We start from the raw sequence: 144,179 nt of genomic DNA on the forward strand, positions 1-144,179 counted from the left end.
CCCTGGAATAAACTCTTTGTGTTGTGAGTACTTTCGTTGTGTTGTGAACAATTCTGTTGTGTTGTGGCTACTTCTTTTGTGTTGTGAATACTTCCACTGATCGTGAATACTTCTGTTGTGTTGCGAGTACTTCCTTTGTGTTGTGAATATTTCCTTTGTCTTGTGAATACTTCATGTTGTGAACACTTCCGAAGTGTTGTGAACAATTCCTTTGTTTTGTGAATGCTTCCACTGTGTTGTGGCTACTTCCGTTGTGTTGTGAATAATTCTGTTGTGTTGTAGCTACTTCCTTTGTGTTGTGAACACTTCTGTTGTGTTGTGGCTGCTTCCTTTGTATTGTGGCTATTTGCAGCATGTTTCTGTTTCAAATTTTGCGTTAGACATCTTATCAAATCAAACGGTTACATGTGCTGTAGGCTTTATTTGTTTGTGTTCTCTGTTTGCAATCATTTTATCTGTTTGTAAGACTTTTTGTGATGCAACTACACATCAATTTGATGCATATGCTTTTTGCGTTTGCTAGTGTTTTCTTAATTTGGAAGTGTTGTAATTAGAATGTGTTATAGACTCTCGCGGTCAGCAAAGATGAAACAGAAATAGATTGGTGGTTTTATAATAAACATTATAGTAGAGTGTGCTGCTCTGAATTCTGAAAAGCTGGCAGTGCAATGGGATGGAGCTTTGCTAAGCAGTGAATACGGCAGGAGCCTTAATTTAACTGGGTGAGGGATTTTTCACAGTATTTCAAAGGGTAAAATTAAATCCTCATCACAACCCCTCTCTCTCTCTCTCTCTCTCTATCTCTCCTCCCCTCTCTTTCACTCCAGCATGTACCTACCCATTTAGTGTAATTACAGTGTTGGCTGGAAAACAAAAAGTGCTTTGATGGATGACAGAGCAGGTGGAATGGGATTAACATTTTTTAAATCTCATTCCTCAGTGATTCGAGTTCATTCATTCATTCATTCATTCATTCATTCATTCATTTCTTTTTCTTTTTTGACGGCTGGCGGATGGTGTTCATTCTAAAAATCAGAGGCTGTGTAGTATTACAGATCGGACTGTTTGATTTCATCAGGAAAACAGCAGGCTGATCATTATTGTCTGAACTGATCGTGATATTTGAGCTGATCATTGTTGTTGTTCAAGAATTCATTTTAAACATTTCAACATTTTAAACTGCAATTTTATCATCTTTATTTTTGATAGGTGTGCAGTTTAACATGGCGCACACCAGTGGTGAAGTGTTTATAGGAATCTGACTCTCTCGTTCATTTTGCTTTCACAAAATCTAACACAGGGTTAATTGCTGTCAACTGTACAGCAGCTTGGACACCAAGTCTGAATATGTTATTCTGCAAAGGCAAAAAAAAAGAAAAAAGAAAGTGGCAGTCATGGCCTGAAGGTTAGAGAAGTAGCCTCAGGCCCAAAAGGTTGCTGGCTCGATTCCCAAGACCGTCAGGACAAATATGAGGGGAGTTGAGTGAATAAACAGCACTTTCCACTCCCTCTGTATCATGACTGAAGTGCCCTTGAGCAAAGCACCTAACCCCAACTACTCCCCGGGCGCTGTGGCATAGCTGCGTGCTCATTTGTGTGTTCATTGCTTCAGATGGGTTAAACACAGAAAAGGAATTTTGCTGTATTTGAATGTACCTGTGACAAGGCTTCTTCTTCTAAAATTTTCCATTTCCGTTTCTGGTTGAGAGTACGTCATGCACATTCTGGCTGCCACTGTTCACCGGAGTTTTTATTTTATTTTCTCTCCTTTTTTTGTGTGTGTGTTTGTGTAGTTTGATGTTTGTTTTTGTTTGAGTGTTTTTGTCTGCCGGTTGTGGTGTAGCTCCGGACCCAGTTTTGGGTCTTGGTTCCCTCCAGGCCTTGGTTCGCCGTGGGTGATGCCTGTACTCCTAGCTATGGACTGCAGTGAGCTCGTTGCTCATTTTAACATCGTGGTTGTCCAGCGCTCTGTGTAGCAGTGCTTTAGTGCTTGGCGTGATGTTCCGAGTGATGTTGCTTGGTGGTGTCATGGCGGCTGTACAGGCGGTTTGGGACATACCAGCGCTCTGAGTGGCGGTGCTTCCGTGCTCGCTTTGTGGATCCATGGCGTGGTGTTCTGAGTGATATTGCCCGGCGGCGGTGCGGCAGTGTGGGACTTGTTTTCATGTGCCTTTTGGTGGGACTGTGGCTGCTACACCATTGGAATGACATCCTGACCTTTATTTGGTGGACTTTTTTTTTTCTCCCTATAATTGTAAAGTGATCTTGGGTTTTGAGAAAGGCGCTATATAAATTGAACTTATTTATTATTTTAAAAAATGACTGGAAATGACTAAATATAGCTCATAATCACAAGCTCTTCAGTTAAAGTTGGTTGTTAAGAGGGTTATTGTGCTTATAATAAAAGCAAAGGCTATTATGATGTGAACCAACACACAGCGAGGATTTTTAAAGCATTCAGAAATGTAGATGATGAATCTTTCTTATGACTGTTAGAGTTTCAGTTTGGGTGGGTCAAAATAATAAGAATTAAAACTTGTATTATATATAAGTTTGCTTCTGTAAGTCACTCTTAATAAGGGTGTTTTCAAAATGCTTTAAATGTTAATGTAATGTAAATTAAATATGTTGCTTTTCTTCTGTCTGACTTTCAAACATTAAAACAGCCTTCAGAAAAGCTACATGCCGTTTTCAAGGATCCATGACATTGTTCTTTTACCAAAAAGGAGATGGCTGTCGATTTAAATGAATAAAATACATTCATCTTGGTGCATGATGACCTTAAACTTTGTTACATTTTCATTCATCGTTGATTTATATGTCCTTTTTTTGTCCATGAGGTTTTTTGTTTGTTTATTTTTCCTACACAAGGCGTGTCACCACAAACTGAGTCCATTGTAACAACGTTCTTTCTGAGATAAACCGATTTGAAAAATGACCCACACATATCTATAATTTTGCTGTAAATGCATTCCTTAATCTATAATGCATATGTCATTAAAATATTATACATTAAAACAACCTATAAGTAAGAATTTGTAGGACAAATAAAGGTATGTTATGCATTAAAGGAGAACTGAAGGCAAATTTTTTATCATCAAAATTCTTTTTATCTCATTTTATTAAATATAGGAATGCATTTCTGACAGCTATTTTGTCACTGCTAGAGCAAGTTATGAGTGTTTGAAATATGCTCTGTAATATATCAGTCCATATGTCAAAGCAATGGCCGTAAACGAGATTCGTTGTGACCTGTGCGAGACATCGTAGGACGGAAGTAAAACGTACAGCGGAAATCAAAGCGACCGACATCTGCCGACATTATCAAAAGACGTGCATGCCGTCTTTCGAATGCTGACGTAATCAAGCCGGAAGTTTTGTTTGTTTTGATAGCAATCAGGAAAGTTTGAAAAAGTAGGCAGTAATCGTCATTTAAACTCATTTTTGTGCAATATTTCGTTTGGAAAACAGTTTTCAAAATGGCGACACTGACACCTGGCTGACGCTTGACGTTTCGAAGCCTCGCACAAGTCTCGTGAAGATCGCGCGGATAAGCGACGCCTGCCGTGAACCAAACAAACTACATTCAACATGGCTAAAAACTGAATAGGCTGATAAGTATAATATTTAACTGCAATTAGCTGCCAATACGAGTCACGATATAAGGTTACTAAAACCGAAAACGTAATTTAATAACACATTAATTAAGAAATAAAGCAAGTTTAAAAATGACTTCAGTTCTCCTTTAATTGCAGTTGAAACATCATAAAGTTTACAGCTGATTTTCTCCAAACGTAATTCTCTGTGAAGATGATGACACCTTAAACTTTTTTGCTAAGTTGTCTGGATTGGCTGTACCAAATTTAACAACTCACCCCTTAGTTTAAAGATAATGAACTGTCGATTTATTGTTGTCACTCGCCCCTTATAGTGCACGTGTGTTTTCTTTTTCTCACGATTCATCATTTTCAAGTGAGCCCACATTGTTGACATGTTGTCACTGCGTACTTGAATGTACAATTTCAGAACATAACATGCAAAAAAAGCCCCTGATTTTTCCATAAAGGCTGTATTTATGAAAAAATACCCGCCCAATGTTCCTACCACTGACCAGTGAAACTGTCTTTCTTGTTTCCATGTTTAAAAGGGAAACTGAAGTATCAAATAATTTCTCAAGCTTGCACTATTTACGGCACATTTTAGTCCCAGAACTTGAATTTACAACAAATCTAATAGCACATGAATACTGTATAGCGTACCAGTCAAAAGTTTGTACACACCTTCTCATTCAGTGCTTTATATTTATTAATTAAAAGTCACTTCATGTCTTAAAGTAATAATGGACGTCGTTTCTCTTTACTTAGTTGAGCGGTTCTTGACATAATATGGATTACTACGGGTGGGCTATTTGCTGTATTGTTATTATTTACTATTTACTGTTTGATTATGTCAAACACAATAAGAAGGTAAGAAACTCGTCCACTTATTAATGTTTGACGAAGGACCTGTTAATTGAAAAGTATTCCAGGTGACTACCTCATGAAGCTGGTTAAGATAATGCCAATAGTGTACAAAGCATCATTAAGGTATACCGGATACATTGAAGAATCTATGTATGAAACGCATTTTGTTTTTTTAAACACTTTTTTGTTCACCACATAATTCCATATATGTTCCAGATATTATTTCATAGTTTTGATGTCTTCAGTATTGTTCTACAATGTAGAAAATCATCAAAATACAAAAAAAAAAAAGAATGAGTAGGGGTGTCCAAGGGGTGGCATGGTGGTGTAGTGGTTAGCGCTGTCGCCTCACAGCAAGAAGGTCCGGGTTTGAGCTCCGTGGCCGACGAGGGCCTTTCTGTGCGGAGTTTGCATGTTCTCCCCGTGTCCGCGTGGGTTTCCTCCGAGTGCTCCGGTTTCCCCCACAGTCCAAAGACATGCAGGTTAGGTTAACTGGTGACTCTAAATTGACCGTAGGTGTGAATGTGAGTGTGAATGGTTGTCTGTGTCTATGTGTCAGCCCTGTGATGACCTGGCGACTTGTCCAGGGTGTACCCCGCCTTTCACCCATAGTCAGCTGGGATAGGCTCCAGTTTGCCTGCGACCCTGTAGAACAGGATAAAGCGGCTACAGATAATGAGATGAGGGGTGTCCAAACTTTTGACTGGTACTATATGTTATGAACTACTGCCTACAGTCTATACGAACACTTTGTTTTGTTTTGAACAGTAAAAGGGACACTGCTGAAATCTTATTGTACTCCTGGTTTATTAATGATGTATAAACAGTTGCCGTGGATTAGACTTGTGTTGATAGCGCTGTTGCTCTGCTGTAAGGCCTTTTTAACGCTTCCTGTCACACAGGGATATTAAAGCTGAACCTCTTCTCTTTCTAAAGGCTGCAGCAGCTGCTTCACTCCCGAATAATTTGATTTTGTGTTTTACGGCGGAAGAGAAAAGCCTCATTTTTTCTGGGGGAGCCAGGCTTTCGGCGCTGCGCTGAGAGACTTTACATGACATTAACACATTTTTAGAGAGCATTACCATTCGGCAGAGATTTGTCTAGACAAAGGCATGGTTTATTTGGAGTTAAGGCTTCATTTCCTCTCCCTTTCTGTCTCTCCATCTTTTCTCATTGTCCATCCCTTTATCCACCCACCCAGGTAGTGAAACTCCACAATAGCTGGCTGGCTGACAGGTAAGAGGATTTCAATTAGTTTACACACCCGTGGAAAAAAAAAACATGATAAACGAGTGCAATTAGTCTCTGTCATGTCTTCCCTCTCTGTTCAGTAAATCACAGCTGCGTTCTTTCTCCGACGCCAAGAGCACATTACATCACTCCATCTTTACGAGGTTTTATGAGATTGAGGCCTCTTTGGAAAAGAGTTAAAAGCTAGAAAAATGGATTCACGACTCTGAAAATTCTCTTCCATTACATGTCAAAAGGCATTACGAGGTTAAAATATGACATTAAAATGCAAACCCTAAGTTCACTTTAGATGTGATTTAGCTCAATTTAATAAGAACTTCACATCACATGTAGGCATCATCACTGATTAGCATTTATAAATTTTTCGAAATGAAGTAGTCTTCTTTTGGCATGGGTGAAGTAAGGGGCTTCGGAAAGCACTCATAAGAGGTGAATAATATGTACAAATAAATAAATAAATTGGGAAAAATGGCATGATGCTGATCATATCACTCAACAGTCACAATAACACAACTAATATTTAGAAATATATATTATATGGACATGAGTGTTTTACTGGGAGATACGACACTCGTATTTTTCATACGAGCTACATCCAGGACACGGAGAAGCAAAACCATGACATAAATCCCTATATGTCACTTGTGAGGAAATCAATTAATTGTTTTGCTAAATTTGGGTACTTTTTGTTTGTGAATGTATCTATATAATAAACATAAGATTGCATGTTGGCTTGAAGATATCAAGTTTATATTCTCATGTTGAAAAACTCACATTTTTCATATGAAATACATCATGGATCTGAGTGACATAATTAAATAATATTGGCTAGCGTTGAGTGATATCTCATCTCATCTCATCTCATCTCATTATCTGTAGCCACTTTATCCTGTTCTACAGGGTTCCAGGCAAGCTGGAGCCTATCCCAGCTGACTACGGGCGAAAGGCGGGGTACACCCTGGACAAGTCGCCGGTCATCACAGGGCTGACACATAGACACAGACAACCATTCACACTCACATTCACACCTACGGTCAATTTAGAGTCACCAGTTAACCTAACCTGCATGTCTTTGGACTGTGGGGGAAACCGGAGCACCCGGAGGAAACCCACGCGGAGAACATGCAAACTCCACACAGAAAGGCCCTCGCCCGCCACGGGGCTCGAACCCAGACCTTCTTGCTGTGAGGCGACAGCGCTAACCACTACACCACCGTGCCGCCGCGTTGAGTGGTATATCAGATATATTCCATTCAGCTAGCATGATACTGAACGAGTCGAAGATGAGTAGCTGAATGGAATATACCTGATATACCATGAAAAAAGCCATTATTATTATTATTATTATTATTATTATTATTATTATTATCCATATTCCTTTTGGGTGTTCAATGAGTCTTTCTCTTTCAAAATTCTCTCAAAATCTTCCATATTTAACGACACAAACCCGGCAGCCATGTTTGTTTACAAATTGTCACAGTTGCTCACTAGCGCGGAAGTTTTATGTCTCTGACATATGACGTCATGTTGTCTTGACAACCATGCAATATGGTAAACAATATTCAACACTCATTCTCCATTGGGTAGAGTGACGTAACACACATAGGATAAGCGATATGCTAACAATATTGCATGCTATCAAACCAAATGAATGAACCTGCTAGAAGGGAATAGAACACATTTTTATTCCATCAAAAAAGTGTCCTGTATATATAATAATTCCCGATATTTCATGCCGATGATGTCACTCCCAGTGTTTTCCTGCTGACGAAACGTGTGCTGTCAAAATGGCAAATTGGTTCAAAATTAAAATTATTTTGATTAACTTGTGGGTTTTTTTGTTGGGATTTTTTTGTGGTAATTTTGTGTCATTTTTTCTCATAAATTTGTAACTTTTTAATTGTAAATTTGTGACATTTTTCTTGAGAATTTATGACTTTGTTTTATATAAATTTATGGCTTTTTAATTAGAAGTTTGTGACATTGTTTCTCATAACTTTGCCACATTTTTCTCATAAATTTATGACTTTTTTTCTTGCAAAGTTATCTTTACAATGTTAGAAAACAGTCCAGCTTTTTCATATAAATCACATTTATGACTTTAATCTCAGAAATCTTAAGGTTTTTTTCTTGGAATATTACCCCTTTCCCCAGCTACGGTTGTGGTCAGAAGTTTACATACAGTGACATGAATGTCATCTTGGATACAAATGTCATGGCAATATTTGGGCTTTCAGTCATTTCTTTGAACTGTTCTTTTTCTGCTGCAGAATGTACAGCATACATCTTTAATTGAAAAAAAAACACTAGAATTTGGTGCACAAGTTTTAATTTTCTTTGGGGTTTCTGAAATCAACACAGGGTCAAAATTATACATACAGGGTCAAAAGTATACATACAGCACACCTAATATTTGGGTAAAATGTCTCTTTGCAAGATTCACCTTGACCAAACATTTTTGTTTACCATGAACAAGCTTCTGGCAGAATTCTGGTTAGATATTTCACAACTCTTCATGGTAGAATTGGTAGAGTTCAATTAAATTTGTTTGGATTTTTTTTTTTTCTTGGCATGGACTCGACTTAAAAGCACGGTCCATATATTTTCAATCTGGTTGAAGTCAGGACTTGTTTTAAGCTAAATGTTAGCCTGCTTTATCCTCCACATCCAGCTCTGATGCGTGTTTGGGTTCATTGTCCTGTTGTAACTCCCAAGTCGTGTTAAAGTTTCTGATGGTTTATGCTGAAGAATTCTGAGGTCATCCTCCTTCTTCATTATTTCATCCACTTTGTGCAATGAACCAGTTCCACTGGCAGCAAAACAGCCCCAGAGCATGATGATCCTACCACCACCACCAGCTGGTACACTGTCCCTCTGTACATGGTGGTCATTGTGGCCAAACAACTCAATCTTTGTCTCATCTGACCATACAGCTTTCCTCCAGAAGGCTTTTTCTTTGTCCATGTGGTCAGCTTCAAACTTTAGTTAAGGTTGAAGGTGTCCATTTTGGAGCAGGGGGTTATTTCTTGGATAGCAGCCTCTTAGTCCATGATGATATAAAAACTCACTGAACTATAGACAGTGATCCATCAGCTTCCAGTTCATGGCAGGGCTGTGCCATGGTGGTTCCTGACCATCCAAACCAATTTCCTTTCAGCTGAAGGTCACAGTTTAGGTTTTCTTGAAGCAGAGTGGCTTGGCAAAGTGACTACACCTCACAATAACTTGGATACAATTGTTTGATCTGATCTTGGAATTTGCAGTTGTTTAGAAATGGCTCCAAGAAACATTCTGGAGTTGTGTATACCTGTGATCCTCTTTCTCAGATCTGCACTGAGCTCCTTGGACTTTCCCATTGTATTGTGTGTTGGTCAATCCAATGAGTGCTGTAAACAAACCCTTTTTATGAAGGCACAGAGAAGCTACCAGCTGTAGTCAATCATGATCACTAACGGGAAGTTAAGAGACCTCGACCTTGGCAAGATAAGAGACATTTTGGAAGTTTCAGCACCTCTGAATTAATAATCTAAGTGAGAGTATGTAAATTTTTTACCTGTATGTATAATTTTGAGCCTGTGTTGATTTCAGAAAACCTAAAGAAAATAAAACTTGTGCACCAAATTCTAGTGTTTTTTTTCAATTAAAGATGTATGCTGTACATTCTGCCACAGAAAAAGAACAGTTCAAAGAAATTACTGAAAGCCCAAACATTGCCATGACATTCATATCCAAGATGACATTCATGTCACTGTATGTAAACTTCTGACAACAATTGTACTTTTTTTTTTTAAACCTACAATGGTCCTACCATGCTGTTGGACACATCCGTTATTATGTATTCTTTTTAAAACTCTTCAGATGGAGTCCCTATGAATGAGCTGTTATTATACAAATGATAATCCTGTATTAGAAAGATCACATTACTCTGACCAATCAGAATGTAGAATTCAGCAGCACTGATATAAAATACAAGCAAGTTGATTACATCTCATCTCATCTCATTATCTCTAGCCGCTTTATCCTGTTCTACAAGGTCGCAGGCAAGCTGGAGCCTATCCCAGCTGACTACGGGTGAAAGGTGGGGTACACCCTGGATAAGTCGCCAGGTCATCACAGGGCTGACACATAGACACAGACAACCATTCACACTCACATTCACACCTACGGTCAATTTAGAGTCACCAGTTAACCTAACCTGCATGTCTTTGGACTGTGGGGGAAACCGGAGCACCCGGAGGAAACCCACGCGGACACGGGGAGAACATGCAAACTCCGCACAGAAAGGCCCTCGCCAGCCACGGGGCTCGAACCCGGACCTTCTTGCTGTGAGGCGACAGCGCTAACCACTACACCACCGTGCCGCCCAAGTTGATTACATATTGTACGTATTAAACATATTCCTTTCTTAGGCCCTGTCCACACGGCAACGGATTCAGATGACTCCGATACAATTGTTTATCGTTTAGGCCTGGCGTCCACACGGCACCGGCGTTTTGGGTGCCCAAAACGCAATCTTTTTGAGAACGGGTTCCAGAGTGGAAAGATCTGGCAACGTTGCCGTTTCAAAGTCGTCTGGATGAGTAGAACGGATTTGTTTACGATGACGTCACAACCACATGACTGTGAGTGCTTCACGCCGGGTAGAAGTGTAACGAACTCGATGCGAGTTGTCAACAAAATCCTATAACTTGGTTCATGAAACGCGCTTACAAAATATTTTCGCTGTGAATATTTATTGTGTAATGGTGCAAAGTGAGAGAGAGAGAGAGAGAGAGAGAGAGAGAGAGAGAGAGAGAAAATAGCCCTTAGGGCAGAGTCAATCCCGCCAGCAAAAATAGGGGAAAAAAAGGTGCGATCTCACCTTTTCAGATGTTGGTTTAAGTCCTACAATACATTCCTCAAAAAGGGCGTAGAACAACAAATTAATCCATCAATGTGTAGCATTCAATTTATTTTGGACCATTAAAGACGCCGCCTTCCGCGTAGAATCATACGTCATCCTCGCCGCCATATTGGATGGGTCAAAGCGGAGAATAAAGATGCCTCATTCATGTGCTGCGTTTAACTGTACCAACAGGTTTGCCGTCCAAACGAGATCACATGGGATTACCTTTCACAGCTGAGACTGGAAAAATACTTTTCATTGTATTTGGTCATTATAATGTAATTTTACGAATAGATTTTCCTGACTTTGTGGCTAATATGAAGTCTCGCGCATAATAGTATATGCGCATGCGTCCTTACTTCTTCTATTGTTCTGGTGTCTCCGAAGGGACCGTCTTACAGTGCCCCTAGAGGTGTGGTATGTGTATTGCATCGTTTTCAGCAAGCGTTGCGTTGCCATATGGACCTGATATTTTACTGATCGTTGCCCATTTGGACGCGATATATTTTTAAATAACATCTCGTTGCCGTTGTCGTGTGGATGTAGCCTCAGAGTGACAGTTTCGCCGGTCATGTTTGTCTTGTCTGGAATGATGCAATTCCCTTCACTGAGAAGGATCCATGCAATCCAGTCCTCAAATTATACCATAATAATAAGCTCAGAGGAAAGCCACAGTCTGAATGGTGCTGGCTTTATTTCAGGAGTGTGCAAATACAACTCAAATAGTGTGTCTATGAATGGAGGTTAGATGATGGTCAAAATTACAGTAATTGTTAACAACCTCGTCTAATATTCAGAGCATGATAATAATATCAGGTTCAACCAAAAACAGACACTTTGGTCGATACACAAAAATGTAATGTATTTGGAGTCAAAGTCATGGAGCAGGTTTTATTTTCAATACACATGCATTATTATCTGTATATTATTCAGTGCTGAAATAGAAATCACAAAGTCCTTATGTAGTGTACATAGCTTTAACATCATGTACCAAACTCGACAACTTAGACCGAAGCTAAAAACGCAACATTTCCAGGTCATGGTGGAGTTACACATTCTAATTTAATTAGCGTGTGTGAGTGTGTGGTGAGTGTTTTCAATATAGGCATGTTTGATTCGTTGCCAGGGTGTAAAACAACGTGTTTGTTGTAAGAGTTTTAAAACAGCGGGGAGCCACAAAACGTGCCCTGATTACTCCGTCAGGCACACACACACACTACACACAGCACGAGTGTATATGTTTGTGGCTGGTGTTTTGAAATGACTCAAGATTTATAGTCACATTACTCAGACTCAGTGTGCGTGAAAGTCTAACCAAAATTCTTCCAAGGAGACAAAGACTATATATTCTGTATTGTCTCGGACATGAAAAAATGAAAGATAAATACAATTCACATGTCGCAAAACCATATGTCATAGTACAGCACACTGATGCTCAATCCTTGAATCTGATTGGTTGATTAGTTTTCTGTAAAGACGTATTTGTATAGCTTAACAATAATAATTCTAAAAAAAAAATGATGTTATTTAACAAAAAAAAATATCAGTATTATGGTTAGGTTTTTTGTAAAGACCTTCTGTAAAGGTTTTCAAGATGCACTTCTAGTGTTATTAAAGTGAACAAAGAGTAAAACAATAGGGACTGGTGACTAAAGAACTGTTTATAGTTGCTCGAGCATGAGTAATAACAGGAACTAACTTGTTTCCTGGACATTCCATAACATTAAATGTAACTAAAAACAGATTTTAAAAAGTACAGTGTTGTTCTTTAATGTACAAATTGTTAGTCTTGGCAAATTGCTGTGGTGTAAAAGGAACAAAGCACTTCAGGACATGCTGTTATAGGTAACTAATCAACTTCCAGGAAGCATCAGTGAATCTGCTTCATCACGCCATCATGTTTTTGGTTTTCTATCATAGTTTATTTTCCATAATGTTATTGCTGCCTTTAAATGGCATTGTTTTTCCTAAATCTACAACCCCAATTCCAAAAAAGTTGGGATGCTGTGTAAACTGTAAATAAAAACAGAATGTGAAGATTTACAGATCATGGAAACCCTGTATTTCATTGAAAATGGTACAAAGACAACATATCAAATGTTGAAACTGAGAAATTTTATTGTTTTTTTTAATATATGCTAATTTTGAATTTGATGCCAGCAACACATTTCAGAAAAGTTGGGACAGGGTCATGTTTACCACAGTGTTGCATCACCTCTACTTTTAACAACACTCTGTAAACGTTTGGGAACTGAGGAGATCAGTTACTTTAGTTTTGAAAGAGAAATGTTGTCCCATTCTTGTCTGAGATACAGTTTCAGTTGCTCAACAGTTTGGGGTCTCCTTTGTCATATTTTGCGCTTCATAATGCACCAAATATTTTTAATGGGAGGCAGGTCTGGACTGCAGGCAGGCCAGTTTAGCACCTGGACTCTTTTACTACAGAGCCATGCAGTTTTAATACATGCAGAAAGCAGTTTGGCATTGTCTTGCTGAAAGAAGGAAGGCCTTCCCTGAAAAAGATTTTGTCTGGATGGCAGCATATTGCTCTGAAACATGTATATATCATTCAGCATTAATGATGTCTTCTCAGATGTGCAAGCTACCCATGTCATGTGCACTAATGCACCTTCATACCATCACAGACGCTGGCTTTTGACCTGTGCACTGATAACAAGCCGGATGGTCCCGCTCCTCTTTAGCCTGGTGGACGTGGTGTCCATGATTTCTAAAAAGAATTTCTACTTTTGATTCATCAGACCTCGGGACAGTTTTCCACTTCGCCTCAGTCTATCGTAAAAGAGCTCGGGCCCAGAGAAGATGGCGGTGTTTCTGGATATTGTCTATATCTGGTTTTAACTTGCATTTGTGGATGCAGTAATGAACCATTTTCACAGACGATGGTTTGCCTGAGCCCATACAGTGATTTCCACTACAGACACATGTCTGCTTTTAATGCAGTGTCTCCTGAGGGCCCGAAGATCACAGGCATCCAATGTCAGTTTTCATCCTTGTCTCTTGCATACAGAGATTTCTCCAGATTCTCTGAATCTTTTAATGATATTATGTACCATAGATTATTTGATCCCCAACTTCTTTGCAATTTTACACTGAGGAACGTTATTCTTAAATTGTTGCACTGTTTGCCCACGCAGTCTTTCACAGAGCGGTGAACCCCTCCCCATCTTTACTTCTGAGAGACTCCGCCTCTCTGGGATGCTCTTTTTATACCCAATCATGTTACTGACCTGTTGCCAATTAACCTAATTAGATTTTTTTTTAGCATTACACAACTTTTTCAGTCTTTTGTTGCCCCGTCCCAACTTTTTTGAAACGTGTTGCTGACATCAAATTTGAAATGAGCATATATTTTTCAAGAAAACAATAAAATTTCTCAGTTTCAACATTTAATATGTTGTCTTTGTACTATTTTCAATTAAATATATGGTTTCCATGATTTGCAAATCTTCACATTCTGTTTTTATTTATGTTTGACATAGTGTCCCGATCTTTTTGGAATTGGGGTTATACTTCAGTACTACTTTACAAAGCAAAGAGTCTCTAGGTAGAGTTGGGAGACACAGTAAAGCCACACTTTATGTAAATGTGAAGCAAAGTGAAGTAGAAACAGCCAGCAAAGGACTCAGGGTGTTTATTATTTTTGTACTATGAAACACAATCATCTTTTTAGAATCACTATTGGGATATTGGTTCATCATCAAATGGACAACTTAAGGGTTGTTTCATCGCTCTATTAGCTCAAGAGAAGTTTGTTAGATGACCCCTTAGAAGTCGGGGCAAAAGAAGGAACCAGTATCGATGTAGCAGAACTTACACAGATTCATTGCAATCAGATAGTTTCATTTCTGGTTTTGAAAACAAAATTTGGTGGACAGTGTTGGGTGTCTAAATATAAACTGGCGCAATAAAATCTTTCAACGCTTTGAAAGAATTTGATTTGATTTGCTTCTTTCAAACTGGGTTAGCTGTTTCAAGATTCAAAGATTTTTACTGTCAATTCACTATACCGTATATCCAGGACATATAGGAGAACCGAAATGCTGTTTCTCTCTCACCTTACTTGTCAAGTTAACATAGTTGAACATAACTAGAAAGTTTAACATAACTATGTTTACTTTCTTATCTACTTAGCATGCTGTATTTTTATTTGGTATATGGGTCCGTCTCAGAAACTGCTCTCTCATTTGGGACATTATGGTCAAAAAATAAATTTTCTAATTTTACTATTTTTTTTGCATTTACCTAACACTCAATGTTTCTTTTGTCATGTTTAATAAGGATAAAGATAGTATCTTGCTTTATCTGGCCTCCACTGTGGATTTTTTTTTATTACAATTCAAATGCTTTTGTAAAATTGATTTAGATATAAAATAACTACAGGCGGCACGGTGGTGTAGTGGTTAGCGCTGTCGCCTCACAGCAAGAAGGTCCGGGTTCGAGCCCCGTGGCTGGCGAGGGCCTTTCTGTGCGGAGTTTGCATGTTCTCCCCGTGTCCGCGTGGGTTTCCTCCGGGTGCTCCGGTTTCCCCCACAGTCCAAAGACATGCAGGTTAGGTTAACTGGTGACTCTAAATTGACCGTAGGTGTGAATGTGAGTGTGAATGGTTGTCTGTGTCTATGTGTCAGCCCTGTGATGACCTGGCGACTTGTCCAGGGTGTACCCCGCCTTTCACCCGTAGTCACCTGGGATAGGCTCCAGCTTGCCTGCGACCCTGTAGAACAGGATAAGGCGGCTACAGATAATGAGATGAGATAAAATAACTACATCATGAAGAATTAAAGCCCCTCCTTCACAGATGAGTGAAAATATTGAATAAATTTCCTCTTTTTCATTGCTTGGGTTAAAAATGCCAAGTTATGATGACTGAATTGATTAGTCACTTAAATATGAATAATATGATACAGTTTGGGTATTTGATATGGCGAAATAGGACACAATGGAAAAATCAAGAACACACCGGAAAGATGAGAATAACGGCGCTGGTAAAAGAACAGCGACTGTACCGGCTGAAGGTCGCGCGGGTCTCTGCTGCGGCGCGCGAGCAACGGGACATCACTACCGCACCGGACGGAAATGACTGGCCGTAGATTCTATCAAAAGTTCGATCTAAATTGACTATGGTTGTAAAATATTGGCCAAAAATACGCAAACACTACGAAATATGAAAGTAAGATGAAAAAGAAACATTCTATTGCCTTATACTGCAAGACAAACAAAATAAAACTGTCAAAACTCACCTGTTCAGTGATAACGTCCGAACAGATCACCCGCGTAACAGAAAGACCACAAATGGAAGCACGATCAACTTCTAACTGTTGCAGTGGAAAATTCCATTCTACACACGCAAATTGTTAATGTGTGTCCTTCCCTGCACACAAATAACATGCTACGGTAAAAAATAGACCACAACTCATTTTATAGCTCAGAAATTCATACAAGACCAGCTACCATCGTAACATATTCTGTAAGAAACATATTCTATACCTAACTTTCAGCTTTCGTTTTAAAAAACAAAATCGCAGATTTATAACTAAATTTTTATACGGCGTAGTGATTTTAAGTTCCTACTTTTGGTGAGGTAGTGACCTTGACCCTGAGGCTTTCCGTTTAGATCAAAACACACGATCATATTGGTTTTGGGTTTGCGGAAAATGGAGTTACAGCGGTGATCAAATATTTTGCATGATGTTTTATTACGGTTATGATTATTCTGTGAGCGCACCAATCCTTAGGTGTATAAAGTTACAACTTAAAATACAGTTAGTGATAACTGTAGACTTTTCAGTGGACTACAACCTTTTTAAGGGAATGCGATGGAGTCAACCATTTATCATGTCCCAGATCAAGCCGCCATTTTTCCACAAATTTGCAGAATTTTTGCCAAATTCTGAATAGAGTATTCACATCAAAGATTTAGTTTTATCTGTATTATTTCTTTCATCATTTTATTTCAAAATAAAACTAACATCACCATTCAAAACCGTATAGTTTATTGACTGTGAGTATATTTAGTGGGGGACCCCCACAGCACCCAGTTTCTGAGACAGACCCATATACAGTTAACATGTTAACATTTTAATTGTTTTTTTTTTTGTAAGGTAATACAAAGATAATATATATATATATATATATATATATATATATATATATATATATATATATATATATATATATATATATATAAAGTTTAATATATTAATATATATTAGTATATTAAGTTTATTACCGAGGACAAGCGTGTTCCTGTTTGTGTAGCCTTGTTAGACAGGTGGCCACGTAGGTTTTTCAAGAGCTAAATAGACCATTTTACAATCTCAGAGTATTGAAACAAGGCACTTGTGAACACCAGTGTATAGCCTTGTTTGTAAATATTAGCATTGCATTAACTGGGAGTTACCATGGAAACCATGGCCCCCAGCAGAAAGCTCAAGTCAGGATCATTGAGAAAGAAAGAAACATCATACAGCGGGAAATATCACTGGCATGTTAAGACAGGGTAATAAGTTTTGCTTCCTTTTCTGCTCGTGTGTGAAGAGGTGAGTCGAGGAGATTGATGATGCATAGTTTGGTGTGATCCTATTTCTTAATTTCCTGCATTGGCTCATGTTCTCCCTCTCTCTCTCTCTCTCTCTCTTGCTTTGTCTCTCCATCTCTTTCCTTGTCATCCTGTCAGATGTTGGATGGCAGCTTGACACACTCATTCCACGTGAAAATGGGAAGACTGGGGGATTTTTGGCATCGCACTCTTACATAGTGCTACAAAGAGAGTGACAGACAGAAGATTTCTGTGTGTGTGTGTGTGCACGTGTGCACACTCTTTAGAAGTCATTCCGGCTTCCAACTGTCCTAAATAGTAAATGTTAGAGAAATGAGCGGGGTTATATTAAAGAGTCAGATTAGCTACTTTCTTCTTATCCCTACACTCTTATTTCTTATATCTTATTTTCTCCTTCAAGTATGTAGGGATGCACATGGTCAGCAACAATGATCAAATAGACTGTAGCATTCAAGCAATGATTGATTGGTATTAACAAGCACAAAGTGTGCCAAGAAAACATTCCCCACATCGTTACACCACCCCCACCAGCCTGGACTGTTGACGCAAAGGATTCATTTATCCAGGGATTCATGCTGAGCCAAATTCTGACTGTACCATCTATCTGTGTCCCTCAGAAGAAATTGAGATTCATCAGTCCAGTCTTCAGCTGTGCAGTTTTGGTGAGCCTGTGCCCATTGCAGCCTCAGCTTTCTGTTCTTGGCTGACAGAATTGGAACCTGATGCGGTCTTCTATTGTTGTAGCCAATCTGCCTCAACATTTGACGTGTTGTGCATTATGAGATGCATTTCTGCTCATTACAGTTGTACAGAGTGGTTATCTGAGTTTCTGTCAGTTTGGACCAGTCTGGTTATTCTCCCCGACCTCTCTCATTGACAAGATCACTGGATGTTTTTTCTTTGTCTGGCGCCATCATTACATTACATTACATTACATTACATTAATGGCATTTAGCAGACACTCTTATCCAGAGCGACCTACAACATACCCAGAGCAGCCTGGGAAGCAGTTGGGGGTTAGGTGCCTTGCTCAAGGGAATCGAACCGGTGACCTTTTAGTCCCCAAGCTGCTTCTCCACCCATTAGGCCATGGCTCCCCAAAAATAATTCACTAAGTTGATATGAACATTTTCCCCCATTCTGATGGGTGATGTGAACATTGCCCGAAGCTGCTGGCCTGTATCTGTATAACTTTATACATTGCACTGCTGCCACATGATTGGCTGATCACATAATTGCACGGATGAATAGGTGTACAGGTATTCCTAATAAAGTGTCCAGGGGGGTGGCACGGTGGTGTGGTGGTTAGTGCTGTCGCTTCACAGCAAGAAGGTCTGGGTTCGAGCCCTGTGGCCGGCGAGGGCCTTTCTGTGTGGAGTTTGCATGTTCTCCCCGTGTCCGCGTGGGTTTCCTCCGGGTGCTCCGGTTTCCCCCACAGTCCAAAGACATGCAGCTTAGGTTAACTGGTGACTCTAAATTGACCGTAGGTGTGAATGTGAGTGTGAATGGTTGTCTGTGTCTATGTGTCGGCCCTGTGATGACCTGGCAACTTGTCCAGGGTGTACCCCGCCTTTCGCCCATAGTCAGCTGGGATAGGCTCCAGCTTGCCTGCAACCCTGTAGAACAGGATAAAGCGGCTAGAGATAATGAGATGAGATGAGATGAGATGAGATGAGATGAGATGAGATGAGAGATGTCTCCAAAGTCTTAACGAGAGAACAGCCTGTAGAATAGCATGCTCGATTTATAGTGGTGAAAATGTAAAAAAATAAAAAAGGCAATATTTTAAAAAAAATCATAATTGCATTAAAAGTGAATGAGCTTCCTGTTTTAGTGTGTGCCAAGAAAAACAGAAATGAAATAAAAAGTTGATTCCTCATTTCTATTATTATCACATACTGTATCCCTCGATGGAGGAAAAATTACTATCTACCATGTCTAGTGTGTATTTAGGCATAACCAGGGATAAATCGCTAACAATAAATTTTTTTTTAAATAATACGTACCTTTACCTCCAAATGCCTCAAGTGGAAAATAACCGTATCAATGAATAAGTCATTAGACTGCCATAAAGCGTCAAGGGTAAGTTATAGCATTTCTAACTAATGACTGGTATGAATTATAGACTGACAGTGCACACGTCTCTCACTCCCCATTGCCTAAAGTGATTAAATATGCATGACTGCTATTCTGTGTCCCCTTGTCCCCTGTGACCTCCGACCTGGCAATGACTCTCGCCAGCTTCCTGTTCTTCTTAACCAGGCTAAGTGCAGAATGCCAGACTGTATACACTGTATTTCAGGGCCTTGGGGAGAGAAGGATGGAGGGATGGAGGGAGGAAGGAGAAAGAGACGAGGAGGGGGAAGTCGGATTGTGGTTTCCGGCTTCGTTTCATTCCCAGCTCCTGTCCTAGCGCAGGTACACAAAGCCTCCGTTCACATCGTTCAGGCAGCCGAGGCTAGATGAAATGAGTCCGCTGATGGCTAACAGATCTGCCGTCCAGCACCACCGCTCACAACCCCCCTTACCTTTTTCACTCGTTCTTCAGCCCCACATCACAACACGGCGTTTGTTTACACTCTATCGAAGTCTTTTTAGCGTTTTTGGCAGCTCTCCACAGTGCTGAATGCTATATTCCCAGACCAGAAATGTCACTTACCACCTTTCTTTTCTCCATCCGCTAGTTTAAAGCCTTTGTAATCCCCTGGCTGGGGTGGGGGAGAGGGCTGGGGGGAGAAGTCAGCTAGGAACTCAAATACGTTTCTTTTCTTTTTTTTTTTGGAAGACCATTTCTATTTCCATTTCCATCCAACTGGAACAGGACATTAACATTCCACCAAAAGAGAGACAGACCGAGAGAGAGAGAGAATTCTTATGAAAATAAACTCACGAGTCTATGGACTCTGACAGCATGGCTGATTTTGGAGATAATAACACGGCGATGTGGGACAGGTGTGCTTCACCCGCTCCGCTGCGAGGGCATGGGAAACATATCATCCTATTGAAGTGTGCACTACTTTAGAATGCGTAAGGGGAGTCTGTCATCTGGCTGTCCGATCTGACTACATCCTTCCCAGACGTATCAGTCGACATGATCTGGCCAGCTCCCATAAAGCTAGTCTTGATGTATAGCAATACTCAAAGTGCTCGGTGAAATAAAAGAATAAGGTGATAGAACAGGATAAGGACAAGGAAAATGTTCCTTCACGCATGCAGAGCACAGGGGTCCAGCTCAGAAAAAAGAAGTAGAAGTGAGAAAGGGAAGAAAAAGTCTTGACTTATTGAGGAGAAACAAGCCGAGGTGGACCCGAGCACTGTTTTATTAACCGGACGACGTAAAGTTTATTAAACTGGTGGAGAGGCTGGAAACCGGGGCCAGCTGAGCAAAGCCTTAACGAGTCATAACGGGAGAAATTCAGACCAATTAACACCAGGCAGGGAGGTCCGAACTCAAATTAAGTCCCGCGGGGAGCAGAAAATCACGTCTCATAAGCTTGGCGCTGCCAAAAAACGACCCCTGGATGACTATATAACATATAACTCACTGCCACTCACTGCTCGGGACTCTTGTCGAGTGCATCATGTGGCCACAAATGCAGGTGGAGGATTTGCGGGAAAAGAAAAAAACCGTGGAAAGTTGATCCAGTTCGCCCTCTCCGCCTCTCCTTTGAGTAATAACTGCCATCATTAACGACGTTGAATGTTGAGCTCCTGTTGTAAAATTCTCATTTTGTGTTTACACAGCAGAAGGGTTTGGAAATAACGTCCCAAAAACAGGGGTCACTTGGGCTCCGTATCCTGTGTTTCCTCTAAGGATTGTAAAACTGGTTAAACCTAGAGGTGTGATAATGTGATAAATTATATTTTTGATAACCAGCCAACACAGTTACACAGTTTTTGGTGCGTTGCTCTATCGACTTCCTATTCACAAAGAGGACGGCGTAAAATGCCTTATAATTACGCCGCAGCGACTTAAGGTTCAGTTATTCAGTGGACGGAACCTTCTAGAATATTATGAGCTTATTACGAAGATCACGGTCACTTTTCAGTAGTTTATTAGAACAATGTAGAAACACCAGTCTGCCCAGACCTCTTTGGATCACTGTGGTGAGCCCAAACCATAAATATACATCTTAGAAGAGCAGACAGGCGACAGAGTGTGTAATACTGTTCACGAAACAGCAGCACGTAATTACCCAGGAAGCAATTACCCCTACCCCCACCCCAGCTATTAATACACCACTGTTTTGACTGTCACAAAACCAAAGGGATTTTTCATTTTCTTCAAAGAATCATATTTTGCTTCAAATAATGCATTGTTGATATGATCAACAGGGGTCAAGAAGGATATTCCAAAAATCTAACAGGCTGGTCAGAGATATCATTAAGTAGCACTCTGGAAAAATATATATCTGGCTAAAATCAGACACATCGACACCAACAGTTAGTTATTCAATGAAATAATGGATTCAGTGGCGAGGATGATTAAACTACACTGTATAACTCTATTACGAACTCCTTGGGAGATGTCCAAATAGTTTGTTATACCAAAAAATTTGTAATACTGAAATGGACCCACTTGTCACACCAAACACTCATGTTATGTGTGAAAGTTTAGGCACGATCATGATCACGAATTTCTCTTGCTGAGTCACTATCGCAATTCATTGACTGAGTTCAAGGATCATGAATGGAGGCAACGATTTCTTTGTCTGTTATGGAAATGACAGAGGTTACTGGTGTATCATTGTCCACCCACTGACAGCTATGTTTTCTAAATCTTCACCATTCAGTTCATTTATGTGTTGGAAATCACAGATGATGTTGCGCCACAGGCTTGGGTGCACCACCGGTGCACTTTAACTAGGTGTTAAAGTGCATATCATGGGTAAATTCAGGAGCAAGATCAATGTAATTCTTCTATTTTATATTTTGGGCAGCACAGTGGTGCAGTGGTTAGCACGGTCACCTCACAGCAAGAAGGTTCTGGGTTCAAACCCAGCAGCCGGCGAGGGCCTTTCTGTGTGGAGTTTGCATGTTCTCCCCGTGTCCGCGTGGGTTTCCTCCGGGTGCTCCGGTTTCCCCCACAGTCCAAAGACATGCAGTTAGGTTAACGTGGGGCGGCCTTGGGCTGAAGTGCCCTTGAGCAAGGTGCCTAACCTCTGACTGCTCCCCAGGCACTCTGGTGTGGCTCCCCACTGCTCTGTGTGTGTTCACTGCTTCAGATGGGTTAAATGCAGAGGATGAATTTCACTGTGCTTGAAGTGTGCATGTGACAAATAAAGGTTTCTTCTTCTTCTAAACTTTGGTCAAATATCTTTTGCATTTTGTGCAGTTTTTTTTTACCTTGCGCAATACCAGAAAAACTCAGTTGAAATCAAGCCATTTGAGGCGAAGTGGTCTGCCTCTGAAAAAACTTGGCATTTGGGTTTCCCAGGAAACGTTGATTTTCATGACGTCACGTGCGGGACGCCTCCCTCTGAATCCTACGTCAGCGCTGGTTTGTTTATGAGAAAACGACCTGGTGGTTTTCTGCAGATTTTTTCAACGTTATCACGTAATTATTAAAATGGTTAACAGATGTATCGTGGGCGGCACGGTGGTGTAGTGGTTAGCGCTGTCGCCTCACAGCAAGAAGGTCCTGGGTTCGAGTCCTGGGGCTGGCGAGGGCCTTTCTGTGTGGAGTTTGCATGTTCTCCCCGTGTCCGCGTGGGTTTCCTCCGGGTGCTCCGGTTTCCCCCACAGTCCAAAGACATGCAGGTTAGGTTAACTGGTGACTCTAAATTGACCGTAGGTGTGAATGTGAGTGTGAATGGTTGTCTATGTGTCAGCCCTGTGATGACCTGGCGACTTGTCCAGGGTGTACCCCGCCTTTCGCCCGTAGTCAGCTGGGATAGGCTCCAGCTTGCCTGCGACCCTGTAGAAGGATAAAGCGGCTAGAGATAATGAGATGAGATGAGATGAGATGTATCGTAGGAGGGTGTAGCAACACCAATCTTGATGGGATTAGCACTCATCGTTTCCCACGTTGTGCTCAGGTGACAATTCCATATTTCAATGCAAAATCGCTAGCTGCTAAACTTGGTCTACACAGGCTGTGCACTGAAACCGTGCAAAGCTCGCACAGCCTGCTGGCGCTTCCGCAGATAACGTCACGAATCTGGCTCCAGACTCCCTTGGGATTTTTCCAGATGCGTTTTGTTATTGTATTTTTTTCTGCTGTAGACAGATGGCCTTGTGCAAAATTACCCTTCTGGATGAGTGTGTAAAGGGACATACTTTCATATAAAAAAAATTTGGTCCAGAATATGCACTTTAAGTTTAACAATATCAGCAGTCATTTCATCATTTTATCAATCCTTTGATCACCATTCTCCTTAATTTTTAGCGATCGACACATAACTAGGCTTGTTAAGCCATGTATTCTTAACTTGACTGCGGACTTGATTACTTATTTGTCTCTGGGGGAAGAGGAGCACATGGCTCAGTGATGTATTTTGAAGACTCGGACTCATTGTCACTAAAGGCAGGAGACATGAAGTTAGTTCATCTCATCTCATCTCATTATCTGTAGCCGCTTTATCCTTCTACAGGGTCGCAGGCAAGCTGGAGCCTATCCCAGCTGACTACGGGCGAAAGGCGGGGTACACCCTGGACAAGTCACCAGGTCATCACAGGGCTGACACATAGACACAGACAACCATTCACACTCACATTCACACCTACAGTCAATTTAGAGTCACCAGTTAACCTAACCTGCATGTCTTTAGACTGTGGGGGAAACCGGAGCACCCAGAGGAAACCTATGCGGACACGGGGAGAACATGCAAACTCCACACAGAAAGGCCCTCGCCGGCCACGGGGCTCGAACCCGGACCTTCTTGCTGTGAGGCGACAGCGCTAACCACTACACCACCGTGCCGCCCGCCATGTAACATTTGAAGAGGAAATTGGCTAGCTAACTTAAAGGGGAACTGAAGTCAATTTTTTTATTATCAAAATTCTATTTATCTAATTTTATTAAATATAGGAATGCGTTTCTGACAGCTATTTTGTCACTGCTATAGCAAGGTATGAGTGTTTTAAATATGCTCTGTAATATATCAGTCCATATGTCAAAGCAATGGCTGTAAATGAGATTCGTTGAGACCTGTGCGAGACATCGTAGGATGGAAGTAAAATATATAGCGGAAATCAAAGTGACCAACATCTGCCAACGTTGTCAAAAGATGCACGCGCCCTCATTCAAATGCTGACGTAATCAAGCTGGAAGTTTTCCCTGTGTCCAAAATCGCTCCCTGCTCACTATATAGGGCACTATATAGTGGGGACGCCATTTTGTAGTGCTGTCTGAAACCTTAGTGAGGATTATGTGGGAAATGCGCTCAGTATAATATGTATTTATCACAAAAATACATGCATGTATTTATTATTTTGAAAACCCACCAGCCACCTGATCTGGCATGTTTCAATTGTGCGACAGTAATGATGTAAATACCAGTGTGACGGACTCGTCCTTATCCTGTCGTCTTTCCAACTCTTCTCTACTCCACGTTGGTTCGAAGTCGTATGGAATAATCTCCATCACTGATGAAGCTGGCAAATCTCGAAATTAATCTAAATTGGAATGAGATGGAGATCTGGCCGCTGTGTAATTAGTTTTCAAAATGGCGGTGCTGACACTTCACGTTTGAAGTCTCGCACAAGTCTCGTGACGATCGTGCGGATAAACGACGCCTGCTGTGGACCATACGAACTACATTTAACATGGCTAAAAACCGAAAAGGATGATAAGTGTAATATATGCCAATACAAGTCACGATATAAGGTTAACAAAACCGAAAACATAATTGAATAACATTGTTAATTAAGAAATAAAGCAAGTTTAAAAATTATTTCAGTTCCCCTATAATTTGATTCTTTGAGTAAGCTTCAAGTGGGGATACATCACACACACACACACACACACACACACACACACACACACACACACACACACACACACACACACACACACACACACAGCGCTAAGTACAGGTGTGAATGGGGTCAAATGCCCCTTGATGCATCCCAGACAGCAATGAAGGACAGCCTAATCGACTTCTTGGAAATTGTGCTGAATGGTAGAGCTCCCTGCTGCTCGGCTAATGAATAGAGACGATGCTATAACAGCAGAAACAAAAGCAGATCGCAAAGCGCCCACTTTCTACTGCCTTTGAACTGTTACCCACAAGCAGTAGGTATCGCTACCCAGCCCTTTCAAGAAATAGGACCAAACAGTCATTTATTCCACAAGTGATTAGCTACTGAAATAAGCACCTGAAAGGTTATGGTAGGCCTTAATTTCTCTCTGCGTCTCTGTTCAGCTGGTCTGAATAATGACAACCCTTCAATCACGCTTTTTTTATTTTTATGAGATCATCTTATATGTATTTATTGTATTTATTTCCCCAGTCTTCTGAAGGCCTCTTTGCATTACTGAGGTATGGACTGATGTTATGTGTCCGTTACAGGAACGTTGATGCCAAAGCCTGTCTTTTAATCTACAGTTTTTCTAGTCTTGGCCATAATTTAGCCTTTCCTTGGCTTAAGTGCAATATTAACATTGTGATATGACTGGTGCATATGAATTGAATGGTCGAAGTGTCTTGTCGGTCTCTGGCATGACCGTACATGTTTTCCTCACTGAGAAATAGTTTCCCTCTAACTAACTAACTAACTAACTAACTAACTAACTAACTAACTAACTAACTAACTAACTGATTAAAGTATTTTAAATAGTGCATACAGGTATATGAGATAGGATTCATGGAAGAACTCTGATTGAAAATAAAAGCAGCGGAAGACTGACAGAATAAACATGAAACGCATGACAGCCTTTCTCCAGTGGAAACTGGAAAATATGAAATCTGATCACAAGAGACGCATTCATACAGTAACATCCGGTGTAACTGGCTATCCATGTTGGCTGTCCGATCACCCAGGATGCATGTTAATGCCAGGTGTGAACAATCACCAGTCCACCAACCAGCATCTTGGGACGTTGGAGAAAACCAGAGAACCTGGAGGAACCCCACAATGAGACTGGGATACTTGGGATCATAACCCAAGGTCAGGATCAAACCAGGAACCCTGGACCATACTCCACCATGAAATACATTAAATCGAGTGTTCAGCATATTTATTCCATCTGATTGAGGAATGGGCGGCACGGTGGTGTAGTGGTTAGCGCTGTCGCCTCACAGCAAGAAGGTCCTGGGTTCGAGCCCCGGGGCCGGCGAGGGCCTTTCTGTGTGGAGTTTGCATGTTCTCCCCGTGTCTGCGTGGGTTTCCTCCGGGTGCTCCGGTTTCCCCCACAGTCCAAAGACATGCAGGTTAGGTTAACTGCTGACTCTAAATTGACCGTAGGTGTGAATGGCTGTCTGTGTCTATGTGTCAGCCCTGTGATGACCTGGCGACTTGTCCAGGGTGTACCCCGCCTTTCGCCCGTAGTCAGCTGGGATAGGCTCCAGCTTGCCTGCGACCCTGTAGAAGGATAAAGCAGCTAGAGATAATGAGATGAGATGATTGAGGAATACTGTATTTACATTACATCCCTAGATACGCATTCATTTTAAAGCACAGAGGCCAAGGTGCTTTACGTCACTGTGTATTGACGCTATCAACTATCTAGCTGTCTAATATCGAGCTTTATGGTCTGAACACACTTCATAGTCATGTATGGAGAAGAAGGAGGTATCCCGTCACACCTCCAGTCCAATCCTTTTACAGTTACAGATTGGTGGATAAACGTTCCACGGTTTCACGCCTTTAACAGGTTTAACACAGACGTCATAAATCCACATCATAAACTCTGTGTAGTCCTGATGATGTATGTGGTATAATTCGATATATTAATGGACTAGAGTCAGAATCATCACAGGCTGTAAATAGAGAAGTGAAACTGCAGGCGTCTCCTTCAGTCTCTCAGTGCGAGTATTAAACTCTCATGACCTCGATATAACAAGGTTCATTAAGCCTTCTGCTCTGTTCTGGTTAACGTGAGGCTTTTTAAGTGAAACTGGACTGAAAAAATGGTTTTCCAACACGGAGTCTCACTTAATTTATGTAATGAATGTTTTTTTAATCAAATTTCTATTCTATTTGATCCCGAGTGTAAGAAGTTAAATGAAAAAAAAAATGTTTGTGAACACGAAATGATGTTAGCGTGTTGATATTCGCGTGCGCATGTAACAGGTGGATTCTGAGCACGTGACTCATGAAAGAAGATGAAAAATACAGGTTGATGGTTTTATCCCTTTTCCTTGTTCAGTGCTACTTTTTAATTCGGTCAAAAGCTGAATGGAATTTGTAGCATTATTAGTTCTAACATTCTCAGGGGGAAAGGTCCTATTAATAGCCAGTCTTGTTGTAAAGTAACTGAGGCAGGTCATGGACTTTGTGATATGTGTGTAACACAATCTTCACTGCTGCACAAATCCGCATGAAATCGCTGTCTGGACCTGAACACTAAATCATCAAGCCGTTCTTTTATTTTGCATTTCTCTTTCATGGGCCACAGACAGTGGGTGAATGTATGGCAGGTTGATCAAACCCACAGGCAGACAGGGTTAATGCAGGCAAATCCATAATCACAATCCAAACAGACTGGCAAAGGTCAAAAACCTGGACAGCTGATGAGTGGCAGAACATGAGCGACTTGGATAAAGTGCTGTGGAACACATGCACAGTCATAGTACAAACACTGCAGATAATAATAATAATTACGCCTCATTTCATCAAAATTTGTTCACTACTTTTTGAGTTATGTTGAGAACAGCCAAACAAACGGAGACAAAAACATAACGGTAACGAGACACAGTCTGGACTGCAGTGAGAATTGCTACAAGATGATCTGATATGTCAATAATAATGATGGGTATGAGTAAGTGACAGCCATTGAACATATAACACAAATGACTGTCCAAAGCAACAAATATCCGAACTCGAAGGGCACTCGGTAGAATGCATACCTCCGCCAAGCCACATATTTGGATTTGCATCAAAATCTAATCAATTGTTCCTTGGCCCATGGCTCACCTTTCCTCCAATTTTCATCAAAATCTGTTCACTAATTTTTTTTTTTAGTTACGTTGGGAAAAGACAAAAAAGTCCTGGATCCACATACATATCCGGATCCTGGATCTGCATACATATCTGGATTTGCATCAAAATCTAATCAATTGTTCTTCATTCCATGGCTCACCTTTCCTCCAATTTTCATCAAAATCCGTTCACTACTTTTTGAGTTACGTTGGGAACAGACAAACAAACAAACAAACAAACAGAGGTGAAAACATAACCTCTTCTAACAAAGTTGGCGGAGGTAATAACAGAAATTGACACAACCATGGGCGTTGCCACCTTCCCCTTCACATTTCATAATTCTTCGTTTGGACCCCCCCCCCCCCCCCCCCCACATTTAACATAAAATGTTCATCCAGCGCCGTTTCTATTGCTTCGTGAAAGAATCCATTCCACTTGATCGATAAGAGAATACACATACCACTGAAAATCCACTCCGGGTTTTCCGGGCATTACCTACAACAACTCACCGCATGCAAGTGAAGTGAATCTCAGTTCAAGCAGAGAAATTTTGGTGCAGCTGCTTGAAAGTGGAGGAGGTGACGTCAGCCCCATTGCCACCTCGCAATGTCTAGCTTTTGCTAAAACCTTATTCTTTTGTTATGTGCCCTCAAAATTAACCCTAGGCCACGTTAAATTAATGTTCAACTAAACAATGAAATAAGCTTAGCCTAATGGGGTATTCTTGGTTGATGATGAATTGTTTGCAGTATTTGCTCCTCCCCAGACACAATGGACATAAGGACATTCTTTACAAAGAAGCGGAAAGTCAGTCAAAATTTCCCCACAGGACAGGGTTTTTTTTGTCCCAATGGAAATGTTAGTGCAGTTAGCTGGCTAGTCAATGTTAGGAGATGTATCAGCTAGCTTAATGTTAGCTATCATTTCATTCAAACCCAGTAGGCCTGCCTTACTGTAATGCCGAGAATGAGGTCAAGTCTGCTCTGATGATATTTATTGATTCCCTGTTGTGATTTGAAGAACTTGTTTTGTCTGGTCTTTGCCAGTTTTCTGGAAAGTAACATGGGAAATCAGTGTATGGGGAATGAATAGTAGAAAGGAAAGCAATGGAGAGAGATGGACGTTATTCCAGGTGGATTGTGAAGGAAAGGGGGATAAAAGTTATGAAGTGGTAGAAATTGTGGTGGCACCAATGTAAGAAGGAGTTATAGCTATAAATCTATTTGTTATACTAATCTGTAAATGTTACTGTAGTACCACCATTGCATGTAGGTTGACAAAACTGCACTTGTTCATTGTGTGAAGTTATCTTTTATGTGTCATTGTGTTATGAAGTTTGCATGATGCCATGTCATGCCTGTTCATTGTGTGAAATTATGAATATTCTTATTTTTAAACATACAGTTGAGTGTCACTATTGCTTGGCACAGTGGCATGTTGGGTTACATCTAAAACTAAATAAAAAAGAAAACACAAAATAAAAAGTAAAATGCACCCATAAAGTCATTGTTGGTGATAAATTGTGTCACATTCATCTTATTATCTTAGGCATAGCGGTGGGTTTAAAAACCGGCTGATGAATATATGGACTAGTTGAATGAGGACTTATTGTTGAGTCTCTAAAATAGTCATTGAATTAAGTGACTTTTGTAGGTAAAATTAGGTGTTTCACAACCTGTTAAAAATACACCAGAATGCAGGAAATGGTATCTAATTAATTAAATTTTCCATTCAGAGGTCAGCACAGTGGTGTAGTGGTTAGCATTGTTGCCTCACAGCAAGAAGGTTCCGGGTTCGAACCTCACGGCTGATGGGGGTCTTTCTGTATGGAGTTTGCATGTTCTCCCTGTGTCTGCGTGGGTTTTCTCCGGGTGCTCCAGTTTCCCCTACAATTCAAAGGCATGCAGATTAGGAAAAATACCCAGCCACTGGGGTTGCACAAGCCAGTGTGTATTTAGTGCTGGTCCTAAGCCCAGATAGACTGGGGAGGGTTCCGTCAGGAAGGGCATCCGGTGTAAAACTTAGGCCAAATCAAATATGCAGAACAGATCCACTGTGATGACCCGTGACGGGAGCAGCCGAAAGAAGAAGAAGAGGCTTTTACATTCAGCTGAAATGGTAGCTGAGGTCCAATTAGTTATGGTGGCATTTTGGGCAGGAATTATGGTCTGATTGGCAAACAGTGGAATTGGAGAAAGGAACTTGCGGCCCACAGAGACCACATGCAGTAGATAATAGGCGATCATTTAAGACTCAGAGACCGCGGTCTATATTCAAGGCTAAAGCTGTACCACAACATCAAAGTAACACTGGTTTTACTAAACAAACTATAGAGTCTTACTATATTTTTAAAGTCAAGCAAATGCGACATAATATACTCGCATAGCTGAGAGAATAAGGCTGCTAACAGTCAAAGTGGTAGCTAGATTTGTTCAAACATTTTTATGTTAAATGTTAAAAACTTTTAAGCTATAATTATTGCAAGATCAATCTCCTGACCATTGATTAAGATTTTGAGCCCTTATTTTGTCCATCAAGTACCTGGCCTGTCAAAATGCATCCAATGCTAATCTCAAAAGCAAGACTTAGCCAGCTAGCACAAGCTAGTTAAACATAGTCGCTAGTGAAAGTCTAGTCATCGGTGCTTGTAACTAGCTACTACCAGTATTAGCTATTCCCTAAACACTTCATCCAGTCAAATCATTTTAATAATCTCACAGATTCTATTGTACTTCATGTGTAAGAAGAAATGAGACCATATTGTGAGATTCATTAAAAATGTTCATAGCTTGAAAAGTGTTTTCAAATCGAGTGGTCAGGACCACGCTACATTTCCTTATGTTGTGAAATTATACATTTGAGAGTATTAAATAGAGCTGATAATGAGATATTTGAATATGTCTCCTTTTTTTTTTTGCTTCCATGATGTAACTGTGAAGCAGATGAATATTGTGTGAAGTCTTTGTTCGTCGTGTCATGTGACAAACATGCGACATAATGAAATGTGTGAATGTTCATTATAAGAGAAGTCTGCCCAAGCCAAGTCATTCCAAAGCAGCAGTTTTCGTCCAGTAGTTATGGAAACTCATGAAATTTAATAGCGCCCCCTGCAGTCCTGGAGCACTCGCATGCGACAGCCAATAGAAAAACCACACTGAGAGTACAAACTTGTCATCATCGTCTCTGCATCATCTATGCTGAGGTCTCCTCTTGAATCCTGCAATGATGTCAACACTATCCCTCATCTAACACTCATCTAATCACCTTCACCAAAGTTTTAATGAAAGATCAATCTTTTTCAAACAAGGGAAAATGAAAGAGGATGTGTTATAAACAGTACAGAACTCAGCCGTTGTCTTTCAGCTATTCGGAAGTGGGAAAGCACATTGTAAGGTCTTTCTCCTTTTTTATTCCAATGATAACAGTCTGAACGGCTTCTCCTGGCAGACTAAATCTGCAAATATAATTGATGTTATTAAAGAATGAAAAGGTCAAAACAAAATTCCACTGCTGCTGAAAAATCCTTTCTTCCTCAGCCAGTCGACGCCATGACCGCCTCATAAAATAAATACAATCAGGCTCATAAATATTTCTCATAGTGTAATTTAAAAGAACGCAGCCAAAGTGGGGCTTTAGTGTTTTTAGAAATACACAAAGAAGCTCAGGGGTCTGTGCAGAGAAACTTGGCCATAATGTAAAGAGAAATTTCAATTAGCAGCATAGTTGGCTTTCAAAGCTCCCTAAAAATAACAAAAGATTTCCAAACTGGAGACCAGAAAAAGGGAGAGTTGCGAATGGGAGGCGCCGTTTTCTACATCAACACAAATCAAATGGATTTAGTGTGACAATTTAGGAACCGATTTTTCATAATTCAAATAAACTAAATGAATAGATGGGCTAATCTGGAACTGTACATAGGTCCATAGGTTCGCCAGGCTCTTTATTAGGAACATCCATCCACCTGCTGTTTGATGCAGTTCTCTAATCAGCCAATCCCTTCACAGCAGCACAATACATAAAATCATAGAGATACAAATCAGGATCTTCAGTTAATGTTTCAGCATCAGGATGGGAAAAATTGTGATCTCAAAGTGTGACTTTCTTTCACTGTGGCATGGGTGTTGGTTTGAGCCAGATGGACTGGTTTGAGTATTTCAGAAACTGCTGATCTCCTGGGGTTTTCACACACAACAGTCTCTAGAGTTTACACAGAATGGTGCGAAAAACAAAAAACATTGCATGAGTGACAGTTCTGTGGGTGGAAACAAACACTTTGTTGATAAAAGAGCTCAGAGGAAAATGGCCAGATTGGTTTGAGCTGCCAGGAAGGATATAGCAACGCATATAATCACTCAGGGTGTACCCCGCCTTTCGCCCGTAGTCAGCTGGGATAGGCTCCAGCTTGCCTGCGACCCTGTAGAACAGGATAAAGCGGCTAGAGATAATGAGATGAGATGAGATAATCACTCTTTACAACCGTGGTGAACAGAAAAGCATCTTAACTTGCAACAGCAGAAGAGCACATTGGGTTCCAGTCCTACAGGCATGAATATAAATCTCTTTAGTTCTTTAGTTTTATCCTGAAAGTATGAGTAGAAATATTTACTTCTTATTTATAAATAAGAAACTTATTTCCGAGGTCTACTTGTGTCCTTTGCTGGAGAGTCTGATGCATTTTCTTAATAAATGTAACCAAGAACCACCTACTTTTACAGAAAGAAACAACTTTCTCTGACAGTGTCGATCAACAACTTTACTTTACTTGTTTCCGCAACACAGATTTTGTTTACTGCTGTAAGCAAAGGAGAGAAAGAGAGAGAGAGAGAGAGAGAGAGAGAGAGAGAGAGAGGATAATGCAAACATTTTATCCAGTAATTCTCTCTTCTTCAAGATCCTGAAGCGTGTGGCCAGAAAAGTGTACCAACAATATCAGCTCTGTGGAGCAGCTGAGGGTGAGATGAGTAAATAAGTAAACACTGTATATGCATGTAACAGGAAGTGATGGAGTTCATCTCATCTCATTATCTCTAGCCGCTTTATCCTTCTACAGGGTTGCAGGCAAGCTGGAGCCTATCCCAGCTGACTACGGGCGAAAGGCGGGGTACACCCTGGACAAGTCGCCAGGTCATCACAGGGCTGACACATAGACACAGACAACCATTCACACTCACATTCACACCCACGGTCAATTTAGAGTCACCAGTTAACCTAACCTGCATGTCTTTGGACTGTGGGGGAAACCGGAGCACCCGGAGGAAACCCACGCGGACACGGGGAGAACATGCAAACTCCACACAGAAAGGCCCTCGCCGGCCACGGGGCTCGAACCCAGACCTTCTTGCTGTGAGGCGACAGCGCTAACCACTACACCACCGTGCCGCCCTAGTGATGGAGTTATTAAAGATATTAGACATGATATAAATTAGATGTAATGAAATAATTTAATAAAGCAAAAAACAAAACAAGAGAAGTGGAGCTGCTTGCGTGACTTGACTATATGCATGCAACGTTTAAAGTGGGACATCACATCACATAGCAATGAATGGTCCAAAAAATAGGGGGGAAAAAAGATGTTCTTTTTAGTTACATTGCAATGCTGGAATATTGGCAAAGAAATCTTCTCAACATGTCATAAATCTCCTTTGATTGGCTCACTAGCAAGACTAATTTATCACTGCCACTCTGTACTCCATGTTGGTTTTTCTCACTTGCCCCCCAGCTCATGACTTGATTGGCACTCGGCATCACTCTGTGCATTTCTGAAATGTTTTTTTTTTCAACTCTGTGACCAAAAAGTAACCCACACCAGCACTTTTTAAAAGCAGCCGCACTCCACCCACATTGCTTCCCATAGGATTATGTCTAAAGTGTGTACTGAGGGTTGAGAAAACAATGCCAAGTTTGAAAGCAGCCTAAAGCAAAGCTGCTGATTGGTCAACTGTTGGAACAACTTTATACCAGGATCAGACTACTTTGTCTTTCACGATTGTCACTGTATCAGATTTGCTGCCTTCAAGATGACGACATCTTTTCCAGGGAAATTTCAACAAGACGATGCAAAACCACCTTCTGCATACATTACAAAGGCATGGCTGTGGAAGAAGAGGGTGCCTGTCCCCGATATGGAATGTGTGGCAAATTTTGAAATGACAAATATGACCATGATGACTCTGTACTGTTCCACAACTTAAGACTTGTTTGCAGGAAGAATGGGTCAAAATACCACCTGAAACACTTCATCACTTGTGCCGCTTTTGCACTACAAACGCGGCTGAGTTGGGCTGAGCCGTGCCGTGCTGAGTCGGGCTGAGTCGAGCTGAGTGGGGCTGTTGGAGTTGCATTTCGACTACAACCGCGCTGAACCATGCTGGCTGGAAGTGGGTGGACACATTGGGTGGAGTTAGCGAAAGTGGGTGGACGTCACGTGATGTCGTTAAGCAGCGCAAACAGTGACATCAGTGAGCTTTTAAGCGGTAGTCTCACGACCCGGATAGTAAACAATAAACATGGAGGACATGGAGTCGTTAGTGTTGCTGGTCTTGGTGCTGTGGCTTGTTGTCACCGACAACGCGGACAGATACTGTCAAGAGCGTATAGATGAGGCGAGGCGCATAAGGCTTCAGAAATTCTCGTAATTCGTAATTCTTCTTCTTCTTCCGGGTTTACGGTGTTTACAGATCCCAGCGTGCTCGCGGGGCGTGTGGGCGTGTGAGGACACTCCTCCTCACCAATCAGTGCACAGGGGAGTGTCTGCTCACGCCCCCAGCCTCACTCGGCTCGCTTCAGCCCCACTCCAAAGCCGTGCGAGTTTTAGGGGCTAAGCAGGGCTGAAGCGAGCCGAGTCGTGCTGTTCTTTGGTAGTCGAAACGCGAGCCGTGTCGGGCTGAAGTGAGCTGAAAAAGGGTAGTGGAAAAGGGCCATTGGTGTCTTCAGTCTCTAAACATCTTTTAAGTGTTGTGAGAAGGAATGGCAACGTTACAAAGTGGTAAATGCTTTACCGTCCCATTTATTTTTTTGAAATGTGTTGCAAGAATCAAAACTGAAACGTGTTTATTTTGAAAAAAACAAAAAACAAAATTCCTGAGGTCAAACATCAATTGATCTGCTGTTGCATTGTTTTGAGTGCAAAGATTATTTGCAAATCATTGTTTTCAGTTTTAATTTCATTTTCAGCATACCATCCCAACTTTTTCTTTTGGAGGATTTGGGGCTGTATAAAGTACTCTACCTCTTTTCATACCTCTATCACTCCTACTTTCTGTTTATTCATCCCTCACTTTTCCTCCCATTACCTTCAGCTCATTTTTCAAGCCCTAACTGTTCCTGCAAATTAAAAGCTAAGACCACTGAAGTTGGTAAACGTCATTAGGTTAAACGTAACTTGCATAAATACAGCATAACTTTTTCTATGTTTGTCTATGTTTGTCTATGCTTTCTTTCTTTCTTTCTTTCTTTCTTTCTTTCTTTCTTTCTTTCTTTCTTTCTTTCTTTCTTTCTGTTTTGTCCCTCCATCCTCCCATTAGAAACCGCTGATTTTACTACTCCTCTATCTTTTAAGGTAGAACCATGAAACTCGGTATATGGATTAATCTGTAAAAGTACAACATTTAACTGCTCCTCATACTAATGACACTCGTCTACCTCACCCTTCCATTCTTTCATTCATCCCTCCATCCTTCCATAGAGCAATACACTGATTTTACTACTCCTTCAACTTTTAAGATATCTCTCTCTCTCTCTCTTTTTTTTTGCTTTGCAAGCATTAGTATTTCCTTCAGAAAATGCAAATCTATTTTTTTTTTAGTTTTCAGTCATGGGAAAGTCTTCAGGATGAATACACAAACGTGACAAGCAGTATATTTTTGTCTTATTGACTTCAAATTTGAAAAAAGGCTGGTGTGGGAATGGCTGTTTATATCCACTGTAGCAGAAATGATAACAGAAACTAACATGTGCTGCGTAACTAGAAATGGATAAAAGTTTTTTTTTAATATAATCATTTTGTTTCTTGAAAAAAGTGTTTGTCAGGATTCCTCTAAGCTTTTTTTTTAATTTATGTCACCATTTTAAGGTTTTCCTTTGTAAATAAAATAGTAATCATTAGTAACTTTGTTAGTTTCTAGGACCTTTGGAGCAGTAACATTTACTCAACTTCATGTCAGGCCACATGACACCACACCACCCTGTCATTGATTATTTTCCTAACTGCAATTCCTGAAACTTATTGAGAATGCACTTAGGTAATAAAATAATGTATATATTTTTTATCATTACATTTTTATCTGTATATTGTATAGTTGGCTTGTTCTTGGGATTTTTTTAAACTCTATTTTATGTTGCAGTGTGTCTTTTTCTTTTCACATGTCTGATAATGTGCTGCTGCAACAAAACAATTTCCCAGCTTGGGATTCATAAAGTAAAATCAATCTATCAATCAATCTATCAATCTCTATCTATCTATCTAAACCTATCAGCCATTAGCTTTGTACACCCGACTGAATTCTCAAACCGGAATTGATCCATAGTACAATAAATAGATGCACACAGAGGACGGTGTGTGTGTGTGTGTGTGTACCAGTTCACAAATCAATGTTTTATTAATTTAAACACAATCAAATAATAAATGTCAAAAAAATCTGTACATATCTTTTTTTCAGACACAACAAATGTTTGTGTGTTCACGACGAGGCCCACGTCAATATTTTTCCAGTTTGCATTATGATTGCAATATTTATTATTAAAAAAAAAACTTACTGTATAAAACATCTCCCATCTAATATGACCATGAACTAGCAGCAATATGTGTTACCCTGGGGGACAGGAGAAAGGAGCATAGTAAACGGGCAGATTTTATATGGGAGGGGGCAGATTTACGTTGTGGTGGCATTAAAGGGGCAGAATTTATTTGGGTCGGGGTTATGGGGCAGATTAAATGGGCAGATTTTATATAAGGAGATATTAATTGGGGTAGATTTTGGGTATTGTCGGTTAAAGACGCATATATTTGGGGTTGGGGGGATGGTTAGAGGGTTAGAGTTTAGACAGGGGAAAGGGGCAGCAGAACACTTCACCTTCAGGAATGAAGCAACACTGACGACGGAGCAGAAACCGGTCAGAAACTCACACACGGATTCAATTCCTGCTGAGGAAATTCACAGTCGGTAGCGCATGTGTGTTCTTGACCCCTTTGCGTCATTGTGTGTGTGTGTGTGTGTGTGTGTGTGTGTGTGTGTAGTGGCTTTCTTACAGTCCTTAGAGCTTTAAAGTTTCCCAAGTCCACAGTCTTATTTATCTAAGCACTATGAAGATTTTTTTTTCTCCCAACTACAGCAACATTTCCAAAAATCAAAATTAAAAAGACTACTTCATACAAAAATTACACTTAATGTACAAGAGTTTCTGCCTTTAGTGCCAGTACAAAAGATAACAAAACCTTGAAATATTGTGGAGGTTTGAGGTCTAATTGCTTTTAAACGTTAAACAGAAAAAGGAGTCAGTGGGGAGCGTACAGACGCTCGACTCAAAACTTGACATTCATTTTGATTATCACTTTCTTTTCTGATGTGTTTTATCCCATAAATACATGTATTTATTTCAAAATAAAATGCTACCGAGGTCCTGTAAATAAATACAGAAACTTTGACTAGCAAGGGAGGAAATAAAATAATAAAATAATCAATAAATCCGTAAACAAAATACGAAATCATTGACACTTGACATCCATGCTTTTGGTCATGACGAAAATTCTCAAGAAATCGTTCCGATCTACACTTAGACCATTAAGCGACACTTCGAGGCCCCGCACAAGTTCTTTGTGGTGCACTCTTGCCTTAGTGTACTTCCACCAAAAAAAAAAAAAGCACTGAATAGCATGAACTGTAGCTAAAGCAAAACAGGAAGGAATAGTCCAGTGATTAAAAATATACACACACGAAAAATCCGCCGTATTCTGTACACATCTGATTGTCTGAGCAAATGCAGATAAAGTTTTTCTTTCTTTTCTTTAAATTATTAGAAAATCCGTTTTCTTCTTCTCCATAAACGTCTTCTTGGAATCAAAGTACTCTGTATGGCGAGAAACACACAAAACAAAAAAGGCGATAAGTCTCTCGCAGGGAGGCGGCGCTCTCAACAAAGTGTCCGATTATAAATTAGAAGCGTAGGACATCCAGCGCAGTGGTTTCAAGCGAACCCGAGTAAAGAGAAGAGGGGAAATCACGCTGAATCTCAGCGGGATCGGAGTCTCACTAAGAGCCGAAAGCGATGTCGGTAGCTCTGGTTTCCTCACAGGTGTGAACCCTCGCAGAGTTTTTTTTTTTTGTTTGTTTTTTTCCAGAAAAAAATCCATAAAACATTCTGACGGCTTTTTCAGAAAGAAGCCGAGTCAATTCACAGTAACCTGCAGCTGCAGCGACATAAAAAGTCGCAATCCTCCAATCGAGCGCTCCGCCGAGGGCCGAGGTTTAGGGTTAAGACGAGTCGCAGGCCGATTTGCACTTATAACCTGCGTGTTTGCGTTTGTTTTCCCCAGTTAAGTGTGTTAACGTTCTGTCGTCGGTCCGTGCTGAGTAGAAGGAGTAGAGATGAGGATGTCACAGTGCTACAAATACTCCAAGTCCAGCGCGTGATGAAGAGCCATGAGGTCCGAATGACTGGAGATCCTCCAGAACGGCATGTTGTGCTAGAGAGAGAAATAAAAAACACCAATGAGCACATCACTGGGGGAAAAACAAAAAACAAACCTCTCATCACATTATGACGGAAATGTTACATATCACCCAGTGCTGCTGAGTTCTCAAATCTGATTGGTCAGAAGGTGCTGATTCATTTTCTTTAGTATAAATACACAGGTGATTATAGAAGATCACAGACACTGACTGGTCAAGAAATTCAGACTATTTCTCAATAATCACCTCGAGTGACTCGGCAAAATAGCGGCCAATCACTTTGTCACCGTAAGTGAGGAAGAATTACAAATGATGAAAGAAAATGCTGTTCCTAAAAGTACGAAAGATGCTACAAAATTTGGTCGAAAACTATTCAAAGGTAAGGTGGAACTGTGATTTAAGAAGAAGAAGAAACTTTTATTTGTCACATGCACACTCAAGCACAATGAAATTTCTCCTCTGCATTTAACCCATCTGAAGCAGTGAACACACACAAGTGAGCAATGAGCACAGACACATATCCAGAGCAGTGGGCAGCTATACTACAGCACCCAGAGAGCAGTTAGGGGTTAGGTGCCTCGCTCAAGGGTACTTTAGCTCAAGGCCACCCCATGTTAAACTAACCGCATGTCTTTGGACTGTGGGGGAAACCGGAGCACCCAGAGGAAACCCACGCAGACACGGGGAGAACATGCAAACTCCGCACAGAAAGACCCCCATTGGTTGCTGGGCTTGAATCTACAGTGGTGCTTGAAAGTTTGTGAACCCTTTAGAATTTTCTATATTTCTGCATAAATATGACCTAAAACATCATCAGATTTTCACACAAGTCCTAAAAGTAGATAAAGAGAACCCAGTTAAACAAATAAGACAAAAATATGATACTTAGTCATTTATTTATTGAGGAAAATGATCCAATATTACATATCTGTGAGTGGCAAAAGTATGTGAACCTTTGCTTTCAGTATCTGGTGTGACCCCCTTGTGCAGCAATAACTGCAACTAAACATTTCCGGTAACTGCTGATCAGTCCTGCACACCGGCTTGGAGGAATTTTAGCCCATTCCTCCATACAGAACAGCTTCAACTCTGGGATGTTGGTGGGTTTCCTCACATGAACTGCTCGCTTCAGGTCCTTCCACAACATTTCCATTGGATTAAGGTCAGGACTTTGACTTGGCCATTCCAAAACATTAACTTTATTCTTCTTTAACCATTCTTTGGTAGAATGACTTGTGTGCTTAGGGTCGTTGTCTTGCTGCATGACCCACCTTCTCTTGAGATTCAGTTCATGGACAGATGTCCTGACATTTTCCTTTAGAATTCACTGGTATAATTCAGAATTCATTGTTCCATCAATGATGGCAAGCCGTCCTGGCCCAGATGCAGCAAAACAGGCCCAAACCATGATACTACCACCACCATGTTTCACAGATGGGATAAGGTTCTTATGCTGGAATGCAGTGTTTTCCTTTCTCCAAAAATAACGCTTCTCATTTAAACCAAAAATTTCTATTTTGGTCTCATCCATCCACAAAACATTTTTCCAATAGCCTTCTGGCTTGTCCATGTGATCTTTAGCAAACTGCAGATGAGCAGCAATGTTGTTTTTGGAGAGCAGTGGCTTTCTCCTTGCAACCCTGCTATTCACACCATTGTTGTTCAGTGTTCTCCTGATGGTGGACTCTTGAACATTAACATTAGCCAATGTGAGAGAGGCCTTCAGTTGCTTAGAAGTTACCCTGGGGTCCTTTGTGACCTCGCCGACTATTACACGCCTTGCTCTTGGAGTGATCTTTGTTGGTCGACCACTCCTGGGGAGGGTAACAATGGTCTTGAATTTCTTCCATTTGTACACAATCTGTCTGACTGTGGATTGGTGGAGTCCAAACTCTTTAGAGATGGTTTTGTAACCTTTTCCAGCCTGATGAGCATCAACAATGCTTTTTCTGAGGTCCTCAGAAATCTCCTTTGTTCGTGCCATGATACACTTCCACAAACATGTGTTGTGAAGATCAGACTTTGATAGATCCCTGTTCTTTAAATAAAACAGGGTGCCCACTCACACCTGATTGTCGTCCCATTGATTGAAAACACCTGACTCTAATTTCACCTTCAAATTAACTGCTAAGCCTAGAGGTTCACATACTTTTGCCACTCACAGATATGTAATATTGGATCATTTTCCTCAATAAATAAATGACCAAGTATAATATTTTTGTCTCCTTTGTTTAACTGGGTTCTCTTTATCTACTTTTAGGACTTGTGTGAAAATCTGATGACGTTTTAGGTCATATTTATGCAGAAATATAGAAAATTCTAAAGGGTTCAGAAACTTTCAAGCACCACTGTAGAACCTTCTTGCTGTGAGGCGACAGTGCTAACCACTACACCACCATATCTATTTCAAAGCAAAGTATTTTGTATTACTCAGCAGAGATAAGTGACAAGTCTGTGCTGTGGTGTTATTACATTTGCATGCGGCTTTTGAAATTTGAAATAAATTATTTTTATATGATTTTTTTATATTTTTTTGAAAAAATAATCACCTGTGTATTTATACTAAAACAATTATCCACCTCAGGCTCAGTGAATATTGGTGAATAATAACCTCGACTTCATTATTATTCACCAATATTCACTTCACCTTCAGTAAATAATTGTGAAATAACAGCAGCTTTGACAGTAGTGATAGCTGTGCTTCAAATCCCAGGCTTTATTAAGGTGCATGTTCTAATCCGTTTCTATAGTAACAATGCCGAGACTGGGACTTTGCAGGGACTTGGATGATGGAGAGGGTTCTCAAGAAAAACATTTAACCATTGATATGGTGATGTTTTTGGAACATTTATAGGAGAGTCTCGAGGGTCAGGAGTCTCCAGTCAGTGCGTTTTCTATGATGCCATAGACATTCCACAATGTTACTCGTAACTATAAATGGATAAAAAGTATGAAATGTCATTTATCAATAAATAAAAAACTGTAATCATTGGCAAATTGCTGCAGTATGAGAGGAATAAAACACTTCAAGCTGTGCTCTTTTAGGAAAATAATCCACAATGGAATGATGTAATGCAAAGCATTTTTTTCCCCCAAAAAACTGTACCTTACTGTCCATTATAGAGTAGGTCATCTATCTAACTAGCACTTAAAGTCAGTTATTTGGACTATATCATTTGGACTATATAATTACAGTATGTAGCTATTTAACTACATAGCTACATCAGACAGCTTGCTCTGTTTATCTTGTATAATAGCTACACATTTCTACATTTCTAAATACATACTTCATCTATTGTTCAAGCAAATAAATGAATATTAGCTACCTCCCATGAGTAATGTATGGAAACGTATTGCTGCCACACCAGAAAAAGAAAAATGGATCAATATCATGTTATAACGTGAAAAGTTTATTGTTATAACAAGATATTTTCACATTATTACAACATACAAACTTGTCACGTGAAACTTTTCGGTGGATGATTTTGTTCTAAGTATGCGTAAGATATAGTACAACATTACAACGTAATAAGTTTGTATCTCGTTAGAACCTGAAAAACATCTTATGACAATAAACTTATGAACATAAACTAGCCATGTTTCCGGCAAAATATTTCTGAACATAGACTTAGTCTATAGTTCAACCAAATCTATGAATATTAGCTAGCTCCCAGGAGTAATGCTAGCCATGTTTCCATCTAGCTACCCTCCTCCATCCAGCAATTCAGATATATAATAAGTGGCAAAGTTTGTTTGTTTGTTTGTCTTGAGCTAACGTCGCCATTTCTTGATGGATTTTCACCAAATTTGGCAAGTAGGTCAGGGGATGACCCGGAATTTTGCAGATATAAACAAAATTCATATACGGGCCCCAGGGATGTTCCTGGGGGGCACAACATCCACTCACCCCCTTCCTCAATGCCTTTCACGTGACATTTATCAATGCAAACTCTTGACAGATCTTCACTAAACTTGGCATGCAGATACAGGAGGTAGCCACAATTTGGCAGAACTCAAAAATTCCATACTTGAGCCCCAGGGGGTCCCCGGTGGGCCCCTGGGTGGTGCATGTTTGGATTTTTGTTTGTCTTGGGTTAACGTCACCATTTCTTGACAGATCTTCAACAAATTTGACATGGAAGTCTGGGGGCAACCTAGAATTTTGCAAAACCCAGGCAATAACCTGCTAGTTGTAGATAATTGAAAGTATCCAACAAGCTAGAAGTAAAGACCTGAATGAAAAGCTGACCAGAAAAAAGAGCATACTAATTTTACTCATTTTTAATAGAACAGCAGGATGTTATACACATTGTTACAAAACATCAGGAAGCTATTGTGACATGTAATTTTAATATTGACAAAAAGTCTACACTATAATAGCAGCCTACAGTATGTCGAATATTACTTGTGTGTAGTGGAAATGTGAGGGTATCATTTGCACACAACAGTGTCTTTTACACCAATTTGGTGTATAAGGATAGAAAATTTACATTGTGATAGTTAAGGCTGTGGTCACACTACAGCTCGCAAATACTTGGCGATGAAAAATTAGTAGCACCGCCACCAAACGTGCAGTGCACGGCGAATGTTGTCTGAGCTTCGCGAGTTGTTTTTTGGTGTGTCTCTGCCTCGTGAATGGCCATAAATGCTGCAAAACATTTCCATGCATGCATTGAAATTTGGTGGCGATGTTTTTGTCGGCAAACTGACCAGCGAATGCTTGCAGATGGGATTGGGAAAACTCCCCGAAGCTCGGGAAAGCATCACCACCAACACGCCTTATTTTCATCGATAACCCATTGCAAAGCATTGCAATCTGTAGTGTGACCATAGCCTAAGAAAAGAAAGTGAGTTGGCAAAATAAACATGTTCATTTGAATATTTGTCCAATGAATATCCTTATAGCTAACTATTAAAAGAGTTAAAACATTTCCCGTCCTGTTAGCTATGATAAGATTTATTTCACATTGATAAATGGTTTGTAGTGCCGTGGAATAGGGACACAAGTTCTTGAACTTAAGCTAGAACCTAATTAGCTATTTATATTACTAGAAATTTTCCAGCTAGCTAAGAATACCAGTATGGGCAAGCATATTACAATATCCTTTTTTCATTCTTCATAAAACCTTTGCCATTTAATTTCTTTCCTTTTCCATGAATCTTTTTATTGGCATTAAAATGGAGTTGCAATGAGGAAGTAACAGGTATTTAGAAAGTTAGCAATTTAGCAAAAGTGGTAGCAAATGGTAGCATGTTTAAAAATCCTTCCTTCCACTTTCTTTTTCACAACTAGTGCTTTACTTCGTTCTTGTTCTCAAAGACATTGGTGTAACATGGATATTTTTAATGACTAACAATTTACTTCCTGTTATGCAAGCGGATTAATTCAAACTTTGAATGAATGGGTATTTTAATTTGAAATGTTTTGGTGCAAGAAAAAAAAAAGCGAGCAAATTTCCTTAATTGTTAGATGCATTTCTTTTCAAACATTTTAATGACCTCATTAGTAAAGTCGAGAAATTAGAAAAAGGAATTTGTAGCACTCTTGAGATCTCTTTTTTGTTTTGTTTTTTTTAAAGCTCTACTGGGAAAATAAGTATGAATGCACTGTACGGTCCAAACTTCCCTAAACACGACATTGCGAATGAGGCTTTGTTCTCCGAGAGACGCTGGGAGAAATATGAGTCTGCGAGAATGAAAGAAGCTTGTCAGGAGTCTTCAGTGCTTCCATTACTGCCTCTTATCAATGGTATAGCTTCTCTCAGGCATATGTTCCGCTTAGAGGAGCTTGCGCTGACCCTTAAAAGACTCTTTTTCTTTTTTCCTTTTTTTTTTTTTTGTTTTGTAAATTGTCTTCTGCTTTCAAGTTTTAAAAGCCAGAGATGTTATCTCTTCTTCACCTCAGCTGGGTTATTAAGCAGAGGGGGATTGTTTTGGGGATTCTTTAATGGACAAAAGAGGGGAGAAATAACGACAAAACTCTGACATCCGTCTATTATCTGATGCTATTCCGAGTGCAAATGAAGAGAGAATCTCCATACTTCATTCCCACAGGTGTACGGGACTGTCAAAAACTAATATGTGGAGATGTGTGAACATCCACATTCCTTGCATCGCTAATTGACAACATGCAACTAAATACTTGGCAGGATATAATAAAGAAGTGTGTCACCATGTAGGTTCATCTTTTGGATCTGTCTCTTACCTGTCAGGGAAATGTTTGTTCCCTCGGGTAATTAATTAGCTAACGAATATCTTCATCTTTTGCGGTTTATGGTTCGAGAGTTGAGTTTACATGAAAAACTTGGCAGGAACTCAGCACACAAAGGGCTTTTAGACAGTCAGCAGGTAATATAAATCCTTCAAATCCTCCTTTGAACAGCACAGACGAGAGCAAGTACAAGACCCGGCTGCTACTGCACCGTGTCGTACAACACATCAAAAGGCTTTGGCAGCCAAGCCGTTCCCTCATCTTCAACCCACAGAAGAAAAACATCCCACATTTCATCAAACAAAGATGTAAGCTTCTTAAACGCGTGCTCTGTTTATGGGCCGGTCTCTCGATCATGCCTGAAAGGACTTGTCTAGCGTTACACGCATTCATGCTGCTTCAGCTCAGCTCAGCAATGTATAATTATGCCATCTCGCCCCCTTTTTACACTTGAGCTGTCAGTGCTGATTCAATTGTGGAAGCTATTTTCTCGTTTCGCCAATGGGCTTTTTGGGAATAAATGGACGAATGTGAAAGAGACGATGGGGGGGGAGAGTTGAGCAGGGTCGAGTGAAGGGTTTCTCATTTACCTTTTTGGAGCTCTGCTCCTCTTCTACTCCGTCTCCCACCACCACATAAACAACTTTCCTCCCGAATCTCTGAATTACTCGCTCGAAGCAGCTCTCTTTGCCTGCGGAGAACAGAAACAGGTTTAGTGCTTCCAAACGCATCCAAGAGCCAGCCTTTTGTGAGAGCTCTCTAAATACGCAATAAGTTACACAAAATTACCCAGTGTAAACACTTAGCCGTAGCTTGGGGGATTCGATAAGATCAATGCCCAGATAAAAGTGGCCTGAAAAGCATTAAGTGTGTCTTTCTCCTCCCTAAACCTGGGACAAATGGAGTTTAACGAGCTAAATCAGCCTCACATGCTAATGTCAGGGTTTAGGGAGGCATGCAGCCCGCAACCAGAACCGGCTCTGCTCAGCGATGGCCCAAAAACCCATGGACTCCATGCTTAGAGTTTATTTTGCATTTGAAGAAGCGGAGGCAGGAGTGGAGGGGTGAGGGGGCAAAAATGTCCGTGTGGAATGACATAAATTTGCCGAAGTGGTTTCATATGCAGGCCTGAAAAAAAGGAGAGGCCCAGCTCAGGCCCAGCTCCAAGAAAATAATCCTAGCCTGATTAGGCCTTTTCCTTAGAAACCAACTTCAAACCTCTCGTGTGTCCGCCCCCTTCTGCAGTCTAAACCAATCCTGCGCCATGCGTCCGCTGATGTTTACACATAATAACATAATATCCTGATTGTTCTGCCCACAGGAACCTGCAGGTAGAGGAGCTATCACTCACCTATTTTTGTAGCGCTATAAATATTCTCGATTGGAAAAACTATTCCCAGTCCGTAGAGCAGCACTTTTGCGAGGGCAGGTATGAGCTGCGTCGTGGTCACTAAGATGTTCACACAATTTGACCTGGAATTGAAGCAGATAAAAGAAAGCATGATTTTCTTAGATTTTGGATGAAACTGCTAGCTAATCGTGTCACCATTAGTAACTCTGTAAATGTTCACAAAAATATATAATGTGTGTCAAATGTGAGGTTGGGAATGTATAGACTGAAGGACTATTCTGTAATTTTTTAGATTTATGTATCTGCACTCTCAATAATTTTCCTTACCTTGAGTGGATTAATGTTAGTGCTTTCAGTGCCAGTGTTAACCAGGAATCTGTCAAAGCTTCAATTTCTGCTCGCAGTTGCAGCCAGGCCTCCCTTTTGGCCGGACCCAGAAGTCCTGAAAACCAACAGAAAGTCTTGTTTGAGTTGGCCCGTTTTTGCAAACAACTCCAGAAATTTCAAAATTTAGCCCCAGCCCAAGTTGTAGGCTTGGTGGAAAAACCTCAGAGTGTTTTTGTTGACACGCATTTCCATTCCCCTTTCTCTCCTTCCAATCCAGCAATTTGCCTTGAGCATTTTTATTGTGGAATTACCTCCGACGTTGTTTTTGTAGGTGGTGTAAATTTCTTTTACTCGTCTGTAACGGAAGGCCAGCTTTCTCATCCAGTCCACTCCTCCTCTCACACCGGTCGCCAAACACAGGTTGGCACTGGTGGCGGCGGCATGAAAGCCATCCGTACTGAAGTTATACGTGCTATAAAAAGAGATAAATTAGTTTCAGATTATCATAGTGGACTGAGAGTACCACTACATTTGCACAAAAGTACAACTTGCACCAAATGTAGTCGATCAGCCTTGATGTTTGGTGTCTAAAGAACTAGACATTTATGGAAAAGCTTTTTGGTGACTTCCAAAATAAAGAAACAGCCTTCAGAAACCAAACGTCTTGTCTGAGCGACTACATTTTGCTGAAAGGAAAAACTTTGTAAATGTCATATTTGACCTTCTTTACCTCAGATCTTGACCGTTGTCATCAGAGGAAACGTCGTCAATGTGGACTTGATCACACTCCTGTAGAAAAAGCGCAGGAAAAAAACAGAAGACAGTCCAAATTAAAGTAGGCCGATTTGATTAATGGCTTACACGTGTGAAACTGGGTGCGATTTGGCAGCTCGGATCCATGTGAAGTGAGTAATGTCAACAACTGTGGAATTCCCATTTTGAAGCATAGAGCTCAGGGCGGAAAGCAGAAATCATGGCCTAAAACCACTTCCAGGCTTGAACCCCCCACCTGCTCGGTCTTAATAAAAATAAACACAATCATCAGGGGACTGAGGGTGTAGCCACTTGGGTACTAGTACTAGAGGGAAGAGCTTAATGCTTTTTCATCTATTACTAGATAAACATCAGCTGGGATGAGATCAGTGGGGCTTCAAAAACACTAATATAAGCTGCCAGTGTTTGCCACGTATCTAGTCATGGAATTCTTCTCGGTTGTGATAATGTGCTTTTAAACAGTCGTATTACACAAGTCATACAGTGGGTGACTTCCAGTTTCTGCATTAGCAAACTGTGATGAGACAAAGACAGAAAGCTGGATTAGAAACGTACAGTAGAAGAATAACCATCCAATGGTACCTATTTATTAATATAATAATTTAAAAAAACATTTACAGGTCTCATTAATGCATGACCTAAACAGGCATCCTAAAAAACAGAAAAAAAGGGTGGAATCGCTAAAATACAGGCTTTAATATGGGACAGTATATTGTACTAATTTAGTCATATTAGCTCAGCTAACCAGCTTCCTAAAGGATTAGCGACAGAGTAAGAATGGGAAATAAGGAAAATCGGAGTTTGTGATGTGGTTACATAATTAAGTTTGTGATTAGGTAACCGAATTTAACTTTCTGTCAAGTTCTGTATTGCATGGGAAGGTCCTGACATGAAACATCCAATATCTAAAATATCCAGCTGTAATCCAAGTTGCATGTTATTAACATTTTGTAATAAATGTTTAACGCGGGCGGCACGGTGGTGTAGTGGTTAGCGCTGTCGCCTCACAGCAAGAAGGTCCGGGTTCGAGCCCCGTGGCCGGCGAGGGCCTTTCTGTGCGGAGTTTGCATGTTCTCCCCGTGTCCGCGTGGGTTTCCTCCGGGTGCTCCGGTTTCCCCCACAGTCCAAAGACATGCAGGTTAGGTTAACTGGTGACTCTAAATTGACCGTAGGTGTGAATGTGAGTATGAATGGTTGTCTGTGTCTATGTGTCAGCCCTGTGATGACCTGGCGACTTGTCCAGGGTGTACCCCACCTTTCGCCCGTAGTCAGCTGGGATAGGCTCCAGCTTGCCTGCGACCCTGTACATACATGTCAACCTATACGGAATGTCCGTATTTTATACGGATTTGATTCAATAAACGTAGTATACGGGCGTACAAATAAAGTTATAGATTCTTTAAAAAACTTCAATATTTATTTAGAGCTATAATCAATTCCCACTATGATAAAAGAGCGCATAACATTTACAAACGTACTGTACACCACAGACAGCCAGTAAAGAGTCTTATGAAATCGCGCGTTATCTTGTGGTAGCGAGACTTCGTTCCACTTCTGATCATGCGCAGACCGCATTGCGAGAATCCCGCCAACCTTAACATTTTGTCTGAAACGCATATTTCCACCTGAGCGACTTTCAGTATGAAACGATTCTGAATGGGCACTCCGGCAAGATCAACACAGACACTTGCTGTGACATGCAGCCTCGTGAGGTATTGGTGCAGAGCGCTAAAAAAGCTGTCATGGAGTACAATTCAGAACATTAGAGTGACACTTTGTGTTTTTGTCAAACATTGGAGCTTTGTATTCATTCTGAAGGTTTATTGTTATTAATATTGAATAAAAAAGTAACTGGGATATATCATTGTTAATTATCATTCAAATTTTAGGTTAATTATTTTAATTTGCATCTTATACGGATTTTATAAGGGAAATACGGATTTTGGAGGTTGGTTATACAGGTTTGATTGATCAAAGGTTGACATGTATGCCTGTAGAACAGGATAAAGCGGCTAGAGATAATGAGATGAGATGAGATGTTTAACGCGTCTTTGTAAAAGGAAGGACAGACACGCTCGCTTTGTTGCAGGCCAATGACTAAATGAAGAGTATCTGTACTGTGCGGGATAATGAGCGCATCCATGCTCCTTTCGTTTTCTTGGAGAGGACGACGAGTTCCTCAGCTCTACACTGACGCTAACGCAAACCAGACTTTCTGCTAAATGTAACATACTAGAAAAATTGAACCTGATGCTAACCGCCAATGAAATTATGACCTCTGATTGCTGCCGAGCCACACACTAGCATGGCCCGAGGCGTTTTTGTGTAGAGTGCAGACTGAAAATCTGTTATTAGTTTTCCATTTATAGCCCCCCCCAACACACACACACACCAACCAACCCACCCACTCTTCCACTTGGAAGAGCCATGAATGTTTGGGAGTTCTGCCTGGACATTATGATCCAACAAATTTCAGATGGGATGGAAAGGCAGGATTGCAACATTCAGCTGCATTAGAGGATAAAAACGGAGACGCTAAAATGAATATATGAGCTAAATTCAACCCAGGATAGCTTTTATATTCTTGTTCAGTATTCGATAATGACCTCTTTCAGCAATCAGCTGAACGTGAATAACAGTTTATGACTATTTTGCTGGAGGTTCGTAAATTCCTTTTCTAAAATTTCCTTTAAGATGTTCAATAAAGTTTCGTCTGTTAAGACACCAAAGAAAACATGAACAAAAGGACTTCCTTGTTTTAACTCAATCCAAACCTGGCCAAATGCTGACGTTATTGCATTCCTGGCTAATGCTAGAGCAGGCTAAGGGTAAAAGGGGCTTTAGACCGTAAACCTTTTTTATTTTACTGGTTCCCCTCCGAACAAATTTTTCATCTCCCCGGATTTGGGGGGAGGGGGGATGGGGACGCACGAAGAAACTCAAACCAGCTGTTCTTTAACAGAATTAAAATCTTGACCTCGAGAACCTTTGCTCTAATGCGGGCCTTCTCTCCCAGAGAGTCTCCAGATCCAAAGAGGAAAAGACTTTGACCCAGTGGCCTTCTGCTCCTCTCTAGGGCTCCGTGGACTCAGATAAGGGGAGGAGGGATGGTAGATGGAGGGAGCAAGGGAGTGATCGAGGGAGGGGTGACCTCACATGGAGATTTCGGAGCATTATGGGTCCAGAAGATGGACTGCCTACTGAAGCTGCTCAAGCTGTTTGTGTAATCTGTTTCAGCAATGGATCCTTAATACTTGCAAAGTACCAATTTGTCATTGGGAGAAGCAGCAGCTTCGGACAGGCTAAAATCATTACAGGGGAAAAATGTCTAGTCCTCGTTCACAAGTAGCAAAAAAAAGAGCTAGAATATAGAAGTAGAAGTAGCATGACGAGAACTTTAATCGGGCTTCTTCTGAGGCTACACTTAAAGAAAACAAGCAAAAAGATTTAAAATGATCTCAATATTAAGTCAACTATCCAGTCTCTAAAATTCCAGTTAGCTTATTTTGAGAACACTCCCTTACCCTGAGCAATTTGAAAAATGCTAAGAGTGTCTTTAAAATGCGTTGAATCCAATAGCCGATGTCATCGCATGCTTACATGGCCTATTTATTTATTCACTCTACCAGTACACACAATTAAATATTGCATTTCAGACCGCCAGACCTCCACGAAATGAAAAAAGCGAGGGAGAAAAACAGAAAGAACGTAGCAAGCTCCGACAATCACCACGCACAGCGGGATTTCCCATAAACTACTTGACTGCTGAGAGTCTTACAGAAACTCACGAGACTCATTATTCGTTCTTCTTAAGCACTCGTAAACACTGTTAAGCCTAAATGAGCAGGAATGGATGAGCGGTAAGTGCTTTAACAGGCCATGGTGCACATTTAGTACTGAAGCAGAGGCACGGGAATTCTGAACACACACACACACACACACACACACACACACACACACACACACACACACACAGACTTGTTAACATTTTAATAACACTTCAGAGCATAGCCAGTTGTGGGAAGATGAACACTGGGACCAGTCTTGTTTACTGTCATCTGATAAATAGAAAACATGAACTTCACAGACAATTAGCTGTAATACAAAATGGGAAGGAAAAACAAGATAATAATCTAACAAAAACGTCAATAATAATCTCACAATTTACATCATATTCATGTAGTTGTAACACCATCTCCATATTCAAACTCATGACTGGCTGATCCCAGCCATTTAGCATTGTCTAAAGTTAGCACCGCTAAGACCAGCAAAGATATACTCGTGTTTTTTCAAGTTTGTTTAAAGACTAAAAAATATGAGTATTTGATTTTAGTGTTACAAAATTATACATATTAAAGATACTGCATATTCATTTATTTCTCCAGAAGCTATTTTTTTATGCTAGCTGTATGCTAGCTAGTTGCTTAGGTAACTGATATCTGTGGGGTTTTGTTTAAGTGTTTATTTATTTAATTAATAGAGATATCCATAAAGAGTCATTGATTTTTGTGTGACAAAATTATGCATATAAAAGATACCATATATTCATTTATTTCCTCAGAAGCTAGGGTTTTTTTATGCTAGCTGTATGCTAGCTAGTTGCTTAGGTAACTGATACAGTATGTGTGGGGTTTTGTTTGTTTATTTAAGTGTATATTTATTTAATTAATAGAGATATCCGTAAAGAGTCATTGATTTTACTGTGACAGAATTATACATGTACAAGATACTGTATATTCATTTATTTCTCCAGAAGCTAGATTATTTTTAAATGCTAGTTGCATGCTAGCTAGTTGCCGAGGTAGCTCATATGTGTGGGGTTTGGTTTATTTATGTAATTGTTTATTTATTTATTTATTTATTTATTTAACTAAGTAATGGTGTATTGAAGGTTGACAAGACACATAGTCATTTGTATGAAGTGGAATGAACAAATGAAGAAAATGATCTAGTTTCAAACTACTTTAGTAAATAAAGCATGGTATTACAGGTAAGGAGGACATTTTATTATCCATAATATGCTGATACATACAACAGATATTATGATTCATTATATATATATGGTACTATTAGAAATATCAGGCTTATTGCAGAAAAACAAACAAACAAAAAAGTGGCATTTGATTCACTGTACGAACATTACGGGGCTATATTATTGTAATAATAATGACTTTTTCAGTGCTTGTCCATATACATTTGGGTATCTGGAGCCTACCAACCCACAAACTCTGAAATAAGACGCCCAGTCAGTTTCTTTTGTTCTGCCTTTTTCAGAAAACATGATCTTCAACAAGCTGTTCAGATCTGTCTCTCCTTTCTATGTCACAAGGGGAGCATCATTACAAATACACCGCCCCCCTCATCTGAGTATCCCCATTTGTGGCTTGAGAGTTGCCTTGCAAATGAATATTCATAAAGAAAGTGCTACCTGATTGGCCAGTGGAAGAGTGGGGTGGGAGGAACAGTGGCTCATTATCATTTAAAGGAATAGGCATTCAAATCAGTCATGTTCAACAGGGCTGTTTAGACAGGGTGAGAAGGGAGCTGTGGTGCTTTATCCTTGTGGTGTTTTGACTAAAACATATCACAGACATTTAATTAAGACCCGAGGGAACCATGTCAACTTGTGGAAAAGGGCTATAATATGTCACCTTTAATACACTCACAGCCCTCTTTATTATTATTAGTGCTGTCAAGCGATTAAAATATTTAATCGCGATTAATGTCACGACTGTCATAGTTAACTCGCGATTAATCGCAATTTAATCGCACATTTTTGTCACATGAAAAACCATCGTAATTCTCTTATCAGCATAAAAAAGTGAATGGGCTTGCTTTGTACCAATGTTTTTTTTATTGCAAAGCATAACACGTCTTGACACAGCCACTGCAAAGTAAAACCTAAGCCGAGCACCGGGGCTAGCAAAAGAACCATGAGTGAAGTGATTTACTGCTTGAGTTAGTCTACAACTCTAATCAGAGAGACAGGTTACACAGTGACGGTAGGCTTGACATGCTTGATTATAATATAAAGTACACTATTATATTAACTTTAAGTTGTTTGTTGATAAATAATGCATTGAATCTGATCTTTACTGTTTCAGCTCACTTAACATATTTTGTACTTTTACACTTTCTGCCTGTTGATGCGTCGCGCTGTCCAATCAGAGGCGGCCAAATTTGCATATTACAGGAAGGATTTCTGGGATAGCATTGAGTTTACAGTTCAGAGGGATCTGGCTTCTTTAGACACTGTCTTCTTAAAACTGAATAAATATTTAAAAAGAGCCAAATGAGCCAGTCTTTTGAACGGCTCTTTTCAAAGAATGGATCACAAAGATGCGGATCCCATCAAAGAGCCATAAATCTCATCTCTACTAGCGCGCCCTGCCCGCGCTGGTTCTTTGGGGGAGGAGGGCAGAGGACTCTGGCTGTGCGGGGCGTGGCATTACAGTCTAGCTGCTATCGTTTTTCTAAGCAAAGTCTCTGTTCCAAGTTCCTGGCAGTTTCAAAAGCTTATGAAAAACCTACATCATGTCACAGAGCGTTAATCTCGCGATAAAAAAATTATCGCCATTAAAATTGAGTCAAGTTAATGCGTTAATAACGCGACATTTTTGACAGCACTAATTATTATTATTATTATTATTGTACACCAGCTAATTAATGCAGTTATCTAATCAGCCGATCATGTTGTAGCACCTGTGCAATGCATCAAATCATGCAGAGCTTCATGTGATCGCAGTGACTTCGATTGGGGCATGGTTGTTGACTGACGTGAGTATTTAAAAAACGGATGATCTCCTGGAATGTTTCCAAGGTGGAAAACTCTTTTGTTGATGAGAGCACTCATAGGAAAATGGCCACACAATTTCAAGCTGACAGGAAGGCTAGGTTCAATGTATTATGGATTCTGAGATGGTTGTAAAGAATGATTATTTGGGTTATTTGAAAAAAAAATGATTAGTTAGTGCTAGTCATATCTTTACTGCACAGACACTCGTCGTCCAAAATTAAAACCTTCTTCACAGGTTTAGATCCATCCCCGCTACCTGCCTGCCTCGTGTATGGCTCGAATCACCAAGATGAAAGGCATTTTAGGTCACATAAACTATAAGAATCCTTAATACTAGTAAACTGAATGACAGTTATCATATACTGCATGCTGCTATGAGAAGAAACAGTATGTAGTAGTGGAGTATGCAGTGTACCTTCTGAACACAGCCTGAAAAAGCTACAAATCTGATTAAGATGATGTACTTTGAGATAGCAAAGGCAATAAAAGAGCAAACTGAATCACCCAATTTCAGCTCTCGCTGTTCTCGCTGCGTCCTCGGCTCTTCCTTCACTGAGCAGCGATCTTCACAAACCCTACAATCACCCTTAACTCACTCCACATGTTCCTACTGTAGACTGTACAAAGATCCTCCTCTACGGTCCATACGTAATTACTTCCTAAGCAAACAATTTGTCTTTCTGTTTAATTCATCACATTTTCCCCTCATCTCGTTCATTTTCGACCGTCTGGCAGGCCTTGTCCTAACAGACAGACATGACAGAATGAAAAAGCACACACTTAAACACGGGAACTCAAACAAAAACTATAAAATAAACACCTAAAAATCACCTTCTCGCTGTTTCTCATTCACTGTTGGGATTTTTTTTTCCTCTTTCAGTTCACCCTCTGAAAAAAGCTTCTTTTTTTCAGCGTGACTATCAGAGGCTCCTTTGTTCCTCTGTCGTCTGTCATTAAGCAATCAGGCCGATTCTTCCTGTTGGCCAGAGGAAGGATTTTTGCTACTGACGGCTCAGAGGAGAGCTGCAGTACGTCAAAAAAGAAGAAAATGATTATTTCAAACTACAAAAACCTGGCTTTTCCCTCTTGTCCTCGAAACATCCGTATTGCATTACTCTTGCTGGCTGCCTCCGTTTTTCCTCATTTTTTTCTTCCCCACACAGGAGGAAAAAGACCCAAACCAGACGAGAGTCTTAGCCGAAGCCGCTGATGCTTATGTCTTATATAAACACAACAGCACATGCCACTCGTGACACGTATCTTTATTTCTTTTATTGTACATTTATGTTGTTATTATATTACATACTTTTTCCTTATCTGATGGGAATGTATTTTGGCTCAGAGTACCAAGAGATATTCAGTGTATCTTTGTATAAATGAAGGTTCGGACTCAGAATCTGATTAATTGATTCTGTAGATTCAAATTCACCTCCATCACCTGCACAGATATGGCTGGACTACTGGGGTTTTTTTTGTTGTTGTTTTTTCATGTATATTAGGACATTATTTTTATATTTCTTCACCTGACATTATACATTTGTGTTTGCACTCTTTACACCATATAAGAATCAAGTTTCTGGTTCTATGATTCAGTTGAGTGATTCAAATGGGATTGCTGTATTTATAAAGATTCTGATTGTAAATCCAATATGATTCATATTTCTAATTTATGATCCGATTTTGATTCCTATTCAAATCCTTGCTGTAATTTTCCTGCATAGCTGGTAAACATAATCAAAGAAGAGCATAAAGAAGTATTTCCTGATGAAATGAAATATACTGATTCAGATCTTTCTCATTGTATTCGTATCTGACTCACACGATCACCTCAAGTAAGTGTTTCAGATTTTAAATCTGTTTTTCATTCTGTTTTTTTATTTGAAATGAATGCTGAATTTTATACTTTATTCTTTAGTTAAAATTATGTTCAATGTTTTGATGTTGATTCTTTTACTGATTCAGATCCTAGTCTTGATTCGGATTCTAATTCCTGTATCCTAATAGACTCAATTTCAGATTGTGATTCTGATCGTCCTGACCATGTATTATGTATGTAATCTGTGTATGACATAAGATTCTACTTCTATGAACAACTTCTTATTTTTAAATTTTGTCACATGACCTGAGTCGATTCAATTTTTTGGATTCTGGCTCTTCTTCTGATTCTGTCTCTGTGACTCAGGTAAGCGAGCCAAGAAACAAAAGTGCGGTGTGAGCGATTACGGCCATCATCACAGCATTCCTCCGAGTCCACAAGCTCGGCCCATGTGAAAAAGCCGAAGCCACGGTTCGCAGGTTCTCAATGCAGCTACTCCATTCGCAAAGTCTGTCATCTCTAAGGGGGGGTCGTGACCCCGAAATTTACCTTCCACACCCCATCACCCCACCCATCCCAACTGCTGTGGGGACAAAATGAGGGAGGGAGGAAGAGAAAGAGAGAGCTTACCTGTGGGTCAGATACAGGATATAGAAAACAAAGGAAGTTCTTCAGACCCACTTCATTCCAATCCACAATTCGTGCTTGAATAGTCGTGGAATTTAAACACACACCAGCACATATACGCAAAACAACTCAGTGGAAACATGGGCATCATGAAACTGGAAATAAGGAGGGGGAAAAATCTCCCAGGCAAGACTATGTAGAAATGCCTTGAAATGCTTTTTTTTTTTTTTTTTAAATGCAATTTAGCATAAAATTGAGGAATAAATGTTTTCTTTAAGAGTGTACAAGGCTATGAAAGCAGAATGACTGTGTGGCAATTAAACACACCGGTTATAACTGACCTTAAAATAAACACATCAATAAACAACTCTGCTCTAAATCCAACGTCCTTTATTTCACCTCTCCCAAACAAGCAGGTGTTAAACATCGAGATGAAAAACACACCAGACGTGTACGTTCTTATTGCCATCAATTAGCTAGTAATGTTATGTTTTTCCCTAGAACCTGTGGTGTTATCCGGCTGTGATTATGTGGTACGGGTAGTGTGTGTGTGTGTGTGTGTGTGTGTGTGTGTGTGTGTGTGTGTGTGTGTAGGAGGGGGGCATGTTGAGAGAAGATAGACAGGGCTGCCTTTTGAAGGCTCGACTTTCTCTCTTTAGTCCTTCCAACAGACCCATGAGGGCTGCCGTGTCTAGACACAAAAAAATACACATTAAAATCCGCAGAGTCAAATCCAGTGCCTAAACACACACACACACACACACACACACACACACACACACACACACACACACACACACACACAGAGTGTGTAGGGAAAGTTATGATAATGACTTATTTCACTTTCAAAAGAGTTGCTCTTCTATTTTGATAAGCTCGGAGGACTTTGTGGAATTATGGGGGAACGTTAGGATGCAGTGCAGGTCACTGAGAGGTGTGATAGAAAAAAATAATAGCGATGCCTCGAGTGGTGTTTCGGTACAGAAGCTCAAGGAACAAAAGAGAGGAACTGGTTCAATAATTTACAATAAATAAATAAATAAATAAATAAATAATCCATATGTCAGGCTGAAAAAAAATATATATATAATAAGCAAAAAACTTAAATGTGATATAAAGACTAGGATCAATGTGTTCAATAATAATAATAATAATAATAATAATAATAATGGAAAATGTATCATCTTCACTACAGGAACAATCAACAAATTTGAAATAATCCTTATCTTCACTACTACATTAGAATAAAAGAGCCACAGCTTTGCCATGTCATCGCGTTCTTCCTGTGTGTGTGTGTGTGTGTCTAATTTAAACCATGCCCAGCTCAGGCAGGGAACTCCGTCCTACAGGCGGTCTCATCTTATTTTTACCCTCAAACCTTCCCCTGCAGACAGAGAGCAGGGCAGAATATGATGCGCACTTAACGTCCTCCAACGTCCCACACACACTCACACTCTCACACACTCTCTCTCACACACACACAGAGTGGAATGCTTTCATCCCAACACACCCTCGCTTCACTCTCAGGTAGTTCACAAGACTCTCACAAGATTTATAGAGTGGGAGACTTTTTCCCCCCCTTTAGGAAGAGGTGAGAGATTGGGGTTTGAAATCAGCTATAGAAAAATGCACAGGTACAGCACCAGTCAAAATTTTGGACACACCTTCTAATTCGTTATTACTATTAAATAAAAGTCACTTCATGTCTTAAAGTAATGATGGATGTTGTTTCTCTTTACTTAGTTGAGGGTTCTTGATATAATATGGATTACTACAGTTGTGCTATTTATAGGGCTATTTACTGTATTGTTATTATTTACTATTTATTGTTTGATCTCAAAATGCAGAAAATTGCACTAATTACCTTTTGACGAGGCAGTTGTTAATTGAAAAGCATTCCAGGCGACTACCTCATGAAGCTGGTTAAGATAATGCCAATAGTGTACAAAGCGTCATCAAGGCAAACACTGGCTACGCTGAAGAATCTAAAATATGAAACATATTTTGTTTCTTTAACACTTTTTTGTTTACCACATAATTCCATATATGTTCCATATGTTATTTTATAGTTTTGATGTTTTCAGTGTTGTTCTACAACATGGAAAATAGGCAAAACACAGAAAAGCCTATGAATGAGTAGACGTGTCCAAACCTTATATGTAAATATATAAAAGGTGAATTATGAGAGATACAATTCAAGACACACAAATACTCAAATCAGCGTGTCACTAATTATTTCACAGATTGTTTTATTGTCTAATAAATACGTCTAAATTAATGTCTATTTTCTAATCAAATTTCTGGCCTAATCTTTAATTAATAAAATCAAATTAAATAACAGTTTTAAAATCATTACTACACAACATCAATCCCTACGGTACTGTCCGAATAATTTCCAAGTTTTGCTCTGCATCTTGACATAGTTATTTCCTCCAAACATCTTTCTTCCAGAGGAAAAAAAAAACAGAATATTGCAGATTCAATCAATACACAGATCACGTTGCTGACGAGTGTTTTATGGATTCATCTTGTCTTTGTAAAATATTAATAATTAAGTGGTAGAAAATAGTATCCATTTCTCCACACACTTTATTATCTTATAGCTAGGAGTGGCATCAATATACCGAGGGTTTGTGTTGATTCAGTGTGTGTGTGTGTGTGTGTGTGTGTGTGTGTGTGTGAGCGCACGTGTGTGCCTGTAACTGATCCCCACTGACCAGCTCGGTATGCCCTCTTTCTTTTTATTCCTTTCCTCTGCATCGTAACTTTAGTATTAGCCACACACACACACACACACACACACACACACACACACACACACACACACACACGCTTAGAAGCAACAAAACATCAGCACTCTCGATCTATGTATATACTGCATGTATGGAAAGATAACTATAGACATTGAATATTTCCAGGCTTAATTTATACACACAGTATATAAGCATAAAAAAATTTCTATGCGTAGGATACAATATACAAAACTACAAAACTTCTATGTGTAAGGATAAGGATAATACCAAGATTAAAATATTTATTCACTAATTTTATCAGGAATGTATGAACCAGAACTGATTTTAAAAAAGTTCCTGAAATCATAACATTTTCATAATTTTTATGGAATGGTTGATATTTTGTCTGTTTTAAAATAACTGATTTATTTTAAAATAGACACAATGTATTTATACCAAAAATATTTTTATATCCACCAGAGGCACACACAGCGTTAACAAAACAATATCTAAAAAAAAAAAAAAAGTCATAAAAGTGCATTAGTTGTGGAATATTATATTCTTCTGCAGCCAAGCCTTCATGCTTTGGGTATTCTGAGTAATACACTTGCATGTGTGTGTGTGTGTGTGTGTGGTAGCAGTGGGGTTTCCCTTTATGGCTCTGACTAAATTAGATATAGCATACACATTTCGACAGAGCCATAAATACAGACCTGCTGTGGTGTTGTTTACACTGAAGGAGTGTATTCACTTGTGTTTCGATGAACCCTGCAAAAAAATGGAACTGGCCAACCAAAGACATGCAGGGCTCACCGCAAAAGAACAGCGTAACTCAAATCGTGCTGAAAAATGAGAAAATAGCGCATGCATCACTCCCATCACTCCTTTGCTGTCAAACCGTGTTGTTGAGAATCTGCCCCTAGTTTTAAAAGAACCATCCTTGGCTTTAGACCTGTCAGAACGAGCCGTAATAATTCCCTCATTGAGATAAAGCAGAGCGACGAAACTATGAGCATTCGAGCCATTTTTCTAAGAGGTTCCCGCGCTTGAGCTGCCAATTCATCCACGGGCACATGAAACAGAAATCAAAATACGGGACAGATGTTAAAGCCACATTGAAGCTTTTTGTCACAACCCCATTTTCGTACTTCTCAGAAAACGGCACGGGCGCGTCTATTAAAGTGAAGTGCAGTTCGCTCGATCCATTCTGGCCAAACATACGGGAATATTTAACAGCCAATTGCTGCCTATTAACTTTGATCGCACGACTGTGGCTCGGCTGTCTTGTGCAGCACAAACATTTTCTTTCTACCCGCTCGTTTCTTTTTTTTTTCCTCGTCGTCCGAAAAGGTCGGTGACTAATGAAACTTGGCAGCTCACTTCACACTTAAGTATGAAACAAAACATTTCCTCTCTTGCAGGGTCAGACGCGAGCAGGACGTGAAGGAAAAGCTTGTGGGTCAGCGGTGTTGGATTAGAGAGAGAGAGAGAGAGAGAGAGAGAGAGAGAGAGGAAGGACTGGGGTTTGGTTAGTTTGTCTTGAATGAGAAATAAGAAATGACATTTTGAACAAGAAATGGGTATTGTGCAAAGCGTTAATCTGTGCTTTAACGCCCCTGTGATTAGCGTGAGTAGATAATCGGTCGGTTATGTGTTAGCCTACAGGCCTACCACGAGCCTGTTCAACAATCGCAGGAGCAACTTATTTTTTTTTTCCATAATAATTCCATAATTCACCACAAGTCTTTCCCAAAAAAGTCTGAAAAACAAGCTAGCTAGCTTTAGCTAGCCACCTAGATAATGTAATGCTCCGTTCAAATGGAATTGTGTGTTCAACAAGTTATTTCACACAAACCGCACACTTTTGACCTATTCACAATTTCAGAAGATTGTATAATACCTTTGAGTTTAACATTTGTAATATAATGTGGCTGTTTCTCCAGTTTGGTTAGCAGTCAATGCTAAGTACAATTACAGTGTGATTTTAGTCATACAGAGTATTTTCTTAGTAAATTATCAACACATCTGAGGAAAATGTGGATATTTTTGACAGTTTTGTCTTGTTCACATGGTCACTGTGCCTTTCCTTGTCCAAAAAAAAAAAAAAAACCACTCAATGGTTTCATGCTAACTTGTCAACTCATTATTTAGCTTATAATCAGTGTCTGTATTTCCCAGTTGCCTAGCAACAGTGGTCTCACAACTTTAACAATCTGAATGGCAAATCATAAGTTTCGCTTTTCAGTGTTTTGTTTGTGTCACAGTCTGAGCACCAAGGGCAGCTTTTTTGTTGTTAGACATAAGAAAGTATAACAATGCACTCTATTTTAAGTCGAAGAGTATATGGGTCGAAAAGTAAGCTAACATTCTTACCACACTACCAACTGGAGGCAAATTTGACCCAGCCAGTCAAAGTTTTACCCCTCACTGGGTAAGCAGACAGACACGCACACAGGAACTACCCCTGGGGGTAGATTTTACACCGATCTGTATGAATCAGGAGAATGGGAGAATGGGGGTCACCCCAAACCATGACCAAGAGGGGCGGATAGCATCGCAGCATGACACATAGGCACTCCGAGCCCATAGAGAAACACTAGACACTGACAAATTGCCCTAGCCGGACAGGGGAGGGGTGAAAGGGGGCAAAAGTGTTGGGGGAAGGGGGGACAGTGAGACTGACAGGACATGTAAAATTCATCATGTCCCTCGGGCTCTGAGGTCATACATCATGGCTCAGGAACTTTTGTGCCATTAAACGGTTGTTGCTGCTAAGCTGCATAGCGTAACTTATACACTGTGTTGTGACTTATCTTGTATGTGTGTTCATAATGTGTGGTGCTCATAATGTAATGAATACAGTCTGTTGTGACTTATCTTCAGGATTTACATTGTATGGTAAAGAAAATACGCTACATTAGTGCAGAATTAGGAGGACTTTTGTGAGGTAAGCAAAAACAAGCTGCCATTTTTGCTCTCCCAGGATGGCACTCACTGGTGATGTCACATCAACACAGGGTTGCCAGGCTTTACACCAAACTGAGCTGGTTTTGGAACAAGGTTGCATGTGGAAAAAGCTGTTTCTAGGCCACGAAGAGCTTGCTTTAAAGCAAACATTCAAAATTAAATCTAATGTATACGATGAACAAACTTCAACTGTATTGTCACTATATACCACCAACATGTTTTATGATAATGTTAGTAGGGGACCTTTTAGCATTATGCAACAAAATACACCCAGTTTCCCTTCACAGGAAGTAAAATTAGTAGCTTTAGACCAACACTTAATCATAACATAATAACTTTTACTTCAGGGCTAGGCTTTACATAATATAGCAACATGCTAGAAAGAAAAAAAATGCTAACAATACTGAGGGAACAACATTTCCTTTCTGTCACAGAAAGTCCACTTAGCTGGTTCCATTCCATTATTTGACCAAGTTGAAGCAAATTTCTCAACAAGCCAAATGAAAAGCCAGACCACAACCACTTTTACGCCTCAGACAAGTTTGTTTTGAATGTTCCCATTACCGGTAGACAAATTCTCAATTGTAAATTTCTCTTAAATCAGGATGAATGCCAGATACATTACTGAGTTGAAAAGAAAGCAGCTCAGGAAAATAAAAATGTTTGAGCACTTACTTCTAAGTCATTGAAGAATAAATGCGTGTCTGCTAAATTGAAGATCATCTCTTCCATTCGGAGTCCCAACGACACTGACGTTGGTGGGTCCTGGAAAACATGAAACGTTGATTGTTAAGGACAATACCAAAATATGATTGATAAAACATTATATTATATCATACAGCATCCATCCATCTGCAAATCACAGCCCATATATGTAAATGAAGTGGTGGTATTAAGCCCATAAATGGCCATATAGTATGTTGTACTGAGTCCATATATGGGAATGTAGGTGTGGTATTGAATTCATAAATTGAAATGTAGTTGTTGCATCGAGTCCATATGTAAATAAAGGTGTGATAGTGAGCGAATAAATGGAAATTTATGTCATACTAGGTCCATATAAGGCTCACTATTATTGGCTCACTATGACACCTTCATTTACATATGGACTCGATGCAACACCTACATTTCAAAATATGAATTCAGTACCACACCTGCATTCCCATATATGGGCTCAATACAACATACATTTCCATTGATGGGCTTAATGCCACAACTTCATTTGCATATATGGCCTGTGATTTGCAGATGGAACCTCTAGCTGTCACATCGAGTCCATATAAGGAAATATAGGTGTGGTATTGAGTCCATAAATGGGAATGTAGTTAAGGCATTGACTTCATATATTGGAATGTAGGTGTGGACTTGAGCCCATATGAAAATGTAAATGTTGTGTCGAGTCCATTTATGGATCTGTGTGTCACAAGTCCATATATGGAAATAGGAGTCGTCGAGAATGTTTATTCATTTCATTCAAGTCATTTTGAAGTTAATTTCAAGAATTGAACACTTCTATATATGATCTTAAAGAGACACTAGGTCAAGACCACACCTATTTCCATATATGGATATGTACTGCACGTGTTGCATTGAGTCCATACATGGAAATAGGATTGGTTTTGAACTGGCATATCTTTAAGTCCATACAGTGAAGTCTTTAATTTTAAAGAAGGAGATCGATGTGCATGTATTTTCACAGCTTTTCTCAGGCACCTAACTATCCATCCATCCATCCATCCATCCATTATCTCTAGCCGCTTTATCCTGTTCTACAGGGTCGCAGGCAAGCTGAAGCCTATCCCAGCTGACTATGGGCGAAAGGCGGGGTACACCCTGGACAAGTCGCCAGGTCATCACAGGGCTGGCACATAGACACAGACAACCATTCACACTCACATTCACACCTATGGTCAATTTAGAGTCACCAGTTAACCTAACCTGCATGTCTTTGGACTGTGGGGGAAACCGGAGCACCCGGAGGAAACCCACGCGGACACGGGGAGAACATGCAAACTCCAGCTACCTAACTAACATGAACTAAATTCATGACCATTTTATGTCACAAATTTTGACTGCTTAAGGCTCTGCTCCAGAAATATCCAAACTAATACGAGATATTTAATCAAAAACTGTTAGACTTGCACAAACTCGTGGATTTATCTAGTTCAGATTGTACAGTGTCATCGTGATACAGCATTTCAGGCCAATATCAAAGTGTTACTGATACTCATTACTAGTTATATCCCGAGTTAACATGATTGCTGTTTTGTTTTGGCTTATATTTTCACTGTATGGGCTGTAAAAGCTGTAAAAGTGCATTGAGATGAGCTGAAGCTCATTCTGGGATCATAAACACATTGTTCTTCGCGTGCTTTAGTTTCAACATCATCATTTTCTAATTGCAAACATAAAAACTCCATTTACAATCTGCCTCAGACAGTTTTCGTGTGCACTTGAAGGCTGCATTTGGAGATTCTCTCAGATGCAAGCAGATTTGAGAAAAAGAAAAAAAATCAGACAAAACGAGCCAGAAAAAAATGCTGAGGTTTTTCCTTAATATCCCATCAACAGGCAGAATGCCAAAGGAAATGGTCATTCTTATTTTTTGTATTATTTAGAAATAAATAAGGGTGGCACGGTGGTGTAGTGGTTAGCGCTGTGGCCTCGCAGCAAGAAGGTCCAGGTTCAAGCCCTGTGGCCGGCGAGGGCCTTTCTGTGTGGAGTTTGCATGTTCTCCCTGTGTCCGCATGGGTTTCCTCCGGGTGCTCCGGTTTCCCCCACAGTCCAAAGACATGTAGGTTAGGTTAACTGGTGACTCTAAATTGACCGTAGGTGTGAATGTGAGTGTGAATGATTGTCTGTGTCTCTGTGTCAGCCCTGTGATGACCTGGCGACTTGTCCAGGGTGTACCCCGCCTTTCGCCCGTAGTCAGCTGGGATAGGCTCCAGCTTACCTGCGACCCTGTAGAACAGGATAAAGCGGCTACAGATAATGGGATGAGAAATAAATAAAGAAAGAAAGAAATGTGTTTACATGGTATAAACTTATCAGACTTCATAATAATCAGTTAACTTTGATTACTAAACTGAACCTGGACTAAAAGCTCGTGTCTGTCTCATATCTAGCAAAGATAGCAAAGATTGAAATCATAGAACCGAACCTCAGTGCTTTATTATTTCTATCAGTCTACAGTACTTGGGTATTTATATACTGTATGTTTAATTGTTTTACTTGAGGTAATTGAATTTTACTCAAATATGTAGGACTGAAAATGTTATTAATCTTATTAAATGCGGATTCAGACATTAGTCAGTCACTTCCTTTTAAACTGTTTTTTTTTTCTTTTCACTCGGGGCTTCATGTTCCTAATCTCTGAGCTCTTTATTAAAAGAGAGAGAATGAGAGGAGAGCAGGTGAAGGAGCGGATTTGTACGTACGTGTGTGTGTGTGTGTGTGTGTGTGTGTGTGTGTGTGTGTAAGAGAGAGAGCAAGAGAGAGAGAGAGTCAGTGTGTTCAGCAGTAGGGATTAAATGTAAAGCCGCCTGAAGAATCACCTGAGCTTTTCTCCTGATTGCGTGTCTCACTCAACAATGAAAATGATTTAAGTGCAGAAAAACCGCACATGGAGTCTTTTCTTCTTCATTAATTAAGTGTGTACTTAAATTATTTTTAAAACTTTCTATTTTCTTTTCTTTAATCCTAAAAAGGACCATGAAAAGTTATATCAATTATGAAGGTTTCCATTAAAAAAGAAAGAAAGAAAGAAAGAAAGAAAGAAAGAAAGAAAGAAAGAAAGAAAGAAAGAAAAAGAGAACAATATAAGGAACATCAAAACAGCAGATTTGGGACTTTTGAGTCGTGCGTCTTACTCTGATGTCAGTGTATCCAACACATTTTGTCTGAATTTCCACACTTTTCTAAATCTGCTTTTTAAACACTTCTGATTTCTGCATAACAACTGTGCTGTGAAATGAGACCAGATTAGTGTTCAATTGAAAAAAAAAAAGTACACTAGTTATTGGTATTTGACCGGAGAATCTGTTTGGGGTAAAGAAAGAGTAAAAGTGTCATAAAATAAAGGTCAAATTTACTCATCTGTCATTCGTTTACACAAAGATAACTCGACATCAGAGATAAAATGAGCTCAGTGTAAGTGTCCTGTATAACTGTATAGCACTTTATATCATCCATGTCCTGAAAAATAAACACTACTACTTGAAAATACTCATTATTTCATTTTAAACCACCTGTTAGTCAGATGCTCAGACACTAACCATATAAACACATATACAGTGTAATATTATAGAGTATCGGTATACACCCACGCTGATATAATATCTATTTATGAGCTTGCTACTCATCTCCGTCATCGCACACGCCTGCATTTTGCATCCGACAGTTAATAAAAACGAGTTTGGTGCTGAGAGGAATGTAAAGTGCATTTCTGCGGCATGGCGAATCCCCTCCAATTAAATCGAGACAATCATTCAGCAGGAGGAGTTAAGAATACAAGGAGGCCAAAAGGTCAAAAGGCTCTGCTCCTGTCAGTGCTCCACCTGTTTTTACCCATCAGCCATCATCAGCAGGGCGCCAAATCCCCCCTCACACTCACACACACACACACACGCACACACACACATAGAGGCACACCCTAAAACCCCAATGGTCACACAGCTGGTCTCAGCCATCAGCTTTATGGAAGTGAGCTGCCTTTATGCCAATTAGGATAACTGATAACCACAGCAGTGCACTTTTCCAATACAGCTCTATTTATAGTGTGCGTTCAACTGGGAGGGGAGGGGTGGGGTGCCGGGGGTGGGGGGGGATGGTGTATTGGGGTTCTGTTCCAGCCCTATTAAGACTTTATAACAATATAACTTACATCCATTTCAAAAATCCTAAAATATAACCAATATCTCAGTGTTACAAAAGAATTTTAAATTTTATAAGCATTCAGTGCCGAAGAAAAACATTCTGTTCTGCTTATATATATATATATATATATATATATATATATATATATATATATATATATATATAAGTGACGTCTTTTCTCATCATTTCTCATCTCATTGTATTTCATAACGTGATTTATTTAAACGACTAGAAATATTTCTAGAAATAAACCACTGAACCGTTGAACCATTGAAGTTATCCCTGTATAATCATTGGGTTATTCCGTTATTCCAACGTTCCTAGTGTAAATTCTTTGGCTCTCAGATTTCTTCTGGTCTTTTTTCTTTTTTCCTTTTTTTTGGACTACTTTTTTTTATTCCATTTCAGTCCATTCACAGCAGATATAGTGGAGAGTAGTGTACAAATGTCTGAGGCACATGTACAGAAATGCTGTAGAACAAAAATGGCTTAAAAAATAATGAAATGAAATGTTTCAACATTAAAAAAAATTGCTATAAACAGCAGGAAGCCATAATAAATGAAACAAAGTCGATAATTGGTGTGAGACGACACCTTGCTTTAAAAAAAAAATAGTAGTCTCAGGTACAGTGCGTGCAGTTTGATAAGGAAATGAGCTGTAGGTTTTACTGAGCATCTTACAGAACCAGCTACAGTTCTTCTGGACTCTTTGACTGTCACACTCGCTTCTTCATTTTGCACCAAAACCCAGCAGCCTTCATAATGATTTCTTTATTAATCTGAAAAGTGGTCTTTTATGTAATATGCTGCTCGGATACAAACTTATTTTCTGTAACATTTAATTTTGCGCTGGAAAACGAACGTTTGGACTCTAAAATGTTTTTGTACTGACTCGATAATGTAGAAGTCATAAAATAGAAATCGAAAACAAAGTTTGTGCCTAAGACTTTTACACGGTACTGTATATTAAGACCTACTGTCTCCAGAACTGTAATTAACAGAGCTTAATTTTAGAAGTTACAACAATAACTTTACCAAAAACTTTAATCAGGAAACAAGCATCTCTTTTTCCCACCTTTAATGACTCACTTCCAGAGGCCCTTTTTAGATTTTATAGCAATACAGCAATGTTTTATTTTGAATATAATTCTATTGTTTTATTCCATGAGGTTTTGTGAGATTTCTCATAGTGGTCCAGTACTGTTTAATGAGAATAACACTGATGACAATGAAATTGTGAAATTGTGTATAAATGTGTATAAATGTGCATCAAAGAATTTCTGATGTTCGTTTTGTTCTGCAGCAATACAACATCTTTGAATGGTATCTTGGTATCTTGGTATGGTCATGGTAATAAAGCTACTTTGAACCGCATGAGAGGAGTGTGTATGTGTGTGTATGTTTTTGAAGCCCAGAGGCTCGGGTTTTTTTTTTTCCCAGCATGCACAGCAAAGACAAAGTAAATAAACAGAGTTAAGGGTCGAGGGGCAAAGCTCTCTAGGCTCTAAACAAAACACCACAGCCATCAAACACTTCGCTGCAGGAACAAAGAGAGCGAAACAACTCCTTCAACAAAACACACACTTGTAGAATTTTAGCACAAATAAAAATGATAGCAGCTACTCAACTCAGTTATTAGACACAATACAATAAGCATTGTTTTAAAAAAAATCCATTCAGTATATTAATATGTTGAATGTCAGTCCAAGTCAAATAAACACATGGCATCATCAATAATCTTGAGAATCAGTTCAAATAATCCCAAGCTTCAAGATTTTTTCACAATGCTTCTATTAAATATTCAAACTACATTGTTTCATAAGGTACCAAAACAGCTCTCTGGCTGAAACCACTACATATTTATTACCGTCAATAACATCCGTCAAACGTTATTGGTTAGCTCCATGATGGTTCTACCTTTACACATTTTCATGACCATAAAAGAACTCCATGGAACCATCTGTCTGTTTCAGAATCCCGGAAAGTACCAGGCTAATCTCTCTAAGAGTGGAAGGTTTGGCGAGCACTTCATTAAACTAACAATGAAGTATTTTTGAAGGACAGGAAATAAAAAAAAAACGCTTAAGAAGTGTGAAGTGACATTCTCAGTGCAACTGTTTTGCGGTCACATATCTCAGACAGCTGCAGGCCAAATCGCATTCCTCTCAGGCCTCGTCGGGCCGATTAAAAAAGGAAACAATTAGTCAAACCGGTCTTGGAATGATGCAACAAATTCACCAAATATGATGGGTTTCAGTGCTTTACTGTATTTTTTTAAGAGGATGACATTTAATATTGTGCAGTATTGTATAGCAGCAGTGTGAGGTTTACTCAGGGAAGGAAACTTCTGGAATATTGGTGAAAGTGTTCTTCAGTATTTTATCAAACCAATGTACAAACAACTTTTTCCTCTTTAAAAACGTTTATAGTAGATTTCAATCATGCGCCTGTTTTGTGACATCACAAGTCCAGCAAGAGTTAAATGTATGTGTCACACTCAAACCCTGACACTCGAAGTGCTTGATCTTTATCTGCATTTTTTAATTCCACTGCAAACTTTTTTATTTGTTTGTTTCATTAATTTTCAAATCACTCACCCGTCCATATCTGTTGGCATAAGACCCCGTCAGCAAAGAATGGAAAATGATGATCGTTTCGTCTAAATCCCAAATGAACACGCGCTGGAAGGGGACAGAGAAGGAGAACGATAAATCAATGACACGTGCAAACTGAGACGCTTGTCAATAAATAGGGCGCTAGGGTTTAGGGGCCAAGAAAGAAGGTGGCATGCAAGAAAATGCAAAAAAAAAACCATCTGGTTCCTGCATTAACATGATCGATAATGACCTACTAATTAAGCAGATATGTTAACATGCTACGAGATACAAGATCAATAATATATATAATGCGACATCAAATTTTATGCGAAATATAAAAATATTTTTAAGTGTAAAAAAAAATAAAACCAATCCACAACATTAACACTAATGCTATAATATGTAAATGGATTGCAAAGGGAAAATATTATTAGATATGTAAGAATATGGAATGTTCATAAACTCTCCGTTTTCTTGTCAATTTTTGCAAATCGTTTGCTCATCCATGATATTTTACTAAACGATTCAGGTTAAACACCTAAATTCCTGGTTATATTTCCTGGAACCAGAAAGTCTGTTTGCGCAGTACCTCAAGGTCAGAGTCCGGTGGTGGAGACGGATTATTGTTCCTTCTTCCTCTTCCACGTGACTTTCCATCCGAGGCTCGACGCAATCGATCTGAATCTGAATCTTTAATGGGGGTTGATGGACTGTGGATTGTACTGTACTCTCCTGCAGGAAGACACAAAAAAGTGTATCAAAAGAGAGGAAATAAAAAAGGCTTTCACCTTCAAAACCTGAACAATGTGCAGCTGAATCCGTTTATCTGATCCTCTTACACCCCTGATACCATTCATTCAACACTAATGGCTATAAGGGAGTGTTTGGAGTGCCCTGGTTCAACCTGTGTGTTCGGTTTGGGACAAAATGCCTCATCTGAACTTTTTACTAGAAGTGGAATCATAGAAAAAGTGTCTTATTAATATGAAGAACTATTTGTAAGAGTCTTTGTTATATTACAGATATGATGTTCAGTAGCTGTACCAGACATCCCTGCTGGTCTACAACCCCGATTCCAAAAAAGTTGGGACAAAGTACAAATTGTAAATAAATACAGAATGCAATAATTTACAAATCTCAAAAACTGATATTGTATTCACAATAGAACATAGACAACATATCAAATGTCGAAAGTGAGACATTTTGAAATTTCATGCCAAATATTGGCTCATTTGAAATTTCATGACAGCAACACATTTCAAAAAAGTTGGGACAGGGGCAATAAGAGGCTGGAAAAGTTAAAGGTACAAAAAAGGAACAGCTGGAGGACCAAATTGCAACTCATTAGGTCAATTGGCAATAGGTCATTAACATGACTGGGTATAAAAAGAGCATCTTGGAGTGGCAGCGGCTCTCAGAAGTAAAGATGGGAAGAGGATCACCAATCCCCCTAATTCTGCGCCGACAAATAGTGGAGCAATATCAGAAAGGAGTTCGACAGTGTAAAATTGCAAAGAGTTTGAACATATCATCTACAGTGCATAATATCATCAAAAGATTCAGAGAATCTGGAAGAATCTCTGTGCGTAAGGGTCAAGGCCGGAAAACCATACTGGGTGCCCGTGATCTTCGGGCCCTTAGACGGCACTGCATCACATACAGGCATGCTTCTGTATTGGAAATCACAAAATGGGCTCAGGAATATTTCCAGAGAACATTATCTGTGAACACAATTCACCGTGCCATCCGCCGTTGCCAGCTAAAACTAGTTCAAAGAAGAAGCCGTATCTAAACATGATCCAGAAGCGCAGACATCTTGTCTGGGCCAAGGCTCATTTAAAATGGACTGTGGCAAAGTGGAAAACTGTTCTGTGGTCAGATGAATCAAAATTTGAAGTTCTTTATGGAAATCAGGGACGCCGTGTCATTCGGACTGAAGAGGAGAAGGACGACCCAAGTTGTTATCAGCGCTCAGTTCAGAAGCCTGCATCTCTGATGGTATGGGGTTGCATTAGTGCGTGTGGCATGGGCAGCTTACACATCTGGAAAGACACCATCAATGCTGAAAGGTATATCCAGGTTCTAGAGCAACATATGCTCCCATCCAGACGACGTCTCTTTCAGGGAAGACCTTGCATTTTCCAACATGACAATGCCAAACCACATACTGCATCAATTACAGCATCATGGCTGCATAGAAGAAGGGTCCGGGTACTGAACTGGCCAGCCTGCAGTCCAGATCTTTCACCCATAGAAAACATTTGGTGCATCATAAAATGGAAGATACGACAAAAAAGACCTAAGACAGTTGAGCAACTAGAATCCTACATTAGACAAGAATGGGTTAACATTCCTATCCCTAAACTTGAGCAACTTGTCTCCTCAGTCCCCAGATGTTTACAGACTGTTGTAAAGAGAAAAGGGGATGTCTCACAGTGGTAAACATGGCCTTGTCCCAACTTTTTTGAGATGTGTTGTTGTCATGAAATTTAAAATCACCTAATTTTTCTCTTTAAATGATACATTTTCTCAGTTTAAACATTTGATATGTCATTTATGTTCTATTCTGAATAAAATATGGAATTTTGAAACTTCCACATCATTGCATTCCGTTTTTATTTACAATTCGTACTTTGTCCCAACTTTTTTGGAATCGGGGTTGTACACTGTACAATAAAATCTTAAATTTTATATGTCTTATAAAAAAACTGTGTTCTCCAGGTCAGATTATATGATGAAGATCTTCTGACGGTAGACCTGTGACTATGTTCTGCTTATGTCATCAATCTGGGTTGGTGCAGAAAATGGAGTCACATAAACAGAATCCTTCATCAAAGCTAGCTTGAGGTAATCAAAATAATAACATTTTTCTGTTCATTAGCATGTTTCATTTACGTTTTAGCACTACCATATTTGTAGGTGCTCCAGAATCCTATGCCATCCTCCTATTACTCACGTTTAGACAAATATCGTAGCGACAATCACACTCTGAGATTTTAAACAAAATGTCTGCCAGAGCTTTGATATCAACTGTATTTGGTTGTAATCTTTAACTCACAATCAAATTACTCTTTCATGATGTGCAAAGCCAGCTAGCGTCAGTTCAGTAGTCACTATATAAAGCAATTATCAAATTGTAACTTCTGAAAAGAATGCTTTTACAAAGTGTTACTTGGCCTCTCCACCTCCCTTTTTTCTTTTTTTTTTTTGATGGCCAACCTGTAAATATTGTTGCTAAAAACCATGAGGCTATTCATTAGCAACCAGTTGTTGCTAGTATCTCACCTGCTGATTGGTCAGTCAGAGCCTGGCTGGTGATGGTGGACGGTGGCTCCTGCAGTGTGTACGTGGCCGTAGTGGACGGCGTGGTAGGACTAGTGTTGTTGCTGGTCATGTAGGGCGACGTGTATGGACTGCTGTTGTAATACTGGGCATATTGACCCTGGCCAAATGCAGGGTAGGACGGGTAATCCTGAACACACAAACACGTAAACAAGGGTGGGGAAAGATCTGTACATTCAATTCGGCCAATACATGAAATTTACGAATGCCACTGTTAGAGTACAGCTAGTTTATTGGCTAAGACAACCATATTAATATCTAATATACTGACACTGATAGAACAGCATAATTGTATCCAGGGATTGTCGACTATTACTGTTCGCTACTCTAAGTTATAAATGTTAGTTACTATTACTGTTTGCAGCAAATTGCTACTCTAAGTTATAAATGTTAGTTACTATTACTGTTCGCTACTCTAAGTTATGAATGTTAGTTACTATTACTGTTTGCTACTCTAAGTTATAAATGTTAGTTACTATTGCTGTTAGCTACTCTAAGTTATAAATGTTATTTACTATGGCTGTTAGCTACTCTAATTTATAAATGTTAGTTACTATTACTGTTTGCTACTCTAAGTTATAAATGTTAGTTACTATTACTGTTCAATACTCTAAGTTATAAATGTTAGTTACTATTACTGTTTGCTACTCTAAGTTATAAATGTTAGTTACTATCACTGTTAGCTACTCTAAATTATAAATGTTAGTTACTATCACTGTTAGCTACTCTAAGTTATAAATGCTAGTTCCTATTGCTGTTAGCTACTCTAAGTTATAAATGTTAGTTACTATTACTGCTAGCTACTCTAAGTTATAAATGTTAGTTACTATTATTGTTCGCTACTCTAAGTTATACATTTTAGTTACTATTGCTGTTAGCTACTCTAAGTTATAAATGTTAGTTACTATAACTGCTCGCTACTCTAAGTAATGTGTTAGTTACTATCACTGTTAGATACTCTAAGTTATAAATGTTAGTTACTATTACTGCTCACTACTCTAAGTTATAAATGTTAGTTACTATCACTGTTAGCTACTCTAAGTTATAAATGTTAGTTACTATTACTGTTCGCTACTCTAAGTAATAAGTGTTAGTTACTATCACTGTTAGCTACTCTAAGTTATAAATGTTAGTTACTATTACTGATAGCTACTCTAAGTTATAAATGTTAGTTACTATTATTGTTCGCTACTCTAAGTTATAAATGTTAGTTACTATTACTGTTTGCTACTCTAAATTATAAATGTTAGTTACTATTACTGTTCACTACAGTAAGTTATAAATGTTGGTTACTATTACTGTTCACTACATTAAGTTATAAATGTTAGTTACTATCACTGTTTGCTACTCTAAGTTATAAATCTTAGTTACTATCACTTTTAGCTACTGTAAGTTATAAATGTTAGTTACTATTACTTTTCACTACTCTAAGATATAAATGTTAGTTACTACCGTATCACTGTTAGCTACTCTAATAAATGTTCATTACTATTACTGTTAGCTATTCTAAATTATAGAGTAGTACAGCACGGTGTTGTAATGGTTAACACTGTCGCCTCACAGCAAGAAGGTTCTCGGTTTGAGCCCAGTGGCCGACAGGGGCCTTTCTGTGTGGAATTTCCATGTTCTCCCTGTGTCTGCGTGGGGTTCTTCCGGTTGCTCCCACAGTCCAAAGACATGTGGTTAGGTTAACATGGGACAGAAGGTTGGGCTGAAGTACCCTTGAGCAAGGCACCTAACCCCCAACTGTTCCCCGGGTGCTGTAGCATAGCTACCCACTGCTCTGAGTATGTGTGTGTGCTCATTGCTCATTTGTGTTTGCCTGTGTGTGTTCACTACTTCAGAAGGGTCAAATGCAGAGGTTACATTTCACTGTGTTGCTTAAGTCTGTATTTGCATGTATGTGTGACAAATAAAGGCTTATTGGCTTCTTTATTTTAGTTAAGTGTTGGATACTATTACTATTCACTACTATAAGTTATAGGTGTTAGCTACTCTAATTTATAAGTGTTAGCTACTATTACTGTTAGTTACTCTAAGTTACGTGTTAGTTACTATTAATGTTAGTAATTATAAATGTTAGAAACTATTACAGTTAGCTACTACAAGTTCTAAATTTTAGCTATTATTACTATTAGCTACTCAAATTTATAAGTGTTAGCTACTACAAGTGTTCGCTACTATTACTGTTCACTACTATAAGTGATAGTTGTTAGCTACTATTAATGTTAGTTACTCTAGGTTATGTGTTCGTTACTATTAAATTTAGTAACTATAAGTGTTAGAAACTATGACTGTTAGATACTATAAGTTCTAAGTGTTAGCTACTATTACGAGTAGCTGACAATTACTAAGCACTGTTATCTACAATAACCTCCAAATTATATCTGCTATTGAATACTTTCAGCAAGTGCTGGCTCCAGGTATTAGCTACTATAACCTACTATTAGGTTACATCACTTCACTTATGGATTTAATTATAATTAGCTCTTCTATGGTGATTTACTAGAAACTACAGGTTTTAGCTATTGTTAGCTACACTATTAACACCACATTTTTGCAACTATTATAAGGTGGAACGGTGGTGTAGTGGTTAGCGCTGTCGCCTCACAGCAAGAAGGTCTGGGTTCGAGCCCCGTGGCCGACGAGGGCCTTTCTGTGTGGAGTTTGCATGTTCTCCCCGTGTCCGCGTGGATTTCCTCCGGGTGCTCCGGTTTCCCCCACAGTCCAAAGACATGCAGGTTAGGTTAACTGGTGACTCTAAATTGACCGTAGGTGTGAATGGTTGTCTGTGTCTATGTGTCAGCCCTGTGATGACCTGGCGACTTGTCCAGGGTGTACCCCGCCTTTCGCCCGTAGTCAGCTGGGATAGGCTCCAGCTTGCCTGTGACCCTGTAGAACAGGATAAAGCGGCTAGAGATAATGAGATGAGATATATATATAAAATGCTACTGTACATTCCAGGTGTTAGTTTGCTATTAGCAACTGTTAGCATCAGTAAGCGACAAGTGCTAGCTGCTATTATGCTATTAGCTGCTCCTAGCAACTGTAGGTATGTCTTAGCTATTATTAGCTACTGTTAGTTTCAGGGAAGAGCTACTACCTGTGAATTGATGAGTAAAACTGAAAATAATTTAGAATCTAATTCCATTCCAATCTATTTCCATTGTTGTTGTTTGTTTTTAATGTTTAAAACCAGTTCTAAAAATGTTTTACATTATGTCTGTGGAAAAAGAGTGTTATTCTACACAGAAAATGATATTATACTGAATATAAACCACAATATATAAACATGAACTCAATTTATGTACTTTGTATTCATAGCAGTGGAAAACACACACACACACACACACACACACACACACACACACACACACACACAGTGCATGACTGTAACATGATATATAGGATTGAAACACTACAAACACCGTTACTTCCTCACATAGATTCTCAAATATGTAAACGTGAACACATGTCTGTCATGTGCTACATCTGGGACGCTATCTGTCTTTTGTCTTCTTTTTTTACCCTCATGGTGTAGTGTGTATGTGAGAATATCACAGAGGTAATCCTTGTCTGTAGCAGGCTAGACATTCTGAAGTAATTCCTATCATGTGGATAAGATTTAAAAGATACAGATGTTTGAGAAAGGTTTCCAGAAATCCGGTTCACATATGCTGACATGCTACGGCTGACGCTAACCTTTAAAGAAGATACGCTATCAACGTGCGCTGTTTATGATGGAAAAATAACATCAAAGCTGTTTAAAGCTGCCTCCTGTTTGTTGTGTTTATATGCGAGATGACGTGAGCTTTATTTACATGTTAGCTACATTAGCCTTGTAGCTGCAATGCAAAAGATAAAACTTAAAAAAAAACCTTCAAACAAGAATCTTGTCTTGGGGTAAGCTGTACGTTTTGGCCGAACCTGTTCCTTCAAATGGCTATATTTTGTGTACGCTACAGTAACATCGATGAATTTACAGAAGCGAAGCTAATAGCCAAATTATAATAGGTAACCATTTGTTGATCATTTATGAAGCAGTCAAAGTCTGATGAAATGGATTATGGCTTGACTGGAGTGTTGTAAAAAGCTTGTAAGTACACAGATGCTTTATAAACATTTCCAGAAATCTACTTTGTGTTATGCTACATGCAACAGCTGATACTAAAAGATAAAGGAAATCCATTTACAGCAGTGAAAGTAGTAAAAAACGAGTTGGGCTACCTGGTGTGATGTGCACTGTTGTGCTCATATCGTGTGGATAATACGCAAGTGTACATATGTTTTGTAAAGGCTTCCATATGCAGACATGCAATGGCTTCGGATAGGTGAAGCCAAGCGCTAAAGGAAATACATTTACAACAGCTGAAGGAAGGGAAAGTGGATTACAGCTACCTGTTGTGTGTTGTTAAATCCAGTCGAGTTTGTGAGGGAATTGCTTCCTGCGTACAGTCCTGATGTCGTTGTAAAACTGCCTCCTGTAAAAGCAAGACACATAACCGTGACTTGTTGAGTGTGTGTGTGAGTTGTGTGTGTAAGTGTGTTATAGTTTCAATTGATGGAATAGTTGACGTGGATTTGAGCATTTCCATACAAGTATCAATCTTACTATGAAAAACTCACATCTTTTAACCTGTTTATTTCAAATTATATTCATATTTTAATGCAAAACTAAACTTTACTTTTTCTTTGTTTGAAATTAAAGGTCATTTTAGAAACAGCGAGAGTAAGCTAGCTTTTAAAAATATCCAACCAAAAAATCCCCCCCCATCAAAGCCACTCATCCAAAACACATGAACGCGCACTGCCTGATTACTGCTGGAGCACGAGTCCACCACAGAAAGAGAGAGAGAGAGAGAGAGAGAGAGAGAGAGAGAGAGAGAGAGTTGGGCGGAAGGGCGTAGTGCATCATTGTCATATCCAACTACCTCATGTCTTGTTCACATGTAAGAAAACACCTAACATTCTCATAATGAATGTAAACACTGAGCATGGCTGTTCTTAGCACTCATAGCTGTCGACTAGCTCGCTAGTTTTAGCAATATGTCTGCAAAACGTTTGCCTAGCCTTGTGGAAGACTCCGGTCATGCGCAATGTGTGCGCAGGTATGCAGGCAGGTAGGCTGAAATGATTATACGGGCTTCTTACAGCCCTGCGACTGCCACAGATGACGGCCCTTTCTTCATTTTATTGTCAGAGCATTTGATTTATTCGTTGCTGTGATGATGTAAAGAGAATTTCAAGAAATATAACAAACAAGGTTTTTAAAATTACCTAATGTTACTTATCCTGCCTTTAAAGCTACACTCCATTATCTTGAAGGCTCTTGGCTTTAACCTCCTAAGGCCCAAGCTGTTTTTTTACATGCATTTTTTATTTCTCTTTGCTATTTGGGCTTATTAGAACCTCATCTCATCTCATTATCTCTAGCCGCTTTATCCTTCTACAGGGTCGCAGGCAAGCTGGAGCCTATCCCAACTGACTACGGGCGAAAGGCGGGGTACACCCTGGACAAGTCGCCAGGTCATCACAGGGCTGACACATAGACGCAGACAACCATTCACACTCACATTCACACCTACGGTCAATTTAGAGTCACCAGTTAACCTAACCTGCATGTCTTTGGACTGTGGGGGAAACCGGAGCACCCGGAGGAAACCCACGCGGACACGGGGAGAACATGCAAACTCCACACAGAAAGGCCCTCGCCGGCCCCGAACCCAGGACCTTCTTGCTGTGAGGCGACAGCGCTAACCACTACACCACCGTGCCGCCCTTATTAGAACCTGATTAGAATAAAAACTAAGCATCATCTTTTGATAAGATGTACTTTTAGAGAAAAAGTATGTCCACATATGTGGATTCTTGTTCCGAATTTCCATAAAGTGCTGTCCACGCATGTGACCACTAAGCCCTAGGAGGTTAAAACAAATGGATTCCCTTCCCCCAGTGTGTCCCCTTAAGCTACCGGTATGCCCCAAAACCTGGTAACCAAAAACACCAAAATGCTAGCGCAAGATTTTTGGCATTCAGTAAAGACTGTAGGAGTTTAACTCTTTACCCGTTAATGATGACATATGACGATCCTGTGTATATCCCATAATGACAACATATGACGCCTTGTCTAAAACCTTGTCAAAACCTTGTCTTTAGACTTTTTTTCTTGTAAATATGTTCTAAGGGTGAAAAGTATATACATATACAAGGGTGGCTGTAGCAACTGCTTTAAGGGGTAAAGAGTTAATGGAATTCCACTATCTGGATCTGTCTAGCGCTCCAAATATCCGTATCGATATTTGGATTTAAGCCTGCAGTGGGTGTGGTCAAAAACCACATGAACGTTTAAAAAAAAAAAAAAACTTCACGTGATTTTTTGTTGTGTACTTTGGCATGTCAAATCTGATGCACTCCTATTCTCAATCAGATGCCCTGTGAAATTTGTAAACGAAAAAGAAGAAGAAAAAGAAATGGTGCACCTCCTATTCCTATCCGAATATGTATCTATTTAGCACACAATATCTGTGTGTATTCACTTCACTGTCCTGATTGGATGTATTTTGGTGACCCACACCATTTGTTTTTCTCCAGTTTTAAGAACATGGTGTGTCGTAGAAACCAGAATTTTTATTTTGAATTGATCTCTTATGTAACCTGTCAGAATGTGAGGAAACCAGTATTACAAAAACAAACAAACAAAAAATGCTTATGGCACCTTTAAAGCTCTCTATACATGCAATATCACGTCCACATACAAATACAGTGCCTGATATCGTTCCTATATATTTTTTTATCATAAAATGTCTGATTTTCATTCACCAGTGCCAGGTGCTAAAATAACTGATAAGCATTTATGATTTAAATAATGCACTTCTTATTTCAATACTTCACATGCATGTATTAGAGCGATATGAGTTGATAAATGTTCACAGCTTCAGATGATGAATGCTTGCAATCTGAAAAGTGAAAATAAAATAACTTGCACTAGTATTTTGGTGATTCCTTGGCTGAGATGTGTGATAGCATCTTTCACATGAAAAGAAAACTCTGATGCGTGAAAGTCGCATTGCTTTAGGCTAAAACTGAAGTGTGAAGCATGTGATGGTTGTGTGAGATGAGGGATATGACTAACAGTGTCTTTATGTCTTTCCTCTGCCTTATCAGCGATTTTATCTTGGCTGAGTTTGAAAAGAAAGAGGTGAAGGAAGAAAGGAGGGTTAAATGGGAGGATGGTCCTTGAAAAGAAAAAAGAAAAAAAGAAAATCAATTATCACCTTACCAATGGCAGAAACAGTCCCAGTGTTGTGTGTAAACTACTGAAAGGTTGATGACTACACAAATCTGTCATCACTTCACTTGGATCAGGAAGCACTTCATTAAAAGCACTCTATATAGAGGCAATCTGAAGATTATACATAATAAATAGGTGTGTAAATTTGGGTATGAATTCTTGTGCTTACATGTTTGAGTTATGTGAAATCAGGGAGTAAAATTTACAATATATTTGTACGATATACACTATGGTTCAAAAGTTTGGGGTCACTTTGAAATGTCCTTATTTTTGAAAGAAAAGCACTGTTCTTTTCAATGAAGATCACTTTAAACTAATCAGAAATCCACTCTATACATTGCTAATGTGGTAAATGACTATTCTAGCTGCAAATGTGTGGTTTTTGGTGCAATATCTCCATAGGTGTATAGAGGCCCATTTCCAGCAACTCTCACTCCAGTGTTCTAATGGTACAATGTGTTTGCTCATTGCCTCAGAAGGCTAATGGATGATTAGAAAACCCTTGTACAATCATGTTAGCGCAGCTGAAAACAGTTGAGCTCTTTAGAGAAGCTATAAAACTGACCTTCCTTTGAGCAGATTGAGTTTCTGGAGCATCACATTTGTGGGGTCGATTAAATGCTCAAAATGGCCAGAAAAATGTCTTGACTATATTTTCTATTCATTTTACAGCTTATGGTGGTAAATAAAAGTGTGACTTTTCATGGAAAACACAAATATTGTCTGGGTGACCCCAAACTTTTGAACGGTAGTGTACACCAAGCGTGAGTGTTATATCAGACGTCTAGTAAAATCACGCCACATAACAATCCTCTTTTTGCTGTGATGCCTTCTAGAAAGCATGTGGGTGTGGCCTAATATTCTAATTAGGACGTTTGATTGACACAGATCTGATATGGTTCCCAGTCACTTCTGTTTGTCAGAAGTTATCCAGATGATGATATAGTTCAGATCAGACTCGTGTTCTAATATTTTTATGCACATTTATTCTGTTGACGTCAAAATGCCATTACAGTCTGAAGAGACACATCACCAAAACATGCGAGAGTGAGAGTAAACGTTGCAACATGTCTCTCTAACATTCTCTCTGACAGCGTGTCACGGTGAAAATATTTTCCCAGGAAGTTGGTTCCCATTGTGGCCGGTTTAACTAATATCAACAGGCTCTAAGCTAATGAACAGCTGTTCCTCTCTCTCTCTCTCTCTCTCTCTCTCTCAATGTGCCATGGAGATTCATTTGCTGTGTATTTCTCCAACATTTTCGTTAAAAAAAAACCCACAACCTTTTGTATTATGGTCAACAGGAAAGTCCCCATTACTTCTAAAGCATAAGAAATATCAAGCAGGGCAATGCAAGTTCAACATCACTACCTTTACGCCAAAAAGACACATTAACTGTCTAACTCTATTCAAAGGACACCATGTTTAGATTAGCAGCCAGATGATATAGTATATTAGTATGAAGGCATACCTCGATAAGGAAATACGCAATAACCCTACTAATAATGTGCCTCTTTTATCAGGAATCTTGTGTGTAAATGTTTTCATAGACCAGACTGAACTTCATAACATTTTGGTAACTCTGATTTTCTTTGTACTCATATGTACACGCTGATAAAGATCAATTGGCTGTAAATTACCAAGCATGTTCATGGCACAGCTGATTTGCATCTCATGACACCCGCAAAACTCCATCAAAAACAATAAAACAGTGACTAAACTCCAATAATGCAGCTCAGCCACTGTAGCTACTTCAAACACTCATACTTCCTCCTTTTACACAGTGGCACATGAAAAGCCAGTCTTATTCATTGTTTTTATTGCTTTCTTTCGAACCACTAAATCACTAAATTCGTGTGCAATTAGCTGTGCAAAATAAGCTGTTTAAACTCGACAACGTGATCCGTATATACGTTCTTAATAAGTCATGCAAAATTGTAGGATTTGAAACCAATCAATCGAGGTTTACATTAATGAGTTTCCTTTGAAGAAGGATATGAATGTGTTTTCCCTGAAATTATGGGATTTCCATGAGTACTGAGTTTTTTTGTGTGTGTGTGTGTGTGTGTAAATTATCCTACGAATTAACATTTTATGAATAAAGCTTGACACATGAGGTCCAGGGTGGCACAGTGGTGTAGTGGTTAGCGCTGTTGCCTCACAGCAAGAAGGTCCGGGTTCGAGCCCCGTGGCCGGCGAGGGCCTTTCTGTGCGGAGTTTGCATGTTCTCCCCGTGTCCACGTGGGTTTCCTCTGGGTGCTCCGGTTTCCCCCACAGTCCAAAGACATGCAGGTTAGGTTAACTGGTGACTCTAAATTGACCGTAGGTGTGAATGGTTGTCTGTGTCTATGTGTCAGCCCTGTGATGACCTGGCGACTTGTCCAGGGTGTACCCCGCCTTTCACCCGTAGTCAGCTGGGATAGGCTCCAGCTTGCCTGCGACCCTGTAGAACAGGATAAAGCGGCTAGAGATAATGAGATGAAATGAGACATGAGGTCCACTGTTATTACTTGAACAATTCCATAGTAAAGTAATGGGTACTGTAGGTAATGCTACATAACATTTCGCAACTATTTAGAAGACAGAAATTAGAGAAATAATAGAAAAGATGGATTGTTATCTTTTCCAGTTTTGTATTTTTCTTCTTTTCCCTTCCAAATCACCTCATGTTCCTGATGTTTCTACAACAGGAATGCTACATTTCTGAAATAAATACTGCACTTTAAAGTTTCAGAACAAAGCTGCTGATTGGTCAGCTGCCGCAAAAGGCATTAAGGCCCGGCCCCACAATATCAATAACTATACATATAACTACAACTATAATGATAACTATAAATAAATCGGTCCCCTGCAGTTTATGTGGTTGGTGGTCGCACCAGACCAATAACGATACCTATAGCCCAGGCCTGGGTTTATCCGTATTGGTGAGATTGCTTCTGGAGCGATTTTTCCAGGCCTGGACCTGATCCAATAAAACATCTGACCAATCAGATAACTGTTCACATGTGACATTGTCTGAGCACATGCTAGTTTCCCCGGGCATCTTTGTACATCCTTGTTGCATCATGAAGTCATCATCATCATCAGGGCGGCCTCAGCCGAGCTGCACACCTAGCTGTCCAATTCTCACGATCCAGCATACAGTTGGCTAGCTCGGCAATGTCGGCCGCCCCTGCGTCCCCCTTCAAAGTGTCCAAGAATGTTGTTACTGGGCGTCCAGGCCGGCGAGAGCCGTGGGTTGGCTCCCACAAAACTAGTAGATGGCTTGCTGGCAGATCGCTGTGGCGGAAACAGTGGCCTGCAAGGCCAAGCCTGCGCCAGGCAACCTTGTCTGTGATCTTGGGCAGGTCGCCATATAGGACTTTGTTGGAGATATGGTCCTGCCAGTCATACAACTCGCAACATGCGGGTGTATGAGCCATCCAGCGACTTCTGAAGGGATGTATTCAGTGCCCAGCACTCGCTTCCATATAGAAGTATGGGTTCCACTGTGGCACGGAAGAGTTTGATCTTGAGATCTTGTGGCATGCTTGATTTCCAGACAGCCTTCATATTGTTTAGGGCTCTCCAAGCGAGTGCCTTGCGCACCTTCATATCACGACTCGTGGAGCTGACCCAGGAGCCTAGGTATTTGAAGTCGGCTACTTCCTCCAAAGGGCTGCCATTTGTCGTCACTAGAGGAGTTGTGGGGACATTGAAAGACATCACTTTGGTCTTCTGCTCATTGACAGTGAGTCCGATCTGGCGACACTCCTCCTCCACAAGCGTCAGCAGTCTCTGAGCCTGTAAGACATCGTTAGATAGTAGAACAATGTCGTCGGCATATTCGAGATCTGCAAGCACCTTTGCCGGGTGCCTGCGCAACCTGCGCGGAGTTAATGTGGTACCAAGTTCCGCCTCTCTCCCAGTGATGGCTTTGCGAAGGGCGTAGTCCAGAATGATGACAAATAGGAATGGTGCCAATGTGTCACCCTGGAGTACACCTTGGATGATCTCAAATTCATTGGACTCTCCATCTGCCGTGATGACCCTGGCGCGTGTGTTAGTATACATCGCCTTGATGGCATTAAGCAGCCTTGGTGGAATACCGTAAGCCTTCAAGATCTTAAACATAGTGTCACGATGGATTGAGTCGAAGGCCTTTCTGAAGTCTAGGAATGCCAGTACTGCAGGGAGGTTGTTTTTTCGCACTTCCTCAAGGATACGACGCAGGGCAAGAATATGGCTAATGGTTGATCTACCCTCACGAAACCCATTATGGTTAAAGCGGAGATGAAGGTCAATGGGACCACGGATGCGAAGTCATGGAATACGGATTCACGGAAAATAAAAAATATAATACAAAGCATGGATCTTTTATTCATGGATATGTGATATTTTCTGTGAAATATCAATAGTAAATTAATAAAGTAAACACATAAATGCAGGTAAGATAGTTTAATTAGGAACTCCGGCAGTCCAAACATTTAATTGTTCTAGATTTCTTAATTTTTTATCCGTGATGCTTCATCCGTATGAAATCGGTAACCAATCTGTAATATGCTGAAACGTCTGCAACCAATCCGTTAATTATTAGCATCCATGAAGCATCCATATTAAAATCCGTAACCACTCCATATTTTGTAATTTTGTATGTTATATTGTCAACCACCGGAGTGTGTGCATGGGTTGTTTTGGAGTCTAAGCTTCACAGCATGACCCAGAATAATGCACTACTACTTGTGAAAAACTTCCATTACTATTCCGAAGTTGTATGCATTTATTTACCTGAGTGTCAGGACCAAGCGATATTATAGTCAGGATTATAGTTGTGGTGTGACTGCGCCAAACTGGAGCTAAATTCAGGCACAGGTATTGTCATAGTTGTAGTTATAGGTGTAGTTATAGTAGTTATTGGTATAGTTATAGTAGTTATAGGTATAATTATAGTGGTTATAGGTATAGTTATAGGTGTTGTGGGACCGGGCCCTTATGACATCATAAGTTGGCAGTTGCAATTCAAACTAATGGAATTCAAATTTCATTCGTGTGTTTACGGTAAATGTAAAATGTTAGACTTTAAACCAAAAATCCATTCAAATTACTGACAAAATTGGGTATGAAAAGAATGGGTTTTAATTCAAGCAATGTTAAACATATAATTTTAATCACCTTCAATCACTGATGGGAAGTTTAGCATTGATCTCAAAGCAGGCGGTTCAATAAAAGTATTTTTCTCTTCTGCAGACTTCATATAAAGCGCATCAGACTCCTGAGTTAGCAGGAACAGGGATAGTGCTAAATAAAATTGAACAAGGATCTACAGCAAAACATTGGCTAGTTGACTTTGCTTGGGGTCTGATTGGTTTAAAATATATTTCTTGATTCTCAGCAGAGCTTATCTTTCTATCTAGATGCTAGACATCTCAATAAAAATGTGGCAAAGTCTTCATTTTTCTTTCTCCCTTTTTGGGTGGGGGTGGAGTGGACTTTTCCAACCCAACCGTGAACTTTCTCCTCAGACTGCAGATTCCCATTGCACACCGAATTAGCAAAACCTACAGTTTAAAAAGTCATAAAAGGGATAGACGTTGACTCTGGATGGAGTGTGGAGCAACATGAAAGCCGATTTGAACTCCCTCCTGTCCATGAAGAATTGCCTCATGCTGGGGAAAAGGGCCTGGTCACCCAACACCCCACCCTTCCTAGGGCAAAAACCTCCACCACCACCACCCCAACTCCCCCCTTCATTCCTAAATACACACTCCAGCACTTATTTGTTGTGCTTCACTTAATATTTCCCTCAAGAGGAGACAGTGACTTTTCAATTGCGGCTTCGTTTGCTCTTTTTTGCAGCAGAGGTTTTGTTTTCTTGTCGCGGGAGCGTGCAATGGAGTCCAGATGGACTTTATTTTCAACAAAATTAACCTCATGTCGTGTACGAAGAACGAAGAAAGACACGATTACTGAGTTAGCATCTGGATGAGTGAGAGTCAATGAAAGAGTGCTACTTTCTTTCTACTGCTTGGAAATAAAAACATTACAGGGATAAATAAACTGAATCCTGATGTTATATTTGAGCATGATGATCAAAATGCAGTTAAGGCTGATGAAACCCATCAGAAAAATGCATGGGAAAAAATTGCTGCATGTGTCTGTGTGAATCTGTTTCTGTCTGCAAGCATGTGTTCAAATAACAAATCAAGTGATTTCATTTGATTAATTGACACATTTGGACTGAACTGAGAAACCACAGGTCTTTTCCATTAAGGCAGGAACAAGAAAAGGAGAAGAAGAAGGAGAAGAAGAAGCAGGAGAAGAAGCAGAAGCAGACTCCGACCTTGCATCTGGTAGCTGTAGGGCGCTTGTCCCGTCTGCGGTGTTGAGAAGCTGGAGCTGTAACTGAGGAAGCTGCTCTGTCCTGGAGACTGAGCTTGACTTTCCGTCTTGATTCCTGCCCACAATGGACCTAAATCAGTTAGTGACACCAGAACAGTGACGCATAGTCCTTAATTTCACAAGTTACATATTTAAAAAAGTATTAATATCTATCTATTTAGTGATCCATAATTGAGAGTGTGTTTAGTTTTTAAAGCAATACAGAAGCAACTTTTCTTTTAAAATTCCTTTTTTACTTTAACCGAAGAATGATCAGAATACTTCATCCCACAGCGTTGTTGAATTGTTGAATCTGATTGGCGAGAAGGTGTTGATTAATTTTCTGTAACAGCAGCTTTCATGGATAATAAAGGCATTACATCATGCTAGCGCGGATTATTTTATTTTCACTTTTTTATAATAGCACTTCCCATTGAGTTTTATTCCTTATGTAAACAATTCCTGATAAAACAAAACTTTTATTTCACCAGCTTAAAATGACTACATTATCTTAGAAGCCAAAATTAAATCTAGTGCGCTAGAGGTTCGGTTTGTTCATCTGGGGGAACATTAAAGCCCTAAACCAGCAGGTTTCCCATTCAGAGAGGGTTCCAAGAAGAACCCATTTAAAAGTTTATTACTATCATTAACTCCTAAGGAACGCTGATAATCAATTATTCAAAAACCATCATGCTACATGCACATCGCCAGCAAGGGCACTACGGTTGTCCTACAGTATTTGGGACAAGGCAGCCTAGGTAGGCAGCATTGCTGGACAAGTCTGTTCTGTTGACATGATGGCATAAAAACAGTTTCTTTTGGATATTTGAGAAGCTAATCCCATGGCACCAACTTTCTTTGCAGGCAGGTGTTGAAAAACATGGCAAACACACTTGTCATATTTTTTTTCCAATAAACTATTGTGATAATATAATGTAAACTGGGATGAGTTCAGTTATTGCAATGTGAAAATTTAATTTGTTAAAAGATTTCCACACATTTTACATACTGCATTTACTTACGCTTCACTTCCCCTCAAAGATCTCAAATTATCCATCCATCCATCCAACCATTCATCCAACCAACCATACATCTATTATCTATCGCGTTTATCCATCAGGGTCCCGGGTGAGCGGGAGCCAATCCCAGCTGACTTCAAGTTTTGAGGTGGGCTACACCCTGGGCAGGTCTCCAATCTATCACATGACTAACACAAAGACAAACAACCATTCACACTCGCATTCACACCTATGGGCAATTTAGAGTAACCAGTTGACCTAATCCACATGTTTTTGGACTGCGGGAGGTAAAGCTGGATCTGTGCCACACACATCTTGAATTATGCTTCAGTTTTGGGAGGGTTTTTCTGGCATTTTACTTCTCATAACGCTATTGTAATGCCAAATGCATATTAAGTATCCTCCATCACAAGTACAAATTAAGCTCTATTCTTCCATCGACCATCTAAATTGTTTTATTTTGCTTTGCTTGTTTAATCTCATCCATCTTTCGATCTAGCACAAAAGAAACAGTTTAGAAATAAAAGCACAGGCTAGCAAGTATTTAGTAGATAAAAAAAGCATCATCAGCACTAATCTTATCTCAGTGATCAGTGTAGAGCTCGGTGTATCGCTGCTGCATATGTTTGGAGGAGTTTTAAAAGTAAGTGTTAATTATTTTTGTATTGCCATGAACTCTGAAGAGCTGGTCGCGTCAGTGCGGTAGAGTATTGCCAAGGAGTGCGCAAGGATTAAAATGTGAACAACGTTTCATTCTATAGGATGCAGTGAGAATCCAAGCTTTTGGTTCAATAGAGCTTGGGACTGTGATGTCATGACACAATGATTTGTTGGAAATCCATTATTTTGGTATATGACGTATTTGAGTTAGCAATACGTCATATACCAACAGTCATATACAAACAGCCAAAGCTTCTTTGCTTTTGATAGCTAAATTTCTTTTTCAAAACAGATCGGCTCAGTTCAAACCTGATTGGCTGAGCTATGTTTGAAGTCAGACACAACCGTGACTCTGGCATAATGCTTTGATTCTCTATGAATGTGCCAAGTTTCAAACCAATAAAACTGTTGCACGACAGCCATTGTTTTGTCCATTGTATCTTTGTCTGTTATTTTGCTTAGCAACCAAATCTTGTTGTTAACAGACTAAGTGTAAAATAATACAGTTTCAACTGCTGTCATGCATAGATGAGGGAGTCTTTGTGTGTGTGTGTGTGTGTGTGTGTGTGTGTGTGTGTGTGTGTGTGTGTGTGTGTGTGTGTGTGTGTGTGTGTGCTTACCGTAGGCTGGGATGCCATAAGGCTGGCCTGGTTGGGGGTAAGTTGCGTAGGCCTGCTGCATTCCTGTGCTGTACTGCGTCTGACCATACGCCGCCATGTTTTGTGAAGAAGGAGTGGGAAGAATATGTGGATAAGGTCTGCTATTGTACGGAGGAGAAAAAAGGAAGACAGGACCATGATACACATTCGTTCACTCACAAAGATTCAAGATTTGAAACACAAACTTCTCCTCATTGATTGTTATGATTTGGCTCATAAATCATATTTGTTTCCATTTAAAGAAAGTGCTTTATTTCTCTCAACACAAGCAATTTTATTATGCATTAAAGAACTAAATTATTTTTATCTGTTTATCGTTGTATTTAATGTTGTTGAACATCTGTGAACAAGATTATGCTATAGCAGCACTAGCTTCTTCTACCCAGTTAATAAGACAAAAATACCTCTGAACATGACAAAATTGCATCAGATCAACAAGTGTATGCGTCAGGGGACGTGTAAGTTGCTACTCTAGAAACTAGAGCACATTCATAGAAAGCTGTGATTTCCCTTGCAGCTGGAACAACTGTCAGGAAGTTACCTTATAACTAATCATAATCAAGAAGAATGCTGAATACCATGATGTGGTACGATATGGCACAACATATTTTAAATGTCTTGTATAAATACAGTATGTCTTGTTGGAGAAGAAAATAAAAATACCAGCATGTACACCAATCAGCCATAACCTGTCAAGGGGTGGGATATATATTAGCAAGAGAACAATCAGTTCTTGAAGTTGATGTGTTGGAAGCAGGAAAAATGAGCAAGCAAGTTAATGCTGGCTAAAACAGAAAGGTGTCAGCATTAACATTTTCAGCAGTTTGTGCTACAGTAGCTCTTCTGTGGGATTGGACCATATGGGCTTGCCTTCGTGCCCCATGCGAATCAATGAGCCTTTGACACCCATGACCCTGTCACCGGTTCACCGGTTGTCCTTCCTTGGACCACTTTTGTTCGGTAGTAACCACTGCATACCGGTAACACCCCACAAGATGTGCCATTTTGGAGATGCTCAGACCCAGCCATCTAGCCATCACAATTTGTCCCTTGTCAAAGTCGCTCAGATCCTTACGCTTGCCCATTTTTCCTGCTTCCAACACATCAACTTCAAGAACTGACTGTTCTCTTGCTGCCTAATATATCCCACCCCTTGACAGGTGTCACTGTATTGAGATAATCAACGTTATTCACTTTATCTGTCAGTGGTCATAATATTACGGCTGATTGGTGTATCACTGTTATCATAATCATAATCATAGATGCTGGGAATTATATTCAGAAGAATACTGTGTTACAAAATGTCAACAGTAGATATATATGTTTTATACCAGATTAAACAGATAAAGGAAAAACATGTTTTTGGAACATAATATAACATTTTTACACTGATAAAGTGTTTCTGATTTGATTTCATAACCATAAAGTCTAATACAGGGTTTGTCTATACACAATATACAACATACTAGGGTGACTGTAGCTACTAGTGTACAATTATAGCCATCAATATCAATAATAAGAATAAAATGAAATAGTATAGTAAGGTTACCCTGAAAAGGAATAATAAACTACAAAGAAAAAAGTGGTGAGATAATTTAAAAAAAAAAAGCTCTTGCTGTATTTCCAAATAATTAGACTAAAGCTCAAGATTGAGAAGAAGGTTCGGAATTAAAAATCGCCAAAAAAAAAGAAAACGAATTGCTTGTTTTATAGAGTGAAAATAAAAGTCTACTTACTTGGAAGGATAGATCTGTGGAGAGAACTGGTGAGTTTGTCTTGGGCTGAAGCCACTGCTTCCAATAGCTACGGAAAACAGGCAAGCACATAGTTTTAAGCATTATAGAAAAAATATTAAGCAAATATGACTGTGTGCCAGCAGAAACTCTTGGAATCTGAACGAAAAAGTCATTACGTTGGATTTATTTCACTTAAAGCTGAATAACGAAGCGCAGTAATGAGGGAAAATAATCAGGAGGCTTTCTACTGACTGTGCAGATCTCTTTGTGGGAGGGCATAGTGACCACACACACACACACACACACACACACACACAGTGCAATGTACAATCTGTTGATATGCTGACAGTATTTTTCTTAATCTTATTAAGTTAGCGCTAACAGTGTCACATTTTAAGAAATGCTGTTTCCTGAACACATAGAACACATTATATATTTATATATACTAATTCAGTAATACTGTACAATAACAATATTGGCTATAATGTCTCATATGTATTATTACTATTATTATAGCTAAATAATATTACTAATACTGACAGCACTAGCATTATTGTTTTCCTGAGGTAATTATGCTAGCATCTAACATTCATAGCATAATATAGCTGCCATTTTTAAATTCATAGACATTTGTGTTTCACTCTCTCTCTCTCTCTCTCTCTCTATATATATATATATATATATATATATATATATATATATATATATATATATATATTACCATTCAAAAGTTTGGGGTCACTTTGAAATGTCCTTATTTTTGAAAGAAAAGCACTGTTCTTTTCAATGAAGATCACTTTAAACTAATCAGAAATGCACTCTATACATTGCTAATGTGGTAAATGACTATTCTAGCTGCAAATGTGTGGTTTTTGGTGCAATATCTCCATAGGTGTATAGAGGCCCATTTCCAGCAACTCTCACTCCAGTGTTCTAATGGTACAATGTGTTTGCTCATTGCCTCAGAAGGCTAATGGAGGATTAGAAAACCCTTGTACAATCATGTTAGCACAGCTGAAAACAGTTTAGTTCTTTAGAGAAGCTATAAAACTGACCTTCCTTTGAGCAGATTGAGGCTACATCCACACGACAACGGCAACGAGATTTAAAAAAAAAAAATATTGCGTCCACATGGGCAACGGATCAGTAAAATATCAGGTCCATATGGCAACACAACGCTTGCTGAAAACGATGCAATACACATGCCACACCTCTAGGTGCGCTGTAAGACGGTCTCTTCGGAGACACCAGAACAATAGAAGTAAGGACGCATGCGCATAAACTATTATGCGCGAGACTTCATATTAGCCACAAAGTCAGAAAAATCTGTTCGTAAAATTACGTTATAATGACCAAATACAATGAAATGTATTTTTCCAGTCTCACCTGTGAAAGGTAATCCCATGTGATCTCGTTTGGACGGCAAACCTGTTGGTACAGTTAAACGCAGCACATGAATGAGGCATATTTATTCTCCGCTTTGACCCATCCAATATGGTGGCGAGGATGACGTATGATTCTACGCGGAAGGCGGCGTCTTTAATGGTCCGGAATAAATTGAATGCTACACGTTGATGGATTAATTTGTTCTTCTATGCCCTTTTTGAGGAATGTATTGTAGGACTTAAACCAACATCTGAAGAGGTGAGATCGCTCCTTTTTTCCCTATTTTTGCTGGTGGGATTGACTCTGCCCTAAGGGCTATTCTCTCACTCTCTCTCTCACTTTGCACCATTACACAATAAATATTCTCAGTGAAAATATTTTGTAAGCGCATTTCATGAACCAAGTTATAGGATTTGTTGACAACTCGCATCGAGTTCGTTACACTTCTACCCGGCGTGAAGCACATGTGGTTGTGACGTCATCATAAACAAATCCGTTCTACTCATCCAGACGACTTCGCAACAGCGCCGTTGCCAGATTTTTCCACTCTGGAACCCGTTCTCAAAAGATTTCGTTTTGGGGCACCCAAAACGCCGGTGCCGTGTGGACACCAGGCCGAAACGATAACCAATTTTATCAGATTCACCTGAATCCGTTGCCGTGTGGACAGGGCCTGAGTTTCTGGAGCATCACATTTGTGGGGTCGATTAAATGCTCAAAATGGCCAGAAAAATGTCTTGACTATATTTTCTATTCATTTTACAACTTATGGTGGTAAATAAAAATGTGACTTTTCATGGAAAACACAAAATTGTCTGGGTAACCCTAAACTTTTGAACGGTAGTGTGTGTATATATCATAAACTACTGATAGCATTTCTCCCAAATTCCACATAAAATTATTGTCACGTAGAGCAGGGGTTCTCCACCTTTTCTGCTTTTAGGCCCACCTATTCATATTTGTAATGAGTCGGGGCCCATTAAAAAAGATCCCCAGTTATTTTAGCTCATCTACTCTATTAGAATCTAATAATCTACTGCAAAGTGTATTAACAGAATACAACATCACTCCCTGTTACAGATGGGAGCCCAGGAATTAAATAAATGCAATAAAAACAAACTGTTTTTAATTGTAGGTATTGTATTTAAAACTGTATGGATGTGCCAGACGCCAACATAAAACCATGCATGCAGGGCATTCTCAGTCAAAAAGGATTAATGATCCAAAAGTGGAGTCTGGTCCATTAACACAAGAACTTATTGCCATGTTTGTGTCCAGCAAACAAGCAAATTATTAAAACCAAGAAGTACACTCAAAAGAAGTGGATATAGAAACCACTCAATGGGATTAGATCCTTACACACTAGCAAAGGATGATTTTTCCTATGAGTTGGAAATTGATCTATCCATTGAGTTCCCCAACATTTCAAACTACCTAGTGCTGCAGACATCGTTCTACATGGACAAACAGATAAAAACCTGGAACAGCACGGAGGTGTACAACTTTTTATATGTGGCTGGGTTAAAGATCTGGGGATCAGGACATTACAAGATGGACAGTGGTAGATGGATCTAAGTGCAGGAAAAGTGTTTATTAGCAGGCGTGATATTTAAGTCAAGTTTATTTTTATCGTGGTTTTAACAACAGACATTGTCGCAAAGCAGCTTTACAGAGAATTAAAGACTTTAAACATGAGCTAATTTTATCCCTGATTTATCTCTAATTTATCCCCAGTGAGCAAGCCTGTGGCGATGGTGGTAAGGAAAATCCCCCTCAGACGACATGAGGAAGAAACCCAGAGAGGAACCAGACTCAAAAGGGAACCCATCCTCATCTGGGTGATAACAGATAGCGTGATTATAAATAACTCGCTTCTATAACTGTGTTCTATAGAGTCACAAAGTACAACTGTGTAACCAGGAAATTCATTATAGTTTTAACATGAAGTCTGTTTTGTTAAACTGTTCATTGATGGAAACTTGAGTGCAAAACTATTCATGACAACTGTAGTCATAAAGTTCACAAGTGGACTGTAATCCTCAGACATACACTACCATTCAAAAGTTTGGGGTCACTTTGAAATGTCCTTATTTTTGAAAGAAAAGCACTGTTCTTTTCAATGAAGATCACTTTAAACTAATCAGAAATGCACTCTATACATTGCTAATGTGGTAAATGACTATTCTAGCTGCAAATGTCTGGTTTTTGGTGCAATATCTCCATAGGTGTATAGAGGCCCATTTCCAGCAACTCTCACTCCAGTGTTCTAATGGTACAATGTGTTTGCTCATTGCCTCAGAAGGCTAATGGATGATTAGAAAACCCTTGTACAATCATGTTAGCACAGCTGAAAACAGTTGAGCTCTTTAGAGAAGCTATAAAACTGACCTTCCTTTGAGCAGATTGAGTTTCTGGAGCATCACATTTGTGGGGTCGATTAAATGCTCAAAATGGCCAGAAAAATGTCTTGACTATATTTTCTATTCATTTTACAACTTATGGTGGTAAATAAAAGTGTGACTTTTCATGGAAAACACAAAATTGTCTGGGTGACCCCAAACTTTTGAACGGTAGTGTAAATGCATTACTGTAAGTGGCCAGAGCCATCTTCCAAGTTTTTTTTTTTTTACAAAAGCAAAACAGAAAGCAGAGTATTTAAATAGCATTATAAATATGGTTAGAAACAAATGTGACAATGATAATGATAATACTTCGCAAAGCCTCTGTGAAAACAGCTTCCATATCTGTGCATGCTGATTTGCGCTCAAATCAGTATCAGGTGTTCTCCATAATGACTGGGTCCCAAACATGCACACAACATGCTCCGTGAGCACATGCGGTCGCTTGAGCTGCGCCAGACTCAAGCGTGCAAAGGCGTGACAGTCAAGTGTTCACCTGCTGTGTGACCACAACTTTTAGCTCATGTGTATATCCTCATCAAAATGTCTCATTTTCATCAAAAACCTATCGTAAAGCATCGCAAGCTGTAGTGTGATCATAGCTTAATGAGGCGGATGTGACGGCGGAAGCAACCTAGCAACTGTACCCTACTACGAGTAAAAATTAGCTTCAACTTGAAAAAAATTCACAGCCCACTACATGGCCCAGTGGTTGAGAAACACTGACTTTGAGCATTTAATTGCAGAAAATGACACCCGGTCAAAATAACAAAAAAGATTAAGTGTTTTCAGACTTTGAATAATACATAGAAATCAAGATCATATTCAATTTTAAACAACACAATCCTAATGTTTGAACTTAGGAAGAGTTCAGAAATCAGTATTTGGTGGAAGAACCTTGACATTTAATCACAGCTTTCATGCGTCTTGGTGTGCTCTCCACCAGTCTTTCACATTGCTCTTGAGTGACTTTATGCAACTCCCAGCACAAAAATTCAATCAGCTCAACTTTATTTGATGGCTTTGACCATCCATCTTCCTCTTGATCACATTCCAGAGGTTTCCAGTGGGGTTCAGGTGTTCAGATTGGGTTGGCCATGACAGGGTGTTGATCTTGTGGTCTTCCATCCACACCTTGATTGACCTGGCTGTGTGGCACGGAGCATTGTCTTGCTTGAAAACCCAATCCTCAGAGTTAGAGAACATTGTCAGAGCAAGATGAAGCAAGTTTTCTTCCAGGATAAACTTGTACAGTACATACCAGTACACGATTCATGTGTCCTTCACAAACAAAAATCTTCCCCATTCCAGCCTTCCTGAAGCACCCACAGATCATCACTGATCCTCCACCAAATTTAACAATGGGTGCGAGACACTGTGGCTTGTCAGCATCTCCAGGTCTCCGTCTAACCATTAGATGACAAGGTGATGGGAAAAGCTGAAAATTGGACTCATCAGAGAAGATGACCTTACTCCAGGCCTTTACGATCCAATCCTCATGGTCTTTAGCAAACCTCAGTCTAGCTCTTCTTTGCTTCTCATTGAAAAATGTCTTTTTTCTAGCTTTGCATGACTTCAGCCTCACTCAGAGGAGCCCATTTTGAGCCATCCTTGCCATGCACTTAACCCCAGCTGCCGTTTGCCATTCTTTTTGTCAATCACTTGATGTTGTCCTTCGGTTGTTGAGTGACAGTCGAAGGAGTTGACGATCATCCTGGTCAGCAGAGAATCGTTTTTGCCTTCTGCCAGTCTGTAACTTTGTTGTCCCCAATGTCTGCTACTTGACCTTGTTCTTATGAACTGCCATTTTGAAATTTTGAGGATGGAAGCAACCTGACGCTCACTGTATCCCTCTGCCGGTAAAGCCAGAAAAACTTCTTTTTCTCATTCGAAACTTTTCTTTTTAACTCTTTTGGCATGATGAATAAATATTTTTGTATTCCAATTAAATTTAAGGCACTACTAGCACTCTTTTTGCCAAAACTTGCTAAACTGGTCCAATAGCAAGAGGATAGTGATGACCACAACAGTGGTTTTTATACTTTTCCTTTTTGCACAAGATTTGGTTCAGGTAATCACCTAATCAGTACGTCATTAAGTAAAATGATTTGTGCTTGTGTTGGAATTCCAGCACAGACACCAGAATGATATGGCTGCCATACATAGGGATGCTGATTTGAGAAAAAATTGAAGTGATTGCTTAAGTTTTTTAACTGTATAATATCATATATATATGATATTATACAGTTGCGTGAAGATATGAAGTTTATCTTCAAGTGGTGAACATATTCACAAGTGAGTGAAGTGAATGATTGTGAAAATATTTTCAACACAAAAAGATAAATTTCATATCTTTGCACTACCATGTAATGTTCTACATATTATATGGACACATTCACAAAAAAAAAATACACAAGTTAATGAAAATAAACTTAATTTTCAACCGGTTCGCCATTTTGACAACATGCATCTAATCAGCGGGAAAACACTGGGAGTGGCGTCATCAGAGTGAAATATCGGGAAATGTGTCACTCAGGTCCATGATGTATTTCATATGAAAAATATGAGTTTTTCAACACAAGAAGAAAAACTTCATATCTTCAAGCCAACGTGTGATGTTCTTTTTATTATATAGACACATTCACAAACAAAAAGTACCCAAATTTATCAAAACAATTCATCAATTTCTTCACAAGGGACATATACATATGTTATTTACCAGCTGGGAGGTCCGTATGGTGAAATACCGTGACCGAGGTCTTGAAAGTACTGAGTGAGGCCCTCTGGGCCGAGGTCAGTATTCAAGGCCGAGGTCACGGTATTTCACCATACGGACCGACCTTAAGCTGGTAAATAATATATTTATTTTTTTCTTTACCAAATTCTAACAGAAAACTAGAGCACCCGAAAGGGAAAACCGAGCCAAGCCGCCATTTTGAATCCTCATTCATGGCTGTAATGCAAATTGCTTCCTCCTCGGTATACAAGTGCACTTCCATGGCAGGAAAAAAACTACATTTTTCCACCTATGTAGTCCCCTATTTATACAAAATTGAGTCATTCAGGATTCAGCCACGTTTCTGCTTGGCGTTAGCAAGTTAGAGGTTTTTAGCTTTCTCCTGAAATGTTTTCTTTTATTTTGTCTTCCTCAGGGTCGTAAAACTCGCTTTCACTGTGAACACTGTCATCACTATCCATGCTGTAAAATTAATGCTTTTTTGAATCCTCATTCACGGTTTGTAATGCAAATGGATTCCTCCTCGGTATACAAGTGCACTTCCATGGCAGGAAAAAAACTACATTTTGCCGCCTATGTAGTCCCCTATTTATAGAAAATTGAGTCATTCAGGATTCAGCCATGTTTTTGCTCGGTGTTAGCAACAGTTAGAGGTTTTTAGCTTTCTCCTGAAATGTTTTCTTTTATTTTGTCTTCCTCAGGGTAGTAAAACTCGCTTTCACTGTGAACACTGTCATTATCGCTATCCATGCTGTAAAATTAATGCTATTCTCCTGAGAAATTCTGGCAAAATGTATAAGATTTTTGATAATCTTATAAATAAATCTTATAAAATAAAGATAAATGTTGACAAAAAATGCTACTATGTTTGTTGTTGTTGTGAACGAGCGAGTCGCCAGAGGTCCGTAACCAGGGTCCGTAACCGGGGTCCATACCGTAGGATACGGACCCGCTTTCAATCAGAGTGCAGGATTTGATGGAAACCGCACCGCGAAAAAAATAAAGAGATTTATGTCACGGTTTTGGTTCTCCATATCCCAGATATAGTTCATATAAAAAATATGAGTAGTGTATTTCCCAGTAAAACACTTGTTTCAATATAATAATTTTATATATATATATATATATATATATATATATATATATATATATATATATATATATATATATATATATATATATATGTGTGTGTGTGTGTGTGTGTGTGTGTGTGTGTGTGTGTACGCCTGGATTTCATTACCACAGTTATCATGAAGCAACAGTTTAGAACCTACTTCATTCAGCTGAAAGGTCAATTTACGCTCAGCAATATCATATATGTTTTAATTCAAACATCTCTCGGCTCTTTACAGTTTTGTGTGTGTGTGTGTGTGTGTGTGTGTGTGTGTGTGTGTGTGTGTGTGTGTGTGTGTGAGAGAGAGAGAGAGAGAGAGAAGGGGAGAGTGTGTGTAATTGGTTGTGGCATGTAAAGTAAAATGAGTTCAGGAGCCGAGACGCTTTATTAACACCGGACACGTTTCCTCTCGGCTCCCCCGAGTTCTCCGGACTTTAAAACACCTAAATTTCATTAATATCACAGAGACAGGAGTCATAACTGTGATTTATGTGCGTCTAACGTTAAGGTATCGAGTGTTCAGTCAAATAGGGATGAAAATAAGACAAATTAGCAGCAAGGCTATGCACCACCGTGAGACATGTGGAAGTGTGAGCAGGGAATGTGTAGCACTTATCCAAATATGTTTGCTTAAGTTTGAAATTAATATGTACTTAGAGTGTAGAAGCATTCTGAAGTGAGATATAGTTTACATTCTGTTTTGGTTTCAACCAGCTATGCAGTCAATACACTCAAAATTGACTTGATGCTAATTTGTGACATGATTAGCAGGAATGTGAATCTATATCAACGTGTTTCCTCTATTTATGCACATTAATTTGATGATTTTGTTTGGATTTATGTTTGGGGGAAGGGACTTGAACGATATGTAGAGTTGTGATAATGTTATATGGTGTACTATGGTATGGAAAAGTAGCTATTGCTCATGCTAACAAGATAACTAGCTTGATATGAAGTTTAGTGGTGAATGTATATTTCACAAGTGGGTGAAGTGAACGAGTGAAATATTTTTCAACACAGGAAGATAAACTTCATATCTTTACACCACTGTTTAATGTTCTTTATATTATATGGACACATCCGTTCAAAAAATACACAATTTAATCAAAAGAATTTTAATTCGGAACTGGCTCACCATTTTGACAATGCATGTCTAGTCAGCGGGAAAACACTTGGAGTGACATCATCAGCGTGAAATATTGGGAATTATTACACATACAGGACACTTTTTCGATGGAATAAAAATGTGTTCTATTCTCTTCTAGCAGGTTTCATTCATTTGGTTTGATAGCATGCAATATTGCTAGCATATCGCTTATCCTACGTGTATTACATCACTCTACCCAATGGAGAATCAGCGTTGAATATGGTTTACGATATTGCACGGTTGTCAAGACAACATGACATCACACATCGGCGACATAAAACTTCCACGCTAGCGAGCGACTGAGACAATTTGTAAACAAACATGGTCACCAGGTTTGCTTCATAAAATACGGAAGATTTTGAGAGAAATTTGAAAGAGAAAGACGCGTTGATCACCCAAAAGGAATGTATAATAATAATAATAATAATAATAATAATAATAATAATAATGGCTTTTTTCATGGTATATCAGATATATTCCATTCAGCTACTCATCTTCGACTCGTTCAGTATCGTGCTAGCTGAATGGAATATATCTGATAGACCACTCAACACCAGCCAATATTATTTAATTATGTCACCCAGATCTGCAATGTATTTCATATGAAAAATGTGAGTTTTTCAACACGATATCTTCAAGCCAATGTGTGATTTTCATTGTATTATACAGACACATTCACAAGCAAAAACTACCCAAATTTATCAAAACAATTCATCGATTTCCTCACTAGTGAAGATACTGAAAAATATGTAACTCAATGTCCCGGATGTAGTTCATATGAAAAATACGAGTGGCGTATTTCCCAGTAAAACCCCCGTGTCTACATGATAAATCTACATATTTGCTAATACACTGTAGTTTAGATGCTTTATTTGCTTTAAATAAAAGTTTTCTTTCAACATATACCAAAGTACATAACTCGTGAATGATTTTGCTGATGAAAGGAGTGACATGATGTAATGTGATGATGGAATTCAACATGTTTATTTTGTGAATGTTATGCTTTCGAGAAACAGATAATGATCTTTTGAATAGTAAAGGTATTAAAGTGTGTGTGTGTGTGTGTGTGTGTGTGTGTGTGTGTGTGTGTGTGTGTGTGTGTGTGTGTGTGTTACCTGATCCTGAGAAGCTGTCTAGCGAGCCGTCTGCTACAGACGTGGTGATGTCACTGCTGCTCATTGGCTCTGTTTTAACTGTAAAACATAAGAAAATTGTCATAACAGTAAAAGTAATAATTTGAGAGAGGAAAAAAACACAAAAACACAATAAAGCTTCATTATTAATTCTATGTACAATCGTACATGTATTACACCTTACTAATTATACTGTAATGCATTCTTTATATTAGAACATAAATCAATAATTATTCTTAGGTTCATGATACAAGTATAAAAAATATTTATAGAAGTCTGAAATCATTTGCAGAACAAGGTTCGTAATAATAATAAAAAGAAGGGGACAGAGAAATGTCCAGCTATGGGTTGGCAGTTAGGCATGTGCTGATAATCAATTCTCCAACATTCAGAAAACATGAGAAAATATAATCAGTGACGTTTTGCTTTAGACATGTGTTTTAATATAACGCTGTCGCCGATGTCTTATTTAAGTGATTACTTCTGACTTTAATACAGTTCAGAAGATTCATGATCATTCAGGATTTGCGATGTAGCAAAAAAATGTGTCTTGCAATATAGTCAGCATTTTTGACAGCAATGTTACAGACATAGTACCAGTCAAAAGTTTGTACACCTTCTAATTCAATGGCTTTTCTTTATTTTTTTTAATTAAAAGGCACTTCATGTCTTAAAGTAATGATGGATGTCGTTTCTCTTTACTTAGTTGAGCGCTTCTTGGCATGATATGGATTACTACAGTTGTGGAATAGGGCTATTTACTGCATTTTTATTATTTACTGTTTACTGTTTGACCTCAAATGCATCAAGAAGGCAATAAATTGCACTAATTACCTTTTGATGAGACACACATGTTAATTGAAAAGCGTTCCAGGTGACTACCTCATGAAGCTGGTTAAGAAAATGCCAATAGTGTACAAAGCGTCATCAATGTAAACTCTGGCTATGCTGAAGAATCTAAAATATAAAAGATAGTTTGTTTTTTAACACTTTTTTATTTACTGCATAATTCCATATATTATTTCATAGTTTTTATGTCTTCAGTATTGTTCTACAATGTAGAAAATAGTCACAATACAGAAACACCGAAGAATGAGTAGCGGTGTTCAGACTTTTGACTGATACTGTGTGTGTGTGTGTGTGTGTGTGTGTGTATATATATATATATATATATATATATATATATATATATATATTCTATCCACATTCACTGGATATGAGCAATCGTGCACTCTGATTGGCTACTCTATTACAAGGCTATCACCTCATATACTGTGAGTAGAGAAAAACAAAATGGCGGAGCGTGTTACTGAATCAACCGAGGACGAAATAAAAACTCAACTCGAAAACAAAACTCCAAAAAATACAAAAAAAGCAGCAAAATATGGAATAAAGGTATTTGATGGTAAGAACGTATCTTTTTTAATTTTTCAAGAATTATTATTATTATTGCATTTTTCACAAATTGCTCCTGTATTTCGCCGGTTTGTTTACTTTCTAAGCGGAAATGATTTTGTCGGACATTTTGTATAAAGTTTTTATTTATCGAATTCGCAAAAAATAAAAATAAAAATGCTCCGTTTCTCAAAATCCAGTGAATGTGGATTGAATAAAACCGTTATTCCACTCAATCTTGTCGTACGTGGCTTATAGCCAACTCACCGCAACGTATATATGGTGCCAATTGTTAAACATAGTTACGTTTTTGCCGAACTGATGGCATTAAGCTAATTTTTGTGTTGCTAAAACAATCAGACTTTTAACGCTTTCTTCAACGACACCAGAAATGGTCCAGTTTTACAATTTGGACTGGAATTAACGTGACAGGAAGTGATCAGTAAATAATGGTGTTTATTAGTATGTACTATGTATTAGCATGTTATGTGTCGATTGTAGAAAAAGTATGACAGCAAATATATAAATTCACCATTACGCACGTAAATCAATCAAATTTGCGACACTTGCTCTGACTTGTGCAACTCAAGCTCATTTGGCTAGCTAACATTAAGTCAATAATATCCACAAGTTGACTTAGTTTTTCCAGTGCTGAGAGGCTACCACGTCCCTCTATTTGTCTCTCCTCCAGTGAAATAGATTCTCACCAATCACATCTAACATGTCAGGAACACCCCCAGCACTGAGAAATGCCCTTTGTGGTTTTGCTACACCACTAGGTGAATATCATAAACTGTGACTGAAAGCTCCACAGTTATATTAAAGCAATATTAAAATGATATTAGAATGTAATATTGACACATGCCTACATGCCTCAAGTCAATGTTTTTAGCTGCTGTGGACAGAATTTTACTTTTTTTTAATCAAAACCTCAATCAATGTCAGTTCAAGTCAATGATTTATCAGTCATCGTGTTTCTTACCGCAGGTTTTTATGTGGCATAAAAAGAGGAAAATAGGCATAAAGAGTGAGAATAAAAGGCCAAAGAGCTGGGTGCTGCGCTGTGGAATGCATGAACGTGCAGGATAAATTGAGACGTCAAAAAGCGAATAAAACAGTTATGAGCTTGACCCGGGCAGAAAAAGAGATGATTTCACAGCACGGTTCAGACTTCAGCCTTCAGACAGAGTCGTATCTGTGAAACCCATCCGTCTATCCATTTCACAAAGAAAAAGAGAGAAAGAGCTAGTGAAGGGAAGAGAGAATGAAACGACAGAGAAGGAGAGTGAGGGAGAGAGCAAGAGGGAAGAAGAGGAAGGAAAGAAAGAGTTGAAGCAAGAAACAGAAGAGAGAGTGATGGAGAGAGGAAAAGAAAGAATCAGGGAAAAAGTGCTAGCAAAGAAGAACAACGAGAGAGAAAGAGAAAGAACAAAAGAAGGCATTTTTTTCTTTTCTGTTTTTTTCTTTTCTTTTTTTTTTAATGAAAGCTAAATCCACCATGTGGGTATAAAGTCATGCCCAGTGAAATCCTTCATGCTCGACATGGCGAACATGATTCCTCTCAAGACAAACCAGCATTTTCCCTTCTTCTTAAAAAAAAGAAGCGGGGAAAACTAGCATGCACAAACTAGCGCACTAAACTCTCATTGCATACCATGAAACTCTGCTCAGGAGGAGAACATTTCTGTTCAGCACTCGTTCGCAACTTCAACCATGCGTTCAATCCAGCACCACACAACACAACATAACATCACATAACACAAACAGAACAGAACAGAACAGAACATGACATAACAGACCCTAATGAAAGGCACAATAGTTGAATGGTTCCACAATCTCATTTCAATTGCAGCAAAAATGTACGGCAGATTTGATCAAATTCCAGATCGCCAAACTGTACTGTACAAGTGATGAATTTGTTCTCCGTTAAGAAAAAAAAAAAAACACCAAGTATTGTCCTTTCATTGCTCACTTGCTTCTGCACAAACCTGCAGTGGATTGTGAATTAGAACTTAATAACCAGTCGGCTGTCGTAAGCATAGTGATGTTATCACCTAAAGGGAGAGAGAGTGGCACAGAAAAGGGGCAGATGACCAAAAACGGGCGCTCGACGCGGCACAGGCGGGACAGAAATCACATTATGTAAACTGAGACTGCGTAAAAAAAAGAGATTAAGATTCCCAACAGGCTGAAATACGATCTCTGGAGAACAGAACAGAACAGAACAGAACAGAACAGTGGCCTCGCATTTTAGATTCTTCTAACCCAACCGGGATTTATTATTTTTTTTTAAATGATAATCATAATGGCCAATTTCACTTTAAACATTATTTACAGTAATTCTTAGGATCTAACGTTAATATAATGTTTTGTAACACTTACATAACCATTTATATATTATACAAATTATTAATATCATTTTCAAAGAATTAAGTTGATAGCATGCACAAATTATTATTATTATTATTATTATTATTATTACACGAAGCCTCAATGTCACATTTAACACATTATAACATTTCAATATCATTCAAGTTACGCTCAGGTAGATGACAAAACAACCTGTTTTTTATATATTCATTCATTTTATATTTTAATAAAATCTGCTTCATGTAACAATATTCAAATATAATGCATTTCCATTCAAGACACAAATTTGTACTGGACTTTTAATTCCCATGTTAATCATCGATCTAATATCTGATCTATGTCTAATATCAGACACGTATCAGCATATCCTATACATCATACAGCATCTAGTACACTTTCATATCCAATCTACAGCTACTGTATATGAAATATTTATACATTTATATATTTATACGCAGTATGAAATTAGTTCATAGGTACGAAGCATTGTTCTATGTTCATGATCAAGATTCAAATATTATAAAGATTTTAAATATGACATCATGGTACAGAATGAGCTTGGCCATGTAGCGATCGGTTTGCACAGGAAGGAAGGACGAGAAGTCGTCTATCATGTTAAAAATCAGCAGGAGATAGGAGATAGAAGACGGTGCTGAATATGCATGAACTGATCGTACCTTCAGTGCCATTTGGTGTCATGGAATTGTTGTTAATGTGCGCGTTATCAAGGTTTGGGCCGTTCGGAGATTCACTGCTACCACTGACTCGGCTGTGCGGACTGGCTAGATCCTGCATTTCCATAGACCTGTCAATGAAACGCAGGGTAAATATCATCACATGGATACATATCCACATCAACGTCACTTGAATCTAATTTATTTTTTTTTAAAAACACACACACACACACACACAACAACAACAACAGACATGCATAATTAAAATACATTCTAAGACAAAATTCTCATTGATTTTTTTTCAATCACTTTCGATAATCATGACTCATACAATCCCTGAAGGTTATTTTATTGAACACATTCCTATTTATTTTCCCATGTTCACATAATCATTGACACACCTTTAAACACATTCTATTTCAAACACATTGCACTAAACACACTGCATTGCCTCCTGAGATGAAAACACTTCACGTCCCTCGAGGCACGACAATGACATTCAACACGAATTTAACAATTAATGAGACGCCTGACGATTGACTGGCTTTGCTCATTTTTAATCGTTAATTATTCACACCGTTCACGCACGACACGATTTTCATCCATTCACACATTTTTTTTTTTTTTTTGGGGGGGGTGTTTTATATTATAGCAATGCAGTTCAGTGTTATAATGAGTTCAGGAAACAAGAAATGAAAGCAATAGAGAAAAGTTTTCTTTTCTGAAAACTGCACCACTAAAATCATGATTCTATCATCTGCATCGCTTTATGATGCACGGCAAATGAAGGCCAGAGTGTGTGTTTGTGTTTGGATGTGTGTGTGGGCGTGTGTGGAGAGAGAGAGAGAGAGAGAGAGAGAGAGAGAGAGAGAGAGAGAGCGCACGGCCACAAAACTCAAACACATGTTCATCTGTGTTTGTCTTTGCTAAAAGCATTATTGTTCTAACGATGTTAAGGAACAATTACGGCGATCGGCCAATCGGCTAACTCGATCTGACGCTAAACACTCTGGCTATCAGACAGAAACATTCAGCTTTGATAACCATAATCACAAAAACAATCATGATGTACACATTATCAATGTAAAGAGATTATACGACTTCCTGTTCCGACAGAAAAAAGCAAGCAAGCACGGCAATAACAGGAAGTTACAACGAAAGTTTTAACTCAAACTATTACAGAAAGGAATGATGTCTCAACCTGTGCGTGCATGCGTGTGTGCGCGCGCGTGTGTGTGTGTGTGTGTGTGTGTGTGTGTGTGTGTGTGTGTGTGTGTGTGTGTGTGTGTGTGTGTGTGTGTTGTTGTTTTTTTTGCTTGTTTTTTTTTAACACACTCCACTTCCTGTATCATCTCATGTCATCTTTCTGTCTTACCTGAAACTTGATGATTCTCACCTAGGCTTTTTTTTCCCCCACTTTTCTTTCCTATTTTTTTTCTTTTTCTTTTTTATTTCTCTTTTTCTCCTCCACCTGCGATGAAACAACGTCCCTCTTTGTTATTCTAGCTCAGTGTCACTGTCCGGATCCATCCGTGACACAATAGACGTTGTCTGAGAAAACATTATTGTTATTCCCGACCAAACAGACAGACAGAGAGAGAGAGAGCACGAGAGAGAGAGAGAGAGGAGGAACAGAGAGGCACATTGTCTACGTTTTTCCTCCTCCAGGTCCTCCCTCCTTCCTCCCAAGAACGAAAGAGCGGGCCTGAAATGAAGGGAAAGGTGATTCATCATTGGACTACGACAGCTGCAAACTGGATTAGTCCTCCCCCAATCAACATGCAAAAGCAGCTTAGCCAAGGTAAGCAGGAAGGAGGGAGGGAGGGAGGGAGGGCGAGAGAGAGGGAGAGAGGGAAAGACAGACGGACAGAGAGAAAGAGAAAGAAAGAGACAGAGACAGAGAGATGAGAACTTGTTGAACAGAAGCAAGTGGAGCGCGACACCCCTAGCATCTTCGCCGTATCTTTCATCTGCAATTGATGCTATCTGAAATTTATCTCCCTGCACACTGACAGTTCCTAATGACTCTGCCTCAGGCGACGGGGAGGAGAGCATAGGGTGGGGGGGAGAAAGAGAGAGAGAGAGAGAGAAAAGAAGGAGAGAGAAAAAAGAGATGGTGAGAGCACTTTAGAGCCCCTAAAACGGCAGTCCATCTCTCACGACGAGGTCAAATTGGAAATGGAGAATGCGGAGAACATATGGAGCCACATATGGTTCTTATGACACTACAAAATGCCCCCCATTACCCCTGCAAGTCAGTTCTGTCGCCCACTTTCGCCCCCAGACTTTACTCTTTTTACTTAGTCTACAAAAGCAAGAGCATCAACGCATCAATCAGGGGAAAACAAAAGAAAAGAAAAGAAAAACAAGCATTCTTTTTGAAACATCGACTTTTTATCTGAACTCAGAGAACCAAATATTATTATTATTATTATTATTATTATTATTATTATTATTATTATATTTCCTTCAACGTTCTTAAGGTATAACGTTTTGATAGTGTACCTGAGATAAAGTTCACAACATGATGCTTTATGAGCATTGCTTTCTAATTAGTGACGGTTTATCAGAACTGGATTAACATTTCGAGGGCAGTACTGTATGTTACATGCTACCATTAAAAACACACTTTATACTTTAAACCTCGGACCAAAGTAAAAGGCGATAATTACGGATAAAAAAAATGATTACTGATTCAAATTCAAAGAGACAGCATCAAAACTTGACACATCGGAAATATAAAAAATTGGAAAAGTCTTAAATATAGAGCGTTAGGATGAGTTTTAATGGCACTGGCAACCATCTGTCTCTTGTGTAAAGGGGTTTTATGTTATATGCTCACACTCAGACTTTTTTATGATTGTTGTTGTTGTTGTTCAAAGAGTGGCTTGCTTGTTTTTTTTCCTCTGTGTGTCATTTTTTAATTGCATTTTTAATTTTTTTTTTATTTGAATTCTAAGACTTGCATTCAAATGTAACGTGAAGCAAATTTTGCAGATTTTGTCTTTCAAGACAACAGACAATAATTCACACTATTGCACTACTTTTTTTATTAAAAAATTTCCAAAAAGTTATTTCTCAATTCCTAACCAGAGCTGTTCTTATTTATTTATTTATTTATTTATTTATTTACATTTTCTTTAAAGCGTTTATCTTACACTGTGTCTATCCACTTTAGCTGCAACACATAATCATACTAAAAACATAATATAATAACACTATCAATACATAAAAGTGAACCAATATCAATAACATCCACTTGTGTGTGTGTGTGTGTGTGTGTGTGTGTGTGTGTGTGTGTGTGTGTGTGTGTGTGTGTGTGTAAGGAGAAACGAGACATAAATGATGTTTTATATACGAATAAAGAGATTATAGATGATAGCTATAGATAGGTGTAGCCTCACTGAGCACCTCTGTTCATGCAGGTGAGTCCATGCAGGTGAAGCACAAACAAACGCTAAACTTAACAAGCTGAGCAGCTTGAAGAGAGAAAGAAGAAGTGCACACTTTGATGTTCATGTTTCGATTCAACCAGCACCGAGCGCCGCCTTTACGGAAACAAAGCACAGTGTCATCAAAAAAAATAAATAAAGGCCAAGCGCACGTCACTCAGGACTGTTTGCTCTGGGATTTTTTTTTCTTTTTTTGGTCATGCGTCAGTTGTTTCCATGAGCAAACACACAGACACACACACACACAAGCTGTGGAACGTTGTCCTGATAACCAGTGACACAATATACAGTGATATTTAACACAATATTCTTGATTAAAAATTATAATAATAATGTAGTAATAATAATGTAATAATAGCGTTATAATATTGTTATTAGGCTTTTTTTTTAAATCCCTGTATCATTTGTGCTGGAATATTTATTTATTGATTTACTTATTTATTTGCTTGCTTATTTATTTATTTATTTTCTATTTCATTTGTCACTGTATGTTATGAACATTTTACAAGACAGTAATTTCTTTTTAAAGCCTTCATTCAAAATGGCATTGAATTCTCACTGGTTTTTCACCAAATTTTACCAAAAATTAAAATGAAATAAAAAATTTAAACATTGCATAATGTTTTTAAAACTATCTACGAATCACCTTACAATATCACAGCGGTGAAACTGAAAACCGAACGAGCTCCTGAGAGACGCTGCGTATGAAAAGTCATCGGTGAGTCTTTATGAGTTCTATCATAAAAAAATCAACACGTCCTTATTCATTAATAATAATAATAATAAATATATATATGTGTGTGTGTGTGTGTGTGTGTGTGTGTGTGTGTGTGTATTACTATGTGGAGAAACAATGAATGTGTCCATCCTGCTTTTAATTTTGTTTCTTTTATTTGATTAGATCTACCATCGAGTTCATATTCCTTTTAAAAATGTATACATCATGCAAACCATATGTACTATAAAAAACACAACACTTTAATCAAAATAACTTTCAACCATCTAATCCCCGCGTAAGCCGCTCAGCTGAACCCACACGCTGGGCCAAAAAAAACAAATCGACATGCAAAGAATGTCGATGTGGACAAAAATTGGACGCAGATGTGAGACAAAACTGCAGCGCAGCACTTGTCTGTGTGAGCCTCGGAGACACATCGAGAAGACTGATTAGCATTTAAAAATGACAACGTGAGAGGGGAAAGAGTCGGACACAGTGAGGTGGAGCCTAATTACTCAAAAATGCACACACACACACACACACACACACACACACACACACACACACACACACACACTAATGCTATCACTGTCAGGGTGATAGCATTTTTTTTAAACTGCTCAGATTATACTATTGTTAAAAATGTACAAAATAAAGAAGGGGAAAAAGGGAATTGAAATAACAACCTGAGATATATAACCTCAATGCTCTAAAAGCACATGAACTCAAATTTTATTATCATGAACGCTGTGGTTATGATGGGATCATTACGTGTGTCCTGTTATTTACAAAGAGTCCAAAAATATATGAAATGTATCAGTGGTGAAAAGTGGCATGACCACTGTGCCTTAAAACAAACAAACACACAAACAAACAAAACCAAAAAGTAGTTATAAAACATCCAACACACACACACACACACACACACACACAATGGAGATAAAAGGGTGATAAATATATGAATCAATCAATCAGTAAAGTTCAATCTAAAATACTTTCATGTGATTCATCTCTGTTTCTGATGGCATTATAATATTTCAGATAATATTAAAATATATGTAAAAAATGTTATTGCCTTTAAAGGCCACTAAGATGACAACATTACAATAATACTAGTAATAATAATAATAATAATAATTCAATAAATCAAAGATATAATACACAACATTATAACACAGACAGCCTGCTCTGTACATGCTGTGTGTGTTATAATATTATATATGTGTTGTTCTGATTATTTCCTGTACTGTATTATTAATATATACTCAGTAAACACGAGCCCAGTGTAACATCAACAGCGCTGTGCATTCTGGGCTAAAGCAGTGTGTGCGACTGCGTGTGCGACTGCGTGAGGGACTGCGTGTGCGACTGCGTGAGGGACTGCATGTGTGATGTGGCGTAACAGGTGATTAAAATGTTAATTCCTGTCAGATGTCGGTTGACGTGCCATTTGTCTCTCTCGTTTTTGTCCAATCTGACGTGCAGTTCACGTTAAATCCGCTAATAACGCTCACTTCGGGCCTCCAAATCACTTCCAGAAGGGCCGCTTCATAAAGTGCGCACTTCAGCCCTCGCTCCCTACCGCAGTGCGACAAAACACCCCACAAAACGGACACAAAAGTCCCATGGACCATCTTACAATTTTCTGTTCACAAAGTAAACAATAATAATAATAATAACAATAATAAGTCCATTGCAGTCACTGATAAAAACATTTTCAAATAAATGAGTTTTTAGTTGGATTTAACTCATAATAAAAATATAATCATTATTAACAAACAGGCAAGTAATACTAATTCGCATTTTGTTCTCAAGTAAAGAAGCTCACTGCTTACAGGGAACTATGCAGAAAAAAAACCAATTTGTATAAATCATGAATAATTAATCAGCTCCTTAAACTAAATCACACACTGCTGTATTTGCTAAACACAATACAGCCGTCATAAACATTTGTCATAAACAACGTCAATTAATGCCGTGTTTCCTCAGTGCGCGCGCACACACACACACACACACACACACGCACACACACACTTCGGTAAACAGTGGCCGCTGATCTTGCTTCAGTGCTTATAAAAGAGTGTCATTTTCCCAAACATGCGCTTTATGAAAAACAAACAATACTCTATGAAAAGCTCATTACGTGATGATTTAATATAATATTTGAAATATGACAAATAATATTTGATAGACCAATGGCAAGAGGTGCATTAACACATTGTTTTGATTGCATTTTTTTAAAGAAAGTCTTAGTATTTATCACAAATTTACCCAAATAAATTACCGTCCAGTTTTATTAAGTCACACAACAATCGTGGCTATATTTAGTAAATAAATAAATGTGAAATAATTTTTTAAAAAGCACTAAGTTAGCGTGATTTGAAAGTCATGACTCGAGTCCAAAATTCGACACAAATATTTAGTTTTGTTGGAATATCACATCGACTGAACTCAATGAAACGTACAACGAAATCTCGATTTAATGATTTAACCATTATTAGTAGTAATATGATCAATTATTTCATTTCATTTATTTATTTGTTGAATTGATCTGTTTGCCTGAGAGTGGACATGATGATGATGATGATGATGATGATGATGATGACGACCGAGCCTATTTTTTCAAAATCAAATACGTAAACATAAAATTAGCTCTGAAAATCGTGATTATGTTTCTGCTAGCTTTAATGTTACATAAAGGTTTCTAAACACACACACACACACACACACACACACACACACACACACACACACACGTTCTTTCTAATTCTACTCATCCAAGATGAAGGTGTACAGCTGAAGAAGGAAAAAAAAAGAAAAGAAAATATTACAATTACAATCTCATCTTTCGTATTTATTATTATTAAAATGAAAATGTTTCGCTTTTATGCATCGTTTCGATTGTTGCTTTGTTTTATTCTCCGGATGTCAAAATGGCAAATATTTAAAAAAATCATGAAACAAATCATGAAAGTTGACTTACAATATGTATTAGTGTGTTATTGATGACGAGCAGAGAAAAGTGTGTGTTCGGGTGAATTTTAGTTTTTTAAGTTAAAAATCATAAACAGTACGTTTTATAATAATATAATAATAAATTATGTAGCATTTAGAGATGGTCAGGCATGTAGTTGAACATAATTTAACATTTTCACATCTCAGCACTTAGTTGTTGTATTATTTTCTCCTACGCTTATTTATTTTGTGACATTGTTACATTTTGATGTTTCGACTTTACACTAAGAGACATTTCCGATTTTTAGACATTTTCAAAATTTTCTCGTGAATAATTTTGATTTGTTCAAGAAAGATGGTTAATGGGGTTTGTTGTAGTGTTTGTTAGTTTTCTTTGCAGTCACGTCTATTTCACGCAAATGATTTTATAAATCTATACTACGCACAGTGCAAGGCATATTGAACTTCTGATTACTTTTTCATTTGCAAAATTAAAACATTTACGAAAGAAAATGACAAAAACATCTCAATTCTGCCATCATTCACATCACTGTCACATCAGTTTAGAAATGTCCGGATGTAGAAATGAACTCCTCTCCGGAATCTCAAATGAATATCGATTCTAATTCTGTGTTGAAAATTTCCAGGAGAAACGTATTTTAAAAATAAATCGATAAAGAAATAAGTGATAATAAAGTTGCACTTTCTTGTTGTGTGGAAATAACGATCAAACAAATCCAAGGTACTCACTGCAGTTCTGGATGAATCCTTGCACTTTTATCCCTCTTTTCGTTTCTCTTTCTTCTTCCACACGTCTGATTTTTTTTTTTGTCCCCCGAGCGAATGAAGCGGCGTCGTGGAATCTCGAATTTCAAAACTCGACGACGGGAAGAAAAAAAAATCAGCGACGTTTCGATGACGAGGTGCAACTTTTTTTCTTTTTCATTTTAAGCCTGAAAAAGTGAAGCCATGAAGTCCCCGTGCATAGATCTCAAGAGACTGAGTGACTCTGAGTGTGTGTGAGAGTGTGTGTAAGTGCAAGTGTGTGTGTGTGTGTGTGTGTGTGTGTGTGTGTGTGTGTGTGTGTGTGTGTGTGTGGGGAGAAGAGTGTGTCAGAGTCCACCGATGACTGCTGGAGGCAGTGGCTAGCTGGAGTCTGAGAGAGAGAGAGGGAGAGAAGGAGAGGGAGAGAGGGAGTGGTGAAGGGAGGGAGGGTTTTAAAAAAGCAGAAAGTTGCCCTCACACACACACACACACACACACACACACACACAGGAAGGCTTTCGGACAGAGGAGGAGGAGGAAGAGGTGGAGGAGGCACTGGGGATTTTTCTTCACACCAGCCCTCCACATGTCATTCACTCACTCCTTCAAGCCGTATTTCTCTCCTTCAGCTTTTATCACTCCTCCTAAAACAATTCCTCATCCCTCACTCCACTCAGGTTGACACGTTTCCCTCCTGCGTTTATTCACCGTTCCTTTTTGTCGGTGTTGTTTTGTTTGCAGTGACCCTCATTTCCCTGATCACCTTTTACACCTTTAATCCTTGCTCTTTTGTAATAATGACATGATGAAACTTCCTGATCCTGATCCTGATCATTCCATACGCGAGTCGTAGTTCTGTTAGCATATTAGCATCATGCTCGACTGGGATTACTGGTGAGAAAAGTTGTCATTTGCTTGACAGATTATATCCAGTCCTTCACTGAAAAACTGAACCTTCGCGTGTTGTTGAGGAAACTGAAACCGTCGCTTTGGTGAACAGGAAGCAGGAAGAGCAGAAAACACGATCGAATTGTGGCTCAGTGGTACAGCGATGCTTCATACTATTTAGAGAATGCGCTGGGGAAAAAATTATTTGCTGTTTTAACTTTTAAAAAGTGAGTAACTTTTCCGGCTGCCTTGAAATTTTGACTTCACTGGAATTCTTATAGTCAGTTAAATTGATTGCGTTAATGTGCTCACTTACGATATAAGTTTCAATCAAGTCAAAATATTAAGGTGGCCGTAAAAGTTACTCACTTTTTTAAATTAAAATAACAAATCTTTCTTTTTTTAGCAGAGTGTTTAGGAGAAGAAATTTTCTACCTGAGAAGCAAAGCCTTAGAAGTCCAAACATTCGACAGACTACAATGGACTACTTTGTTTAATTAATATTATTATTTAATGTTGTTTGTTTGTTTGTTTTAAATTTTGTTCAATTTTTCACATAAAAATGCTCTGTCTTTTTTCTCCTTCATTTTAGTCTTCTTCTTCTTCTTCTTCTTCTTCTTCTTTTTCTATCAATGTCCAAAAGTCTCAAAATCCTCAGCTGCACCATAAAGGATGACCTTAAATCACAAACTGTTGTTATAGCTGTTGTTATTGTTTGTTTGTTTGTTTGTTTGTTTGTTTGTTTGTTTGTTTGTTTTTTACCTCCAATAATGATACTATGAATTAAATATAATAATCTGTGAACCAAACACAAAGTAAAATTTTCCAGAAACAAAAAAAAGGTTTTTCAAAACGCCTCAAAAGTTTTTACAAAGTTCATGTTTTAAGTTCTTTTTCACTTCAATACGACTAGATTTTAGAAATCTAATGTAAACAACAACAACAAATGTAAGCTTATTCTCGAACGCCGGGATCAAACAACATGAATTCAGGCTGATTTTGATATGGTTTTGTCATGGCAGACAAATTTCCAGCGTCGGGTCTGAATATGAACGTCAGGAAAGATGAACAGGTCCTGGAGTGCATCATAATCGAAGAACAGCGAAGCGGCGTCTGGGAGGCCCAAAGACACCCCGATGGAAAGTCCATCATGTCAGAATGGTTTGTATTTTCTCGCCTAGTTTGACGGCTCCTATGACGTGTTAGTTGATAAATACAGTATGATTGACAATTTCCAGACCCTCCTCCTCAACGACACACAAGGATGTGCGCGACGATTGATCGGAGTCAAACATGTAGTGCTGCCAGCCTCCTCATCAAGACACGGCAAGATATTATACTCACTCGGTGACCATCATCAACAGCAAAAGTATTGTGTGGTCTGATCCCGGTATAAACACAGACCGCAAAACATTTAAATTCTTCCAAACTTTTCAAAAATCAACTTTTGAAATCACTTTTGGGTACAAAATTGGCTCAGTTCTGACACGCTGATGCTGTTCGTTATAAATGATAGATGAACCTATAGAAATGATCTTCTTGGATAAAGTGGATGTCAGTGAATGAATACACATGTAGACCGATCATAAATATAGAAATCTACACGATGCTTGAATACATCACTGCAACCTTATACTGCATGTGCCATAATAAACACACTTTCATAACAGTCTCATAACCAAACACACACACACACACACACACACACATTCTTGTACTTCTACCTTTGTGGGGACCCTCATTGACAACACATTCCCTAGCTCCTTACTCTAACATTAACCATCACAACTAAATACCTAGCCCCACCCCTTACCCCAACTCCACCCCTTACCCCGACCCCACCCCTTACCCCTACCTAATTCTAACCTTAACCCTAAAACTAAGTCTTAACCCTCAAAAAGGCCTTTGAAGAAGTGAGGACCAGCCAAAATGTCTTCACTTTCCAAAAATGTCCTGAGTCTCTTGGTAAAAAAAAAAAAACATATTACATAACAATACATAACAAAAACAATTACACACACACACACACACAAAGCAGTTTTCCTTGTGGGGACCAGACAAAATTGTCAGATATTCCTGTCCTTGTAAGGATGTATACTCGTCACAACCAAGCTATAAAAATATGCCGCCCCCCCCCCACACACACACACACACACACACAGGACCCTTCACTGACATAATTATTAATAGAGCTAATTAATATTATACTACACCAAAATTTAACTGAACACTTAATCTCAGGAAGGAAAATTAAACATTTTGATTCTTTTAGTATTTTTTTAAAATAAAACCTACACTTTTGGGGGGGACAGAAAAAATAAAAGACCAGCCAAATGTGGGGACCAGCCAAAACACTCAGATATATTCCTACACTTGTGGGGACATTTGGTTTCCACCAAGATATAAAAATATGTCCACACGTGTGCATGTGTGTGTGCACCCACCCACACACACACACATGCGCGCACACACGCACACATACTTTGATACCGCAAAATAGGAAAAGCTCAGGTTCTGAGCTACTGATTTGAAGGTTGTGAGGTCAAATCCCAGAACCATCACACAGACTTGTAACCCTCACCTGCCCCTCCAGTGCTCACCTGTAGACAAGGATCTCATCCTGTATCACTTGGGAGTGAATAAAAATGTGTCTAATGATTTAATATAAATCATGAACACACACACACACACACACACACACACTGATGCTGGCGTAAGCTACTTAGCAGCCACGTTGGAATGTTCATCTGCTCCCATGCATGTTAAAGTTAGTGGAGCGCACTGGGTGGTCACACTGGGACAGCAGGTTGAGGAGAGAGAGTGTGATTTGATTGTAAACTTGCTGCACCGTGTGCCTGTAGGTGAATGCGCTGTTTCTCATTTCAGCCTTGAAAATTAAATCAAACACATTTTCTTGATAACTCAATCGGCTGATAAATGCTGCAGAACTCTCGAGTAGCTATTCGCCATGGCTGTGGGCTAAAAAAGTGGCCAATCGAGTTACGCTGCACTCTCTCTCTCTCTCTCTCTCTCTCTCTCGCTCACTCGCTCACTCTCTCGCTCTCTCCATGAGCAGCTGTATGAAACCAACTTGCAATGTAATATTGCGAGTTGTTTTTCAAATTGCAGTGTAATTACCAAAGAGTTGTTTATCTCCCCTCCAAACACACTTGTATTTTTCATCCCTATCTCATGATCGAGTGAGCAATCAGACATGGTGTAATTGTAGTTAAAGGAATTTCTGAATAAAATACAAAATCAGCAGCTTCAGGTATATCATCACAAATAACTACACAACACTATAGTAACATTAAAGTTGCATGCATCATGCTGAACAACAATATCATATTAAAAATGATATAAAATGCTACAAAGATGCATAATAAGCATGTAATAAATGGTATATTATCATATTATTGTATGTTTTGTTATTGATTTTGTGTCATGTAAGGTGACCTTGAGTGCCATGAAAAGTGCCATTAAATAAAAAGTTTAATTAATAATAATAATAATAATAATAATAATAATAATAATAATAATAATAATAATATATCCATATATACAATATACACCAATATGTAATACATTGTTTTCAGTGCGTTTCATTGCTATTTATTGTTATATAATTTTTAAAGCCTCTTTTCCAGATGTTTGTTTGTTTGTTTGTTTGTTTGTTTGTTTGTTTGTTTGTTGTCCTGAAACTGAATAATAGAAAATGTTATATAAAATATCAAGGCTTTTAAAGACAAGTTTTCAGCTTTTGTAGATTGTGTGAAATTCTGTGCAGGTAGCATCACATTCATATCACATTAGAGAGTATTTACTGTACCCTCTTACCACAACATTAGTTTCTCAGCTTGTCACATATACCGGTCTTCAGGCTTTACTTTTTCTGTCATTATTTTTTGTAGGGAGACACGAGACATTGAGGGCAAACATGAGACATTATGTTGGGAGACTTGGGACATAGTGGAGAGCCGAGGGACAAAAATGAAATACCTCAGTCTACATGTTTAAATTTTATTTATTATCAAAACTTGAAACATATGAACTGTATGAGCACACAATGCTGGGACAGCAATAGAAAAATGTCAGTTTAGCCCAAACCTGATGAGAGAAAACAGTTCCATTCACAAGAAGGAATAAAATAAGCTTCATCCTCATGCAGGGACATGCCCACATTTTTAACAAAAAAATTTAAACAATTTTATATTCATAAACCACAAGAAAAAACCTGTAACATGATGAACTGTCAAAACTCTCTCCATCTGACCATTTTGAAAAAAAATCCATGAATATTTTCCCCAGAATTTAAATTTAATAAATATACTAACTCTAGGCTACATACTTTAATTCCTAACAAATCCCTAATTCACCAGCGTACATTACACCATAGAATGGAGATGGAGGTGAAATAGAAAATACAAGTTTTGATTGATGAAATATTGAACTGCACAAACCTGACTGCAGTTCCTGGCTCCGAAGGAAGTAGGTTACTCTCAGGGGCAATATCTAACTTCTGATGTCATCTAAAACCTGATGGGTTGAAATTAATCTATGGAAATCCAAACTGTCCCAAGTCTCCCTGCTCTCCCCAATACACATAAAATCAGAGGTGCCCAAATTCTTTCCTATGGAAAAACAAAAATTAATCTGGATGGAGGTCCATGGGCCAAGTTGATGTTATGTGAAACTATATTACATTAAAATGTCTTAAATTTTACATAAAATGAACATTCAGTGGTCACTTGCCTTCTCCTTTTGGTCCTAACGACTGTAATGTACTTTGAAAAAATGAGGAAATGCTTTGTTTTATAGTGATGACATATCTATATAACTCTTTCAAAACAGTCACCCTGTCTGCAAATAAGACAAACTGTTGTTAAATTTATTTCTGTAAAAAATAGTCATCTTGCCAGTTTTTTAAAAAGGTTCATCAGTGTGTCACTGCCTAGATCATTGCATTCTGTTTTTCTTTACATTTTACCCAGCATCCCAAACTTTTTTTTGAATCAGAGTTCCAATTCAAACACCAATTTCGTTTAAAATATAATATGAATGTCAAGAAAGAAAGAAAGAAAGAAAGAAAGAAAGAAAGAAAGAAAGAAAGAAAGAAAGAAAGTGTATGAGGTGAATCCAAGTCACATTCACATTTCTCATATGTGAAAATGTCAAGCATATCCATTTTTCTTGAACATTTTATTATTTTTTTAATCACTGATCACGCCTCATGCATCACTGTGGGATTGGGTTCTTGTATCAACAGCTCTAAACACTTTAACAGTGAACATACAGAAAGTACTAACATTACAAACATGTAATGTGGTCATTAAGCTGGCCTTAAACAAAGCGGCGTTGATGCTCTCAGCCTGACATCAGTGCTAAAACACAACTTTGCCAAGAACTGTATCAAGTGAGAAACCTGAGAAGTGTGCTAAGATTAAAAGTGAATCCGTTCTTTATTAAGGATCATCTCTTACCGGGAGGCTGCAGACTGCAATTTAGATTGAATGCGTGGAGTTTATTAAGAAAATTATGTCAGAAACGCATAATTATGCAATGATTCATGCTTTGCCTACAGCTGAGCTGCCAAAGCTGCTGCCTACTCGCAGCTCATTAAAGTGATTCAGCTTTAAATAGCGTCTGATTGGGGTGAGCAAAACATCCACCGTCCATTGGGTAATTTCATTATTGATGTTTTATAGAGTTGTTTTTGCTCGAGGTGTTGAAATAATACTTCCCATGATTTCATGCTATATCTGCAAATTTAACTTCATTAGCAAGGGATCACTACATATAACAGCACTGTAAGTCAGTCTTTCCAGCAATAACACACCAGTTTTTATCCGTTTACTGTTAACTTTGTTGGGAAAAATGAGTCCATGTTGTGGGTACACTTTCCTTACATAATAAAGACTTCTAAAGTACAAGGTATGATAAGAAATTCTATATATTAAAAAGTACAAGATACTCAAATATTTGGTGTTAGGCTAATACTATTACAAAGTCCTGCTACGACACTAGTTACAGCTAGCTTATAGTGGTGCTTGAAAGTTTGTGAACACTTTAGAGTATTCTATATTTCCGCACATCATCAGATTTTCACACAAGTCCTAAGAGTAAATAAAGAGAACCCAGTTAAACAAATGAGACAAAAATATTATACTTGGTCATTTATTTATTGAGGAAAATGATCCAATATTACATATCTGTGAGTGGCAAAAGTATGTGAACCTCTTGGATTAGCGGTTGATTTGAAGGTGAAATTAGAGTCAGGTGTTTTCAAGCAATGGGATGACAATCAGGTGTGAGTGGGCACCCTGTTTTATTTAAAGAACACGGATCTATCAAAGTCTGATCTTCACAACGCATGTTTGTGGAAGTGTATCATGGCATGAACAAAGGAGATTTCTGAGGACCTCAGAAAAAGTGTTGTTGATGCTCATCAGGCTGGAAAAGGTTACAAAACCATCTCTAAAGAGTTTGGACTCCACCAATCCACAGTCAGACAGATTGTGTACAAATGGAGGAAATTCAAGACCATCGTTACCCTCCCCAGGAGTGGTCGAGCAACAAAGATCACTCCAAGAGCAAGGTGTGTAATAGTCGGCGAGGTCACAAAGGACCCCAGGGTAACTTCTAAGCAACTGAAGGCCTCTCTCACATTGGCTAATGCTAATGTTCATGAGTCCACCATCAGGAGAACAGTGAACAACAGTGGTGTGCATGGCAGGGTTGCAAAGAGAAAGCCACTGCTCTCCAAAAAGAACATTGCTGCTCGTGTGTACTTTGCTAAAGATCATGTGGACAAGCCAGAAGGCTATTGGAAAAATGCTTTGTGGACGGATGAGACCAAAATAGAACTTTTTGGTTTAAATGAGAAGCGTTATGTTTGGAGAAAGGAAAACACTGCACTCCAGCATAAGAACAGTATCCCATCTGTGAAACATGGTGGTGGTAGTATCATGGTTTGGGCCTGTTTTGCTGCATCTGGGCCAGGATGGCTTGCCATCATTGATGAAACAGTGAATTCTGAATTATACCAGCAAATTCTAAAGGAAAATGCCAGGACATCTGTCCATGAACTGAATCTCAAGAAAAGGTGGGTCATGCAGCAAGACAATGACCCTAAGTACACAAGTTGTTCTACCAAAGAATGGTTAAAAAAGAATAAAGTTAATGTTCTGGAATGGCCAAGTCAAAGTCCTGACCTTAAGCCAATCAAAATGTTGTGGAAGGACCTGAAGCGAGCAGTTCATGTGAGGAAACCCACCAACTTCCCAGACTTGAAGCTGTTCTGTACGGAGGAACGGGCTAAAATTCATGTTCACCATGTTTTCATGTTAGCCAAGCTCTTAGTTGATCTGAGATGAGGTTCCAACTAGGAATCGTGTGCCTGTTGCATAGTTGTGACTCAGAAGAAATGAAAAGGTATTTCCAAATTTCTAAATAGAATACAGCAAAATTAATTTAACAGTGAATTCAGCTTATCATTAACTCCTGAACTAGCTAACAAGCTAAATCCAAGGGATAAAAGTAACTTCTCAGAACATTGTCAGAAATCTCAGCCTAATCAGAGAAGTTATATATTTGAGTTAGTATTTAAAGAAAAGCAATAATCACACTGTTCTTGTTTACACTCCTGTTTAAACACCTTCTGATGACATTTTGCAAAAGAAAAACAGCACTACATGACAGGTATTTAGCAGATGCTCATATCCAGAGTGACATACAACAAACATACCCAGCACAGCCTGGGGAGCAGTTGGGGGTGAGGTGACTTGTTTAAGGGCACTTCAGCCATTCCTGCTGGTCCAGGGAATCAAACCAGCAACCATTTGGTCCCAAAGCTGCTTCTCTAACCATTAGGCCATGGCTTCCCCATGACATCAGAACTCATCAGAATTCACTAAGCCACAAATTCAGATTTGCATCAAAATCTAATCAGTTGTTCCTTGGCCCATGGCCCACCTTTCTTCCAAATTTCACCAAAATCTGTTCAGTACTTTTTGAGTAATGTTTGGAACAGACAGACAAACAAACAAACAAATAAGCGGAGGCGAAAACATAACATCCTCCAACAAAGTTGGCGGAGGTAATATTTAAATAATATTGGCTGGTGTTGAGTGGTATATCAGATATATTCCATTCAGCTAGCATGAACAAGTTGAAGACCAGTAGCTGAATGGAATATATCTGATATACTACAAAAAATAGCCAGCCAATATTATTATTATTATTATTATTATTATTATTATTATTATTATTATTATTATACATACACGTTCCTTTCAGGTGTTCAATATGTCTCTCTCTTTCAAAATTTTTTTCAAAATCTTCCTTATTTAACAAAGCAACCCTGGTGGCCATGTTTGTTTACAAATTGTCACAGTCGCTCACTAGCATGGAAGTTTTATGCCTCCGATGTGTGACATCATGTTGTCTTGACAACCATGCAATGTTGTAAACCATATTCAATACTCATTCTCCATTGGGTAGAGTGATGTAATACATGTAGGATAAGCGATATGCTAACAATATTGCATGCTATCAAACCAAATGAATGAAACCTGCTAGAAAGAAATAGAACACGTTTTTATTCCATCAAAAAAGTGTCCTGTATGTGTAATAATTCACTATAAGTGTATGTTTGATATTGATGTTGTTGATGACGATGCACTTGTATAAGATTCTCTGGATAAGGGCGATTGCCAAATGCATTAAATGTAAATATAAATTATGATAATGAGGCTGACAAGCCGTCACCACAAAAAAAAAAACAATCAAAATGTGCTGAAACATCATTTAAAGCCCTCTAAAGTAAATTAGTAGCAAGTATCGTGCTTTCATGTGGCAAACAAACGTTGAAGCAGAGCCACAGTTTTCTTTAAACAAACATTAGGTTTGTCTGTAGGCGGGAGTGATGGGAAAATATGCAAACCTCCTTTCTTGTGCACAAAAACAACAAGGTTTTTCATCTTTCCGAGCATTTAGACACAAGAATTAGTTGTTATTTAGTTTCACAACACACATGTGCATTAGTGTATATTTTTGCACTAAACCACCATGCTGTTGAATTCTTGAATCTGATGAGTCAGAAGAGGTTGATTCATTTTCTATAACAGAAGTGATGGCTGTAAGGCAGATCCATCCATCCATCCATTATCTGTAGCCGCTTATCCTGTTCTACAGGGTTGCAGGCAAGCTGGAGCCTATCCCAGCTGACTATGGGTGAGAGGCAGGGTACACCCTGGACAAGTCGCCAGGTCATCACAGGGCTGACACAGAGACAAACAACCATTCACACTCAATCATCAATTTAGAGCCACCAGTTAACCTAACCTGCATGTCTTTGGACTGTGGGGGAAACCAGAGCACCCGGAGGAAACCCACGCAGACACGGGGAGAACATGCAAACTCCGCACAGAAAGGCCCTCGCGAGCCGCTGGGCTCGAACCCAGGACCTTCTTGCTGTGAGACAACAGTGCTAACCACCACACCACCGTGCCACCTGGAAGGCAGATCACAGGTTTGAAATAAGAAGTATGAGAGAAGAAAATTGTTTTAGGAGAATAACCCAGCGGCCGGCGAGGGCCTTTCTGTGTGGAGTTTGCATGTTCTCCCCGTGTCTGCATGGGTTTCCTCCAGGTGCTCCGGTTTCCCCCACAGTCCAAAGACATGCAATTAGGTTAACGTGGGGTGGCCTTGGGCTGAAGTGCCCTTGAGCAAGGTACCTAACCCCTGACTGCTCCCCGGGCACTCTGGGCTGCCCACTGCTCTGGGTGTGTGTGTGTGTTCACTGCTTCAGATGGGTTAAATGCAGAGGATGAATTTCACTGTGCTTGAAGTGTGCATGTGACAAATAAAGGTTTCTTCTTCTTCTTCTTCTTCTTCTTAAACAATGTGTCGAATTGAAACCATTCACTGCGTTTTGTTCTCTGTGTATCTGTTATTCCTGCTGCTTTCAGGTTGTCCTGCAACTCTCTTCAAGTGACTGCTGTCTTCTTTCTTATCTTCATTATCATCAACCTGAGAGCCTGTTGTGAAATCTTGCATGGTTCACCAGCTCAGGGATGATTAATTGCAGCTCCGTGAACTTTACACCTGCATATTATTGAATCGATTGTGCTGAAAGGGATGTTTAAGGTCTTTGCTATTGCTCTGTAACTGTTCCCATACAAGAGTTTCCATTCAACGTTTTTACAAACTGTGCCTGAGATTGAGTCAGAGTGGTTGCTCCCAGCGTAGAGATAATCCTGCTTTCTCAAAAGTCATGAATCTCGTCTTTATGAGAGTGAAACACCTGGAGAAATTCAGCTGGGCCTCATAATCCTCCAGACGACACTTTACAGCTCCTTAGGGCTGGAAAAAGTGAAACAAGCACACTACCGAGACTCATTACTCCAAATGATATCAGGAAGTAGAGCTTAAGTAGAATGGGTAGATGGATGCATGGATGGCTGGATGCAGTCAATACAATCAGGAAGGATAAAATGTCCAAGATAATACATAGAAATGGGAATATGGAAGTATTTACAACAGCAGAAAAAAGCACTAAAAGAACCAGTCCTTCAAGTTAACCCCACCCCTTGACTTAACCTCCACCCTCAACTTAACCACACCCTTTGGCTTAACCTCAGCCTTTGGTTTATTCCCGCCTTTCTGTGCAACCTTAACGATTCAGAACTTTGCACACTCACTATAGGAGAAACAATACTTAGTTAGTTGCAATCAAGAATGTTAGTGTTTTTGTTAGCATGTTTCTTCAAGTTTGTATTCAGCAGATGCAAAATTATATTAGTGATCACATGTTCAATTGTGGGGCGGCACGGTGGTGTAGTGGTTAGTGCTGTCGCCTCACAGCAAGAAGGTCCGGGTTCGAGCCCCGTGGCCGGCGAGGGCCTTTCTGTGCGGAGTTTGCATGTTCTCCCCGTGTCCGCGTGGGTTTCCTCCAGGTGCTCCGGTTTCCCCCACAGTCCAAAGACATGCAGGTTAGGTTAACTGGTGACTCTAAATTGAGCGTAGGTGTGAATGTGAGTGTGAATGGTTGTCTGTGTCAATGTGTCAGCCCTGTGATGACCTGGCGACTTGTCCAGGGTGTACCCCGCCTTTCGCCCGTAGTCAGCTGGGATAGGCTCCAGCTTGCCTGCGACCCTGTAGAAGGATAAAGCGGCTAGAGATAATGAGATGAGATGAGATGTTCAATTGTGTTACAGTGTGAAAGCATGTAGTTTGTTTTTGGACTGTATTTGAATGTATTCGTGTGCTTTCGCATGTTAGAGTGTGTTAGTGTTTGTTCAAATGTTAGTGTGTTTTACAATGGCGCTACTACACTGCATTAGTGTGTGTTAGCATTGTTGTCTGTTTTTGAATGTTAGTTCGTCAGTGTTTGTTAGTGTGTGTAGCATTTTTTTTTACAATGTACTACAAAGTGTTTGTGTGTGTTGGTATGTTGGAGTGTGTTAGCATGTGCTAGCATGTTGTGTTAGAATAATTGTCAGTGTGTATTAGAGTTTATTAGCATGTTAGAGTGTGTTAGTGTGTTTTACAGTGTACTACAAAGTGTTAGTGTGTGCTAGCTCAGTGTCAGAATATTAACATCTGTCAGTGTTGGTTGAGTGTGTTAGAACGTGTTAGTGTGTGTTGGAATACATATATTGTGTGTTAGTATGTTAGTGGTGGTTTACAGTGTAGAGCTGCGGCTACAATTATTGGCACCTTAATGATCTTTTGGTCATTCCAAAAGTAGAAAAGCCTTTCAATATGCAAAATGTGCATAAATAATTACTCAAACTTCCACTGGAAAAAAAAATGAGTTGATTCCCGGTTACTTAGCGTATCGGATCACGTGACACCGTTCCATAATTATCGACATCCAGATGATTATTTATAAAAAAAATAATCGGTATGTGGTATTAAGTTAACAAAACAAAACATAGTTTTTATTTAAAATTTGTTTTACATAGACTTACATTTAGTACAAAATATCTTGTATATAAATATATCAATGTGGGTGTTTATGTAAATGAGGAAGTAATTCTAATGTTTGTAAACAAATGAACTGATGATGTTTAACCTGTCAGAAAATCTTTTTGTTCCACTTTCTACCCACTTTCTAAGTATTTCGTAGATCACATTTTGTTAATCATTCATTGTTGTTTGTATTAATTTCTAGTTTTGTAGTTTACCAATAAATGTCAACAGGGAATTGACCTTGTAACCGCATGAAAATCCAGGTCAAAGGTTGCATGTCATTCTTCGAACCAAAACTTTATATTTTTACATCTAAAAATATAAAACGTCAACTGATTTTGTAATATGTGATAGATATTTACAATAAACTGCAAAAAAAATATTTTCTGAATGGAATAGAAAAATTTGAATATTTCAAGCATGTAATTTTTTATATGCTCGGAATTCAATTCTGGTCTAATTCTATTTATTGCAATAGAATTCCAAATACTCTATAAGCATTGCATTATGTGATGAATCAGAAAAAAATATTATAAATCACAGCACTTTTATTTTTTCAAAGTACTTCATCTACTTCAACACTGTTACACAAAGATCGGTACATAACAGTTGTAAATGTCACTTAATTCCACAGGGTGTCGTTAATGGTGGACACCAGTGAAAGTGATCACTATTATCGACGCTTCACATGACTTCTCAAACACGCGTTTAGATACAAAATGGTGACCGTCAAATGAAAGAGTAAGAAACAAAGTAGGTTTTGACAAGGAGATCATGAAATATCGGTGAATTTGATAAGTAAAAACATGTCCATGATCTTTCCACCATGCTTACCTGCGATGATAATGTCCAGGTTTTCCTCAAATTGCTGATCGTGCTAAAAAAATTCCATCTCAGGTAATGAGCTGTGTTATCAGATGACAAGATGAAAGGGTGAGGGGGTGTCAGTAACGGCTCCGAGAACACGAGTTCAGAACAGCCTTCAAACATGGCCACTCAGAACTACAAACCCCAAGAACCGCAGTGCCCTCCGTCTCCTGATTATTAATCACATCACCTGCATCTCGTTCAGTAATCAGCCCCTCACCTATATAAGCACAGCTCTCACACTTGGACTTTGCGAAGTATTGTTTAGTGTTCTCTCTTTAATGTACCGAGCCATGTGATTACCGCCTATTTATCATTGTATGACCAGTATTCCCATTTCATCTGCAGTTTGCTCTGCCCTGGTCTCCCCTGCGCCTGCATCCATAAGTGCCTGCAGTCTGACAGGATATTTCAAGATCCATGGATGCAGCAGAGAAGTCGAAGCAAACTGCGCTCAACACTCAGGGGTGCCTATTGGGAGAACATCGGCAGATGCTTTGCGATCTAAACACCAGGATGGCTCAGCTTGCTGCTGTTGTGTCACAGGCCTTCCCACCAAGGAACAAAAGATTGCCAAGTTTCTGACTTTCCTCACCGGCAAGGTGCTCAAGTGGGCATGTGCAGTATGGGAACGCAGCGGCGCGTCTACTACTTCTTACAACTGCTTCCTAGAACTTTTCAAGAGGGTGTTCGATCACGAGCCGGAGGGAATTGAGATTGGACAGACCCTTCTATCCATGCAACAGGGTGATTGAAGATTCGCTGAATACGCCCTGGATTTTTGCACACTTGCTGCTAGCAGTGGATGGAATGAACCAGTGCTGAAAGCCACATTTCACCAGGGACTGCGTCCTGAGGTATTGAGCGAATTAGCATGCCACAATGAACACTTGTCCCTTGATGCCCTCATCGACCTAGCTATTCATCTGGATCATACAGTCTAGTCTACATTGCTCTGTTTGCTGATCGCTCAACCTTCGTTAGTTCCTGACCTTGTGTCCTGCACACCTATTTGGATTACGTCTGCAGTTTGCTCTGCCCTGGTCTCCCCTGCACCTGCATCCGTAAGTGCCTGCACTCTGACGGGGGGGGGGGGTCTTCCAGTTGATTAATTAACCAATAATAACTGTTGTAACTGAAACTCACCTTTGTAAAATTGTTTTTATTGGTAAATCTTAAAAGGTCTCGATAATTATGGACTGTTGATAACTGTAGCCGCTGCTCTACTACAAAAGCTTAGCATGGGTTAGATTATTGTTAGTGAATGTTATCATGGTGGTGTTTTTCACATGTATGTTTTAGTGTGTGTTAGTATGTTGTCTGCATATTTGAGTATGTCAGTATGAGTTGGTAGTGTTATAGTGTTGAAGGCACTGGCGCCATCTGCGGGGGGGCACAGACCTTTTTGACCCCCCAAAGATAAAGTTGGGGGGGCAAAAACACCCCAATAATGAAACGTGAAAAAATAGTAAACAGTACAAATGAATTCATGTTAACTGACGATTGAAACCAACTAAACAAATAATAGCCTAGCTTTGAATGCAAAATAAGCAATCTATAGAAACGTCATCTAAAATGTTATGATCGGACATGACCCGCCCCCTTTTCCGCTTGCAATATTCCAATGGTTGGCAGTGAGTGATTGACAGGTTGCACTCTGCAAAATTTACACTGCATAGCACTAGGCCTACGCGGCCCAGGCAAAAAAAAAAAAACATAAATAAAATGGTTCGTTGCGTAGCAACCAAGGCAGCACTACTGAGGCGAAAAGTTCTGTGTGGCCTCCCGCAACCGTTTTCACTGAACAGTGAACATAGAAATGAAGCAAAATGGACAAGTGGATTATCCGAACCAATAGGCCGGCAGCCACCAGCAATGAAGGTGATCATGTTGTGCAGAATTTGGACACTGAAGTCTGTGTTAAAGCCGATGCGGATATCTGAGTTTAACGCGCTTAAGCCTTTTTATGGAGTATGGTGCACGTTTTTTTTTTTTTTTTTGCACTATTCTTGTCAGTTGTCTGCCGAATTCATCTCAAAGAAAATTGCATTAAACTAAATTTGTTTATTGAATAAATTGTGTTTCATACAATGTTTAAAGTCGTGAGATTTTTTTAATGCATCATAATAAGTTACCGTTAAAATGGGCGCTTCCCACTTGCAACAGTGAATAGTAATGAATGAAAATGACTTACAACTGAGTCTTTGATATTCAACTACATACACTGCCGACGTCATGACGTCACAGTGCAAGAACATAATTCTGACCCCCCAATGTTGACATGAAGTTGGTGCCTATGGTTGAAGGTGTTACAACCCCGTTTCAAAAAAGTTAGAATGCTGTGTATAAATATAGCTTTAAAAAACAGAATGTGAGAATTTGCAAATCATGGAAACCTTATATTTCATTGAAAATAGTACAAAAGCAATGTATCAAACTGAGAAATTGTATTGCTGCTTGAAAAATATATGTTCATTTTGAATTCAGTGCCAGCAACATGTTTCAAAAAAGTTCGGACAGGGTCACAGTTACCATTGTGTTGTATCACCTCTACTTTTAACAACACTCTGTAAATGTTTGGGAACTGAGGAGACCAATTGCTGTAGTTTTGAAAGAGAAATGTTGTCCCATTCTTGCCTGATATACAGTTTCATTTGCTCAACAGTTCGGGGTCTCCTTTGTCGTATTTTTTGTTTCATAATGCACCAAATGTTTTAAATGGGAGACAGGTCTGAACTGCAGGCAGGCCAGTTTAGCACCCTGACTCTTTTACCATGGAGCCATGCAGTTTTAATATGTGCAGAAAGTGGTTTGGCATTGTCTTGCTGAAAGAAGGAAGGCCTTCCCTGAAAAAGATTTTGTCTGGATGGCAGCATGTTGCTCTGAAACATGTATATATCATTCAGCATTAATGATGCCTTCTGAGATGTACAAGCTACCCATGCTGTGTGCACTAATGCACCCTCATACCATCACAGATGCTGGCTTTTGACCTGTGCACTGATAACAAGCCAGATGGTCCCTCTCCTCTTCAGCCTGGAGGACGTGGTGTCCATGATTTTTAAACATAATTTCTACTTTTGATTTGTCAGACCTCGGGACAGTTTTCCACTTCGCCTCAGTCCATCATAAAAGAGCTCGGGCCCAGAGAAGGTGGCGGTGTTTCTGGATATTGTTTATATCTGGTTTTAACTTCCATTTGTGGATGCAGTAATGAACTGTTTTCACAGACGATGGTATTCTGAAGTGTTCCTGAGCCCATACAGTGATTTCCACTACAGACATGTGTCTGCTTTTAATTCAGTGTCTCCTGAGGGCCTGAAGATCACAGGCATCCAGTATCAGTTTTCAGACTTGTCTCTTGCATACAGAGATTTCTCCAGCTTTCGATTACGTTCATTATGTCTTATATTAAATATAGTTAGTTTTTTTTCTTTTTTATCAGACATCTAGTTTTTGGGTTTGTTTACCTGACATGTTTCGACGTACGACTGTCGTCTTCCTCAGAGTGTCACCGGATGTTACTGGTGACGCATCTTTTATCAGCTGATGTTTCTGAAGGCGTGGCCTTCCTGTCTGGTTTGACAGGTCGGTCACGCCTTATACTGTCTGTTCGTCCCCTGCAAGATGGCACTCCAGGTATGGGAGAGCATGTATGCTCCCTCATCCCGGTTGATGGTCCTCGGGCTTCGCTTACGGATCTCCATGGCCTCCCTGATCCAGGAAGGAGTTTCAACATAAGAAAAAATGAACATAAGAAAGAGTGCGAAAAGGAGACAGCTACAAGACAAACCCAAACAATAAAAGAAAAGGCACAACAGGAAAATTATAAGTCAGCTATAACAGATCACTGCAAAAGGGAAAATCATATTATGGACTGGGGGAATGCCAGAGTCATCCGCACAGAAGATAACAAACATCAGCGCTGGATCAGGGAGGCCATGGAGATCCGTAAGCGAAGCCCGAGGACCATCAACCGGGATGAGGGAGCATACATGCTCTCCCATACCTGGAGTGCCATCTTGCAGGGGACGAACTGACAGTAGAAGGTGTGACCGACCTGTCAAACCAGACAGGAAGGCCACACCTTCAGAAACATCAGCTGATAAAAGATGCGTCACCAATAACATCCGGTGACACTCTGAGGAAGACGACAGTCGTACGTCGAAACATGTCAGGTAAACAAACCCAAAAACTAGATGTCTGATAAAAAAGGAAAAAAAAAAACTAACGAGATTTCTCCAGATTCTCTGAATCTTTTAATGATATTATGTACCATAGATGATGTGATCCCCAAATTCTTTGCAATTTTAGTGCATTGCGGAATGTTATTCTTAAATTGTTGCACTGTTTGCCCACGCAGTCTTTCACAGGGCGGTGAACCCCTCCCCATCTTTACTTCTGAGAGACTCTGCCTCTCTGGGATGTTCTTTTTATAATCATGTTACTGATCTGTTGCCAATTAACCAAATTAGGTTTGCTTTGTTTTGTTTTTTTAGAATTACACAACATTTCAAGCCCTTTCTTGTCCCTGTCTCAACTTTTTGAAACATGTTGCTGGCATTAAATTCAAAATGAGTATATGTTTCGACTAACAATATATTTTTTTTTTCAGTTGCAACATCTGATATGTTGTTTTTGTACTACTGTATTTTTAAGGAAACATAGGGTTTCCATGATTTGCAAATAATTGCATTCTGTTTTTATTTACCTTTTAGGAAACGGGGTTGTACACAGGCTAGAGTGTGTTACTATGCTCATGTCATAGTGTGTTTTACAAAGTACTACAAAGTGTTCGCATTTTTTAGAATGTGTTTGAATGATCTTATCTCATCTCATTGTCACTAGCCGCTTTATCCTGTTCTACAGGGTCGCAGGCAAGCTGGAGCCTATCCCAGCTGACTACGGGCGAAAGGCGGGGTGCACCCTGGACAAGTCGCCAGGTCATCACAGGGCTGACACATAGACACAGACAACCATTCACATTCACATTCACACCTACGGTCAATTTAGAGTCACCAGTTAACCTAACCTGCATGGGACTGTGGGGGAAACCGGAGCACCCGGAGGAAACCCACGGGGAGAACATGCAAACTCCGCACAGAAAGGCTCTCGCCGGCCACGGGGCTCGAACCCGGACCTTCTTGCTGTGAGGCGACAGCACTAATCACTACACCACCGTGCCGCCCTGTTTGAATGATGTTAGTGTTTTATTTTTACTATAATGTGTTAATGTTTGTTAGTATGAACTGAAATATTGGAGTGTGTTAGAATTAGTCTGTTAATATTGTTGATGTTTGTTATACATTTGTCTTTATGAATGTGAATTGTTGTTTTTTTAATAGTACAGATTATTAGTGTGTGTTAGAATTAATTGCTAGTGTGTTTTAGTGAGTTGGTGGACTACAAAGTATTCGTGTGTGTGAGATAAAGAAGTGCACTACAAAGTATCAGTGTTTATTAGAATAAGAAGCATGCTACAAATTATTAGTGTGTGTTAGAAAAAGAGGTGTACTACAACCTATTAGTGTGTGTTAGAAAAAGAGGTGTACTACAACCTATTAGTGTGTGTATTGAAATATGAAGTGTCCTACAAAGCATTGTGTTAGAATAAGTGTACTACAGGGTACTGGAGTGTGTTAGATAAATAAGTGTACTACAAAGTGTTAGCGTGTGTGAGAATAAGAAATGTACAAAGTACCTGTGTGTCTTCTTTAAATAAAGAAGTGCACTACAAAGTATTAATGAGTGTTAGAATAATAAGTGTACTATATAGAGGCTATTATATGGTTGCATGAAGATACGAAGTTTATCTTCAAGTGGTGAACGTATATATCACGAGTGAGCAAGGTGAACACGTGAAATATTTTCTACACGAAAAGATAAGCTTCATATCTTTTCACCACTGTGTAATATTCTTTATATTATATGGACACATCCCAAAAAACGCACAAGTTAATCAAAAGAATTTTAATTTTGAACCGCTTCACTATTTTGACAACATGCATCTAGTCAGCGGGAAAACACTGGGAGTGACATCATCAGAGTGAAATATTGGGAATTATTATACATACAGGTCACTTTTTCCATGGAATAAAATCTTTTTTTTTTTTTTGCGGTGCAGTTTCCATCAAATCCTGCGCTCTGATTGGCTGGCAAGCTGGTCCGTATCCTACGATACGGACCCCAGTTATGGACCTCTGGCAACTTGCTCATTCAGAACAACAACAAACATAGTAGCAATTTTTGTCAACATTTATCTTTTTTGTAAGATTTATTTATAAGATTATCAAAAATCTTATAAATGTTTGCCAGCATTTCTCAGGAGAATAGCATTAATTTTACAGCATGGATCGCGATAACGACAGTGTTCACAGCGAAAGTGTTTTACTACCCTGAGGAAGAAGAAATAAAAGAAAACATTTCAGGAGAAAGCTAAAAACCTCTAACTGTTGCTAACGCCGAGCAAAAACATGATTGAATGACTCAATTTTGTATAAATAGGGGACTACATAGGCAGTAAAATGTAGTTTTTTTTTCTTCCTGCCATGGAAGTGCACTTGTATACCGAGGAGGAAGCCATTTGCATTACAGCCATGAATGAGGATTCAAAATGGCGGCTCGCCTCGGCTTGGTTTTCCCTTTCGGGTGCTCTCGTTTTCTGTTAGAATTTGGGAAAGAAAAAAATAAATATATTATTTACCAGCTTAAGGTCGGTCCATACGGTGAAATACTGTGACTTCGGCCTTGAATACTGACCTCGGCCCAGAGGGCCTCGCTCAGTACTTTCAAGACCTCAGTCACGGTATTTCACGATACGGATCTCCCAGCTGGGAAATAACATATATGTATTCTATTCCCTTCTAGTGGGTTTATTGATGGCATGCAATATTGTTATCATATCGCTTATCCTCCATGTATTACACCACTCTACCCAATGGAGAATGAGCGTGCAGTAATGTTATAATATTGCAGGTTGTCAAGAAAACACAACGTCACACGTCAGAGCTCATGTGACGATCCAATAACAAAACTTTTATGCTGTGCATGCACAAAATCATTTCTTTGTCAGCAGGAAAAGAGAGAAGATGAGGCTAATCCAGTGCTAGGTTTAAGCACTAAATAAATAAACTGAAAACTGAAAGTAAAGACAAGGCTGAACACCCAAAAGGCTACCAAAACTTCATTAGATATTCTTCATGCATATTTACAAGAGAAAAATATACCAACGGACATTGGAAAACTAGAAAAAAAAGACACCTCCGAGATGTAAAACTTCCACACTGGCGAGTGACTGTGACAGTTTGTAAACAAACATGTCCAAGAGGTTTGCTTCATTAAAAGCAGAAGATTTTGAGAGAATTTTAGCTGCCAGGTCGCTCCGTTGAGTGTAGTTGTCAATGTTGATTTTAAAAGTAATTAAGTAAATTACACAGGGAAAATAATAATAATATTTGGCTTCACTGCGCTAACATTGGATTTCACTAACACTATACCGGCTGGAAGGAAACTGGACTGCCACGCTAAGAGCACCAAGTCGCAGGTAAGCTCATGTTGGTCTTTGAGAATGGTGATATTAAGAAAGTGTATAATAATAATAAGAAGAATAATGGCTGTTTTTTCATGGTATATCAGATATATTCCATTCAGCTACTCGTCTTGAGTCGAAGTCTTGAGTCGAGTCTTGAGTTCAATATCATGCTAGCTGAATGAAATATATCTGATATACCACATAAAGGCAGCCAATATTATTTAAATACGTCACTCAGATCCTTGATGTATTTCATATGAAAAATGCAAGTTTTTCAACACGGGAAGATAAACTTCATATCTTCAAGCCAGCGTGTGATTTTTGTTTTATTATATACACACATTAACAAACAAAAACTACCCAAGTTTATCAAACAATTCATCGATTTCCTCACGAATGACATATTGAAGAACATGTCTTGGTTGTTGTTCTCAATGTCCTGGCTGTAGTTTGTATGAAAACTACGAGTGGTGTATTTCCCAGTAAAACACTCGTGTCTATATAATATAAAGTATTAGTGTTTGTTAGAATAAGAAATATACAAAGTATGTGTGTCTTTAGATAAAGAAGTGCACTACAAAGTATTAGTGTGTGTTTGAGTAAGAAGTGCACAATTATCATTATTATTATTATTATTATTATACACAATTATTAGCAGGGCGGCACGGTGGTGTAGTGGTTAGCGCTGTCGCCTCACAGCAAGAAGGTCTGGGTTCGAGCCCCGTGGCCAGCGAGGGCCTTTCTGTGTGGAGTTTGCATGTTCTCCCCGTGTCCGCGTGGGTTTCCTCCGGGTGCTCCAGTTTCCCCCACAGTCCAAAGACATGCAGGTTAGGTTAACTGGTGACTCTAAATTGACCGTAGGTGTGAATGTGAGTGTGAATGGTTGTCTGTGTCTATGTGTCAGCCCTGTGATGACCTGGCGACTTGTCCAGGGTGTACCCCGCCGTTCACCTGCAGTCAGCTGGGATAGGCTCCAGCTTGCCTGCGACCCTCTAGAACAGGATAAAGCGGCTAGAGATAATGAGATGAGACAATTATTAGCGTGTTCGTGTGTGTTTGAGTAAGAAGTATACTTCAAGGTATTCATGTGTATGATAGTCTGCTAGTGTTTTTTACAGTGTACTTCAAAGTATTAGTATGTGTGTGTGAGATAAAGAAGTGTACTTCAGAGTATTAGTGTGTGTTAGATGAAGAAGTGTACTTCAAAGTATTAGGGTGTGTTAGATGAAGAAGTATACTTTAAAGTATTAGTGTGTGTTAGATGAAGAAGTGTACTTCAAAGTATTAGTGTGTTAGATGAAATGTACTTCAGAGTATTTGTGTGTGAGATAAAGAAGTGTGCTTCAGAGTATTAGTGTGTGTTAGATGAAGAAGTGTACTAAGTGTACTTCAAAGTATTAGTGTGTGTTAGATGAAGAAGTGTACTTCAAAGTATTAGTGTGTGTTAGATGAAGAAGTGTACCTCAAAGTATTAGTGTGTGTTAGATGAAGAAGTGTACTTTAGAGAATTAGTGTGTGTTAGATGAAGAGGTGTACTTCAGAGTATTAGTGTGTGTTAGATGAAGAGGTGTACTTCAGAGTATTAGTGTGTGTTAGATGAAGAAGTGTTCTTCAAAGTATTAGTGTGTGTTGGATGAAGAAGTGCGCTTCAAAGTATTAGTGTGTGTTGGATGAAGAAGTGTGCTTCAGAGTATTAGTGTGTGCAAGATAAAGAAGTGTACTTCAGAGTATTGGTGTGTGTTGGATGAAGAAGTGTACTTCAAAGTATTAGTGTGTGTTAGATGAAGAAGTGTACTTCAAAGTATTAGTGTGTGTTAGATGAAGAAGTGTACTTCAAAGTATTAGTGTGTTTTAGATGAAGAAGTGTACTTCAAAGTATTAGTGTGTGTTAGATGAAGAAGTGTACTTCAAAGTATTAGTGTGTTTTAGATGAAGAAGTGTACTTCAAAGTATTAGTGTGTGTTAGATGAAGAAGTGTACTTCAGAGTATTAGTGTGTGTTAGATGAAGAAGTGTACTTCAAAGTATTAGTGTGTGTTAGATAAAGAAGTGTACTTCAGAGTATTAGTGTGTGTTAGATGAAGAAGTGTACTTCAAAGTATTAGTGTGTTTTAGATGAAGAAGTGTACTTCAAAGTATTAGTGTGTGTTAGATGAAGAAGTGTACTTCAGAGTATTAGTGTGTGTTAGATGAAGAAGTGTACTTCAGAGTATTAGTGTGTGTTAGATGAAGAAGTGTGCTTCAAAGTATTAGTGTGTGTTAGATGAAGAAGTGTACTTCAGAGTATTAGTGTGTGCAAGATAAAGAAGTGTACTTCAGAGTATTGGTGTGAGTTAGATGAAGAAGTGTACTTCAAAGTATTAGTGTGTGTTAGATGAAGATGTGTACTTTAAAGTATTAGTGTGTGTTAGATGAAGAAGTGTACTTCAGAGTATTTGTGTGTTTTAGATGAAGTACTTCAAAGTATTAGTGTGTGTTAGATGAAGAAGTGTACTTCAGAGTATTAGTGTGTGTTAGATGAAGAAGTGTACTTCAAAGTATTAGTGTGTTTTAGATGAAGAAGTGTACTTCAAAGTATTAGAGTGTGTTAGATGAAGAAGTGTACTTCAGAGTATTAGTGTGTGTTGGATGAAGAAGTGTACTTCAGAGTATTAGTGTGTGTTAGATGAGGAGGTGTACTTCAGAGTATTAGTGTGTGTGAGATAAAGAAGTGTACTTCAGAGTATTAGTGTGTGTTAGATGAAGAAGTGTACTAAGCGTACTTCAAAGTATTAGTGTGTGTTGGATGAAGAAGTGTACTTCAAAGTATTAGTGTGTGTTAGATGAAGAGGTGTACTTCAGAGTATTAGTGTGTGTTAGATGAAGAAGTGTACTTCAGAGTATTAGTGTGTGTGAGATAAAGAAGTGTACTTCAAAGTATTAGTGTGTGTTAGATGAAGAAGTGTACTTCAAAGTATTAATGTGTGTTAGATGAAGAAGTGTACTTTAGAGTATTAGTGTGTGTTAGATGAAGAGGTGTACTTCAAAGCATTAGTGTGAGTTAGATGAAGAAGTTTACTTCAGAGTATTAGTGTGTGTGAGATGAATAAGTGTAGTTCAGAGTATTAGTGTGTGTTAGATGAAGAAGTGTACTTCAGAGTATTAGTGTGTGTTAGATGAAGAAGTGTACTTCAAAGCATTAGTGTGAGTTAGATGAAGAAGTTTACTTCAGAGTATTAGTGTGTGTGAGATAAAGAAGTGTACTTCAAAGTATTAGTGTGTGTTAGATGAAGAAGTGTACTTCAGAGTATTAGTGTGTGTTAGATGAAGAAGTGTACTTCAAAGCATTAGTGTGAGTTAGATGAAGAAGTCTACTTCAGAGTATTAGTGTGTGTGAGATAAAGAAGTGTACTTCAAAGTATTAGTGTGTGTTAGATGAAGAAGTGTACTTCAGAGTATTAGTGTGTGTTAGATGAAGTGTGCTTGAGAGTATTAGTGTGTGTTGGATGAAGAGGTGTACTTCAATGCATTAGTGTGTGAGATAAAGAAGTGTACTTCAGAGTATTAGTGTGTGTTAGATGAAGAAGTGTACTTCAGAGTATTAGTTTGTGTTAGATGAAGAAGTGTACTTCAGAGTATTGGTGTGTGTTAGATGAAGAAGTGTAATTCAGAGTATTAGTGTGTGAGATAAAGAAGTGTACTTCAGAGTATTAGTGTGTGTTAGATGAAGAAGTGTACTAAGCTTACATCAAAGTATTAGTGGGTGTTGGATGAAGAAGTGTACTTCAAAGTATCAGTGTGTGTTGGATGAAGAAGTGTACTTCAGAGTAGTAGTGTGTGCAACGTAAAGAAGTTTATTTCAGAGTATTAGTGTGTGTTAGATGAAGAAGTGTACTTCAACGTATTAATGTGGTAGATGAAGAAGTGTACTTCAGAGTATTAGTGTGTGTGTGAGATAAAAAAAAGTGTACTTTAGATTATTAGTGTGTGAGATAAAAAGTGTGCTTCAAAGTATGAGTGTGTGTTAGATGAAGAAGTGAGCTTCAGAGTATTAGTGTGTGTTGGATGAAGAAGTGTTCTTAAGAGTATTAGTGTGTGAGATAAAAAGTGTACTTCAAAGTATTAGTGTGTGTTAGATGAAGAAGTGTGCTTCAGAGTATTGGTGTGTGTGAGATAAAGAAGTGTAATTCAAAGTATTAGTGTGTGTTAGGTGAAGAAGTGCACTTCAAAGTGTTAGTGCGTGTTAGATGAAGAAGTGTACTTTAGAGTATTAGTGTGTGTTAGATGAAGAGGTGTACTTCAGAGTATTAGTGTGTGTTAGATGAAGAAGTGTACTTCAGAGTATTAGTGTGTGTTAGATGAAGAAGTGTACCTCAAAGTATTAGTGTGTGTTAGATGAAGAAGTGTACTTTAGAGTATTAGTGTGTTAGGTGAAGAGGTGTACTTCAGAGTATTAGTGTGTGTTGGATGAAGAGGTGAACTAAGCGTACTTCAAAGTATTAGTGTGTGTTGGATGAAGAAGTGTACTTCAAAGTATTAGTGTGTGTTAGATGAAGAGGTGTACCTCAAAGTATTAGTGTGTGTTAGATGAAGAAGTGTACTTTAGAGTATTAGTGTGTGTTATATGAAGAGGTGTACTTCAGAGTATTGGTGTGTGTGAGATAAAGAAGTGTACTTCAGAGTATTAGTGTGTGTTAGATGAAGAGGTGTACTAAGCGTGCTTCAAAGTATTAGTGTGTGTTGGATGAAGAAGTGTACTTCAAAGTATTATTGTGTGTTAGATGAAGAAGTGGACTTCAGAGTATTAGTGTGTGTTAGATGAAGAGGTGTACTTCAGAGTATTAGTGTGTGTTAGATGAAGAAGTGTACTTCAGAGTATTAGTGTGTTAGATGAAGAAGCGTGCTTCAAAGTATTAGTGTGTGTTAGATGAAGAAGTGTACTTCAGAGTATTAGTGTGTGCAAGATAAAGAAGTGTACTTCAGAGTATTAGTGTGTGTTGGATGAAGAAGTGTACTTCAAAGTATTGGTGTGTGTTAGATGAAGAAGTGGACCTCAAAGTATTAGTGTGTGTTAGATGAAGAAGTGTACTTTAGAGTATTAGTGTGTGTTAGATGAAGAGGTGTACTTCAGAGTATTAGTGTGTGTTAGATGAAGAAGCGTGCTTCAAAGTATTAGTGTGTGTTAGATGAAGGAGTGTACTTTAGAGTATTAGTGTGTGTTAGATGAAGAGGTGTGCTTCAGAGTATTAGTGTGTGTTAGATGAAGAAGTGTACTTCAAAGTATTAGTGTGTGTTAGATGAAGAAGTGTGCTTCAAAGTATTAGTGTGTGTTAGATGAAGAAGTGTGCTTCAAAGTATTAGTGTGTGTTAGATGAAGAAGTGTACTTCAGAGTATTAGTGTGTGCAAGATAAAGAAGTGTACTTCAGAGTATTGGTGTGTGTTAGATGAAGAAGTGTGCTTCAAAGTATTAGTGTGTGTTAGATGAAGAAGTGTACTTCAGAGTATTAGTGTGTGCAAGATAAAGAAGTGTACTTCAGAGTATTGGTGTGTGTTAGATGAAGAAGTGTACTTCAGAGTATTAGTGTGTGCAAGATAAAGACGTGTATTTCAGAGTATTAGTGTGTGAGATAAAGAAGTGTACTTCAGAGTATTAGTGTGTGTGAGATAAAGAAGTGTGCTTCAAAGTATTAGTGTGTGTTGGATGAAGAAGTGTACTTCAAAGTGTTACTGTGTGTTAGATGAAGAAGTGTACTTCAGAGTATTAGTGTGTGTGAGATAAAGAAGTGTACTTCAGAGTAGTAGTGTGTGCAAGGTAAAGAAGTGCATTTCAGAGTATTAGTGTGTGCTAGATGAAGAAGTGTACATCAACGTATTAATGTGGTAGATGAAGAAGTGTACTTCAGAGTATTAGTGTGTGTGTGTGTGTGTGTGAGATAAAAAGTGTACTTCAGAGTATTAGTGTGTGTGAGATAAAGAAGTGTACTTTAGATTATTAGTGTGTGTGAGATAAAAAGTGTTCTTCAAAGTATTAGTGTGTGTTAGATGAAGAAGTGTGCTTCAGAGTATTAGTGTGTGTTAGATGAAGAAGTGTACTTCAGAGTATTAGTGTGTGTTAGATGAAGTGTGCTTCAGAGTATTAGTGTGTGTTAGATGAAGAAGTGTACTTCAACGTATTAGTGTGTGAGATAAAAAAGTGTACTTCAGGGTATTAGTGTGTGTGAGATAAAGAAGTGTACTTCAAAGAATTAGTGTGTGTTAGGTGAAGAATTGTACTTCAACGTATTAGTGTGTGAGATAAAGAAGTGTACTTCAGAGTATTAGGGTGTGTGAGATAAAGAGGTGTACTTCAGAGTATTAGTGTGTGTGTGTGTGTGTGTGTGTGTGTGTGTGTGTGTGTGTGTGTGTGAGGTAAAGAAGTGCACTTCAGAGTATTAGTGTGTGTGTGAGATAAAGAAGTGTACTTCAGAGTATTAGTGTGTGTTAGATGAAGAAGTGTACTAAGTGTACTTCAAAGTATTAGTGTGTGTGAGATAAAAAGTGTATTTCAAAGTATTAGTGTGTTTTAGATGAAGAGGTGTACTTCAAAGTATTAGTGTGTGTTAGATGAAGAAGTGTATTTCAAAGTATCAGTGTGTGTTAGATGAAGAAGTGTACTTCAAAGTATTAGTGTGTGTTAGATGAGGAAGTGTACTTCAGAGTATTCGTGTGTGTGTGAGGTAAAGAGGTGTACTTCAGAGTATTAGTGTGTGTGAGGTAAAGAAGTGCACTTCAAAGTATCAGTGTGTGTTAGATGAAGAAGTGTACTTCAGAGTATTATTGTGTGCAAGGTAAAGAAGTGTATTTCAGAGTATTAGTGTGTGTCAGATGAAGAAGTGTACTTCAGAGTATTAGTGTGTGTGTGTGAGATAAAAAGTGTACTTCAGAGTATTAGTGTGTGTGTGAGATAAAAAAGTGTACTTCAGAGTATTAGTGTGTGTGAGATAAAGTAGTGTACTTTAGATTATTAGTGTGTGTTAGATGAAGAAGTGTACTTCAGAGTATTAGTGTGCGTTAGATGAAGAAGTGTACTTCAGAGTATTAGTGTGTGTGTGAGATAAAAAAGTGTACTTCCGAGTATTAGTGTGTGTTAGATGAAGAAGTGTACTTCAGAGTATTAGTGTGTGTTAGATGAAGAAGTGTACTTCAAAGTATTAGTGTGTGTTAGATGAAGAAGTGCACTTCAGAGTATTAGTGTGTGTTAGATGAAGAAGTGTACTTCAAAGTATTAGTGTGTGTTAGATGAAGAAGTGCACTTCAGAGTATTAGTGTGTGCAAGGTAAAGAAGTGTATTTCAGAGTATTAGTGTGTGTTGGATGAAGAAGTGTACTTCAACGTTTTAGTGTGTTAGATGAAGAAGTGTACTTCAGAGTATTAGTGTGTGTGAGATAAAGAAGTGTACTTCAAAGTATTAGTGTGTGTTAGATGAAGAAGTGTAATTCTGAGTATTAGTGTGTGTTAGATGAAGAAGTGTACTTCAGAGCATTAGTGTGTGTGAGATGAAGAAGTGTGCTTCAAAGTATTAGTGTGTGTACGATGAAGAAGTGTACTTCAGAGTATTAGTGTGTGTTAGATGAAGAAGTGTACTTCAGAGTATTAGTGTGTGTTAGATGAAGAAGTGTACTTCAAAGTATTAGTGTGTTTTAGATGAAGAAGTGTACTTCAAAGTATTAGTGTGTGTTAGATGAAGAAGTGTACTTCAGAGTATTAGTGTGTGTTAGATGAAGAAGTGTACTTCAGAGTATTAGTGTGTGTTAGATGAAGAAGTGTGCTTCAAAGTATTAGTGTGTGTTAGATGAAGAAGTGTACTTCAGAGTATTAGTGTGTGCAAGATAAAGAAGTGTACTTCAGAGTATTGGTGTGAGTTAGATGAAGAAGTGTACTTCAAAGTATTAGTGTGTGTTAGATGAAGATGTGTACTTTAAAGTATTAGTGTGTGTTAGATGAAGAAGTGTACTTCAGAGTATTTGTGTGTTTTAGATGAAGTACTTCAAAGTATTAGTGTGTGTTAGATGAAGAAGTGTACTTCAGAGTATTAGTGTGTGTTAGATGAAGAAGTGTACTTCAAAGTATTAGTGTGTTTTAGATGAAGAAGTGTACTTCAAAGTATTAGAGTGTGTTAGATGAAGAAGTGTACTTCAGAGTATTAGTGTGTGTTGGATGAAGAAGTGTACTTCAGAGTATTAGTGTGTGTTAGATGAGGAGGTGTACTTCAGAGTATTAGTGTGTGTGAGATAAAGAAGTGTACTTCAGAGTATTAGTGTGTGTTAGATGAAGAAGTGTACTAAGCGTACTTCAAAGTATTAGTGTGTGTTGGATGAAGAAGTGTACTTCAAAGTATTAGTGTGTGTTAGATGAAGAGGTGTACTTCAGAGTATTAGTGTGTGTTAGATGAAGAAGTGTACTTCAGAGTATTAGTGTGTGTGAGATAAAGAAGTGTACTTCAAAGTATTAGTGTGTGTTAGATGAAGAAGTGTACTTCAAAGTATTAATGTGTGTTAGATGAAGAAGTGTACTTTAGAGTATTAGTGTGTGTTAGATGAAGAGGTGTACTTCAAAGCATTAGTGTGAGTTAGATGAAGAAGTTTACTTCAGAGTATTAGTGTGTGTGAGATGAATAAGTGTAGTTCAGAGTATTAGTGTGTGTTAGATGAAGAAGTGTACTTCAGAGTATTAGTGTGTGTTAGATGAAGAAGTGTACTTCAAAGCATTAGTGTGAGTTAGATGAAGAAGTTTACTTCAGAGTATTAGTGTGTGTGAGATAAAGAAGTGTACTTCAAAGTATTAGTGTGTGTTAGATGAAGAAGTGTACTTCAGAGTATTAGTGTGTGTTAGATGAAGAAGTGTACTTCAAAGCATTAGTGTGAGTTAGATGAAGAAGTCTACTTCAGAGTATTAGTGTGTGTGAGATAAAGAAGTGTACTTCAAAGTATTAGTGTGTGTTAGATGAAGAAGTGTACTTCAGAGTATTAGTGTGTGTTAGATGAAGTGTGCTTGAGAGTATTAGTGTGTGTTGGATGAAGAGGTGTACTTCAATGCATTAGTGTGTGAGATAAAGAAGTGTACTTCAGAGTATTAGTGTGTGTTAGATGAAGAAGTGTACTTCAGAGTATTAGTTTGTGTTAGATGAAGAAGTGTACTTCAGAGTATTGGTGTGTGTTAGATGAAGAAGTGTAATTCAGAGTATTAGTGTGTGAGATAAAGAAGTGTACTTCAGAGTATTAGTGTGTGTTAGATGAAGAAGTGTACTAAGCTTACATCAAAGTATTAGTGGGTGTTGGATGAAGAAGTGTACTTCAAAGTATCAGTGTGTGTTGGATGAAGAAGTGTACTTCAGAGTAGTAGTGTGTGCAACGTAAAGAAGTTTATTTCAGAGTATTAGTGTGTGTTAGATGAAGAAGTGTACTTCAACGTATTAATGTGGTAGATGAAGAAGTGTACTTCAGAGTATTAGTGTGTGTGTGAGATAAAAAAAAGTGTACTTTAGATTATTAGTGTGTGAGATAAAAAGTGTGCTTCAAAGTATGAGTGTGTGTTAGATGAAGAAGTGAGCTTCAGAGTATTAGTGTGTGTTGGATGAAGAAGTGTTCTTAAG

At 38.9% G+C, this 144,179-nt stretch overlaps 1 protein-coding gene across 5 annotated transcripts; it reads right to left on the bottom strand.

Annotated features, from left to right (window-relative positions):
• Positions 1–36,858: 36,858 nt before the first annotated feature.
• Positions 36,859–113,669, bottom strand: eya1 (EYA transcriptional coactivator and phosphatase 1). Of its 5 annotated transcripts, none has more exons than XM_060899965.1 (17): positions 113,296–113,669; positions 105,424–105,551; positions 100,964–101,041; positions 91,066–91,132; positions 89,291–89,427; positions 86,954–87,082; positions 77,742–77,824; positions 73,287–73,473; positions 70,591–70,733; positions 70,002–70,085; positions 63,205–63,294; positions 47,548–47,606; positions 47,129–47,289; positions 46,818–46,932; positions 46,491–46,612; positions 45,730–45,830; positions 36,859–38,942 (listed from the first exon to the last, which is right to left on the bottom strand). In XM_060899965.1, the coding sequence occupies exons 2-17, from the start codon at positions 105,545–105,547 to the stop codon at positions 38,862–38,864; spliced, it is 1,761 nt and encodes a 586-aa protein (XP_060755948.1). In that variant the 5' UTR covers positions 105,548–105,551; positions 113,296–113,669; the 3' UTR covers positions 36,859–38,861. The 5 variants fall into 5 exon arrangements, with proteins under 5 accessions (XP_060755948.1, XP_060755946.1, XP_060755950.1 ...); XM_060899963.1 differs by having other exon boundaries at positions 89,291–89,430; positions 113,296–113,668; XM_060899967.1 differs by having other exon boundaries at positions 86,954–87,067; positions 113,296–113,667.
• Between the last annotated feature and the right edge of the window lie 30,510 nt (positions 113,670–144,179).

This window comes from Neoarius graeffei, chromosome 19 (assembly GCF_027579695.1).
Source record: "Neoarius graeffei isolate fNeoGra1 chromosome 19, fNeoGra1.pri, whole genome shotgun sequence".
Classification (NCBI taxonomy): domain Eukaryota; kingdom Metazoa; phylum Chordata; class Actinopteri; order Siluriformes; family Ariidae; genus Neoarius; species Neoarius graeffei.

Excerpts from the sequence above, each read along its gene's own strand:
- eya1 (XM_060899963.1), bottom strand. The coding sequence starts at position 105,547 with ATGGAAATGCAGGATCTAGCCAGTCCGCACAGCCGAGTCAGTGGTAGC. Across the intron at positions 46,613-46,817 it reads CTAACATTAATCCACTCAAG|GTCAAATTGTGTGAACATCT; the intron begins GTAAGGAAAATT and ends CTTCAATTCCAG. Across the intron at positions 45,831-46,490 it reads TTATAGCGCTACAAAAATAG|GCAAAGAGAGCTGCTTCGAG; the intron begins GTGAGTGATAGC and ends TGTTCTCCGCAG.